At 43.7% G+C, this 144,179-nt stretch overlaps 1 pseudogene; it reads left to right on the forward strand.

The window, feature by feature from the left end:
- The first annotated feature begins 33,022 nt into the window (after nt 1–33,022).
- On the forward strand, nt 33,023–96,894 carry LOC121279417 (annotated as a pseudogene).
- Nucleotides 96,895–144,179: the final 47,285 nt, after the last annotated feature.

Raw genomic sequence — 144,179 nt, forward strand, 5'->3', positions numbered from 1 at the left:
ATTGTTTGCTGAATCCAGATTGGCATTTAACTGGTTAAAGAATAATAAAAGTGTTAATTGCTAAATTGACTGCTGTAGCCACATGTAATATTGAATAATAGCTGAAGATTCAAATACCAAAAACACTCTTTACATTCAGGCGAATCAAAATAAGCCTTCACTTTAAGAAATGTAAGGTTATCTAATCAGTATTAAGTATAATTCAATTTTGGTTTTTACTTACTGTCATCCTCACTTGAAGGCAAATAAATGAACATTTCCGCAGGGATGTCAGCTGCCCTCTAATGCATCACCTAAGTGGCAATTATTTAGCTATGAGCTAACAGTGCTTTCAGCAGAATGTTCAGTCAAGCCTGACCCTGTTTTGCCAGGTATGCAAACTTATTTGCAGTTTCATGCAAGAGTTCACTGATAGCATTCAGAATTTAAAAATTCTCCCCCCTACCTGAATGCTATTGAGGCTTGTCCCATTTTCCCTTGGCTGCACCTGTAACTTGGCCGTAATTAATTTAATATTCCGGCAATAGTACTGAAGACTTATGCTCCAGAACTTGCTGCGCCCCTAGCCAAGCTGTTCCAGTACAACACTGACATCTACCTGGCAATGTGGAAAATTGCCCAGGTATGTCCGTACACCAATCAACCTGGCCAATTACCACCCCATCCCCAGCAGAGGGGGATGGGAACCTATGCAAGGAGTCAGAGGAAGGGGAATCAAAGAAGAACAAAAGACAGAAAGTGGAATAAGAAAAGTGATAGTGAAATCAAGGGCAAGAATCAAACAGGGCCTCGGTGAAAAATAGTGAGGATTGGACAAGTAATGTTAAAAAGACAAGCCTTAAGGCTTTGTGCCTTAACGAGAGGAGCATTCACAATAAAGTGGATGAATTAACCCCGCAAATAGATGTAAACAGGTATGTTATAGTTGGGATTGCAGAGACATGGTTGCAGGGTGACCAGGGATGGGAACTTGAACATCATGGGGTATTCAGTATTTAGGAAGGACAGACAAAAAGGAAAAGGTGATGGAGTTGCATTGCTGGTTAAAGAGGAAGTTAACGCAATTGTGAGGAAAGATATTAGCTCTGATGATGTGGAATCTGTGTAGGTAGAGCTGAGAAATGCTAAGGGGCAAAAAACGTTAGTGGGGGTTGTATATAGACCCCCAAACTGTAGTGGTGATGTTGGGAATGACAAACAGGAATTTAGAGATGCATGTAATAAAGGAACATCTGTAATTATATGTGACTTTAATATGCATATAGATTGGGCAAATCAAATCAGTAACAATACCGTAGAGGAGGAATTCCTGGAGTGTCTACGGGATGTTTTTCTGAACCAACACATTGAGGAACCAATAAGAGAACAGGCCATCCTTGACTGGGTATTGTGAAAGGAATAATTGGCAATCTAGTGTGCGAGGCCCCTTGGGGATGAATGACCATAATATGATAGAATTCTTCATCAGGAAGGAGAGTGACATAGTTGATTCTGAGACTTGGGTCCTGAATCTTAATAAAGGAAACTACGATGGTATCAGGCCTGAGTGGCTATGATGGTTGGGAAACGTTAATTAAAGTGATGACAGTGGATAGGCAATGGCAAACATTCAAACTGTAACAATTGTTTATTCCTGTTTGGCGCAAAAGTAAAACACGAAAGGTGGCCAAACTATGGCTTACAAGGGAAATTAGAGATAGTATTATATGCAAGGAATAGAGACATACAAATTGGCTAGATAAAACAACAAACCTGAGGAATGGGAGCAGATTAGAATTCAGCAAAGGAGGACCAAGGGATTGATTAAGAAGGGGAAAATATAGTACGAGAGTAAGCTTGCAGGGAACATAAAAACTGACTAAAAGTTTCTATAGGTATGTGAAGAGACAAAGATTAGTGAAAACAAATGTAGGTCCCTTACAGCCAGAAACAGGGGAATTTATAATGGAGAACAAAGAAATGGCTGGCCAATTAAATACATACTTTGGTTCTGTCTTCACAAAGGAGGACACTAGTAACATACTAGAAATTTTGAGAACATAGGGTTTAGTGAGAGGGAGGAACTGAAAGAAATCAGTATTAGCATGGTGTTGGGGAAATTGTTGGGATTGAAGGCTGATAAATCCCCGGGGCCTGATAATCCACATCCCAGAGTACTTAAGGAAGTGGCCCTAGAAATAGTGGATGCATTGGTGGTCATCTTCTGAGATTCTATAGACTCTGGAACAGTTCCTACAGATTGGAGGGTAGCTAATGTAAGCCCACTATTTAAAAAGGGAGGCAGAAAGAAAACAGAATTATTGACCTGTCAGCCTGACGTCAGTAATGGGGAAAATTCTAGAGTCCATTATAAAAGATTTAATAGCTGAGCACGTGGAAAACAGTGGCAGAATTGGACAGAGTCAGTATGGATTTATGAAAGGGAAATCATGCTTGACAAATCTACTGGAATTTTTTGAGGATGTAACTAGTAGAGTTGATGAGGGGAAGCCAGTGGATGTGGTTTATTTGAACTTTCAGAAGGCTTTTGACAAGGTCCCACATAAGAGATTGGCGTGTAAAATTAAAGTGCATGGGATTGGGGGTAGTGTATTGACATGGATAGAAAACTGGTTGGCAGACAGGAAACAAAGAGTAGGAATAAACAGGTCTTTTTTGAATGGCAGACAGTGACTAGTGGGGTACTGTGAGGATTGCTGCTGGGACCCCAGTTATTCACAATATATATTAATGACTTAGATGAGGGAATTAAATGTAATATCTCCAAATTTGCAGATGACACAAAGCTGGGTGGGAGGGTGAGCTGTGAGGAGGATGCAGAGATGCTTCAGTGTGATTTGGACAAGCTGAGTGAGTGGGCAAATGCACGGCAGATGCAGTCTAATGTGGATAAATGTGAGGTTATCCATTTTGGTAGCAAATACAGGAAGGCAGATTATTATCTGAATGGCTATAAATTGAGAGAGGGGAATGTGCAACGAGACCTGGGTGTCCTTGTACACCAGTCACTGAAAGTAAGCATGCAGGTGCAGCAGGCAGTAAAAAGGGCAAATGGTATGTTGGCCTTCATAGCCAGAGGATTCGAGTACAGGAACAGGGACGTCTTGCTGCAATTGTGCAGGGCCTTGGTGAAACCACACCTGGAATATTGTGTGCAGTTTTGCTCTCCTTATCTGAGGAAGGATGTACTCGCTATAGAGGGAGTGCAGCGAAGGTTTACCTGCCTGATTCCTGGGATGGCAGGACTGACATATGAGGAGAGATTGAGTCGATTAGGATTATATTCACTGGAGTCACTTTGTAACCCACAGATGGAAAAAAATTGAATTTAAACTTAAAGATATACCTTATTCCTAACACATCCAAATACAAATATAACTAACTTAAACTATCTCTATTTCCTATCAACGTAGCATTCATAACAAAGTAAACAAATTGATATCACGCATTGAAATAGATAAATATAATCTGATGGCCATTACGGAGACATGGCTACAGGATGACAAGGATTAGGTCCTGAAAATTGAGGGGTATATGATATTCATGAAGAATATGCAACTAGGTAAAGGATGGTATTGCAGATCAGGATGTAGAATCGGTTTATAGATTGGAAATAGTAGGGGAAAGAAGTCACTAGTGGGAGTGGTCTACAGGCCCCCTAACAGTAACCACAATGTAGGACAAAGTTTACTAGAAGAAATTCTATAGTTAGGAGAATAGATCAATGTTTCTGCAGCCAGCCTCCAGGGGAGCGACCTGTGGGAGGAGTGGTGCAGGCACAAGGGGCAGGGCCAGTAGGTAGTCCAAGGCAGAAGGGGCCACAGAAGACGCCAGTATCCTGCTGCCAGGGTTTACATGTGGCGTTGCAGCGACCTCAATATGTCTGCGGTGTAATGCCGAAGGAGGCTCCGCCTCTCAAGGGAGACCATGAACTCCATTTGTCAGATGATTGGGCCTGAGATGATCTCCAACTGATCTCAGGCCCAATCAGCTGACAGCCAGGTGTTGAGGCTCTTCAGTGCTCCAACTCAGCCAGGTTGAGTGAGCCAGAGGCTTTGAGGCAATTGCTGGGTTCCCCCGCTTCTAGGGTATCATCGACTGCACACATGTGGCCATCTTGGTGCTAGCGGGTCAGCAGGGTGCCTTTGTCAACACGAAGGGCTTCCACTCCATGAACACGCACCTAGTGCATGAACACAGAATGCAGATTCTGTAACTCTGTGCAAGGTACCCAGGCAGCTCCCATGACATATACATCCTGAGACACTGCCAGGTTTTGAGGCTCTTCAGTGCTCCAGCCCAATTGGACGGATGGATGCTGGGTGACAAGGGCAATCCAGTTGAAGAGGTACCTCATGATGCCTCTCCGCCACCAAAGAACAGAGGCAGAGAAGCATTACAATACGAGTCATGCCTCCACAAAGGCGGTGGTAGCGAGGTCTTCTCAAGATGCACTTCCGATGCCAGGACCATTTAGGGGATGTGCTACAATACCCCCCAGAGTGGGTGTCACTGATCGTCATTGCATTCTGCACTCTCCATAATCTGGCACTCGGCAAGGGGGGACCCACTGGAGGAAGAGGATTGTGACGCAGCTGCACAGGCCACAGATGATGAGTCCAGTAGTGAGTCAGAAGAGGAGCACGGTGAGGAGAATGCTGGGGGAGTGGAGGCAGACCTCGCTAATCTCCAGAGAGGGAGGGGCACCAGGCACGCCTTGATCCAGCGCTTCTTCAGCTAGGCCACCAAAGATCAGCTTCAACCACATGTCAGGACTGCTGGGGTGTCTGAAATGCCGCTTTCATTTGAACACAGAGAACATTCAGTCCCTGTTCAATAAAGTTCAGAGCCACTTACATACAGCATTACATACCAGCATACTCTGCACCAATAAAATAAAAAGCTGAAGCATACACAGGCCATGATGACAAAAACAAAACTTATCTCATTTTGACAATTCCAAACTATTAACATAAACTTCTCTGGTCTTCATTCCCAGAACAGTATAGATAACATAAACATAAATTAACATAAAATCACCCGTTACTGTCCCTCTTGTGGTCCCTCATGTCCCTCCATGTGGCTTTAAATTACATTTGTGAATGCTACATCTTGGTGCCCCACTCCTTGCTGACAGTGGCATTGAAGACCGCCTGCTGACTGCGCTGTCTTGTTGGCCTTGATGGCCTTGGTGGTCATCCTCTGGCCAGTGGAGCCTGTGCTGGCCCCAGCTGGGAGGGAGCAGCCATCGCAGCCTCATCAGATGCGATGGTCACTAGCAGAGGGGTGGAGGAGTTGCTGCCGTCATTCAGAGTGGCCTGAGAGGAACGCTCAGAGACAACAAGCAGCTTGTGCGCCAACATGAAATCACTCTGGACCTCACTGCTCGCCATTGATGGGCGGGTACCTAGCTGGGATACCTGGTGCCTCATCCATCTCCCACACTGGCACTGAATACCTGAGGCCATTGCCCGTGCGAGGGCTTGCAGGTCCGAACGCAAACCCAAGAACCCCTCATTTTGGCCCTGGAGCTGCCTCTACATGAGAGTCACCACTCTCTCAATGGTGGAGGCAGTGCACTCAGCCATGAGGTCAACGCAGTGCTCATGCTCCGCATGGACTCCTCCACGATGGAGACCATGGAATGCATAGTCTCATGGATCGCCGCCAGATTCACCTGCACATCTCGTTGGACATCCAGCATCTGCCACCTAATGGACGACTCCAAAGGCTCATCAGCAGCCTTCAACTGAACATCGCCCTGGTCCCCAGCAGTCCTCTGACCTCAGGTGCCCTGGGCACTATCTGCCTCCGCCTGCACTTAAAGTGAGTGTGAAGTGCCCTCACCAACATGCACTAAGATACTAGCCACCGAACTAATGCCCACCAACATGCTGGTGCCTGATTCAGAGAGCGGGTGTAATGCAGAAGCAACAGATGCTCAGTGGTCCTCTGGCATCAGGGGTGGCCCCTCAGGGTCCACAAAGTGAACCCCTGCTGGTGAACCTAAAAGGGAGAAGAAGGACATGTCATTAGTTAAAGTCATCACACTGTCACTGTGCATGCCAGGCACCCTGGTGAGACAATGGAGATCTACATCATGGTGCCATCATCTTTCAATGATCAATGGGGAATCCAGGTTCAAGGTTCACATCAATGAAGGGACTACACTCGACAGGTTGCACAATCCGAAACTCTCACCTCTGTGCGCTGCACTCTTACCTTCATCTGGCATGCCCGCCTCTCCACACCAGGTTGCACGGGGAGTGTGTCTGCTCTCGAACTCCAGGTTTCTTGCTCAAACCTGCTGAGCAGCCCAAGTTTGGGCTGCCCTCAGCCCCTATGTGCCTTCTATGCCTGATTATGGTTTGTCTTCTTCTGAAAGAACAGAGGAGCATTGATTAGTCCACTCTCTACCTGCAGCACCATTGCAGACTGGCCAACCCCAGCTGAGGAACAAATCACAAGGCACATCCGAGTCGTGGCCCTCAAGCCTCAAGGTACTCAGTCCAAGCAGCCAGGGCACACCCCCTTGGCCAGCTACAGCGTCATTGACATTTGGCACTCAGACTCTAGCACCGCTGAGGTCCACCATGGAACAGCCACACCTTAACAAATCTGCACACTGACCCATGCCAACATGGAACTCCTGAGCACAGCAGAACATTGAAGTGCTTCTGGAACTGCACCAACATGAGCCACACCATGTCACAGCTGCTCACCATTGCTGCCACCTCCTCCCATGCCCCCTTGGTGAGCTGCGGTGGTCTGCTCCTCCCATCCCTGGGGACAATGGTGCCCCCCCTGGCAGCCACCTCCACCAGGAGGATGGCAAGGCACTCATCAGAAAAGCAAGGGGCTGTTTGCCCACCCGACCTGCGCTACCACCTGTCCAGTCCAGCTGCACTCGACTCCATTGGGAACGTGTTCTGTGACACCCTGGTCCACTCCTCCATCACCCCCTGCTCCTCAACCCCCACCGATGGCACCACCCCATACCCACGCAAAAGATGCAACACCTGCCACTTCATTTCCTCTCTCCTCACCGTCCAAGGGCCCAAACACTCCTTTCAAGTGAAGCAGCATTTCACTTGCATTTCCCCTAACTTAGTCTACTGCATTCGTTGCTCCCAATGCAGTCTCCTCTACATTGGAGAGACCAAACGCAGACTGGGCGACTGCTTTGCAGAAAACCTTCATTCTGTCCGCAAGAATGACCCAAACTTCCCTGTCGCTTGCCATTTTAACACTCCACCCTGCTCTCTTTTGTGTCCTTGGCTTGCTGCATTGTTCCAGTGAAGCTCAACGCAAACTGAAGGAACAGCACCTCATCTTCCGACTAGGCACTTTACAGCCTTCCAGATTGAATATTAAGTTCAACAACTTTAGATCTTGAACTCCCTCCTCCATCCCCACCCCCTTTCCGTTTCTTCCCCCTCCCTTTTGTTTTTTCCAATAGTTTATTCTTTTCCCACCTATTTCCATTATTTTTAAATCTATACCTTTTATGCCCTTTTAGTCTTATTTCACCCCACCCCCACTAGAGCGATCTGTACCTTGCATGTCCTGCTATCCATTCTTAATTAGCACATTCTTTTAGATAATATCACAACCTTCAACACCTCTTTGTTCTTCTGTCTGTGACATCTTTTGTTTATCTGCTCCTATCACTGCTTGCTTGTCCCTATAACCACCACCCCCCCACTTCTGTCCCTCACCACCCCCCACCACCACCTTAAACCAGATTATATTTCACCCCTCTCCTATTGTTACTTAGTTCTGTTGAAGGGTCATGAGGACTCAAAACGTCAACTTTGTTCTTCTCCGCCGATGCTGCCAGACCTCCAGGTGTTTGTGTTTTTGTTGAATGTTGAACACTTGTCCTTTGTGGTAGCCTTCCAGGGGCTGCCAGGGCCACTTTTAAACCAGGTGCCGTGTCCAATTGTGACGCGGAGGCTGACAGGCCCCCAGCCCTGTCTGCCCCTTCCCGGCCAGCGCAAAGCTGCGTTTCATGCTGGGCGGGCCTTAATTGGCCGCTTTGCAGCCACTCCTGGGCCCACCTGGCGCGCCCGCCCAAGGACCTCATAATCCTGTCCCATGGGTTGGTCAGTAATAATGATGATGTTTACTAAAAAGGAAACTGCCAAATGATGATGAATTGGACAACCTGCCTCTTCAAAAGAGAAGTGGTATCCAAAGTCCAACAACACTGTGGATTTGAGTTTCAGTGAACAACTAGTGTGGAATTGTTTGATTGTCATTTGATACTATGTGTTTACAATTATAAAATTTAAATAAATATTTTGTAGTAACATTTAATTGAAATAGAAACACAAATTGATAAAAGCCTGATATAAGTTGCAACAATTATGTATTGCTGTAGGAATTGCTCCCAATTTCAATGTAAGAACATAAGAAAGTATAAAATGAGAAAATGCCATTCAGCTGATAAAGCTTCTCCTGTCCACAGATTGTTCAATTTCCTTTATTGGGAGCTCTACTCAATCCGATTAACCTCCCAAGGAAAGAATCCTGAAGTTTCTCCCTACACCACTATTATCACTACCCAAAGATAAACCTTTCCAGCGTTCCCCAAACATTGTGAATACTTTTCCATCAAAGCCAGAGTTAAATCAGCAGGAAATAATGTAAGATACGGCATTCTCCTAATAATTAAGCACTCTAGATTTGGTGTTTTATTTCAGGTTCTAGTATTGCAATGTCAAAATGTTGTTTGGTTTAAACAAAAAAATCTTCTCAACTGATCAGCAGCGATCTCAGATATCAGACATTCCTCAGAATACGGCAGCTAAAATGATCCGACAGCTTGAAAATTCACTTGCAATTACAGTGCGATCAGTCAAAGTTTATGATCGCACCAACAAACAGAGAGACAGTATTGTCTAAATCAGAAACAAAAACAGAATTACCTGGAAAAACTCAGCAGGTCTGGCAGCATCAGCGGAGAAGAAAAGAGTTGACATTTCGAGTCCTCATGACCTTCAACAGAACTGAGTGAATATTAGGAGAGGGGTGAAATATAAGCTGGTTTAAGGTTGGAGGGGGGGTTGTGGAGGTGGGGGGCGCGAAGTGGGGGGAGGGGAGTGTGGTTGTAGGGACAAGCAAGCAGTGATAGGAGCAGGTAATCAAAAGATGTCACAGACAGAAGAACAAAGAGGTGTTGAAGGTGGTGATATTATCTAAACGAATGTGCTAATTAAGAATGGATAGCAGGACACTCAAGGTACAGCTCTAGTGAAGGTGGGGTGGAAAGGCTAACAGGGCATAAAAGATATAGATTTAAAAATAATGGAAATAGGTGGGAAAAGAAAAATCTATATAAATTATTGGAAAAAACAAAAGGGAGGGGGAAGAAATGGAAAGGGGGTGGGGATGGAGGAGGGAGTTCAAGATCTAAAGTTGTTGAATTCAATATTCAGTCCGGAAGGCTGTAAAGTACCTAGTCAGAAGACGAGGTGCTGTTCCTCCAGTTTGCATTGGGCTTCATTGCAACAATGCAGCAAGCCAAGGACACACATGTGGGCAAGAGAACAGGGTGGAGTGTTAAAATGGCAAGCAACAGGGATGTTTGGGTCTTTCTTGCAGACAGACTGCAGGTGTTCTGCAAAGCGGTCGCCCAGTTTACATTTGGTCTCTCCAACGTAGAGGAAACCGCATTGGGAGTAACGAATGCAGTAGACTAAGTTGGGGGAAATGCAAGTAAAATGCTGCTTCACTTGAAAGGAGTGTTTGGGCCCTTGGACGGTGAGGAGAGAGGAAGTGAAGGGGTAGGTGTTGCATCTTTTGCGTGGGCATGGGGAGGTGCCATAGGTGGGGGTTGAGGAGTAGGGGGTGATGGAGGAGTGGACCAGGGTGTCCCAGAGGGAACAATCCCTACGGAATGCTGCCTGGGGGGTGAAGGGAAGATGTGTTTGGTGGTCGGATCATGCTGGAGTTGGCGGAAATGGCGGAGGATGATCCTTTGAATGCGGATGTTGGTGGGGTGATGAGAGAGAGAAGGGTGAGTGTGAGAGAGAGAGAGTTGTGTGTGTGAGAGAGAGAGGGGTGTATGTGTATGTGTGAGAGAGGGGTGTATATATGTGTGAGAGAGGTGTGTATGTGTGTGTGTGAGAGAGGGGTGTGTGTGTGTGAGAGAGAGGGGTGTGTGTGTGTGAGAGAGAGGGGTGTGTGTGTGTGTATGTGTGAGAGGGGTGTGTGTGTGTGTGAGAGAGGGGTTTGTGTGTGTGTGAGAGAGAGAGGTGTGTGTGTTTGTGTGAGAGAGAGGGGTGTGTGTGTGTGTGTGTGAGAGAGGGGTGTGTGTGTGTGTATGTGTGAGGGGTTTGTGTGTGTGTGTGTGTGAGAGAGAGAGGGGTGTGTGTGTGAGAGAGAGGGGTGTGTGTGAGAGAGAGAAGGGTGAATGTGTGTGTGAGAGAGGGATGAGTGTGTGTGAGAGTTGGAGGTGTGTGTGTGTGTGTGAGTGACAGAGTGGTGAGTGGGAGGGGAGAGTGTGTGTCTGGCCCACTCCCAGTCTCAGGATTCTCATTCACCCTCACCCCTACACACCAACACATACTCGCACCCACTCTCACAGTGGATGAGAATGAGTGAGTGAGTACCCTGAGACTGGGAGTGAGCCAGACACACACTCTCACCCTTTCACGCGCTAATAGTTATTTTTATTTATTACTCATTTTTTAAAATTATCAGTTTATTGTTTTGACATTTCTTTTGCTCAGCAAGTTGTTTATTTTCATACGTCAGCATTTTAAAAAAAAATCATGTTTAACGTTGTGTCAAAATTTATCTTTCCTACACTTGCTCATAGGCCCTTTGAGTGAGAAAAAAAATGAAATGTGCCCCTTGACCCCTCACCCCCCACATGAAAAGGTCAGGCAAGCCTAGTCTAAATGGTATTCTTTTGAGGGAATACAAGAATAAAGGAACCTCGGGATGTATATTCACAAATCCTTGAATGTGACAGGTAAATTGATAAGGCAGCTAAGAAAGTGTAGAGGCTTCATGTAAATAGGGGCATTGATTACAAAAATAAGGATGCCATGCTAAAACTTTACAAATCACTGAATAGGCCTCAACAGGTGTAACATATACAATTCCGAGCACCAAGCTTTAGGAAGGGTATCAAGATCTTGGAGTGCAGACAGGGGAAGTTTACGAGAATTGCACCAGAAATTGGAAAAGATGGGATTCTTCTCCTTAGAGCAGAGAATTTTGTCAGGGCGATGGAGGCCCCAATGGTGGGCCAGAAAGTTAAAGGTAACCCTGCCCGCCCACAAGGAAAAAAACAGTAAAAACTGGGAAATGAGAATACTGGTCTGAACTGGTCTTGCATACCTAAAAATGGAACACCAGTAACATTGGGAAATAAGAGTACTGGTCCGAACTGTTTTTTTCCTGCTGGCAGATCAGTGGTTTCCAGAAGCCCCGACCCAAGTATTTGACAATCAGGCAATTAACTGCCTGACAACAGGGTTTCTTTCCCCTTCAGAGATGATATCCTGACTCCAAGAGCTGCCGGCCAATCAGAAGGCCGGCAGCCCTTAGGTGTCAGCAGCTCTAATGGAAACAGTGGCCACTGCTGGAACTGCACCTGGCCCAGGCCAGAATCATGGGTTCCACCCTGGGACCAAGGAGTTGGGATTGGTGTCACTGGGGCCAGTCAGGCAGGTCCCAGTGATGGGATAATGGGTGTTGTTAATGAGGACAGGGGTTGTTTCCATAGGCGTTGTCTATGCTGCCAGGATGCCCTCCATAGGCCACAGGGTCCCTATCAGGAAGGTCAACCCCTGAGCCACCAGGGAGGCCACCAAACTTTGTTTGGTGACCTCCCTAGGCTGCGGAGGATCCCTCCACCTTATCCCCCCACCCCAGTTAATTAAATGCCAACGGCTTGAGGAAGAAGCCCTTAAATGGTCCTTAATTGGGTACTCAAGGACCTCAATTGGCCTCTGGGCAGGAAAACCATCCTTGACCTACCCCGCCGCTGAGAGAATTACACAGCATCAGGAAGGTGACAGGCATTGCACCCTTCCACCTTGCCTCCTGATTTTCCATCTCCCCCAAACACCTCCCAACCCCTTTAAAATGTTTACCTGTGTTATGCAGGAAACTTTTCTCCAAAGTTTTCAATGTGATTTTTCATTTCAACCTTGAATGGGCCCGAACCAGAATAGACAGATCTCATAAATTTTAATTAAAAATGACCAGCTTACAAGAATCTTCACTGTTTTTTGTGCCTATAATTGCACATGTTTGAAACAACAGCAGAAAAACAATATATTGTCCCTTCAGTGGCATTGTTTTGCATGAAAACAACTATTGGATTCAGCTGCTTTTTCACTGCATAACTCATTAGGGCTGGTTGCATCAAACTACTGGCTATATAAAACTGTTAAAGACATAGCTTCCATGTATTAATCACAGATTGCTTCTTCATAACATTGTGGCAATACCACAATTATTAAACTGCAGGGTGAATGTCATTATTATATTAATAATACACACTTGATTGATACTGAATAAAACCTCAACATAAAATAAAATGTCCCCTGAAATAACATGGGATATAAGGAATACATTCTTAACACATCCACCTGAAATTCCTCTCCATATTCACTGTTATTAGGGAAATTAATCTTTTTAATATTAAAGGCTTCACAGCTATGCTAAAATATTGGAAAAGTGAACTTCGAATGAATCTGTTAAGTGTTTATACATTAGTTATTGCATTAAGTATTTCAAGGCAAGCAGGCAGGGAGGGAGGTAGGTAAGTAGGTAGGTAGGTAGAAAGAAATTTAATTGACTTCAAGTAAGTATTTTTCTCCTGGGATTCCAAAAATGGTTATAATCAGCTAAGCATTGCATTCCTGGTTCTTGATTCCATACGAACCCTCCATTAGAAAACTATCATCTTCAAGGACACATTGAGCTGAATTGGCTATGATTGCCTGGCAACTGTGATGACACTGTATTGAGTATCATTTACAAGTTTTCAGAAGTTATCGCGATTGTGAGGGGCCCTCACTGTCTCCCACCTACAGCAGCAGCATCCATCTCTCCCAGTGGCACTGCTGACTGCCCAGGACCTTGGGCACTCCCATTGGCCCCCCATAGCTGTAGAGTCTGCCTGACATCCTTAGTTGACCTGAAGGCGGTCGCTTAATTGGCTACTTTCTCCAAATCCAGAATTCAATCTGGCATTGGGATCAGGTTCCTGGAATGAAGGTTCTAAAATAAGACACAGCGGTCAGTGCACTTGATTTTCATTTATCTTCCTGCCACAATTTATTGGTCATTCGGAAAATTAAGGGGCCACAAACCAGCCATTGGCCCTTGAAGTTTAATGGTATTACCATCACTAAATCGCCCACTATCAACATTATGGGAGTTACCAATGACCAGAAACCAGAAACCAGGAACTGGACTAGCCATATTAATACTGTGGCTATAAGAGCAGGTCAAAGGCTAGGAACCCTTCAGTGAGTAACTCACCTGCCGACTCCACATGGACTGCAGCAGTTCAAGAAAGCTCACCACCACCTTCTCAAGGACAATTAGGTATGGGCAATAAATGCTGGCTTAGCCAGTGATGCCCATATCCCATGAATGAATTTTTAAAAATCAAACTAATCATCCTGGTTTCAGTGCCTGATTGTCCAATCTGCCCTTAATCGACTAGGTTATGCATCAGGAGTGCTAACTTGCCAGATTTATCCAACATCACCATAAAAAATGATCTATGGTTTTCATGCCCTTCTCTTTCTCCAAACAAAAAATATTTGGCAAACGTTTTTATATGAAGATAGTGTCCTGGTAAATATTTGCTGCAAAGTTTTCTTTCAAAGTAATTTCCAGCTCTTAAGGCTTTGTGCTTATAACTATGCATAAAAGAGTTTGAGCGAATGATAGGGGAATAGAACAAAGTAGATTGCTTTTCCAGAGTAGATGATATGTGTACAATAGGCAAATGGTCACCTTCCATGCTGCAAAATTCTATGGTTCAAAATAGTGTTCTTGTAAAATTTTGAAGTTATCTAGCAACTTGTGATTCTCAGTGTCATTTCCATTCCCTTCTCATGTCCTAGAGGACATTTTTGAGAAAGCAGCCAATTAAGCGACCACCTTCAGGAGCCTGGTCAACACAGGATGTCAGGCAGACTCCACAACCATGGGGGGCCAATGGGAGTGCCCAAGGCCCTGGGCAGTCAGCAGTGCCACTGGGAAAGATGGATGCTGCTGCTGTAGGTGGGAGACTGTGAGGGCCCCTCACGTTCGTGATACCTTCTGAAAACTTGTAAATGACACACAAAACAGTGTCATCACAGCTGCCAGACTAACTACTGGACACAGGCTTCAATAAAACAACTGCTATAAAGCCTTTGAAGAGGAGTTGTCTGTGGTATATACATCATAATTTATTTATGCTGTTGTTGCTTTGTTAAATAATCACCTAAAGTTCAAATAAACACTATAATTTTGTACCCAAATTAATAAATACTCAGTTTTTGAGAACAATAAGCTGATAATTACATTCATTAGTTACTGTTCTAGTCAAGACAGACAAAAGTGATGGAAGGAATTGGAAAATACTGAATGAATTTTTAAAAATAATTCATGTTTCTTATTGAAGCCCTGGTTAAAGTTCATCAGATATGCTGTGATGCTGAAAATTGTTTCTATGAAAATTTACAATAATTTAATATTCTCAGACGGTATAAAGAATTCTCTTAACAATTGCCATGATCAGTGGTAGCATTGTGCCTCTGACTCAGAAGGTTATAGGTTCAATTCTCACTTCAGAAATTTGAACAGATAAGCCAGGCTGTCATTTCAATGCAGTGCCCAGAGAGTGCTGCACAGTTAAAGGTGGCATCGTTAGGGTGAAATGTTAAATTGAGACCCCATTTGGCCTCTTAGATGGACGCAAAGACCCCAAGGTACTATTGTCACAACTCACTGGGGATAGTACGCTGTAATATCAAGCCCCACTGCTCCCCAAGCTGCAACAAATGTGAAAAGTTTGATCAAACCACCAGATTGCCCCAATTCTACCTAACTGTTTAATTTAGGTTAACAGAATAAGAGCACCAGGTTTATAAATTTAATAAGTAAATAATGCTTATTGAACAAATTGTCTTTACTTAATGGCAAAAGAAAGAAATATGAAATGCTAATTTCTCACAGTATAACTTAAACTCTACCCCCTTCTTAAATCCCTATACATACACAAAAACATGGATTTTGAGAGTGGGATAAAACAGTTCAACAGCACCAATCCCAGAGTACAGGATTTGATGGGTTGATTTTGATTGATGTCTTCCAAATTGCTTTCAGTTCATGTTGATGACACAAGGTGGTCTTCCAGCACTTCCAGTATTTAGCTTACTGGTTGAGAACTTGCTTTTCAAAGTCTCTGACAGTGGTTTTCCCCTTTTCCTTTTTATACGGGTTTCCTCAGAGAGAAAGCAGATTATAAAGATATAAGAAGAGAGATTTTAGACGTTTTCTCTTTGCAGGCCAGGAGCTTCCTGCCACTGTGGAATTACTGGAATCTTCCGCACTGAGGAGAAAGAAGTTTTAGGTCATTTTCCTTTTAGGCTAGGAGCTATTCTGCTCACTGCTCTCACACAAAATCTTGGTCAACTGGTCAGGAGCCAATTAAAATGCTGTTGTCAGGCAGCACCTTTGGTCCAGCAACCCTTTCTGGCACCATCCTGTATTTCATGGCACATCCTGTTCCAGGACTGCAACATTGTATATATCTCTCATACTGTTCCAGTGGACATGTCTTTCAACTGTAGCCATTCTAATTTTACCACAGTCCAACAGAAAATAAAATGATATGTTCTTTACAACAGTTCAACAGAAATAAAAAAGATATGTTCCTTATACTATTCAAAGAGCAGGGGAATTCTCCTGATATAATGGACAATACTAACCTTCAACAGACAATACTAAATAGTCTGATCTTATCTGGTTGTTATCAAATTGATTACTTTGTTGTATGTGGAAATTGACTGCCACGTTTCTTACATTGCAACACTGATGACACTTCAACAGTACTTCATTGGCTATAAAGTACTTTGGTACATCCTGAGGTTATGAAAGATGTATAAATGCAAGTCTTTCAATCTTGCTCTATACCATCATGCAAAGCTAACAAAAGGGAATCTTGCAATTACATTTTCAAGGGTTCTTTCACTCAATAATTAAAATATTTTTAGAAAAAATATGATATATATTAATTAATTTTATGTTATGACTTACGTGCAACTTTTAACACCTTCCAATTCATTTTATGTAAAATTAGGGTTATTATTTTATCTAGCTCCAGTTCAAATTCTGTCAGCATTCTGGTGTGAATAACATTTAGATCTGGTGACTTTCTCTCTATTAACCTTTCCTTTTTATTCAATATTAATATAAGTTTTCTTTAGATTATTTATCTCCAGGCAATGTCATAGGATATTGTCACTAGATAGGAATCCAGAGACCCAGGGTAATGCTCTGGGGACCCGGGTTCAAATCCCATGAATCAATTGACATAAAAATTCATCTGGTTCACTGATGCCCTTTAGGGAAAGAAATCTGTTGTCCTCACCTGGTCTGGCCTACATGTGACTCCAGGCCCACAGTAATTCTTAAACTTTCAAACACCCTCTTAAAAGGCCATGCAGTTGTATCAAACCATTAAAAAGCCTCAAAGGAATGGAACCGGGCATAACATCAAGCATCGACCTTGGCACTGGAAATAACAACGGCAAACTCAGCCCTGTCAACCTTGCGATGTCTTCCTTAATAAAATCTGGGGATAGTGCTAAAATTGAGAGAGCTGGCACAGCTTAGTCAAGCAACAGCCTAACATGGTCATACTAACAGAATCATACCTTACAGATCATATCCCAGACAACACCATCACCATCCCTGTGTACAAAATGTTCCACCGGCAGGACAGATCCAGCAGAGTTGGCGGCACAGTGGTATGCAGTCGAGAGGGAGTTGTCCGGGGAGTCCTCAACATCAACTCCAGACCCCATGAAGTTTCATGGCATCAGATCAAACATAGGCACTACTGATGAATCAGTATTCCTCCATGTTGAACACCACTTGGAGGAAGCTCTGAGGGTGGCAAGAGCACAGAATGTACTCTGGGTGGGGGACTTCAATTTCCATCACCAAGAATGGCTCGGTAGCACCACTACTGACTGAACTGGCTGAGTCTTAAGTGACAAAGCTGCTAGACTGGGTCTGCAGCAGGTGGTGAGGGAAAGAACAAGAGCAAAAAACATACTTGACCTCATCCTACTTGTTGCAGATCCATCTGTCCATGACAGTATCAGTAGGAGTGACCACCACACAGTCCTTGTGGAGTCTTCACATTGAGAAAAACTTCCATCGTGCTGTGTGGCACTATCACCGTGCCAAATAGGACAGATTTTGAACAGATTTAGCAACTGAAGACTGGGCAACTATGAGGTGCTGTGGGCTATCAGCAGCAGCAGAGTTGTACTCAACCACAATCTGTAACCTCATGGCCCGGAATCTCCCCCACTCTACCATTATCACCAAGCCAGGGGATCAACCCTGGTTCAATGAAGTATGCAGGAGGGCATGCCAGGAGCAGCACCAGGCATACCTAAAAATGAGGTGTCAACCTGGTGAAGCTACAGCACAGGACTACCTCTGTGCCAAATAGCATAAGCAGCAAGTGATAGACAAGGCAATGCGATTCCAAAACCTACAGATCAGATCTAAGCTCTGCAGTCTTGCCACATCCAACTGTGAATGATGGTGGACAATTAAAAAACTCTCTGGAGGAGAAGGCTCCACAAATAATCCCATCCTCAATGATGGGGGAGCCTAGCATGTCAGTGCAAAAGATAAGGCTGAAGTATTTGCTACAATTTTCAGCCAGAAATGCCGAGTGGATGATTTATCTTGGCTTCCTTCAGAGGTCCCCAGCAACGCAGAAGTTTGTTTTCAGCCAATTCAATTCACTCCGCGTGATATCAAGAAACAACTGAAGGCACTGGATACTCCAAAGGCTATGGGTCCTAATAATATTCCAGCAAGAGTACTGAAGTCTTGTGCTCCAGAACTTGCCGCACCCCTAGCCAAGCTGTTCCAGTACAGCTAAAACACTGGGATCTACTCGGATATGTTGGAAATTGTCCAGGTATGTCCTGTACACAAAAATCCAACTGACCAATTACCACCCCATTAGTCTACTCTCGATCATCAATAAAGTGATGGAAGGGGCCATCAACAGTGCTATCAAACACCACTTGCTTAGCACCAGCTTATTAACGCTCAGTTTGGGTTCTGCCAGGGCCACTCAGCTCCTGACCTCATTACAGCCTTGGTTCACACATAGACAAAGGAGCTGAACTCCAGAGGTTAGGTGAGAGTGACTGTATTTGACATCAAGGCTGCATTTGACCAAGTGTGGCATCAAAGACCCCCAGCAAAATTGGAGTCAATGGGAATCAGGAGAAAAACTTTCCGCTGGTTGGAATCATTCCTAACCCAAAGGAAGATTGTTATAGTTGCTGGAAATCAATCATCTCAGCTCCAGGACATCACTGAATAAGGTCTTCTGGGTTGTGTCCTAGGCCCAACCATCTTCAGCTGCTTCATTAATGACCTTCCTTCCATTATAAGGTCAGAAGTGGGGATGTTCGCTGATGATTGCACAATGTTCAGCACCCTCTGCAACTCCTCAGGTACTGAAGCATTTCATGTCCAAATGCAGCAAGACCTGGACAACGTCCAGACTTGGGCTGACAAGTAGCAAGTAACATTCATGCCACACAAGTTCCAGGCAATGACCATCTCCAACAAGAGATAATTGAACCATCGACCCTTGACGTTAAATGGCATTACCATCACTGAATCCTCCACTATCAACATCCTGGGGGTTACCATTGACCAGAAACTGAACTGGACCAGCCATGTGAATATTGTGGCTACCAAAGCAGGTCAGAGGCTAGAAATCATGCAGTGAGTAACTCACATCCTGACCCCCAAAGCCTGCTCATAATCTATAAGGCACAAGTCAGGAATGTGATGGAATACTCTCCCCTTGCTTGGATGAGTGCAGCTCCAACAACACTCAAGAAGCTTGAGACCATACAAGACAAAGCAGCCCACTTGATTGGCACAAACATTCACTCCCTCCACCACTGACGCACAGTGGCATCAGCGTGTACCATCTACAAGAAATGCTGCAGAAACTCACCAAGACTCCTTAGACAGCACCTTCCAAACCCATGACCACTACCATCTAGAAGGACAAGGGCAGCAGATGCATGGGAACACCACCAACTGAAAGGTCCACTGCAAGCCACAGACTTGGAAATATATTGCCATTGCTTCACTGCCGCTGGGTTAACATTCTGGAACTCCCTCCCTAATAGCACTGCGGGTGTATCTTCACCACATGGACTGCAGCAGTTGAAGAAGGTCGCTCACCACTAACTTCTCAAGGGCATTTAGGAATGGGCAGCAAATGCTGGTCTAGCCAGTGAACCGCACATTCCTTGAATCAATAAAAAAAATCATGGCTCTTCTCCGTCCTCCTCAAGCACTCCTTTCCCACATCTTACACGGTAATGAAAATATTGTACCAACTAATTAATGGAACTTCTTCAGAAGTAAATATAATTTTAACACCATATGAAGGTAGGTTTTAGAAAAATAAGATTAATTTTAGATCTGAGTAGAACCATTCATTGACAAACCTTCTGCCTAACTCTTAATTCAAGCTGAATAATGTTGCCTTTGAAAATTAGATAAACAACTGATTTAAACAGGAACCTGATGCTCAAATATTCAGAGAAGGAATCTTAGTTCAATGCAAAGTAATGGGAAATGATACAAACCTTCAGTTTGTTATGCTCCCAGCTGATGTTACTACTGGACAAGCCTGATCCCAGGGTGGAACCTGGCTTGATAGATCCTAACTTTTCTTTGTTTGTTTAGATACATGGAGAGTAGCAACTGAACAGAATCACAGGAGTCAGCTGGTGAACTTTTAAGAACTTAAAATAATAAAATATTTATTTAACAATAAAAAATGAAGCGAAATTACACTACTCCTTCACCCACAACTATACCTTTACAGATATATACAGATTTGTAAGGATAACAGAAGTTAGAATAGCTATCTTATACTCAAACGTTCACATTAAGTAAATAGTCCATGTAAATCAATAGGTGACCTTTGGTCAGACACACCACACTCTGGAACCAAGTGACAGGTGCCACCCCAGACAGATGCTATGGATTTCTCCTCAACTCCCCCTTTACACTTGTCACACTGTGAGCCAACCAGTCTCACTGTGAGCCAACCAGACTCACTGAACTCAGTCTTCCACACAAGGGTTTCCAATTACCACTCTCCAAGAAGAGATTTGGAATATTCTCCAAAACCAATGCTTTCTCTCAGATATAAAAACAAAAAACTGCGGATGCTGGAAATCCAAAACAAAAACAGAATTACCTGGAAAAACTCAGCAGGTCTGGCAGCATCGGTGGAGATTTCACCCCCCTTCCTGGGACTCACCTAGTTCTGTCGAAGGGTCATGAGGACTCGAAACGTCAACTCTTTTCTTCTCCGCCAATGCTGCCAGACCTGCTGAGTTTTTCCAGGTAATTCTGTTTTTGCTTTCTCTCAGATGCCTTCCGCAAGGTTCCACCTCCAGTGCTTTGAACTCTCCTTGCAATGTTCCTCTCCCCTGGGTCACAACGTGCATTCAAGGTTTCTTCCAAGCACTCTCTCTCTCTCTCTCAATGACTCAGTCATCAACAGTATACCACTGCTTCACATGTCTATAGCAAAAAGTTACAGACCTTCTCTTTGGCCCTACTGACTTCTCGCAAGCCTTTATATCGCTTTAAATCTGCTTCCTGCAGCTTTTCCCCTTTAACTTGAAGCTTGGAGTCTTCCCCTGCTCCTCAATCTTAACTTCATTTAACAGGATCTTTTCCAGGTTCCTGTCCTTCCTTGGACTAGAAGGTCTTCTTGGGACTTTCTCCTGTTCCACTCCCCTGGGATTGGGGATGTTATTCTTTAGTTTCTTTGGGGAAACCTGCTTCTGCTGGCAACTGCTTCCAACTGAACACAAACTGCTTCTTCTGCTCTGTGTGGGTGGGTGTGTCTCCCTCTCTGGACCCTTGTTGCTAGACAACAGCAGTTTTTCTACTCTTGTGTTTGCTTTAACTTCTCTCCAGGAGTCATAAAACTCATTAGAAATGCAGGTATACAAACAGACCTTTAGATCTGCTGTCTCCTTCAAAGATGAAACTGAATCCTAGGTTTCACCTTACAAAGTGAATCAAAAACTCAACTTGACCTTTTCTTAACACACAAATGCAGAAATACAAACCAAACTTAAACATTAAAGCTAAAACTCATTCCTAACACCCACAAATACAAATATAATTTACTTAAACTGTCTCTATTTCTAACAAGTCAAACATGTATTAAGAGCCAGAAATGGACAAAGTTCAAAGTTTTTATTTTACATATATATGTCTCAAAAACAATTCCAACAGTAAATTTATATATTTAAAATATTTACTTTTGAAGCAATTCTGAAAACATAATAAAAACAGTTCAGCATCACACTGTACACAAAAAGTAGTAATACTGCAGTAATAACAAAGTTATTTCTAACATTTCTAACAGCCAAACACTCAAACACATTTAAGCAAGTCAACAACAGTTTAAACTAAGACAAATTATGTTGAGAATATCAAAGACATTATCAGACCTGGAATTGGCAGGCAAGTTAGAATTGCAAATTCATTTATGTTTAACTCCAAATGTTCAGCATGTCTTGGCATATATTATGTAGTATTGTACTTTGAACTTTGGGATTGGCAGATGGATCACAATGACCCTTTCTTATCCTTTGTATCCCTACACCTTGTTTTGTGCCAACTCATTATATATGTGGGCAATGTTGAATAGAGTACATCTATCATTGTCAGTCACCTCAATTCCGTATTTAAAAATGCTTCATTCAACATCAAAAGTAATCACAAGAACACAAAGAGTTGAATATGTTTTTGAAATTGTTATGCTTGTGTACTTAAGAATATTAACGGTGAACTTTATTTAATATTTATTCAGTTTGGCCAGTGTTCTCTTTTGCTTTTACCACAGTGGTATCTTATAGCAGAGAATTGCATCATGGATTTAATTGTGGATAATCTGAAGAATTGTAGTCCGTGCTAGATCAAAGGTGCAATAAAATAATTCAGTGGCTGGCTGATTGATTTCCTTATGTCTGTATCCTTGCATATATGCAACTCAAGTCATTCGAATATTTTTTTTAGTGCCGTGGCTGCTACTTTGGGCCTCTTTTAGCTGCAGTCGTAACTTGATGGCTTAACTCATGAACATAATAGAAAACAGTGCCTTGCAACTTTTCTTTCAATGATGGTTGCATTTTTACTGGGTCATCTGCAAATGGATAATACATAAATTGCAAATACTATAAATGTAAACAAATATTCACCTTTTGAATTTTCATATTTTTTCATTAACCATGTCACCAGATACAGTAGATTTCAACCAAAATTAGCCCATCTATCCAGAAAGACCTTAATTCCACCATTACAGCAACTACTAATGTCTTAAATTATTCCACAGATTTGTCTCTAGCAGTTTACTTGTAAATCCAGACTGTCTGTTGGTTACCTTTTATATGAAAGAGTTTAAAATTAGTTTGAGTCTAAAATCAATAGTTGGACCTTGGTGTTGCCTTGACTCGAAGTTTACGAACACATATTTCCGCAATGACGAAGGCCTGCTTCCATTGGCATAACAACACTGAACTCTGCCCCTGCCTCAGTGCATTTGCTGCTGAAATCTTCATCAATGCCTTTGTTACACCTAGGCCTAACTATTCCAGTGCTCTCTTAATGGGCCTTATATTGTCCACCCTCCATTAATTTGAGCTCATCCAAAACTCAGCTGCTCCTATCATAACTGGCATTGACTCCTATTTACCCATCACTCTGTGCTCGCTGACCTGCATTGACTCCCAGTTCAGCAGTGCTCCAAATTTAAACCTCCTTTACTTGTTTTCAAATCCCTTCAGGGCCTTGTCCCTTCCTAACACTGTAACTAATTCAGCCCTACAATCCTCTCAGATCTCTGTGCTCCTCCATTTTTGATCCCATTTTAATCATGCCACCCTTAGTGGTCCACTTTCCAGCTGCTTTGGCCCTAAATTCTGAAATTAGCTCCCTCTACGTCTCTCTGCTCCTTTAACATGTACCTCTTTTTCCAATACCTCCTTAGGTATTGTTCTTAGGTACCTCCTAGGTGTTATTCCATTTGAGAATGTCCCTTTGAAGTGCCTTTTTGGGACATTTTACTATGCTCAAAGTGCCATATAAACTGTTGTTTCCGCATATCCAAATATGGGCGTAGTGTTATTGATCTATCTTTTCTAATCAATTCACTATTTAACATGCCTCTATAAAATCCCCTCTCAGTTACCTACTTTCAAAGATGAAAAGCCCATTTCCTTGTCTTTGCATAGCTCAGTTGTCTGATGGTAGGAATCAGCATCTTGTCTTTCTCTCAGTGACCACCAGAGGGAGAATTTTTCGCCGTCTGGGGGGTTGGACGGGAGCAGGTACAGGCGGGCGCGTAGCCGATTGCCATCCGTGATCAGCTGTGTGCCGTCATTTTACGTTGGTGGGCCAATTAAGGCCCGCCCAGCATGACACACACCCTGAAGCGCTGTGCACTCTCTGTGCGAGCGGGGGCAGGATAATGAGTCAGGGCCTGTGCTCTTTCACACGCATGTGCCTGAAAGAGTGCAGAAATCTCTCTATCCCCTCATGTGACAGTGTAGATGAGGTTTCATGATAAATGCGAAGGCTGCCTGGGCTCTTCGCCTCCCCGCCAACCTTAAGGTTGGACAGGCAGCTCAATTAATTAGTTTAATTGCTATTTAAATGGCCTCAATAGGCCGTTGACAGTTTGGCGGGCATGCAGCTGACTTCAGTGTGCGCCTGCCGAACTCAAGGTCTGAATGACGCGCGGTGACGTCGGGATGCAAACCCGATGTTATGGTGCGTCATTTTACGCATTGTTGAGCGGGACCCATCATTGACTCAAAGACTCTGGCCCAGGTGTTATGACAACACAATCTGCATTATGTTCTCAAGATGCAGTCTGACCAGAGCATAATATAATTTGAATATGACTTCCTTTGACTTCTATTCTATTGGCCTGGATTTTGAATGATAATAACAGTGAGGCTAACAGTGCTCGCCCTTAATATGGAGTAAGTCAGATAGCAACTTCCACTGTCTGCACATGCACATTTAAATGCGGAAATCCGGATGTTGCATGTTGTAAAATCAAAGTGATTTTAATGGGGTTTTTTTAACTTCCATGTAGATTGAAATACGCACACAAGCTCATGTCAGAAAAATAGAAAATTTCTCGTGTTTTCAGGATAGATTTCTGCGACATTGGATAGAATTTTCCAATGGGTATCAGGACCCCAACATTGAGTCCATACGCAAGTCGCAACCTAAATGTTGTCGAAGTCCCGCCCAAGTGTGCAGTAATGCAGGAGACAGCCTATTAACAGGCTGCCTCATGGAGCCACGTCCAATTACCGACAGAGAGCTGGCGGCAAAGGTACGCGCAGGGACAGCAGCAGAGGCTGTTTGGTGTGGGGGTGGGTGTTGGTGGTGGGGGAGCCAACTGGAGTTCCCGAGGCTGTGGTCAGCTGGAAGTCCCACTGAAAAAGGTCGACACTTCCAATGTGGGTGGGGGATTGCAAAGGTACCTCAAGATAGAGGCGGGCTCCTGAAGACTTCTAAAATTGTGAAAAGTAAGTTGCCAGCTCATCATTGTAGAGGGGACTGGCCTCCACAGAAAGGCCTGTGGTCACAGCCGTAGCCCAATGATCACTGAGGAAGATTTAAAGGAGGAGTTGATGGCTCCCCCAGCTTGTTGTCAAGAAGACACATCCAGAGAGCTGTCGAACTCCGTACACAATGGACAGGGCTGTTAGTTGGGAAGTTTCCATCTCCATCAGAAAATGGCCACTAATTTGGCTCTTAAATGACATATTTGGCTGCCCGCCTCATGAGAATATGTCAGTAAGCAGTCCTGACATGGCTTTCCCCATTTTTCTGGTTCCCTTGCTTCCAGCTGTGTTTCCATGGGGCTGGGAAAGTGCAGCCCATTTATGTCCTAATACCAACATAAGTGCAGGCCCTATTAGATTTAATAATGAGAATTGAGTCATATTGATTTAACAGCCTAAGGTGCATGACCATTTATCGAGTAGCATCCATAATATTATCCAGTTCAATGTTGTCTTCTAACGTGAGAAATACAAAACAACTACCAAGATTCTAGATTTAGATAAGACGGACTGCAAATGGATGTGGCAAAAACTCCCCGCAATAAACTGGACAAATCTGGTTTTGCTTAAGATGACAGAAGATGCTCAGAAAAGAATACACCCTCAGTACTCCACTGAAATATCAGCTTTGGTTTGTGTGCTCAGGTCCTGGAGTGGGACTTGTACCCACAGCCTCTTGTACCCAGAGGCAAGAGTATTTCCAGCTGAGCTATGCTGACATGTACATAATGGCCTGAATTTTCAGCTCGGCGGGCGGGAGCGATCAGCAAGCCCGGCCACGGTCGGCCCCCGACCAATTAATGGCCAGCCAATGTGAAATGTGCACTGAAAAGCTGGGATGGGAACGAGAGATGACACTTCCACAACTGTGGGTGAGCGCTGAGAGAAAGCTCCCAGAAGACAGAAAGCTGCCTCAGGGAGCTGCAGACCCTAATACCATGGAAGTAAAGTTTTGAAAATCAGGAAAAGAAAATGTCCAAGCATTACAATCAGGCACCTGAACATACAGATGATAAAAATGCTGCCCAAAGAATTTTATTTTATAATGGAAATCTCATCCTGTCCTTGGATGAGGTTTCATGAAAAATGCAAAGTCCGCCTGGCCAATTCACTCGTCCACCAAATGTCCAAATGTATTTATGTTTTAGAAGGAGCCAATTTAACCAGGCTTTCTCGAGTCCAAGAATGTGTAAGTTATTAGTTACTAAAAACCCAAGGAAAAGAAATAAAATGGAATACACATTCACACAGATCAGAAATGATAAGTTGAGTCCAAAAACAAAAATTAAAAAAGATATACAAAATCAGTCATTGGCTTGTCTGTGAGGTGTAGATGGTGAAATGTTGTGGCCATTAAGTTGGGCGATTCCAGTACAGCTGACTTTGGCAGTTTAACAATTGGTTTGGAGACACTGGGTTCTGCAGGTTAGCTGAAGAAGCTATCCTATCTATCCTATATAAATATCCTATTTATATTTTTAATTAACCTATTTACTTATCCTATTTAAATATTCCTATTTAATATTTATTTATTTACTTTTATGATTGTGGCTTTGCTGACTTGCCCCCAGCAATAAAGAGGGTGGAGGGAGCCTTAGCCTACAAGCTGCACAGTGGTGCATAGTCGATCTTCTTCTGCTGTGACTTTCATTAGCACACCAGAACGAGAACACAGATCAGGTCTGCAGCTAGCTTTTTAACCCCTTATCTTGCGTATTCCTGGAAGGGAAAAAAATAAACATGTCTTTCACCCACAATCCATTTTCTTGCAACTCAGATCATTTCTACATTCTGAGATATAACTCAACAGGAGATGGTTTTGGATGTTTTGCTGAAATGCAGCAATCAGTCTCCATTGCCTCCGCAACCACATTAGATTAAAGTTCAGTCTTTTCCATTTAATCTCTTCCTTGTCTCTGCTTGAAGTAGGGCTTGGTAGCTTTTTAGGTATGACATTCCATGCTCTCTCTGGATTAGTTGGTCAAGTATAATTGATTTTGGAATTTTCCAGAAAGTGGTTACCTTACATTCTCAGCCATCTTTTGTTCAGTGTCTTGGCTTGTATGTCTTTTTTTTTAAAACACATGGCTTCCTTAAAAATTCAACATGTCCATAAGTAATTTGGGGCTGTAATCCACTGTCATGACAATAAATTAATTCATAGGACAGCAACGGGTCACATAACAGTTAGTAAAAGGTACAGAAAGGAAGTTGTGAAAATAAACTTGAAAGGGAATTTGAAAACAAGACAAATAGAACTTTTACAATTATATTAGGATAAAGCGGGTAGTTAACAGCAATGTTGGCCCCTTAAAAATGGATAATAGTGATATAATTTTGTATTTTTGCATTCATACTTTTGGTTGAATCTTTTGAAGTGGTGACTGAATTAGTGGAATTAAAGGCAAATTATTGACCTGGGCCAGAATTTTGACGTCGGCGTGCAGGGGCGGGCCCAACGCATGCGCGAAAGAGCGCAGGCTCCGACTCTTCCTCTTTCCCCTGCCTGCACAGGTAGAGTGCTATCGGCCATGCGTCATGCTGGGCGGGCCTTAACTGGCAGCGCAGAGCCGATTGTGGGCAGCAACAGCTCTGTGCCCATTCCTGACCGGCTCGCCCAGCATTCAGAAAATTCTCCTCCTGGTTACAAAAATTGGCTGCATGACAGGAGACAGTTGGGATAATGGGCATGAACTCCAATTGACAGAATACACCATAAGTGTTCTACAACAATCTGTGTTGAGGCCTCAACTGTTCACCGTATTTATTAAAAACTTAGGTGGTAGGATAGAGGGCCATGTATTCAAATTTGCTGATGTAGCAAAGATAGGTGGCATTGTAAACAGTGTAGATGGAAAAATAATATTACAAAGAGATCATGGATTCACCTGTCACTTCAACAGATAAGCGTTCAGCAAAAAAAAGAGACTGTTTTACAAACTAGGTTGATAGAACCATAGAAAAGTTGAAAAAGACTGTTCAGCCCATCATGACTACACCCATAAATCCCACTTTCCAGCATGACGGAGAGGCGTCATGAGCCACCTTCTGAGGGGATAGCCGTTGTCTCCCAACAGCCACTCATCCAGCTGGGCTGGAGCACTGAAGAGCCTCGGCACCTGGGAGTGTCTGGGGACGTAGGCATTGTGGGAACTGCCTGGGTACCTTGCACAGACTTGCAGAATCAGCATCCTGTGATCACACACTATGTGCACGTTCTGGAGTGGAAGCCCTTCCTGTTGACGAAGGCACCGGGCTCACCTGCTGGCGCCTTGATGGCCACATGTGTACAGTCTATTGCACCCTGGATGCGGGGGAAGCCAGCAATGGCTGCGAAGCCTCTGGCTCGCTCTGTCTAGCTGGCCTCACACCAGCAGTAGTGGATGAAAGTCAATTCACGCTTGAACAGAGCATCTATCACCTGCTTGACACAAGTGTGGACAGCTGACTATGAGACTCTGCAAAGATCACCCACTGACCCCTGGAAAGAAACAGAGGCATAGAAGTTGAGAGCAGCCGTGAACTTCAACACCAATGGCATCGCGTGCTCACCCGCACAGTTGGTGCAGATCTCAGAGACTATCATCTGACAGGTGGAGGAGACTGTCTCCCTTAAGAGACGGAGCCTCCTTCAGCACTGCACCTCAGACATATTGAGGTAGCAGCTTTGCCTCCTGTACACCCTGGCAGCAGGATAGTGGCATCTTCTGCAGACCCTTCTGCCTTGGAATTCCTGTTGGCCCTGCGCCCCTTGTGCCTGTGCCTCTCCTCCCAAAGGTGGCTCCCCGGAGGCTGAATGTGGATTCCTGGCCTCCTCCCCCTTTTGGCCCTCCCTTCCTCCTCAGGCGAGATGCCTCCAGTGGATAGCATAACTCCAATTCCCAAGCTAAGAGAAAGCTTCCTGAAACCTGCAGGCCCCAAAAATGATATTTACTGTAGAGTCCTGACCTGAAGGCTGTTACTCCTGTCCAAGCAGCCATTATGAGCTTTGACATATTCCTGCTCACACAGGCAAGTAGCAGTAACTTTCACAATTAAATATCTAACAGAAATCACTTGCGACCCCACTCACCCCTCTTCTCCAACCCGTGGATGAGGTTTATACAAATGTCTCCTACCCGCCTGACCATTGCGCCTGTGCAACATCCTGAAGTTCACATGGGCCCTGAAAAATTACAGACTATTGCTGCCTCAGGTCCAAGAACATCATGCAACCATCCACCTAAATATTGCAATGGTGCGCAGTGACGTTGGGATGCTCGCCCGATGTCACCGAGCGTCATTTCATGCATTGACATGCAGGGCCCACCCCCGCACGCCAATGAGAGAATTCTGGCCCTTGAATTCAAAGGATCAGGCAGTCTGGAGGCCTTATAACCCTTCCATATCTCATTCGCACTACTGTCAGAGGAGTGGTAGTCTCTGTCACTGCTGGTTCTTTTTGTAGGTTCAGAGGCTGTTCTGGCATGTGTTTATAATTTCATCCTTTTTCTATGGTTCTTTTATGTTGAACCGCACTTGGTTGATTTGGCTGTTGTGCTGGTTGGTGGTTGCTCCCCTAACTCATTTCTTGCAGGTGGATGAACGTTGTGCTCGTCTCCTTGTCACTTTTTCCGCTTCTTCTGTCATCGTATGGGCCATCACAGCATATGTGGAAATTTACATTTCAAAAATGGAAACCTAGTTTCCACTTGTTTCACAATTTTACCCATGGTTTTGAGTATTTTCTGCTTTTCCAGGCATTCGGCACAATACTTACTGGAGACTTCGGATGCTTGAAGTTCATCAAGTTTTAACTGAAGATCTGTCTTTGTTGAATGTGCTTCTACAAGTTTGTCATTTAAGCATTTCAAGTTATCTTTCCAGTGTTCTATATCCTTTGAGGGACATTCCAGTGTTGTCATCAATTCTCGTTTTTCCATTACAAGCTCTTCTTTCGTATGTGAAAGTTGGTCCTCTATGCTGATCAGTTTTTTTTAAGCACAGCATAATTCCTCTGTGCTACTCCTCAAGTTTATGTTCTGTAATTGCACTTCTGCCAATTGTATCTGAGACTCTTCATGCTCTTTTGTGAGAATTTCTGCTTGCTCTTGCTATTCTAGTTTCTTAATTTTCATCTCTGCATATACATCTTTGGAAACTTTTTCCCAAGTCTTCTCCAAATGTTCAACCATTTTCTTCAGCTCTGTAGTCTCTTTCTTGTACCTCTTCACTTCCTTCTGGAATATAGAACATTTTTTTTATTCATTCACAGGATGTGAGCTTTGCTGGCTGGGCCAGCATTTATTGGCCATCCCTAGTTGCCCTTGATAAGGTGGTGGTGAGCTGCCTTCTTGAACCACTGCAGTCCATGTGGTAAAGGCACATCCACAGTGCTATTAAGAAGGAAGTTCCAGGATTTTGACGCCGTCACAGTGAAGAAATGACGTTATATTTCAAAGTCAGGATGGTGAGTGACTTGGAGGGAAACTTCCAGGTGGTGATGTTCCCATCTATCTGCTGCCCTTGTCCTTCTAGATGGTAGTGGACATGGGTTTGGTAGGTGCTGTCTAAGGAGCCTTGGTGAATTCCTGCAGTGCACCTTGCAAATGGTACACACTGCTGCTACTGTGCATCGGTGTTGGAGGGAGTGACTATTTGTGGGTGTGGTGCCAATCAAGCAGGCTGCTTTGTCCTGGACAGTATCAAGCTTCTTGAGTGTTGTGGGAGCTGCACTCACCAGGTCCCTTGCTTCACTTCATAATTTTCCAGAGGAACAAACTTTGACCTGATGGATCCTTGTAGCATGTGAAGGTCCTTTAGCAGGTTTTCCTTTTCTTTGCAAAGTGCAATTACTTTGTCTTGCATTTTCTTGTAATTTAACAGAGCTCCATCAAGTTTGTTCTACTGGCCCTCCATTCTGCTGTTCAAGGTGGTCTTTATTCCTTCATGCTGCTGAAGTGTTATGTATGGTTTTTGAATCTGAACTTGAAGGAGTGTTAGCTGTTCTTTCAATTGTTTACTTCTCATTCAACCCTTGCCTTCTCACTCCATGATTCAGTGCATTGCTTTGTTACTACTCATGCTTCCAATTAAGCTTTCTCTGAAGTAGTATTCAACATCTTTTTTAACTCCTCGTGTTTTCCCAGGGGCATATATTGATTCCTCAAGGAGTCTTTCAAGGCTACAATTTCTTTGAGTGCAGTTTATGCCTGCTGTTTTACCTGGCTGGACAGCTGGATGAGTTTTCCCAACTCCTGCTTCAACTTGCCAACAATGGAATTCATACTTGATATTTCCTCCTGGTACCTTTGTGACACCTCAGAAACTTGTTTGTTCAAATCTCAAACAGTTTGGTTCATTGAAGACTTCATTTTGTCTTGCATTTTCAAAGCTATATACTCAGCTTAAATTTTGTGGTTTAAATCTTCCACTTCAGATTTGATGCAAACATTTTCCAATGTTATTTCATTTTCTCTTTGCAGTGTTTGTTTATTTTAGACTTAATCAGATAGGAAGGGACTTGGCTATCTTTGTTCATGAGTCACTGAAAGCTAACATGCAGGTGCAGCAAGCAAGTGAGAAGGCAAATGGCATGTTGACCTTTATTACAAGAGGATTTGAGTATAGGAGTAAAGATATCTTACTGCAATTATATAGAGCCTTGGTGAGACCATACCTGTGTGCTGTTTTGGTCTCCTTACTTAAGGAAAGATATACTTGCCATAGAGGGCGTGCAACAAAAGTTCACTAAATTCATTCCTGGGGTGGAGGAATTGTCCTATGAGGAAAGATGAAATAGGCTGGGCCTTTATTCTCTGGAGTTTAGTAGAATGAGAGGTGATGTCATTCAAACATAGAAAGTTTTTATAGGGTTAGACAGGGTAGATACAGGAATGATGTTTCCCTTGGCTAGGGGGTCTAGAACTAGGGATGAAGTCTCAGAATAAGGGACAAACCATTTAGTACTGAGGTGAATGTTAGTATCTGTTGATGGATGTTAAATACCCAGTAGTTTAAGGTAATAAGGGAAACCAGTGTTGGGTATTAGTTAGTTAATTGTACTCAGATGTGTATATAAAGAGTCGGCCAACATTAGGTGAGACTGTTTGAATTGAGAAGTGAGCTTTGTAGAAAGCAGTAAACAGTTTTTACCAAAGCATCCTAGTCTCACTTTCTGTGCAGTTGGGAATCTTCCACAAGTTGTAGGGTGTTGGTTACAGTTCAGTAGGCCTGAAGAAGTCTTCATAGTCATATGTAGGTTAACTATAAATCTTTAACAAAAACAAAAATTGCTGGAAAAACTCAGCAAGTCTGACAGCATCTGTCGAGAGGAAGACAGAGATAACGTTTTTAGTCTGAATGACTCTTCAACAGAACTAAAAATCTTTATTGACTCAGAACAATTTGCAAATATACCGTAAAGGGTATAAACTAGGGGTGTCGCCACAGCTCTGTTCAGCACTAGACCGACTCTGCGCGCAGTTCAAGTGTTCTTTTACATCATTGTGTGAGTGGTACTGTACTCAGCCACGTTAACCCTATCTGTGACAGACTGCTCCATTATAAATATCACCAACCAATGGAGCTGTTAAGCTTTTTACACTTATCACCACAGTAGCACGAAGCAGCCAATGTGTGAGAAAAACAGAAACAGAAATACCTGGAAAAACTCAGCAGGTCTGGCAGCATTGGCAGAGGAGAGCACAGTTGATGTTTCGAGTCCTCATGACCCTTCAACAGAACAGGTCATGAGGACTCAAAACGTCAACTGTGCTCTCCTCCGCCGATGCTGCCAGACCTGCTGAGTTTTTCCAGGTATTTCTGTTTCTGTTTTTGTTTTTGATTTCCAGCATCCGCAGTTTTTGTGTTTTTATCAGCCAATGTGTAATCTCCTAAACCCGTATATGGCAACATTGGGACACTGATAATCAATGAAATTACAAGCAAAACAAGAATGCGAACTTTAGGTTATCCGCCCAAGATCAGAGAATTGCAACACAGGAGAGGCTGGATTGCAAAGTCCACTTTGGACTGGAGCGGTTTGGAGCAAAGATCGTCGGTTCTCTGCTGCGGTTGCACGCAAACGCAACAGGTTGGCAGCAAACAAGGAAGAAGAAATGAATTTCCTTCTGGAGTCGCTTCTCACACTGTTCCTGTCGCTGTATTACATTCTGGAAGCTCTGGTGCTGCTGGTAGTGCCGGTGCGGAGGAAGAATGTGAGCGGGGAGATAATGCTGGTGACCGGGGCTGGCAGCGGCATCGGGCGGCTCGTGGCGCTCGAGTTCGCCCACCGACACGCCACGCTCGTGCTCTGGGACATCAATGAGGAAGGCAACAAGGAGACTGCCCGGCAGGCCCAAGAGAGCGGAGCTTCCCGGGTCTACACCTACACGTGTGATTGCAGCAAGAGGACTTCTGTCTACGAAGTAGCCGACAAGGTAAAGAAAATATATTCTAAAACTGCGAGCGAACACTTGCAGGAGGGGTTAAATACAATACACGCAGAGGCTGTATCATCACTTTCTTTTTGTCAAGTAAATAAATCCCACTAGCACAGGTTTTTCTCTGTCATTCTACAATTTTAGTTTGGAAATCTTCCCACTATCACACCCCTCGCCCCAGGAAAAAAATATGGAAATCTTAAAGGCAATGGTAAATCTGAACCATCCTCACCAATTATTTTGGTCAACGCCCAAATACCTGGTCATGTGAGGCATTGCACTTGAGTGCAAGTGAACTGTTTGGTAAACTGGTGTTTAGAATCCACCAACCCACCCCTGCCCCTGTACACAAACATGGCCTGCTTGACTTATGTGGCAGGAACTCTCGTCAATTTTCCAATCTTTAATCCAGGATAATTTGCAAAACTCCAGGACCTGCAAGAGTTCCTGCCCCAATAGCCAGAGAAAAAGAACGTGTAAATGCTGGCAATGGGCGCATACAAGTGGGATGAGTCCACTAATGCTGTGGAGGATGAAGTCCTAGTATGTATACAAGATTGTTTTCTAGAACAATGTGTTGAGGAATTAACTAGGGAACAGGCTATCTTAGATCTAGGATTGTGCAATGAGAAAGAGTTGATCAATAGCCTTTTTATAAAGGAGCCTTTAGGGAAGATGGACCACAATATGATAGAAATTGGCATTAAGTTTGAAGGAGATGATGTTCAATCTGAAACTGGAATCTTAAATCTAAACAAAGGAAACGATAAAGGTTTGAGTGGCATGTTGGCTGTGCTAGATTGGGAAACCACAATAAAAGGTTTGACGGCAATGGCTAGCATTTAAAGAATTAATACAGGATTTATAACAGATTTACATTTATTTAATAAGGAACAAAAATCCACTGAAAAAATGACGAGGCTAATGAGAAGTTAATGATTGCATCATATCAAAGGTAGAGGCTTATAAAGTTGTCAAAAAATGTAGTAAGCCTGAGAATTAGGAGCTTTTTAAGAATTCAGCAAAGGAGGATCAAGAAACTAATAAAGAAATAGAAAATAGAATGAGAGCAAACTAGTGAGAAACATAAAAAATGACCCCCACGCAAGAGGTTAGTAAGCAAAATTAGACCACATGGGATAGGGGCTAGCATACTAACATGGATTGAGAATTAGCTAACGGACAAAAAACCGGGAGTAGGAATAAACGGGTCCTTCGCAGGTCCGCAGGCTATGACTAGTGGGGCACTGCAAGGAGCAGTACCTGGGCCCGAACTATTCACAACTTATATCAATGATTTGGATATGGGATCAATTGTAGTATTTCCAAGTTTGCTGATGAGACAAAACTAGGTGAGAATCTGAGTTGTGAGGAGGATGCAAAGAGGCTTCAAGGGATTTAAATGGGTTTAGTGAGTGAGCAAGTGCATGACAGTGGATAATATGGAAAAATATGAAGTTATTCACTTAGGTAGGAAAAACAGAAATGCAGAGTATTTCTTAAATGGTAAGAGACATAGCTGTTGTTGTTCATGAGTGACTGAAAGTTAACATGTGGGTGCAGCAAGCAATTAGGAAGGAAAATGGTATGTTGGCCTTTATTACAAGAGGATTTGAGTACAGGAGTAAAGAAGTCTTGCTGAAGTTGTATAGAGCATTGGTGAGACCGCACATGGGAGTATAGTGTATAGTTTTGGCCCCTTTACCTAAGGAGGAATATACTTGCCATGCAGGGAGTGCAGTGAAGTATCACCAGACTGATTCCTGGGATGGTGGGATTATCCTATGAGAAGAGATTGAGGAGATAGGCCTGTATTCTCTAGAGTTTAGAAAAATTCTTACAGGGCTCAACAGGGTAGATACAGGAAGGATGTTTCTCCTGGTTGGGGGGCATCTAGAACAGGGATACAGTCTAAGAATAAAGGAGTAGGCTGTCTAGGACTGAGATGAGGAATTTCTTCACCCAGATGGTGGTAAATCTTTGGACTCTCATTCACTAAGTTCAAGACAGAGATTAGCAGATTTTTAGATATCGAAAGATATCAAGGGATATGAGGTAGTGTAGGGAAATGGCATTGAGGTAGAAAATCAGCCATGATCTACTTGAATGGAGGAGCAGGCTCAAGGGGTTAAATGGCCTGCACCTCCTATTTCCCATGTTCTAAAGAAAAATTGGGCTCAAATACTTAAGGCTTTTAAAGGCCCAGGCCTTGACACTAAGATGGTTTTCAGCCAGCTGGTCACTTGCTCACATTCACTGCTGCCACTGTGCATTAGTGATGGAGGGAATGAATATTTGTGGATGGGATGCCAATCAGTGGGCTGCTTTGTCCTGGGTGGTGTTGAGGTTCCTGTATTGTCAGAGCTGCACTCATCCATGTAAGTGGGGAGTATTCCATCACATTCCTTGTAGGTGGTGGACAGGCTTTGGGGAGTCAGCAGGTGAGTTACTTGCCGCAAAATTCCCAGCCTCTGACCTGCTCTTGTAGCCAAAGCATTTAAATGGCTGGTCCAGTTCAGTTTCTAGTCAATGGTAACCCCCGAAGATGTTGATAATGGGGGATTCAGTGATGGTAATGCTGTAGAATGATTTTCTCTTGTTGGATATAGTCATTGTCCGGCACTTTGGTGGTGTGAATATAACTTGCCACTAATGTCCTTTAAGGAGGGAAGTCTGCTGTCCTTACCTGGTTGGGCCTACATGTGACTCCAGATCCACAGCAATGCGGTTCAATCTTAAATGCCCTCTGAGTGGCTTACTAGGCAATTTCGGTTGTATCAAACCACTATGAACACTGTAAAGAATAAAACCAGACAGACCACTCAGCACCAGAAACAGCTGTCATGACAGCATCAGTAGGAGTGATCACTGCACAGTCTTTGTGGAGATGAAGACCCATCTTCGCATTGAGGATACCCTCCATTGTGCTGTGTGGCACTACCACCATTCTAAGTGGGATAGGTTTCAAACAGATCTAGCAATTGAAGACTGGGCACCCATGAGACACTGTGGGCCATCAGCAGCAGCAGTATTGTACTCGATCACAATCTGTAACCTCATGGCCTGGCATATCTGCTGCTCTACCCTTACCATCCAGCCAGGAGATCAAGCCTGGTTCAATGAAGAGTCCAGGAGAGTGTTCCAGAAGCAGCATACCCCATGAACTAATATTTTTAAAAATCCAAAAATTAGAGCCAGAATTTACAGGAATCCAATTAGGAACCACATACACATGTAGTAATATAACTTCAGAATTCTCTTCCGCAAATGGCAATTGATACTAGGTCAATTGGAAGCTTTAAATCTATGAAAGATATTTATATATTTATTATCCAAAAGTATTAAGGAGTAATATGGAATTAGGTCTCTGATAAGCCATGATTTCATTGAACGGCAGAACAGTCTTGAGTTGAATGGCCTTCTCCTATTCCTACCATTACTTTGTTTCTAAATCATACTTTAGCAACCAAAGGTTTCATTTTGTCTAATTCAAATGCTTAGCTCATTGCTGACTTCTAATGATATGTTCAATACCCTGGATCCAAGATAAGCTGTTGAGAAAGGGGTCTTTGTTTTGATTTTATATGTTATGTTTCTGCTTTCTAGTATATAACATAAAGTAATTAGAAGTATGATTAATACACTTAACACTTCATTAACTAGAGTACAAATGAGTTAAAGAAACGATGGAATAACTCTAGTAAATATAGGAAAATGGACTTAAGGCAAAGAGTTTGGATTATGTGTTGCTACTTAGTGGTGTATGTGTTGCTGTTTATACAAATTTTTTTGACAGGTGAAAAGAGAGGTTGGAGATGTCAGCATTCTGATAAACAACGCAGGTATTGTCACAGGAAAGAACTTCAATGATTCACCAGATACCATGCTGGAGAAAACCATGGAAGTGAACAGTCTTGCACATTTTTGGGTAAGCAATTCAGTACTGTTAGTTAGTTGATGATTTGAATCGGAAGTTGACAATCTTGTATAGCTTGTTATTAATGAGTTTCAATAAAATGTAAGCTACAAAACAAGCATTCTTTGCATTTTATTTTACCTTTGGCCTGATAATAAAGAGTTTTAAAATGTTTTTTAATTTTCCTAACGGGAATTTTAAATTAAATTTTAAAGAGGAAGGATATGACCACCACATGCACATGATTTTCAGTTTATTGATGTTGAATCGGAGGGGACATCATTGAAAGCCCCAAAGAATTCTGAGTTTGCACCAGCCCTTTTCACATCTGACCATGTCAGCTGAGGCTCTGGTTATGTTGCACTTCAAATCTGAGTTACGTTGCTAGTTGTTTATGTACGAAAATCCATGTTTCCACTGCCACCATACTCCCTAAGCACTAAAATCTGACTTGATACCATGTTGGAACAATTGGATCTCTACTTGGATCTAAACCAACTTTAATCTTTCTGAAAACTTCATTCTAACTTCCAGAACTTTCTCTTTACGTTCTTTACATATTCAGCTCTCTAGCCTCCTTTGAAAAGCTTCTGAATTTATGTCACAATCTCTGACATTAAATATCTTGCAATATAAGAAAATCCCATTTCATCAGACCTGACCAGTGATATATTTAGTACCATTGATCAACTTCAAAGATGTCAGTTAAACAAAAATGTCTTAGTAACGATTATTGGCAATTTTATATTTTTCTTACTAAACACTCATTTCCAATTAATTTTATTCTCCTTTTCTACCAGTGTATAAATTTTCAGGAAGAAGTGCAATACTGGTAATATCATCTCTGAACTTCCTATCATTTTGTGAGGCAAAAGGACCATAACACACAGCTTTGCCTTTACCCCTGTTAGTATTAACAAGGCCACCTTGGTACTGTTATAGTAATAGACAGCAGCAGCTGCACCAAAGTACATGCAGGTTTGTTTGAAAGAAAGGTTAATTCTTGTATCTCTTATGTCTCCCTTAAATGGGGCACAGCCAAGACATTACCTTTGTTATAGGAGTTTGAGGACCTGTTATTTCACCTTCCCCCTGCACTCTACTTTCAGATCTGGAACTGCCAAATCCTACAGTAGCCTTCCCTTTCAGTTCCAGCACAGAACCACAGATGACTGAGCTGAAGTCTATCTAAATTCAATTCCTCAAAAAAAATCTACGAACCAAAACAATTTATCTGCTGGAAAATAATTAAACAATACATGTAGCTCTGACTCTCTGTAGATACGGACATTGTGGGCATGTATTTCCCATTTCTGTTATGATCCTGTTAGGGACTGTTAAAGTTTTAAAGAAATCTGAAAGTGCATCAATTAACTGACTGGATTATACCACAAGATTTCATGGTTTTCAACAAAAAAAACATCATTATATATCAAAAACAATTAAACAAAGTAACCACTATTACCTTATACATGGTTGCAAACTAGTGTTATTATGAACTCAGTTTTATTTCTTACTCCCTGCACTCCCCCGCCATCCCTCAAGAATTCCCTTATCTTATGAAACCTTGAAGGTGCATTCACTTTTCCTGGGACCACCAGATCGTATGCCACAGCTTCCAGAATTTACTTTAATTCTCCTTCGTATTCCAGCTACTTCTGGGTTTAAATTTGATGAGAGTCCTTCCCTTAACCTTTTAGCTATCACGACCCTTTACATGATGGATGTCTCAGCTCCTTGTTCTGGTTGCCAGCAGATATCCAGTGCCTTCCCACAGCTTTCCAAGCTAACTCTGCTGGCTGCTTTCTGCCACAAGGCTCTGTGAGGGCCACTATAGATTTCTTCCTCTAGCTTAAAGCTAGTAAATCTTCCAGCAGCTTTACCCTCACAAAATCCAAACTGAGTTAGAGCCCTACCCACCTTCCATGCAGCGAATGATGAAGCTAGTATTTTCTCTGCTTGAATGCAGGCCTAACAGACTATCACATCCTATTGGACTCACCTGATAAGATGCAATCTTCACCAAAACACAGCTGCAACTGCTTCTGTCTGTTCCCAAGCTAAGCTGCCTGCTTCTGTTAGCAAATGCACACAAGCAAAAGTCCTTATAACCATGGCTCCAGAAACCACTATCTGCATGGCAATTTGACCGGCCTGTTCCCCAGGTAGAAATGTAAATTAACTATCTTTAAATCCCAAAGTTTTCCTTGATTCTAGGAAACCATATGCATAGTTTATATCTCTAATAGATTTTTATGACCTCTCCCAAAATTGCCAGCTTTTAGCTTTTTTTTACAGAGATAACAATAGGCAACCTGGCCAAGAGGTCAGGAAATGTATCATTCATTGTTCAAGTATATAGCTCTTCCTCTGACCTTGGAAAATAAACATTGGCAGCTTTTAACTGTAATTAATTCCCAGCTTGTTTGAATTGCATTCACTTCTCAGTCAGGATTTTCCATTTATCTTACGTTTAACACTTTAACCTCCTAAAACTATAAATTATATTTTAAAACTTATGAATTGTGAACTAGATATTAGCAACACGTCCCACAATAGCCTTTTCCCTCAGCAGTGTGCCCATTCTCTAAAGAGTATGTACCTCTGGGCTCCTGCATGCTGCTGATTCTGACCTCATTTCAAACTGCTTTTAAATTCATGTTGGACTGCTGAGCCTGAGTGTCCCAAAGTTGCCTTCAAACCCCATACAAAGATGGAAAGCAACAACGTAAATATTCTTAGCCCACTTCTCAAGATCCCAGTGTAATAGCCACTGCACAACAGAATGCAAACACCCTCTTCAATGTATTAATGTCTGTAGGCTGGAGCTGTTAGTAAATTCCATAGCCTTTTGATTCTACGAAAACAGCCCAATTGTGGGAACCAATATAATCCACAATACAAATGCTTCTTTATATTTGTATAGAAATGTGGCAAAAGGCACTTCAGTTATCATAAAATATGACCCATGGGTGTTCATGGTCCTTACTGTAATTTCTATAATTTTTAACATTTATCATGAGTGGCCTATGATTTCCTTAGAATTTGCCATGACAAAATTGCCACATGCAGGATAATACATCAAAAACATTACTTGAGAAACGTGGATGTTGTAACATATGTAGTCACCTTATTCTCATATTTGGCAGCATCTGTGAGATGGTAACTGTTTCTCTCTTCACTGATGCTTCCAGACCTGTTGAGTATTTCCAGCATTTTCTGTTTTTATCTCCAATTTCCAGCATCCTCAGTATTCTTCTTTCGTATTACTAGCATGTTTTATAGGTTGTGTCCTGGAACCGAATTTAAAAACAACACCGGCGTCTGTTGAACCTTGTTCAATCTTCCACATGGGTTGTGCTGGTTGCTGATTCCACCTTCAACTTGTGAAAGGTATAAAAGTACAGCCTGGGGAGAGACAGCATATTATAAAAAATATATTTAACCTTAGAATGTGATTGATAGTAAGTTTAAAATTCAGAAATGTGATTAACTTGGATCACTTCTTTAATATGAAATAACTTTTAATGATAATGAAATTCTGTGTTTCTGTGTTCCTTTAGTTTAAGTGTATTTTCTTAGAATGTATTATCCTAAAATAACCCCATGGAAAAGCTCTGTTTAGTTTTCTTCCTCCTTCCTCTTTTTATGAGAGGTGTCTGGTTTTCATTCTGTTCTCTTTACACAGAATGGTTGAGTGCAGAAACTCAGCAGAATAAATATGTCCACAAATATATCTAAATCAGTTCCTGTTTGTATTTTTAAATAGCAAATAAAGAATTAGTAATATGTAAGGAAGTGTCATAGCACAATTAGAGCAGCTAATGACTTATTTCCTTGCTACATTTCCAACAATTCCAACTTCTATTTTTTGACAATCCTGTCAAGTGCCGCTTTAAAATCCATTAAGGTTTTTTGTTCCACAACCAGTAATCTGTTCCACATGCTTAAATTCTATACACAGCAGAAAGGCATACATGGTTCCAATTTGTCTAAACTTTTCATAACTTTAATGGCAATGAATTAATCAGAGTTAAATTCTTCAATTAACATGTTAACTTTTTTGGCAATTGTTTTAAATTTTTTTAAATGTGCAGTAATTGTAGAAAGTAACCCACCCCCCTTCCCCACAACACCCTGATGGATTAAATCAAAGTCAATTAAACACAGAGATAAAAACAAAAAACTGTGGATGCTGGAAATCCAAAACAAAAACAGAATTACCTGGAAAAACTCAGCAGTTCTGGCAGCATCGGTGGAGAAGAAAAGAGTTGACATTTCGGGTCCTCATGACTGTTCAACAGAACTGAGTGAATATTAGAAGAAGGGTGAAATATAAGCTGGTTTAAGGTGGGGGTAGGGGGGAGAGAAGTGGGGGGGGGTGTTGGTGGGGTTGTAGGGACAAGCAAGCAGTGATAGGAGCAGATAATCAAAAGATGTCACAGACAAAGGAACAAAGAAGTGTTGAATGTGGTGATATTATCTAAACGAATGTGCTAATTAAGAATGGATGGCAGGATAGACAAGGACTGAATATTGAATTCAACAACTTTAGATCTTGAACTCCCTCCTCCATCCCCACTCCCTTTCTGTTTCTTCCCCCTTCCTTTTGTTTTTTCCAATAATTTATATAGATTTTTCTTTTCCCACCTATTTCCATTATTTTTAAATCTTGTATGCCCTGCTAGTCTTTCCACCCCACCCCCACTAGAGCTGTATCTTGTCTGTCCTGCCATCTATTCTTAATTAGCACATTAGTTTAGATAATATTGCCACATTCAACACTTCTTTGTTCCTTTGTCTGTGACATCTTTTGATTATCTGCTCCTATCACTGCTTGCTTGTCCCTACAACCCCACCAATGGCACCACCCCCCCTCCCACTTCTCTCCCCCCACCACTGCCCCCCCACCCCCTCCACCCCCAACACCACCTTAAACCAGCTTATATTTCACCCCTCTTCTAATATTCACTCAGTTCTGTTGAAGGGTCATGAGGACTCGAAACGTCAACTCTTTTCTTCTTCACCGATGCTGCCAGACCTGCTGAGTTTTTCCAGGTAATTCTGTTTTTGTTTTAAATCAAACTCTGCCATTTACAGCTAAGTGACTTCTGCAGCCTGTGTAAGCCTTTCATGTTTCAAGCCACAGACTGCTGGCTTCTTTGTATTAATTCTTAGAAGCTTCTGAGCATGGAGCATGTATCACCAGGTTACAATTATTTATGTTTATGGTCACCTCAACCTTGCTTATTTCTCCCCCACCGCAGTGATGATGATAAAATGTGCATAAGAATATGGGAAACCAGTGGAGAAAGTACCAGCAATGAGAGGCTTTGGTGGGTGGGAATCTAGGATGGCTTGCTGCCTGCTTGAGGCACAAACTCAGTGGCTCTTTTTTTCAAAGGCTACTTTTTCAAAACCCTTTCAGCTCCTATTTTCTCAATTTCTAATATGCAAAATAAGTTTAGCAATATAGAATTACGTATTTCACAATAAAATAATTGCCTTTAATGTTTTTGTTTGCATCCATGTAACTTCATTAATATTTTTCTTGAAGTTTTCAGCCTCTCCGTAGCCTGGGCTTGAGGTTCATATTTTGGCTCAGAACGATTGCTGATAGCTTTAGATGCAGTCTGAATTTTTGTAGGAGTCCCCATTATGCATTATTAGGTTTCTGTTAATAGAAGTGGCAGACTCAAGCAACAACAATGCTTATATTTTGGCCCCACTCTAGATTATGTGCAGAGGTACTAAAATGGTGCTTAAACCTCTGACCTTCTGACGCACAAATTTCAGCTCTTGGTAGATTTTCTGATTGCACCTCCAGAATATTCCCCAGACACAATAAAGAGGAAAATCCATCCTTGTTTCTGAAGATGGTTCCGTGTAGACCTGAGCAGAAGATGCAATGCTCAAAGCATTGTGGAGGTGGCTTTGCTTTCAGCAAAATAAGAACATAAGTTCTTCCAAGTAAGAACATAAGAAATAGGAGCAAGAGAAGGCAATATGGCCCCTTCAGCCTGCTCTGCCATTCAATAAAATCACAGTTGATCCATTAATTCCACTTTCCCATTTTGTCCTTGATTCAGTTAGTTCCCAAAGATTTATTGATTTTAGCCTTAAATATTATAAACAAAGAACCTGCAGTCTTCTAGGGTAGAGAATTCCAAAGGTTTCCAAACCTCTGAATGAAGAAATTTCTTGTCACCTCAGTCTTAAAAGGCTAATACTTCATGCCGAGATTATGATCCCCAGTTCTAATCACTCCAGCCAGGGGAAACAGTCTCTCAACATCTGTTCTGTCAATCTTTCTAAGAATTTTACATGTTGCAATGAGATCACCTCTCATTCTTCTGAACTCCAGATAATATAGGCCCATTCTATTCAATATATCCTCATAAGACAGCCTTTTCTTCCCAAGAAGCAGCCTAGCGAACCATTGTTGCACTCACTGCAAAGCAAGTATTTCCGTCCCTAGGAAAGGAAACCAAAACCATACACAGTACTCCAAATGTGGTTTCTCCAAAGCCCTATATAATTGTTGGGACTTCATTGCTCCTACATTCTAAACCCCTTACAATGAAAGCCAATGAGCCATTTGCCTGCCTAATTACTTGCTATATCTGTACGATAACTTTCTGTGATACGTGTACAAGAACACCCAATTCCCTCTGAATACCAACAAACTTTTGAGTCTCGCCTTTTTAAAGATATTCTGCTTTTCTGTTCTTACCAAAGTGGATAATTTTACATTTCTCAATATTATACTCCATCTGCTACCATCTTCCCAATCACTTAACCTGTCTCTATTCCTTTGCAGCCTCTTAGCGTCTAACTCACAGTTTATATCCAAGTTTAGAGAAAACTAGATTGGAAATAATTACCCAATCCCCGTATCTAGGTCATAGGTTTAAACAGCTGAGCCCCAAGCACTTGTCCTTGCAACACCCCATTAGGTTACAACGTGCAACCCGAAAATGATGCATTTATTCCTATTCTCCGTTTTCTGTTTGTTAACCAATCCTCAATCCATGCTAATATATTACCTGCAATCCTGTTAGCCCTAACCATGTTCAACAACATCTTTTGTACCACCTTATCGAATGCCTTCTGAACATTCAGATTATTGACTGAATTCTGAGTAATGCTATTACTTCTACAATATTATGCATCTTTAATTGCTTTGCGACAGTGCAAAAATGGCAATAAAACTAGCACATGAATAATTTTATATTAAATTGTTTTGCCCGCAGTGCATTAAAGGATAAAAGCATGTACATTTTGGATACTTGTTTTGTTCGATTAAAAACTCAGACAACATATCCTTGTGTTATAATTGCTGATTTTCAGTTTTGTTCATTTTTTTAGTGGCTTTCTGTAATATACTGATCTCCTTTCTACTTCTCACTGTTTTTTCTCCTGTCTCATTTACTGATTTTGGTATATTTCATTTAACGGTGATTAATGTAAATAATCTGGCTAAGTTTGCTATACTAGGGGAAAAATGAATTGTCAATGCAGTTTTCAAATATGTCTTTATGTTCTTTTCCTCATTTAGTAAACCTTATAGTTTTAAGTAAAAACAATAAGCTATCGGTTACAATCCACTTAGTAATTCCGACAGTTAACTGTTTTTAGACCTATAAAGCCTTCCTGCCTGCAATGATTGCCAGCAACCATGGCCATCTGGTTAGTATTGCCAGTTCAGCAGGACTGTTTCCACTCAATGGATTGGCAGGTAAGAATAGGTTCTGTGGCTTCTGGAGATTTTATGGTCATAATATTTAGACTGAGAATGTTGTACAAGACGGCAGAATATATGCAGCTTTAAATTGCTGTTGTTTTCTACATTTCAGTTTGTGCATATATTTCAAGTGTTTAATATCAAAGAGTTAAACTATTACTTTTCTTAAAAGATGTATGGGTATTACACTTTTATCAGTATACCATATAATTTACAAGTCACAGATTTTGCTCTCAACAGGGAAAGATCGACATTCAGTATTCATCAAATTGGTGGAAGGGGTCATCAACAGCACTTGCTTAGCAATAACCTGCGCACTGACATTCAGTTTGGGTTCTGCCAGGGCCACTTAGCTCCTGATCTTATTACAACCTTGGTTCAAACATGGACAAAAGAGCTGAACTCCAGAGGTGAGGTGAATATGACCGACCTTGACATCAAGGCAGCATTTGACCAAGTGTAGCGTCAAGCATCCATAGCAAAACTGGAGTCAATGGGAATCAGGAAAAACTCCCCACTGGTTAGCGTAATACCTAGCATAAAGGACAATGGTCGTGGTTGTTGGAGGTCAATCATCTCAGTTCCAAGACATCACTGCAGGAGATCCTCAGGGCAGTGTCTTAGGTGTGACCATCTCCAGCTGCTTCATTGATGACCTTCCTTTCATCGTAATGTCAGAAGTGGGGATGTTCGCTGATGATTGCACAATGTACAGCACCATTCATGACGACTCGGATACTGTAGGAGTCCACGTCCAAATGCAGCAGGACCTGTACAATATCCAGGCTTGGGCTGACAAGTGGGAAGTAGCATTCGCGCCAGACAAGTGTCAAGCAATGACCATCTCCGACAAGAGGGAATCTAACCATCACCCCTTGACATTCAATGGCATCACCATCGCTGAATCCCCCACTATCAACATTCTGGAGATTACCATTGTACAGAAACTGAACTGGACTAGCCATATAAGTATCATGGCTACAAGAACAGATCAGAGGCTAGGAATCCTGCAGCGAGTAACTCACCTCCTGACTCCCCAAAACCTGTCCACCATCTACAAGGCTCAAGTTGGGAGTGTGATGGAATACCATCCACTTACCTGGTTGAATACAGCTCCAACAACATTCAAGAAGCTTCAGACCATCCAGGACAAAGCAGCCTGCTTGACTAGCACCCCTTCCACAAACATTCACTTCCTCCACCACCAATGAACAGAGGCAGTAGTGTGTGCCATCTACAAGATGCACTGCAGAAACTCACCAAGGCTCCTTAGGCAGCACCTTCCAAACCCACTGCCACTACCATCTGGAAGAACAACGGCAGGGGAAACATGGGAACACCTGGAAGTTCCCCTCCAAGTCACTTGCCATCATGACTTGGAAATATATCGCAGTTCCTTCACTGTCACTGTGTCAAAATCCTGAAATTCCCTTCCTAAGAGTATTGTGGGTATATTACACCACAGTGACTGCAGCAGTTTAAGAAGGCAGCTCATCACCAACTTCTCGAGGGCAATTGGAGATGGGCAACAAATGCTGGCCCAGCCAGTGACACCCACAGCCCCTAAATGAATTAAAAAAAACCTCATTGATAGCTGCCCATTGATCTTTAGGCTTGGCAGTGGAGATTTCCTATAATCTGGCATCTAATAGTTTTAATATTGAATATCACCGCTATATGTGTTATCCATAATTAGAACCATGATAATTTTTTTAAACTGTCTTTTTATTCTCATACAACTGACTTCTGTCCTAGTGGATCTGATTCCTACATGTTTTTGGTGAGCAACGGGTGTCTTTCATCTTTTACAGATTATTGTTCAAGCAAGTTTGCAGCAGTTGGCTTTGCTGAGTCTGTTGCACTAGAATTGCTGGTTGCAGGGAAAAATGGTGTCAAGACTACCATCGTTTGCCCATTCTTTGTACGCACCGGCATGTTTGATGGCTGTAAAACCAAGTAGGTAGACATGTTGATTCATTAAGTTTGTCATCTTTACTTTCAACTTTATTGACTCAAGCTTAAAATGTATTGCTAGAATGTGTTACTTAAAACTTACAATCTTGAAGTGGTAGTATTGTGGCATTCTGATTAATTTCTAGCAATTTTGGAATGAATTACAAAATTAGGGGGAGGCGGTGGCTTAGTGGTGTTGTCACTGGACTAGTATTCCAGAGACCCAGGGTAATGCTCTGAGGACACAAGTTCAAATGCCAACATGCAGAGGCTGAAAATTGAATTCAATAAAAATCTGGAATTAAAAGCCTGATGACCATGAAACCATTGTCGATTGTCGTAAAAACCCATCTGGTTCACTAATATTCTTTAGGGAAGGAAATCTGCCATCCTTACCTCGTCTAGCCTGCATGTGACTCCAGACCCACAGCAATGTGGTTGATTCTTAAATGCCCTCTGAACAAGAGCAGTTAGGGATGGGCAATAAATGCTGGCCTAGCCAGCGATGCCCACCTTTTATGAACAAATAAATAAAAAAGAATATTTATGAGTCCAACTAATGAATCTGAATTGTGTTAAGTGAAATTATACTGGCAGGCAATGTATGGGGTAATTCTAAATGCTCAAGGCAACAGGCATAACCAGAGGTTGGCATAATAACAACATTCCAAGTGTGGCAGAGGTAGGAAAACCAATGCCAGCAATAAAAGGAGTAAACAGGTGATAAGGGATGATAAAAGAGGTTGCATTGTTTAAATTTACACATATGATTAAAACACTGAAATGAGTACAGCAAAAAATGAAGAAAATAAATAGATTATGAGGGAGAAGATCATGAGATAAGGATGGCAGTAATTGTTTTTTTTTAAATGAGAGTTCTACAAATATACCCATGAATAAAGGGCTATACTGGTAGCTGTTAGACTTATGATGGATCTTCTTTTCAGGTGAACATAAGAAATAGGAGCAGGAGTAGACCACACAGCCCATTGAGCCTGTTCCACCATTCAATATGACCATAGCTGATCTTGGGCTTCAACTCCATTTTCCCACCCGCTCCCCATATCTCTTAATTCCTTGAGAGGCAAAAAATATGCCTACCCAGCCTTAAATGTATTCAACAATAGAGTATCCACAAACGTCTGCGGTGAAAAATTCCAAAAATTCACAACCCTTTGAGTGAAGCGATGTCTCCTCATCTCAGATCCTTATCCTGAGACTGTGCCCTTGTGATTTAGATTCCCTGACCACTGGAAACAATCTCTCAGAATCTACTCCATCGAGCCCATTCAGAATTTTTTCAATGAGCTCGCCTCTGATTCTTCTAAACTCAGAGAATACAAGCTCAATTTACTCACCCTCTCATCTCAGGACAACTCCCTCATCCCAGGGACCAATTTAGTGAACCTTCGCTGTACTGTTTCCAATGTAAGTGTATTCTTTCTTAAATGTGCAGGTCAATTGTATTGGATTGCAGTGAAATTTCTTTATACTTGTACTCTAATCCCCTTGCAATAAAGGCCAACATGCTATTTGCCTTCCTAGTTGCTTGCTGCACCTGCATGTTAACTTTGTTCCTTGTATGAGCACAAGCCAGTCTCTTTTGAACATCAATACTTAGTCTTGTTAAAATTCTGTTTTTCAATTCTTACGACCAAAGTGAATAACTTCACATTTCACTACATTAAACTCCATGTGCCATCTTGTTGCCCATTCACTTAACCTGTCTCTATTTCTTTGTAGCTTCTCTGTATCCTCCCCACAGCTTACTTTACCACCTAGCTTGGTATCATCAGCAAACTTAGATACATTATTCCCTGCCTCTTCATCTAAGTCATTAATATAGATTGTAAATAGCTAAACTGCAGCACTGATCCATGCAGCACTCCACTGTTCACTGCCTACCAACTTGAAAAAGCACTAATTATACCCATTCTCTGCTTTTTATCTGTTAATCTTTACACTAACCAATCCTCCATCCATGCCAATATATCACAACCAACTCCATGAGCCTTTATCTTGCCTATCAGGTTTGTATGTGGCACCTTATTGAATGCCTTTTGGAAATCCAGATATACTACATCCACTGGTTTCTCCCACTAGTTACATCCTCAAAACACTCAAATAAATTTGTCAAACAGGATTTTCCTTAAGACTTCCTTAATAGATTCCAGTATTTTCCCAATAACTACATTAGGCTAGCTGGCCTGTGATTCACAGATTGCTCTCTCCCTCCTTTTTTAAAAGGCAGTGTAACATTTGCCAACTTCCAATCTAATGGGACCATTCCCAAATCTAAGGCATTTTGGAAAATCATAGCTACCATGTCCACTATCTCTGCAGCTATCTCTTTTAGAACCCTGGGGTGTCGGACATTAGGGCCCCTGAAGGGGAGTTGAGAATGGGCAATAAATGCCTCCCTAGCCAGCAATGCCCACACCCTGTGAAAGATTTTTTTTAAATCCCCTGGATCCTTTCAGCCAAAAAGTGGAAGATATCTTTTCATGTACAAAAATAAAAAATCATGAGGCTGGGGAATAAAAAGAAACAGTGGGAATACAGGAAAAGATATGGAAGTTTTTTTTGGTAAGCACACCTAACCCACCATTGCAAAGTGGCCCCATGTTTTGTGGTGAAAGTAGCATCTTCAAATGTCTAGCTTGAGAAATATAGTACACAGTGATGGTCTGTACAAAGTATTGACCCTCTGCCAGCATGAGTGTACAGTTCTGCATACTGTGTCACAAAAGGACATTTTGGCCTTTTGAGGGAACACAGAGAAAATCAGCTGTGTTGGTGAATGGGCTTCAGGTCAGTAGGATGCTTGGTTAAGTTGGGGCGGGTGGTGGTAGGCGAGGTGTGGCATTGAGGTGAGCTTAAGTTATTTAAGACTCTAAAGGCAGTAGACAAAGTATATTCTAAAAATTTTCAGCATTAAATGCATTCACAACTTTAAAATATGAATGCATGGTTAACAGATGGAAATTACAGACAGGAAAAGATCAGCTGATCCATCAAGACTGTTTCTCACTCATAATGCCTGAGGCAGCATGACTAGATCCCACTTAACCCCTGAAGAGGCAAAAAAGGCAGAAAAACTCAGGAGCGATAAGGGAAAGAAAATCTGTAAAATTCCCCCTCTACTCCCTCAAGTGATCAAGGTGGTCCAGGAGATCTCAATAACAATGTATTTGTTTATAGTAAATCCACTTACCTTTATCGTGTTTCAATCTATGCATCAGTCAAGAACCAGTCCAGCTTCCCCTTGAAGACTTGCAGAAAGAGCCTTCCTTTCCTCTGCTGGTGACATGCTAGTTTTGCCAAATTTCTCACTTCTGTTTAGAAGTCCATGTTGTAATTTAGGAAACGTGGCAACTAATCTCCTCTGAGCAACCTCCCACAACATGATAATAACCAGATAATTTTTTTTCCATAAATATGTTGATCGAGGGATGGCCAGAACACTGGGGATAACTCCCCTCTCCTTCTTAAAAATAGTAACATCACCCAAGCAGGCAGATAGGGCCTTGGTTTAAAGTACTCATCAAAAGTTGGCACCTTCCACGAGAGTGCAGTGCTGCAGTGGAATGTCAGCCTTGTTTTTTTTTTTGGTGCTCAAGTCCTGGAAAGTGACATGAAGCCAAACCTTGTGATTCAGAGGTGTGTGCTACCAACTGAGCCATGTCCAGCACCGAGACCCATCAAATACTCAGATGCCTTTATTACATTGAATAAGACTCTTCGATCAGCAAGTGTCACAGATTTATTGCTATTCTTTAGCTTAGCTGATGGCAAAAAAAATCTTCTAACTGCAGGGAGATCCTAATGAAAAATATCTGTTTTTTTAAGCAGGATTTCGCAAATATATTTTTTGGATAGTTAACCACCTTTATTTTACTCACGAAAACCTGCATAATTTTTTGTTGACAAATTGTGAACTATCAAACTGAGGCTTTTACCCTATAATTTATACTCAATTTCTACACAGGTGGCCACATCTTCTTCCCATTTTAGATCCAAATTATGTTGCCAAAAAGATTATGGATGCCATTTTACGGGAACAAATTCTTCTTATAATGCCACGAAGCCTGAATTTTCTGTTTGCTCTGAAAAAGTGAGTACAATTTATCTCGGTCTACGATGTTCTACAATTCATTTTATATCGTCTTTTAAGCAGTCTTGCTTTTTCAATATGAGAAATGTCTCTTACAACAGCTTTCTTTTATGACATTATTTTTCTCCATGAAAATTCCTGTATGGTAAAGAACTAATGATTGAATATTGTCTTTGTGCACTACTGAATACAATCAAAACATGACCGATTATATGATACAGCTCCATGTTGTAGTTGCTAACACGAAGATGGAATGAAGTGGAATGGATGTTGATGGAGGGGGAAATTCAGTGATGTTAATGCTATCGAGAGGAGGTGGTTACACTCTTGTTGTAGAAAGACGCTGTCTGGTATTTCTGTGGCATGACGCATGTTACTTGTCATTTGTCAGCCCAAGCCTCAACGTTGCCCAGATCCTGCTGTATGCGGGCATGGACGGCTTCATTATCTGAGAAGTTGTGAATGGAACAGAACACTGTCCAACTCTACACAAGCCTCCCCCCTTCTGACCTGTCACCACCTCTACTTCTGTCCACCCCTTCCCCTTCCTCCCAGACCATGATAGCATCCCCCTTGTCCTTGCCTTTCACCCCACCAGCCTCTGCATTCAAAGGATCACCCTCCACCATTTCCACCAACTCCAGCATGATGCCATCACCAACCACATCTTCCCTCGCACACACACCCCCCCTCCCCCCCCCAACTGTCAGCGTTCCACAGGGGCTGTTCCCTCCAGGACACCCACTCCTCCATCACCCCCAACAACTCATCTCCTTCCCACAGCACCTTCCCATGTAATCACAGAAGATGCAACACCTGCTATCCTCACCATCCAAGGGCCCAAACACTCCTTTCAGATGAAGCAGCACTTCACTTGCACCTCCTTCAATTTAGCCTACTGCATCCGCTGCTATCAATGTGGTCCCCTCTACACCAGGGGGACTGAATGCAGACTGGGTGACCGCTTTGCTGAACACCTCCGGTCTATCTGCAAGCATGACCCAGACCTTCCTGTCACTTGCCATTTCAACACCCCACCCTGCTCTCATGCCCACATGTCCGTCCTTGGCCTGCTGCATTGTTCCAGTGAAGCTCAACGCAAGCTGGAGGAACAGCACCTCATCTTCCATTTAGGCACTTTACAGCCTTCTGGACTTAACATTGAATTCAACAACTTCAGACGATGAATACTCTCCTCCATCCTCACCCCCTTTGTTTAATCTCCTTTTATCTACATTCATTTTATTTTTTATCCACTTATTTTTATCTTTATTCATTTGGCCAGTGGTTTCATCTCTTTTTTATCCCCACTTCTATCCCATTTTCTATCCTTTTTCTCCCCCCACCACCACCCCCTCCCTTCACCCCATCCCCTACAGGGCCATCTGTTACTTGTTCCATGTTGTTCTCTCACACAATGCTACTCTTGTTCTGCTATTATCACAAACTGCTTTCTTACCTATATGCTGCTATCAGCATCCTTTTTAGCACTAACTACTACCATTAACACTCCCTTTGTCCTTTGCTTCATGGTATCTTCATCAATCCCTCATTTATCCCCACCTATTGCTGGCCTTCTATCCAGCTCCACCTACCCCACCCCCCTTATACAGCATAAATTTCATCACATTTCCACTTCTCTTCAGTTCTGAAGAAAGGTTGCACGGACTGGAAATGTTAACAATATTTGTTTTGTATTGCTTGCACTAATTATGTGCTCTCAGCTCTACACCAGTGTTTCCTCTGGTGAAGAATGCTTGTTTTACTCTGTAATCTAACGCTGTGTCAAAGTGCCCTTGAGTGGGAGGAACAACTGTGATGGGGGGCAAGTTGTGCTGGGTGGTGTGATGCTGTTGGGATAATGGTCGCCTTGGACTTCTGGCTGGAAGGCATATGAGATGTTTCTGCAGCAGCTGGAGCCATCTCCAGCAACTCCTTTGAGACGCCTGCTGGCACTACTCACCCCAGCTGGCTGACTAATGATCTGTAAAGGAGCTGTCAGTATAGCTTTTCTCATTAACGCACTTTCCAACTGATATCCAGCCTGTCAAATACTCCAGTGACGTTTATGTAAGTGAGAACCCATAGTCTCAGTGAACTGAAAATCAGTTCTGTTGAAGGGTCATGAGTACTCGAAACGTCAACTCTTTTCTACTCCGCCGATGCTGCCAGACCTGCTGAGTTTTTCCAAGTAATTCTGTTTTTGTTTTTACTTCTTGAGCAAGTTGTTCAACACCTATTTCATTTTGTTGCACTCTTCAGTTGACTGATGTTTGCGTTCACTCTGCTTCTTTGAATTCCCATGAATTGCGCAGGTAGGAGGTGCATCATTGTGCATTCTCTGCCAGCTGCTGCAGGTTGTTTGCAGTAGATTTTAAAAATGTGAAAAGTATATTTTGCTTTCACATTAATTCCTGTCTGAAGCCAGTTTAGTAGGACATCAGTGTTTTGTATAAAGGCTAGACATACCTTGTTGCTCCCAGCCTTCCACCCTCTTTATTCAGCCCCTGCTACAACTTCTAGTTGTGTACTTCTCTTAAACTGTCATTATATGTTCTAATGTGCTAGTATCTATGCCAGGAGCAGAAGAATCACTGTGGAGCTTGGCTCGACACAGTCAGAAATGGTTTCTAATGTTCAACAATGCCTCAGGGCGATGCCTTGGCCAACTGGGGTTAAGCTACCTGGTTTAAATTTCAAACAATGTTTGGCAGTTAACTGTCTGTCACCATCAGTGGTGCATTCTCCATCACAACAACATTTGCCAGCCAATCCAGCATTCTCCTCACATACAGTATAAATTGTTGTCTTCCCCTTATATTGGTATTCTTACAAGTGCCCTGATGAGTGCAAGATGAAAAGCTTAGACATGTCTCTCTTTTCAGCAATACTTAAGTTTTGTACTACCAAACAACTGATTTTAATGTTATTATGTATTTATGTTATTATAATTTTGTGAAGCTTACCCATTATCAATATTAGGCTGAATGATCAGAAGTTAACTGATTTATTCTTTTTGACCTAACTCGCATCAAAACTGTTCACCTATCAATCCTATGTTTGCTAACCTACATCCTGGTCCGACTGCGATATTTAAAATTCGTATCCTTATTTTCAAGTCCCTATGTGGCCTTACCCCTCCCTATTTCTGTAACTTCTAGCTCTACCGTCCTAGCCTCCGAGATATCAGTGCTCATCCACTTCTGGCCACTTGTACACCATCCATTGCTGATGACTATACCATCAGCTGCTTAGTCCTAAACTCCGGAGGCTTTTGCCAGACAACAGTGAAGGGCCTCTAAGAGTGCCATTACCAATGGATCAGGGTCATGCCAGCAGGACCAGGTGGGTGTTGTTCTACAATGGGCACAAAGGGTCGGTGACACTTATTCCCAAAGGAGTAGCAAGGGGAAGGTTCTGGGTGGAGATGGGCTGCAAAGATAGTTTAAGGGAAGGAAGAGACCACCTGACATGGAACCGATCCACTCAGTCTTCGAGACCACCTTGTAAGAAGAAGGAGCAGTGAAGACGGAGAGAGGGCCAGGCACTGGTGGCTCCACAGCAGCAACTGAAGGTCAGCCTCTGGTTGCGCATGGCAGGGGAGTGACAGCAGCTGGCCAGGTACAAAAGGGCCTGGCAGCAGGAGAGATTCTATTCTTCACTGCTCAGCTAACTGCAAATGTCAGAGCTGCAGTGTCAGTGCAGACTGAGGCTCTACAGGGAGGCAGTCATTGATCTATGCACCATGCTTCAGGACAAATTGAGACCCATGGTGTTCGGGGGACCCCCAGTGCCGGTGGCCCTGAAAATCACCATGGCTCTCAAATTCTACCCATCCAAATTTTTTCAGAGATCCACTGGCAATGTATGTGACACCTCCAAGGCTGTGGCCCATCAAGGAGGTGACCAATGCCGTGTTAAAGACGGCTGGAGACTATGGGTAGAATTTTGCCCTTGGCTTGCGGGCTCGTCAGTGCTGTGCTGGGGGCAGTTGGGAAGCTAGAAAGCAGTTTCTCTCTGGCAAGCCAATTAAGCCCCCCCCCCCCCCAGCATGAAACACAAGCGGCAGCACTCAGTGCAGCCTGTGTTGGCGGGGGGGGGGGAGGCGGGCGAGCTGGGCGAGCACAAGTTACGTAATCACTCTGAGGCAGTTTTCTGCCTCAGGGACATGAAGATATATGAAAAAATAGTAATGAAACATGTCCCCTCATGTGACTCTGTCACATGAACAGGGGCATGTTATTAATAAAAAATTAAAGTTTTTATTTAATTTTTATTTGCTTTTTGAAACCTCATCTCGCCCATAGGTGAGGTTTCCAAAAAAGTGTAAAGGCTACTTGGCATTTTCGCCTGCCTGCCAACTGTAAGGTTGGACGGGCAGTAGAAATTTTGTTTTAATTAACTTTGTAATGGCCTTAATAGGCCTTTTAATTGTCGGCGGGCTCACCACCGACTGAAATATTGTGCGAGTACGCCATAATGTCAAGACGATTGTCTGACGTCATCGCGCGTCATTTAACGTTTGGTCGGGTCGGGCATGCACCCGCCCTCCAAGCGAAAAATTTGACCCTATGTTTGCTATAGCACCGATTCAGGTAGCCAGTTGGAACGGTCCATTGGCTTCAGGGCCATCACTGGATTCCCTCAGGTGCAGGGTGTCATCAACTGCTCCTGTGGCCATCAAAACTTCCATGGACCAGCCAGTAGCCTTCAGCAGGAAGGGCTGCCTCTCCATCGATGTCAAACTGATCCGCAACCACTGAAAGTAGATGCTTCAGGGGTGTGCTGTATTCGCAGGAAGCAGCTACAAAGCCTACATAGTAAGGCAGTCCCAGGTGCAACAGCTTTCCTGCTCCTCCCCCAACATGTTTTCACAGAGAGATCCTCTGGGACTAGGTCTATCTATTGAAGACATGGTTACTCAGGCCTGTGAAGAACACTCGCACGGAAGAGGTACAATACCTGCCAGGGGAATGATCACCGAGCAGGCCATTAGGATGCTAAAGTTGCGAATCAAATGCTTCAACTGACCTGCTGGAGCCCTTCACTATGCCCTAGAGAGAGGGTCTCAGCTTTGTGGAGTGGACCACCACAAATGGGGAGGCCTTGAATAATTAGGACATCATCGATTGCCTCTTCTCATCCATGAGGAGAAGGCTGCTGAACATGCAGTAAAGGATGAGGAGGAAGCCCTTGCATCAGAGGGGAAGGGAATTGAGAGATGCGCATGGGAGGCTCGGACAATCTCATCTACCCAATTTCTTGCGAGCCTTTCAACCTTTTACTATCAGTGCAATATAGCCCTACTTTAATGCTGTCACCTCATTCATCCTGCACCCCGTTGCCCAGTGCTCGGGCTCACAGCGCGCTAATAAAGCTGAGGAGCTGGCCCAAAACGACCTACCTTAATACAAGCAGCCTACTGAGGGTGAAAGGTTGTTTTAACATCTAACAAGGCAACAAGAAATACATGAATAGCTAACTATAGTAAGTGTGACATTTATTGAGTGGCACTAGTGTAAGAAGGCTTAACATATGCAAAATTTAAACACCTCTGAGCCCCATGTGTGTCTAAGTACTTACATGTGCTTCTACAAGGTACAACCCCTGAACTTACAGCTGAGGTGGAGGCAGGAGGATCCTGTTGCCCATGTCCTGGGATGACTTTAGCCATCTTCTGGCTGCTTGATGCCTGGAGTGCTTTAGCATGCTGAGAGTCTCCTGTGCAGGTGCAGGACCCTCCTCTGTTGTCATGGCTACTGGAGCTGGGGTCACTGACTGAAGTGGCTGAGAAACTGCTGCACATATTTGTAGTGCCCTGAGAGGGAGCAGCTGCTCCTCCACCCTTGAAAGACCTCTTTGTACCTCCTTGCTGACTTGAGAAAGACGAAAGTTTGGTGTAAACTCCAGGTGGATCATCCACCTCTCACCATGCCATGGCTGCAGAGAACTCATGGACGAGACAATAGCTTGCAGTTTTGTACACATTTCCAGCATCCACTGACTGGTCTGTTGGATCGGGTTCTCGTAAAGGTTGCCAACCCCACAATGGAGGAAGCCATGCACTCTCACACCTGAGACATGGCCATACACATGGCCTGGATGGACGACTTTGTTAGTGCATTGGTGTGAGTAGCCTCTGGAAGCTTGCCAGGTATTCCCTCACCTCACTTCATGTCCAGCAAGTGCTGTGTTCCTGAGTACAGAGGCAGTTCATCATCCTGAGGCTCAGTTTAGGCCTGACCTCTTATAGTTCTCCAACTGTCTGTGACCTTGACTGTCACACTGTTCATCAGCTGCTCGGGCGTGTCTACTGTGCTCACCAGGTCGTGACCCTGAATCTAATCACAAGCAATACCCATTGATGCAAGACACTGAGAGGGTATGGGGCAATGACACTGCACTCTCTGAGGATCCCTCCTCCACCTCAGAGGTGGACTGCAGGCCCTTGCTCTCTGCAGCTGAGTGTCCTTCGGGAATACTAAGACCATGAGAGAATACAAACATTTAGGAGTTAAGGGCTTCACATCTCCTCATCCCAACCACGCTTGATTTAGAACTCCATGTGTCCAATAATATAGATGCAGTGTTCATGTGTCATAAGAACATAAGAAATAGGAACAGGAGTAGGCCATTCGGCCCCTGAAACCTGCCCTGCCATTCCATAAGTTCATGGCTGATCTGCCCCAGGCCACAACTCCTGTTTCGCGCCAGCTCCTTATAACCCTCAACTCCCTGATATTTCAAAAATCTATCTACCTCCTCTTTAAATACTTGTAGTGATCTAGCCTCCACAACTCTCTCTGGAGTAGAGAATTTCAGACAATCTGAGAAGAAATACCTTCGCATCTCAGTTTTAAATGAGTGTCCCCTTATTCTGTAACAATGTCCCCTAGTTCAAGAATCCCCCACTAGTGGAAACATCTTCTCAGTGTCTACCCTGTCAAGCCCCCTCAGAATCTTGTATGTTTCGATAAGATCACCCTCATTCTTCTAAACTTTAATGAGTAAAGGCCTAACCCGTTTAGCTGTTCTTGATAAGTCAACCCCTTCATCCCAGCAATCACCCTAGTGAATCTCTTTTGAACTGCCTCCAATGCCAGTATATCATTTCTTAAATACGGGGACTAAAACTGTACGCAGTACTCCAGGTACAGCCTCACCAACACCCTGTACAGTTGTAACAAGACTTCCCTATTTTTAAACTCCCAACCCCCTGGCAACATGGGCCAAAATTCCATTTGCTTTCTTAATTACTTGCTGCACTTTTTTGGAGCCTCTGTCCATGTAAATAATAGTGTACCTTTTGATTTTTCCTACTAAAGTGCATGACCTTTCCTACATTAAACTCCATCTGTCAAGTTTTTGCCCACTCACTCAACCTATCTATATCCCCTTGCAGATTCCTTAGGTTCTCATCGCAACATGCCCTCCCACCTATTTTAGTATCCATCACATGTTGTCCAGTTTCACTCTTTTGTCTTGCTCTCAAGCAAATCATTTTTCTGTGATGACACTCCTGTTTTGCTATTGGCAATTGCGCTGCCACGCCCCTGACTGTGAGCCAGCTCCAGGGTTAACACCTCTGTTGGGGTCAAAGCACAAATGTCTGGCTGCCTCCACCCTCACCTACTATTTTTTTTTTATTGTGGGACTATTTCTCTTGCAAGCCAAAGGAGGAACATTGTTAGTTTTCCCATGAAAATTAGCAGAGATAGTTTATGCCTGTTTGTGACACTGCACCCAATTTCAGGGAGTGACCCCACAGCTGCTGACCTCCTCTACAATCCCCATCCAGGGTTGCTTGTTCAGGTGGGAGGTTCTCTTCTAGCTATCTCTTGGTAAGAGGGCCTCCTGCCTTGCCATTGCAGCCTGGTGGAGAACCTGCAGGGAGACATCGCTAAAGCTTGGGGTCACTTCCCTCTGCCTTGGTGGCAGCAGTCTCCTAGTCTGCTTTGTGGGTCTTCATTTGAGCAATAGGAGTGGAAGATTCCACAGTTGTGCTACAGGGGCCTTTAGCACTGCTGAGTTAATTCTTGGCAACAAGGCAGCAATGTACACAGGGTTGGCAGCCCTTTAAAAATGCCACCAGCACCTGCCTTTTAGTCAGGTGATGCTGCCATTGGTGCCTTGTTGCCCACCCCCACTCAACAAGTGGAAAGGCCCTGTTTCTCCAGGCTGCTAATTGGCCAGCCCATCACACGTCACTTATGTGGAAGTGCCACCTGCTTCCAGTGCTCAACCACAACCTGCACCATTCAAATAAAATTCATCCCTTGGTATGGGGAAGATACGGGTAGTAGAAGTTTGGATCAGCTAAAGTCTACAGAGGCTGGAGGGCAGGAGGTCATGATGGACAGTGTTCACAAAGTTGAATCTAGAGATGAATAAGGCATGAATGAGGTTTCACAAACCGTTAAGTGGAAATTGGAGCAGAGACTGGTTATCTTATTATGGTGGAAGCAAAAAATCCTTGTGATGGAGAGGGTGTGGAGTCAGAAGTTCAGCTCTGGTTTGAATCCAACGTCACAGTTGTGAATGGTCTGTTTCACTAGGGAGGGCAATAAAATTGTTAGCAAGTGTATGGAGTTTGCAGCAAGGTCTAAAGATGATGGCATGGATCTTCCAACTAGAGGAAATTACAGCTCATTAAGGAATGGATATGAAGCAAGCAATGTGATAACAGAGGCAATGGAAGTATTCAGAATGGTGGTGGAGAGGTCACCGAGCTAGAGGAGGAGGGGCTGAAATATAGATATTCATGATGCTCCGGAATGAATAGGTAAGAGTGGAACCAACCAAGCTATACAAGGAAGGAGAGGTGTTGAAGTATAATAATGTGGTTGTCCATATCAAAGGCTACAAAGCGGACAGGGAACAATAATGTACTGTGGTCACAGAAGATGCCATTTGTGACCTTGATTAGTGTCTTTCCAGCACTGTGACAGGGTCAGAAATCTGGAGAGATTCAAAATTGGGTTGCAACCTTTTGATTGTAAAGAGTGCCACATACTAACGAAACTAACATTGATATTTCGCCAAAACCATTAAAAAAGTGTCTCTCTAGCCAGAGCTAGTAGAATCCAATATCGTTAGGCCCCAACTCCAAAATAGTTAGTAATCAAAGTCGAGATTAAATTAAAGACTGACTGCTATTAAAATATGTGGATTCTGGAACAGTCCCGGTAGATTGGAGGGTATCAAATATAACCCTACTATTTATAAAAGGAGGGAGGGAGAAAACAAAGAATTTCAGACCAGTTAGCCAAACATCAGTAATAGGGAAAATGCTCAAATCTATTATAAAGGATGTGATAACAGGAAATTTAGAAAACATCAACGGGATAAGACAAAGTCAGCAGGGATTTATGAAAGGAAAATCATGTTTCACAAACCTACTGGAGTTTTGTGAGGATGTTACTAGCAGAATAGGTAAGGGGGAACCGGTGAATGTGGTGTATTTGGATTCTCAGAAAACTTCTGATAAAGTTCCATGTAAGAGTTTAGTGTGTAAAATTAAAGCACATGGGATTGGGGGTAATGTATTGGCATGGTTTGAGAATTGGTTAACAGATAGGAAACAGAGTAAGAATAAACGGATATTTTTCAGAGTGATAGGTGGTGACTAGTGGGGTACTGCAGGGACCAGTGCTTGAGCCCCAGCTATTCACAACATATATCAATGATTTGGATGAGGGAACCAAACGTAATATTCCCAAGTTTGCTGACAACATGAAACTTGGTGGGAATGTGAGGAGTGTAAGAGGCTTCAAGGTGATTTAGACAGGTTGAGTGAGTCAGCAAATACATGGCAGATACAGTAAAACATTGGAAAGTGTGAAGTTATCCACTGGTAGGAAAAACAGAATGGCAGAGTAGTATTTAAATAGTGATAGATTGGGAAATGTTGATGTACAGAGGGACCTGGGTGCCCTTGTACACTAATCACTGAAAGCAAGCATGGCAGGTGCAGCAAGCAGTTAAGAAGGCAAACGGTGTGTTGGCCTTCATTGCGAGAGGGCTTGAGTACAGGAGCAAGGATGCTCCTGCAGCTACGGATACTTCAGCTGTACAGGGCCTTGTTGAGACTACAGCTGGAGTATTGTGTGCAATTTTGGCCTCCTTACCTAAGAAAAGATATATTTGCCACAGAGAGAGTGCAGCAAAGGTTCACCAGACTGATACCTGGGATGGCAGGATGGTCATATGAGGAGAGATTGGGCCGACTAGGCCTTTATTCACTGGAGTTTGGATGAGTGAGAGGGGATCTCATTGAAACATATAAAATTCTGACAAGGATGGACAGACTAGATGCAGGAATGATGTTTCCTTTGGCTGGGTGGTCTAGAACAAGGGGTCTCAGGATAAGGGATAGACCATTTAGGACTGAGATGAGGAGAAGCTTTTTCACTAAGAGGGTGGTGAACCTGTGGAATTCTCTACCACAGAAGCTGTGGAAGCCAAGTCACTGAATATATTTAAGAAGGAAATAGATTTCTGGACTCTACAGGCATCAAGGGGTATGAGGAGAGAGTGGGAGTATGGCGTTGAAAAGGGAGGATCAGCCATGGCCATATTAAATAGTGGAGCAAGCTCGAAGGGCCAAATGATCTACTCCTCCTATTTTCTATGTTTTCATGACCGCTGTTGCTAAATTAATCTATCCAATCATTTATGTAATGCTTTAATTACAGTTTTGGTAAATATATATAGCAAGCTAGTCATGAACCTTTTTACTTTTTCTTTGTTAGTTGTTGCTCTAACAAAATCTGATTATAGTCACCAGTCTTCTTTTTCTCTTAATAGTTTGCTTCCTACGAAACTTGGAATTCTTCTTGGACACTATTTCGGTCTTTTCGATACCATGGAAAACTTCAGGGGCCGAGTTAAAAAGGATTAAAATGATTTACAGCGTTAATAAAAACTGTTTTAAATGTACTTTATTACAAAAATAACATGCAATGTAATACATTATGCAGTGCCACTTTATCTTGCTATGATCAAGACATCAGTATCAGGTTGCAATATTATTTACATGCTGAAGTTACTTTCTATTGATAATTTCAAGCTTGCAAAAAATGTAATGCTTCTATTCCAGGCAATAAAAGGTGTGACAATGCCAGAGATGCATGTTAAATTCAGCAGCAAACGCGTGATACGCTCATTTTAATTATCTTGGAAACTGATGAAATAAAAATGTGAGGAATTTTGAATAAGTGACATGTTTTGAAAACCATTTCTAAAATTCACAATTTGACTATAAACTGTTGAGTAGCTGTAACTGTAACTCATTGGCTAGTCGGCCAAATAGTAGACCGTTAGAGAGAGGGTTTCCATTGTTCAATGATGATGATGGCAGAGACGCATGTTAAAATTTAGCAGAAAAGTGAGAGATAAGCTGAAACAGCGAGCAGCTTTCCTGCGTTGCTTTGTTTTCCGTGTCCATCCCAACAAAGGGTGTGCAGGTGGTGAGAATTGTTTTTTTAAAATCAGCTGTTGATCTTAATGAGTTTTCAGAGGAAAAAGATACAACAGTTTACCACAGGAGAGGATTAAAATGACTGGCAAAGTTAGTAAATGTAGTGTATTACATTTGACCCAGGATAAGATACTGACCACATATTTGTACCATCACAAAGGCCGCCTATGTCCATCTCCTTAACATCACCTGAACTGTCCCTGCCTCAGCTCATCTGCTGTAAAAACTGTTATCCATCTCTGTAACCTCTGAACTTGACTATTTCAGCACATTCTTCACTGGCCTCCCACATTCTACCTTCAGTAAACCTGAGATCATTTAAAACTCTGCTATCCATGTCCTTACTCTCACCAAGTCCTGTTCACCTATCATCCCTCTTCTTGCAGATCTAGATGGCTCCCAGTTAAGCAATACCTCAATTTGAAAATTTTCATCCTTGTTTTCAAATCTCTTCATGGCCTTGATCCCCCCCCCCCCTATCTCTGTCATTTCTTCTAGCTCCACAACCCTCTGAGATATCTGCGCTAATCTAATTCTGGCCTTTTCAGCCATTGGTGGCTGTGCCCTAGGCTCAGCAATTCCTCCCTAAAACATCACCACCTCTCTGCCTTTCTCTTCCCATTTTAACATGCTCTCTTTGGCAAAGCTTTTGATCATACGTCTTAATATTGCCTTATTTGGCTTGGTGTCAAATGTTACTTTATATAACCTTTCTGTGAAGTGCCTTGGGGATGTTTTGTTACATTAAAAGTGCTATATAAGAACAGCTTGTTGAAAGATAAAAGCAGAATGCAGCCTCCCAAGACTCCATTCTATGTTTACCTATTGCATTCAAAAAATGATTTCAGATGTTTCAACACAATAGACTCTAAATTAATGCCAGTATCAGTTTTTTTCGTATGACCATATACAATTTAATCCTTGCTCTAAAGCAATCAAAAACTCCACCTCAAAGGCAAAGTACTGTGGACAGTGGAAATCTGAAATATAAACAAATTGCTGGAAATACTCAGCAAGTCATGAAGCATGTATGGAGAAAGAAACAGTTAACGTTTCAGAACTGATGAAAGGTCATCACCCTGAAATGTTAACTCTTTCTCTCTGTGCACAGATGTTGCCTGACCTGCTAAGTATATCCAACATTTATTTTCACTTCTGAAGCTCCACATTGTTTGCTGAATCCAGATTGGCATTTAACTGGTTAAAGAATAATAAAAATGTTAATTGCTAAATTGACTGCTGTAGCCACATGTAGTATTGAATAATAGCTGAAGATTCAAATACCAAAAAGACTCTTTACATTCAGGCGAATCAAAATAAGCCTTCACTTTAAGAAATGTAAGGTTATCTAATCAGTATTAAGTATAATTCAATTTTGGTTTTTACTTACTGTCATCCTCACTTGAAAGCAAATAAATGAACATTTAGGCAGGGATGTCAGCTCCCCTCTAATGCATCACCTAAGTGGCAATTATTTAGCTATGAGCTTGCACAGTGCTTTCAGCAGAATGTTCAGTCAAGCCTGACCCTATTTTGCCAGGTATGCAAACTTATTTGCAGTTTCATGCAAGAGTTCACTGATAGCATTCAGAATTTAAAAAATTCTCCCCCCTACCTGAATGTTATTGAGGCTTGTCCCATTTTCCCTTGGCTGCAACTGTAACTTGGCCGTAATTAATTTAATATTCCGGCAATAGTACTGAAGACTTATGCTCCAGAACTTGCTGCGCCCCTAGCCAAGCTGTTCCAGTACAGCTACAACACTGACAACTACCTGGCAATGTGGAAAATTGCCCAGGTATGTCCGTACACCAATCAACCTGGCCAATTACCACCCCATCCCCAGCAGAGGGGGATGGGAACCTATGCAAGGAGTCAGAGGAAGGGGAATCAAAGAAGAACAAAAGACAGAAGGTGGAATAAGAAAAGTGATAGAGAAATCAAGGGCAAGAATCAAACAGGGCCTCGGTGAAAAATAGTGAGGATTGGACAAGTAATGTTAAAAAGACAAGCCTTAAGGCTTTGTGCCTTAATGAGAGGAGCATTCACAATAAAGTGGATGAATTAACCCCGCAAATAGATGTAAACAGGTATGTTATAGTTGGGATTGCAGAGACATGGTTGCAGGGTGACCAGGGATGGGAACTTGAACATCATGGGGTATTCAGTATTTAGGAAGGACAGACAAAAAGGAAAAGGTGATGGAGTTGCATTGCTGGTTAAAGAGGAAGTTAACGCAATTGTGAGGAAAGATATTAGCTCTGATGATGTGGAATCTGTGTAGGTAGAGCTGAGAAATGCTAAAGGGGCAAAAAACGTTAGTGGGGGTTGTATATAGACCCCCAAACTGTAGTGGTGATGTTGGGAATGACAAACAGGAATTTAGAGATGCATGTAATAAAGGAACATCTGTAATTATAGGTGACTTTAATATGCATATAGATTGGGCAAATCAAATCAGTAACAATACCGTAGAGGAGGAATTCCTGGAGTGTCTACGGGATGTTTTTCTGAACCAACACATTGAGGAACCAATAAGAGAACAGGCCATCCTTGACTGGGTATTGTGAAAGGAATAATTGGCAATCTAGTGTGCGAGGCCCCTTGGGGATGAATGACCATAATATGATAGAATTCTTCATCAGGAAGGAGAGTGACATAGTTGATTCTGAGACTTGGGTCCTGAATCTTAATAAAGGAAACTACGATGGTATCAGGCCTGAGTGGCTATGATGGTTGGGAAACGTTAATTAAAGTGATGACAGTGGATAGGCAATGGCAAACATTCAAACTGTAACAATTGTTTATTCTTGTTTGGCGCAAAAGTAAAACACGAAAGGTGGCCAAACTATGGCTTACAAGGGAAATTAGAGATAGTATTATATGCAAGGAATAGAGACATACAAATTGGCTAGATAAAACAACAAACCTGAGGAATGGGAGCAGATTAGAATTCAGCAAAGGAGGACCAAGGGATTGATTAAGAAGGGGAAAATATAGTTCGAGAGTAAGCTTGCAGGGAACATAAAAACTGACTAAAAGCTTCTATAGGTATGTGAAGAGACAAAGATTAGTGAAAACAAATGTAGGTCCCTTACAGCCAGAAACAGGGGAATTTATAATGGAGAACAAAGAAATGGCTGGTCAATTAAATACATACTTTGGTTCTGTCTTCACAAAGGAGGACACTAGTAACATACTAGAAATTTTGAGAACATAGGGTTTAGTGAGAGGGAGGAACTGAAAGAAATCAGTATTAGCATGGTGTTGGGGAAATTGTTGGGATTGAAGGCTGATAAATCCCTGGGGCATGATAATCCACATCCCAGAGTACTTAAGGAAGTGGCCCTAGAAATAGTGGATGCATTGGTGGTCATCTTCTGAGATTCTATAGACTCTGGAACAGTTCCTACAGATTGGAGGGTAGCTAATGTAAGCCCACTATTTAAAAAGGGAGGCAGAAAGAAAACAGAATTATTGACCTGTCAGCCTGACGTCAGTAATGGGGAAAATTCTAGAGTCCATTATAAAAGATTTAATAGCTGAGCACGTGGAAAACAGTGGCAGAATTGGACGGAGTCAGTATGGATTTATGAAAGGGAAATCATGCTTGACAAATCTACTGGAGTTTTTTGAGGATGTAACTAGTAGAGTTGATGAGGGGAAGCCAGTGGATGTGGTTTATTTGAACTTTCAGAAGGCTTTTGACAAGGTCCCACATAAGAGATTGGCGTGTAAAATTAAAGTGCATGGGATTGGGGGTAGTGTATTGACATGGATAGAAAACTGGTTGGCAGACAGGAAACAAAGAGTAGGAATAAACAGGTCTTTTTTGAATGGCAGACAGTGACTAGTGGGGTACTGTGAGGATTGCTGCTGGGACCCCAGTTATTCACAATATATATTAATGACTTAGATGAGGGAATTAAATGTAATATCTCCAAATTTGCAGATGACACAAAGCTGGGTGGGAGGGTGAGCTATGAGGAGGATGCACAGATGCTTCAGTGTGATTTGGACAAGCTGAGTGAATGGGCAAATGCACGGCAGATGCAGTCTAATGTGGATAAATGTGAGGTTATCCATTTTGGTAGCAAATACAGGAAGGCAGATTATTATCTGAATGGCTATAAATTGAGAGAGGGGAATGTGCAACGAGACCTGGGTGTCCTTGTACACCAGTCACTGAAAGTAAGCATGCAGGTGCAGCAGGCGGTAAAAAGGACAAATGGTATGTTGGCCTTCATAGCCAGAGGATTTGAGTACAGGAACAGGGACGTCTTGCTGCAATTGTGCAGGGCCTTGGTGAAACCACACCTGGAATATTGTGTGCAGTTTTGCTCTCCTTATCTGAGGAAGGATGTACTCGCTATAGAGGGTTTACCTGCCTGATTCCTGGAATGGAAGGACTGACATATGAGGAGAGATTGAGTCGATTAGGATTATATTCACTGGAGTCACTTTGTAACCCACAGATGGAAAAAAATTGAATTTAAACTTAAAGATATACCTTATTCCTAACACATCCAAATACAAATATAACTAACTTAAACTATCTCTATTTCCTATCAACGTAGCATTCATAACAAAGTAAACAAATTGATATCACGTATTGAAATAGATAAATATAATCTGATGGCCATTACGGAGACATGGCTACAGGATGACAAGGATTAGGTCCTGAAAATTGAGGGGTATATGATATTCATGAAGAATATGCAACTAGGTAAAGGATGGTATTGCAGATCAGGATGTAGAATTGGTTTATAGATTGGAAATAGTAGGGGAAAGAAGTCACTAGTGGGAGTGGACTACAGGCCCCCTAACAGTAACCACAATGTAGGACAAAGTTTACTAGAAGAAATTCTATAGTTAGGAGAATAGATCGATGTTTCTGCAGCCACAGACATGAATCCAGGATGGTATGTAGCCTCCCTTGTGCCAAGGCCAAGGATGTCTCTGTGCGGCTGCAAAGCAAAATGTTTGTGGGAAGTAAGCAGCCATGGGTAAAAATGACAAAAATGGAGAGAGTGATATGGTCCTGCAGTCAGAATTTAGGAAGCAGCTGGGAAATTAGCAAGCAGGACTTCAAATATATTAATCTCCAGACTACTCCCAGTACCACACAGAGAGTAGATAAAGCAGAGAATGCTTGGCTGAAGAGATGGTGCAGGAGGGAGGGCTTTAGATTCCTGGGACGTTGGGACTGTCTCTGGGGAGATGGGACCTGTACAGGTCAGACAGGTTGCACCTAAATGGAGCCAGGACTGTGTTCATTGCAGTGTTTTTTGCTGCTGCTGTTGAAGGGTTTAAAGTAAATTGGCGGGGGTGTGGGAACCTAGCAATAATTTCAGAGAATACCATGGTGCACAGACCAGAGTAAACAGCAATAAATTGTATTCATGGGATGTGAGGGTCACCAGCAAGGCCAGCATTTATTACCCCTGGACTGAGTGGCTTGCTAAGCCATTTCAGATAGTAATTAAGCTGTTGGTCTGGAGTCATATGTAGACCAGTCCAGGTAAGGACAACAGATTTCTTACCCTAAAGGGACATTAGTGAACCAGATAGGTTTTTATGACAATCAACAGTAGCTTCATGGTCACCAGCGCTAAGACTAGATTTCAATTCCAGATTTTTGAATGTGGTGGGATTTGAACCTATATCACCAGGGCATTAGCCTGGATATCTGGATTACTAGTCCACTACTACCACTATGCCACCATCTCCGCTAGCAGAGAATAGGGGAGAGTAAGTTAATAGGTGGGGTCAGAGTTATAGAAAGGGGTGGCTGTATAGATTGAGGAGTGAATTGCAGAGCCGGAGAAAGAAGATGTCCAGAGGGATTAAGGACAGGATCAATTTGACTAGAACTAAGGAACAAAAAAGATGCAGTTACATTGCTTGGTGTAGTCTATAGGCCATCAACTAGTGGGAAGGATGTAGAGGAACAAATTTTCAAGGAAATTACAGAGGGGTGCAAAAATTATAAAGTAGTTATAATGGGGGACTCTAATTATCTAAATATAAACTAGGATAGTAGTAGTGTAAAATGCAGTGAGGGACAAGAGTTTCTAGACGTTTTTTAAGCAGAATGCTTCCAGCCCAATAAGGAAGGAAGCACTGCTACATCTCGTTCTTAGAAATAAGGTGGGCCAAACAGATCAAATGTCATTAGGAGAACATCTAGGAGACACTGATCATTGTATCACAGGGTTTAGGCTGACCATGAAAAAAGACAAAGAACAGTGCAGAGTAAGAATAATTAACTTGAGGAAAGCCAACTTCAACGGGTAAAGAATGGATCTGGGTCGAATTAACTGGAGTCAAATGCTGACAGGAAAAATGGTAACTGAACAATGGGCTACCTTCAAAGAAGAGATAGTTCGGGCCCAGTTCAAGAGGTCGGGTGGGGGGGGTGGGGGTGAAAAAATAAATAAGAGAAGCAAAGAGGAAATGTGAAAAGAGACTATTAGCCAACATAAAAGGGGTCCCAAAGTCTTCCATAGGCATATAAATAGTAAAAAGGTGGTAAAGGGGGGAGTAGGCCCGATAAGGGACCAAAAAGAGGATTTACACATGGAAGCAGAGAGCATAGCTGAAGTATTAAATGGATATTGTGCATTTGTCTTTAGCAAGGAAGAAGATGGTACCCAGGAAATGATGAAAGAGGAGGTAATTCAGACACTAGAAGGGTTTAAAATTGATAAGGAGGTATTGGATAGGCTGTTTTTACTTAAAGTTAAGGCACTAGGACCTGACTAGATGCATCCAATTGATATGAAGGGGAGTGAGAGGGGTAATTGCAGAGGTACTGACAATTTTTCAGTCTTCCTTAGACTCAGGGGTGGAGGACTGGAGATTTGCAAATGTTAAAACCCCTTTTCAAAAAAGGGTGTAAAAATAAGCCCAGCAACTACAGGCCAGTTTAACTTCACTGATGGGAGAATTCTGGAAACAATAATTTGGGACAAAATTAATAGTCACACGGACAAACGCGGGTTAATTAAGGAAAGACAGCATAGATTTCTTAAGGGAAAATCTTGTTTAACTGCTGGAGATTTTTGATGAGGTAACAGAGAAGGTTGATGAGGGTAATGCTGTTGATGTGTGCACATGGACTTCCAAAAGGCATTTGATACAGTGCTGCACAACAGACTTGTGAACAAAATCATAGCCTGTGGAATAAAAGGGATAGTGGCAACATGGAAACAAAATTGTTTGAGTGACAGGAAACAGAGAGTAATGGTTAATGGAAGTTTTTCGACTGGAGGAAGATTTTTAGTGGAGTTCCCCAGGGGTGGGACCCTTGTTTTTCCTGATATATATTAATGACCTAGACCTTGGTGTACAGGGAACAATTTCAAAATCTGCAAATGGTACAAAACTTGAAAGCATTATAATCTGTGAGGAGGATCACGTAGAACTACAAAAGGATATAGACACATTGGCGGAATGGGCAGACAGCTGGCAGATGAAGTTCAATATTGAGAAATGTGCAGCGATTCATTTTAGTAAGAAGAATATGGAGGGACAATGTGAAATAAAGACCATTCTAAACGGGGTGCAGGAACTGAGGGACCTGGGTATATATGAGCATAATTCATTGAAGGTGGCAGGACAGCTTGAGAGAGAGGTTATTAAAGCATACAGTATCCTGGGTTTTATTAAAAGAAGCACAGAGTGTAAGAGCAAAGAGGTTATGATGAACTTGTAAGAGACACTAGTTTGGCCTCAGCTGGAGTATTGTATCCAGTTCTGGGTGCTGCACTTTAGGAAAGATGTGAAGGCATTGGAGAGAGTGCAGAAAAGATTCATGAGGTTAGCTCCAGGAAGAAGAAACTTCCATTATGAAGATAGATTTGAGAAGTTAGGACTGTTTTCCTTGGAGAAAAAAAGGCTGAGAACAGATTTGATAGAGGTATTCAAAATCATGAGGGGTCTGAAAAGAGTACATAGGGGAAAACTATTCTATCTCACAAAAGGTTTGAGAATAACAGCGCACAGATTTAAAGTAATTGGCAAAAGAAGCAAAGGTGATATGACACAGCGGGTGGTTAAGGTTTGGAATGCACAGCCTGAGAGTGTGGTGGGAGCAGATTCAATCAAAGCATTCAAAAAGGAATTAGATTGTTAGTTAAAGAGTAAGAATGTGCAAGGTTGCAGGGAGAAGGCAGGAGAATGGCACTAAGGGATTTGATCATTCAGAGAGTTGGTGCAGGCAAAATGGGCCATATGGTCTCCTTCTGCACTGTAATAATTCTGTGATTCTGTGATGTGAGAAACATTAGTTAATAATCGATGCAAAAGGCAACCCCAGCTGTGGGCAGGAATTCCCCATCACCATAACAAGTGGTTTCAGAAGCTCCAAAGCAGACACCAGCTCTGCAAACAAGGTGGCTGCAGAAATCAACCCGTGCCACTGGCAAGGGACAACTTCATGCAAGGCATTTGTGGCAGATTTTGCCTTTCCAAAATTGGCTTGTTCAGCCACCAAAAGAAGTGGAGTAGATGATCTCATCTGACTTCACCAAAGTTCTGAGACTGCATTCCCATCGTTCCTCATAAATGGAAGGATGCCAACCAAGTTGCTTCTGAGAGTAATGGCTTGTTTTTTATCCACTTCCACAACCCACTGGTTGTTCCCTTCAATAGTAATTATGTGAATTACGTGCAACAAGAACAGGGTATCCAATGCTCAGAACAGACATTAAATTATTAGGACTTATAGCAGAATTCAAGCAACATACCCATAAAAACACTGGAGCAAAATTGCATAGATTCTCTATATTAATTTACATTCAGCATTAAATTTGCTTTCAGCTTTTTAATAATTCTTTGCTCAAGTGCAAGACTGTCAGAAATGATAAAGAATAAATTGGGTTTTATATGTGGTAGTGCTTCTGTTAGATACTGCAGAGAAATAAAGTGCTGCTTGAAATTTTATTTAATATGTATTTATTTTAGTAAGATAATGCCACTATCAGGAATCTGTCCATATGCATGAATTAGAGAGAAGGTATTAAATGCAGGCCGTCAAATACATTGTTCATGGTTTCCTTTCAAAGAGCTTTTTTTTAAATTGGGTATACATTAGTCTTGAAAAAGACAAAGGCATGATAAAGACAAAAAACTGCGTATGCTGGAAATCGGAAACTAAAACAAAAAATGCTGGAAAAACTCAGCAGGTCTGACAGCATCTGTGGAGAGAAAGACAGAGTTAATGTTTTGAGTCAATATGACTCTTTTTCAGAACTAAAGGGAAGTAGAATTGTAGTGAAATATATACTTTTTAAGGGGTGGAACAGGTGAAGCTGGATAGTAGGCCAGTGATAGATGGAGGCAAAGGAGAGATTGCGAAAGATGTCATAAACAAAAGGTCAAAGCGTTGTTAATAGTGGTGATGCTGGCTAAAGGAGGTGCTAATGGTGATATTAAGAGTGGAAAGCAGAATGTGATAATGGCAGAACCAGGGTAAGCACTCTGGAAAGTGACAGTTGGCCCTAGTGGGGGTGGGGTGGGGGTAGGGGACGGGGGTGGGAAAAAAGATCAAAAGGGCTAAAAGCTGGAGATAGAAAAATGAATAAAATGGAAACAAATAATAATAATGAAAACAAGTGGGGGAAAATAAATAAATAAAAAATAAAAATGAATAAGAAAAAAGGGGGGGAATCAGAAAGGGGTGGGAATGGAGGAGAGAGTTCATTGTCTGAAGTTGTTGAAAATACAGGTTAATGAATTGATTAATTGCCTTATTAGGCCTCTTAATTCTCGGCAGGTGCGCTGCCAACTCTCACATGCACTGCCAAACGAAATATCACAGGAGTGCGCAATGACCTTGGGACGCTCGTCTGACATCATCGTGCGCTATTTCATGCTCGGGTGCGTTGGGTGTGCCCGCACGCTGAGCTGAAAATCCTAGCCCATATTTTTTCTTGTTGCATTTGAAATATGCATTACAGTAGCATTACACAAACTGTACGCTTGGTAAATATGTGGCTGGGTGCTGCTCCCCTTCCTCTGTGAATTGAACACTAAAATGATGCCTGATCCATATTGTAGCCAGTGACCATTTTATTTAACTGAACTAAAATGGATTTTATCAAGAATGGTGGAAATGTATTTTGTTTGAAAAAGTATTCAGCGTGTATTTTGATTATTGAAAAGAAATTCAAAATTTAGCACAATGCTACTTTTCCAAAAAACATGAATTTTACTATACATTTCCTTTTTTGAAGGTTTTTGCTGTGCTTAGTCATAGTAGAAAGAATTGTTCTGATTGCAACGTGCAGCAATATTATAAGTGCATCTATGAGGATTTAGTCTGGACAGTATTTTTACAGAAATCATAAATATGTTCAATTTCTCTAAAAACAGCGACCAGAGGAAATGTCACCTTTATGTCTACAATGTCATAGATGTAACAACCAGAAGAATTTATTCTTTTTCCTATGTTAAATCCATCTTCCCCCATCAAATGAACACTTGCAGCTGATCCTGCTCTCACAAATCATTCTCACTTTCTGACATAAATCACAAGTTAATGAGCAGCAACAAATCCGAGAATGTTGGCTATTTTTTCCTTTTCCCAGTCTAGGAAAACTGAAGATAATTGTATTTTCCAGCAAAATGCATGGAGCATTGAGGACAAAAAAACGTAATTCTGTGAACAAGCAGCTCTAGTTCACCAGCAGCACATCTGCACACTAAAAGCAGTGGATTAAAATGTTCTGCAGTCAGAATCACTGAAATTAGTCAAAGCTGAACATTTGAAGTAAACTGCATGTATAAGCAGGAAGCCACTAGCAAAACCTGGCATAACTGGAGCCCGATCTGCACACTTAAAGAAGGAATTTGCTGCCTTCCGGTGGGTATTGCTCTCATTTGCAACCCACCAGATAGCAGTAGGATTGGTGCAGGCAAATTGCTTTAACCAAATAAGCTGCTTGCCTCTCCATTTGGCAGGATAATTGGCACTATGACTTGTTGGCCACCAGCCTGTTTGTTCAGGTTTGCAATATGTTAACTAATAGGTTCAAATTTCCTAAGTTCCATGCTGTTGCACAGACTGATAAGGCAATTTGCCAGAGTACAGCAAATTTGAATCCAGTAAGCGCATTTGATGGAGGCAGGTTCAGCTGAAGCATTCAAAAGGGATTTAGACTGTTATCTGAAAAGGAAGACTGTGCAGAGTTGCAGGGATAAGTCGAGAGAATGACTTATTCAGAAAGCCAGTGCAGACCCAATGGGCCAAATGGCCTCCTTCTGCTCTATCACAATTCTGTGTTTCTGTGAATTTAACTACAACCAAACATAGGCAACTTGACTGCTGTCTAGGAAGTTCCAAATCCGGCAGCAAAACCCCCTTGAGTAAAACAATTCAACACATGCACTTCTGAGACCTACTATTTCAGCACAGATCACGATTTGAACCTGTGCCTTAATTACCCAGTACCATAACATGTGGTACTTCTATCTATTGTGCTGTTAGTTCCTCTGACACAATTTTATCTGTTTCTTTCCTTTTCTGACTTTATAACTAAAACAACATCTTTCAATGTTTTCAATATTGCCTAGGAAATGTCAAAATATATAAGATTCCTCTGTGCCAATTCTGGCATGCACTGGGAGTGTAAGTTACAAATTGCATCCTCCCAGCCCAGGTCACTCACACTCAAAGTGAAGAAATTGCCTTCAATCTGAAGCCTTGCCCTCATTTCCATCGAGCCAGCCAGTTCCAGAGCATCAAATGGTTATCAAGATGCAGCTCACCAGCATGAAGCCTACCAATATTAAGTCACCAGTAAGTTTAAGATGAGTTGCGACCAGTGATGGCTGCCGAAACCCATAATATTTTGCAGGGCACACAGATTTAAGGTTTTGGAATGGGGAATGTGAGGAAGAACTTTTTTACATAGCGAGTGGTAATGACTTGGAACTTGCTGTCCACAAGATTGGCAGAAGCAGAGACAATCAATGATTTCAAAAAGAAGTTGGGTGGGCACTCGAAGGAAACAAACTTGTAGGCATGCAGAGATAGAACAAAAGGAGACTGACTGGATTACTCCATGGAGAGCTAGTATCGACTCAATGGGCTGAATGACCTCCTTCTGTACCATAAATGACTCAATGACTCTATGATTCAGTGGAAATTCTTGATCCTTCAGGCCTCATAAAATCATGTCTGTTAAGCTTTTCCACCTTGCTTGGCCATGGAACTGATCAAAACATGCAATAAGCACATCCTGAACATTTCCAACTTAACTGGCACTGGTGTCCTATTTATATCATAGGATGTCGATTTACGTATTAAATGAGGTTTACCACCTAAAACTAGCAATTGACTTGGGTACCTGGTGGTAAACCTCTTTCAAAATGTAACTTGTCCTCTCATCATGGTTAAAGGAGGTGGAGACTGTTACCACCCTATTAACGCCAAGAGAAGCAAGTGAAAATTCATCACAAAGAAAAACATGCACTGGGAGTACTTTTGTTATTCATCAACAGGGTGTATGCCAGAAATGACACAGTAAAATATTTATCTATTACTATTCTACTTTGACCTGATCCAGTCTTTCTTTGTTATTCAATAAAATCCAAATATAATATGGCTTAGCTTTAATAATGCTGACATATATGACCAAGAACATTTTTAAGACCAAATCTGATTGCACCAATTACCTGTATTAAAATTGCAGAAAATGTATTATGAGATGATGCCGATTGATAACAAAGTTATCATGTCCTTTCTGGTAAAGAAATGGGCATTGTGAATGAAATCATTAGTAGGTGATAAGCAGATGTTCCTCATGTTTCTACCATAGGGTCTCAATAGGATTCTCCCATGTCCATGTCCATGAAGAGCAGTTAAGGCCTAGTTAAATTTGCATTGAATCAGGCTTACAAAAGAAGGTTAGCTAAATATTCAGGCCCATGATTTAGTAATCAGAACGATGACCAATTATTGGAATTTGAACAAAGTACTAGCAGAAAACAATGGTGAATTTAAAGAGATGTTAGTTTACATCTCACTCAATAACCCAATCCCTACTGCTGGCCCAACCTAACCTTGTTCTCACTGGCAAATCACACACTCAAATGAATAGAAATTGACTCATGTGTTATTTAAATATGGAGGGGGCTGCAAGAATTATAAACTGAAATTGATAACATTGCATTGGTATGAATGAAAATTAAAAAGAAATTATGTCCTTTGGCACAGTAATTTGTCTGATCCGGAATATTCAATAGGTCAATTTTTGTCTGATTACACTCTGTGGTATTATGTTAAAACATGTCATATAAATGCAAGTCCTTGTTGTAGTTGAGAGGTATTCTGATTGAAGCCATTGTTTTTGGTCCCTACTCCAAACTCCATTTCCATTTCCTACCTATTGACTTGATCTTTACATCTCATGAATTTTATCATGAGATTAAGCTGGTTAGTTCACAACCTTGGTGCCACTTTTTATCCTGACATGAGCTTCCAGCTTTATATTCGTGCAATCACTTATGCATATATTTCCAACTCTGTAGCATTTTGCAACTTCACCCCTGCTCCAGTGGATATGCTGCTGAAACCCTCATTCATGCATTCATTAGGTCTAGATTCAACTATTCCAATGCACACCTGGCGGGTCTCCCACCTTCTACCCTCTGTAAACTTAAGGTCATCCAAAGCTCTATTAACCGTGTCCTAAATCACAACAGGTCCTGTTCCTCTATCATCCCTCGCTGACCTACATTAGCCCCTGGTCTTGACTTCAGAAATCTCATCCTTGTTTTCAAGTTTCTTCTTGGCTTTGCCCCTCTCTATCTTTCAATATCTTCCAGGCCCACAACCCTGTGCAATATCTGCATTCCTCCAATTCTAGTCTCTTGTGCATTCCCAATTATAATTGCTCCACCATTTGTGACCATGCCTTCTATTGCCTAGGCCCCAAGCTCTGTAATTCCCTCTCTACATCTCTCCACGTCATTTTGCTCCTTTAAAGTACTTCTTAAAAACTACCTCTTTGACCAAGCTTTCGGTCATTTGACCGAATATCTCCCTTATGTTGCTCACTGCCATATTTTTGCTTTATAATGCTCCAGTGAAGTGTCTTGGTATGTTTTGTTACATTAAAAGTACTATATAATCAGGAGTTTTTGTTGTTGCTTGTGCATTTTTCTTCTTCTTCTTCAGTTCTCTGCCCAAAGGCAGATCCAACACACAGCACCACAATCTCCATCACAGATAGGGCAAGGAGGCAGGTCCCAAATCCACCCCAGCCAGAACAAGTAGCAAACCCCATGCTGTTGGCACCATTTGAATCCACACCAGCCATCCAGCTAACTGAGCCACCCACCCCGGCCCCCCACCCCCCTCCCCCACCAAGGAGTCCAAGTTGCTATGGCAACCTACACTTTTACCTGCATGTTGTAGCTCAGAGCTATGGATAGTGATGGTTGAGGCTCCAATTTCTTTCCATCATATGGCTGACAAGGAATCTTTTCTGCACTTACTGCCTGTCAATGGAAAGCAGGAGGATTGCAGATATTGCAGAGGGTTGTGCACCTGGAAGAGATTAAAAGATAATTGGAAGGATTTACAAATTGAAACTCAACTTGTTTGGCTGTGTTATGAATGTACTTTCTCCGGCCACCAAGACCTGGAGTGGGACTTGAACCCTGAGCTTCTGGCTCAGAGGTGGGGAGGCTACCCACTGCATCACAAGACTTTCACCTATACGTTCTAAGGATCCAGAAATAGGATCTTCCAAATCCAAACTTGAAGGGGTGAAATGAAACTTACCAGCTTCCAAATTGGGCTAAGTTTTCTCTAAAGTGAAGTATACAAACCAATAGATTGCCATGACGGGCATATCCCATCATTCATTGGCATGTGCCAACTATTAGGTTGCCCTCTTCCAATTTTATGAAATGCTGATGCATTCCTTTTCCCCATCAGACTGACCGGGACTGAGGCACACACCACTACGAATTTGACTTTCCCTCTTCCCATTCACCTCCACTACATCAGCTAGACTTCAAATGCACATCTATCTAAAGATTACAAAGGAGTTCTTCCCCCATCAACACTATCAACTGTCTATCTACTGATAGATTGTCACTTATCAAAACCATTCCTTCCTCTCTATCATTGTTGACTGGCCATAAAAGATCAAAATAAAGTCATAAATATAATATAATACTCCATTGACAGCAAAGGACTTGTTCAGTAATGACAAAAATTACAACCCCCCCCCAAAAATAAAATTCGTATTATGCTTAAGAATGGAAAATGAAAGAATTAAAAGTAGCATTAATCTCAAGTTTAGGTTGCCATTTATCAACTGCGCACATTTTGTTTTTACAGCTTATGATATAATTTTAGCGTTTTGATTGTGGCGCCAATCTTCTACTGTTCCTCTGCCCATTCTTCTGTGTTTAAAATAAATGGGATAAGGGGGCTGGCTAAACGCCAGGCTGTCCTCTCAGGAGTGATAGGTTAAGCTACGGGTATTAATGGGTATCAGTGTGGGTTGCAGAACTGCATAAATTTGAAGAACTGTACAGTGCATCTTCTTACACGGGCGAGAATGGAATTGTTCCTACAGCATTTCAGGCGTTTGTTTTCATTCATCTAATAAAATTATAAAACCAACACTACTGTCCTCAGTCCACATAGAGCCACCTTGTCAGTGTTCACACCCGCTATGTCACAAGTTAACTGTAATTTCTTTAATTTGCGAGTGAAAATAAAGCGGCTTTGAGCCAGGCTAACAACAGGGATTGGCACGGGTCCACATTTAGAGGAGTTGAAGGGAACAAGGCTATTAATCCTTTAGATTGGATATTTCATTAAACTCTCCAGGACTTTGACGCCTCCTTTCTCCTCAATAGACCAACTGTACGAGAGCTTTGCAAAGTATTTCTCCGTATACCTTTCGAATAGAGAAACATTTGCCAGTTTTTTTTCTGGTTAACATGAAATTGCTTGAGAAATTGGGAAACAGCGGTGTAAATTCTCCGACCTGTGTGCGCCACCCCCAATGTGCTTACTGCTTCCGCAAAGAGGGATTTCAGGGAGCGCATTGTGGCGGGGTGGGTCTCCCCGGGAAACGCCTGGGGAAGTACTTGATTGGTCCGTACACTTTCACTGACAGGTTCTGTTATGAAGGCGATGAAACTTGCGCGGTAAAATATCATTCATTGCTACAAAGTGAGGGCTATTAACTCTTCATTGTAAAAAGTCCAAAAAGTAGACCCCTCGTGTCCCCAATCTCAAAGCAGTAGCTTTGACCCCCATCCTCAAAACACCGATGGAACCAGCGTCCGTTTTGTCAAGGATATGTAGGTGTGTGTGTGTTTACTTTACACTTCATTAATAAACTGAAGTCTGGCAATATTCGCAGTTCTAGCGCCTGGCTGGCCCGATGGCAAAGTGACACGCTTCCCTTTGGATTTTAACCACAAAAACGCGGAATAAAATCCTGCTGGACTGGGAACTCTTGAACACTTGAGCTTGAGCTGGAGAAGGTGGCGTTATCAGTGAGAGTCTCCCAACCAATGCTTAGTTCCTACAGGTTAGTTGGTATCAGAAAACGTACTTCTGTAAGTAACTTAAGCTTTTCGTCAGGACTGATTTTTGACGATTACTCCACGATTACTATTGTCGCTGGTTAGCAGGTAGATTCAGTCAAAATACGACTAAGACCAATTTGGTTTGGCGCTTTAGAATGGAGCCCAGCTCCAAAGAACTCCTAATTGGTAAAAATACATATTTCTAAATGAATAAAATGAAATCAGCTTAATCCAACATGTGTCAATTTGCCACTGTTCTACAGATCATCACGCTAAATGTGTGATATATCGGACGTAGCCTATTACCTACCCAGCTAGGTGCAATCTAGGTTTGTGATATTACCAAATATTACCAGATCACTCAGTAACAAAGTGACTAATCGGATTTCACATATATTTCTAACTTTATAACTTGTCCTTTGCGATTTGCTAAATGCAGCTCAGGAACCCAAGATCCCATTCAGTCGCACCTAGTTCTGACATGTATCACCAGTGAAAGCTAAACCTCAGAAAACACTTCACAAGAGAAACGTCTCACTTGTTGCTTTGCTGTAATTGTCTAAATTGGTCTTGGGGTAGCGGCTGTGGGAGTTTGGCATTGGAATGTGAATGCTCCCTGCAGCCTCATCTTACCCAGCTTGTTTAAAAAAATACTGGGGGCAATCGATCATCCCTCATTTACAAATCCACACTTCTCTTTTTCTTCAGCTGCACCCTGAAGCGTGTTGTCCCGTAGGCGGCAATGTGTCATGCGCCGTGAAAGATAAAAGTCCGGACGTTCTGCGTCATGGGACTTCCAGGCAGCTGCTTTGCTTCTTGAGATCTTTACATCGTGTTGCTTCCATCTCAAGCGCTGTAAATGTTAACAATCTGACAGCTTGGATAAGGATTGACAGTTACCCACAGTGACGCCCTTAATTAAAAGCGTGCGGCGAGACAGTTAGGTATCAGTAGACTGGCAAACTGCTTGCTGTAACTGTGGGGCATTTGTCTATTTCCCACGTCATCTCCAGAGATCGGCGCATTCCTCTATAAATACCAGCCGAAGTCTGCAAGAGGCAGAAAAGGGCTTCAGATGAGTTTCACTTTCAGAAAGGCTGCTCCTAAGGTAAAGCAAGACTTTTTGAGTCTTTTGAGACGCAGTCAGAATCTGGTATTGCTGCTACCTTGTGAGCAGGAACATTAGGTAGAACTTCCAAAATTCACTGAAACTGTAATACTCTGTAACTGTATCGAGCGGGGCTTATCTTAAACTAAAATAACTTTACGCAAGCTTTGATCCTTTTGTAGTGGTCAATGTACTACGTTTGGAATGAAAAGCAAGTCATATATAAATCCTTCTGCCGGAGAGAGATGGTTTTGATAAACAATGAAATGACAACATCCATTTTCATCCTTGACTAATCTCTTGTCTTGCACAGTAGTTTACATTTGACAGATTCGGTCACTGCTGAATGGCCGTCTAGGTCTCTTGTTCCATGAAAGCCACACATAATTGGCTGACCCCAATTGAATTTTGTACTGTTACTTGCTGGTTTAGCCGATGAACTGGTCCTTTCCCGATATAGATCTTCCTTCAATAAAATGCTTATTTATCTCTTAGCTTCTATTAAAGAGCTGGAATATTTATTCAAGCTATAGATAAGCAATGAGTATCCCAAACTGGATAAAAACAAAAAACGAAAAACTGCGGATGCTGGAAATACAAAACAAAAACAGAATTACGTGGAAAAACTCAGCAGGTCTGGCAGCATCGGCGGAGAAGAAAAGAGTTGACGTTTCGAGTCCTCATGACGCTTCGACAGAACTAGGCGAATCCCAGGAAGGGGTGAAATATAAGCTGGTTTAAGGTGGTGGGGGGGGGGGGGATGTTGGTTGGGTGGGGGGAGAGAAGTGGAGGGGGCTGGTGTGGTTGTAGGCAAAAGCAGTGATAGAAGCAGATCATCAAAAGATGTTACAGACAGCAATACAAAAGAACACATAGATGTTAAAGTTGGTGATATTATCTAAACGAATGTGCTAATTAAGAATGGATGGTAGGGCACTCAAGGTATAGCTCTAGTGGGGGTGGGGGGAGCATAAAAGATTTAAAAAATTTTAAAATAATGGAAATAGGTGGGAAAAAGGAAAATCTATATAATTTATTGGAAAAAAACAAAAGGAAGGGGGAAGAAACAGAAAGGGGGTGGGGATGGAGGGAGGAGGTCAAGACCTAAAGTTGTTGAATTCAATATTCAGTCCGGAAGGCTGTAAAGTGCCTAGTCGGAAGATGAGGTGTTGTTCCTCCAGTTTGCGTTGGGCTTCACTGGAACAATGCAGCAAGCCAAGGATAGACATGTGGGCAAGAGAGCAGGGTGGAGTGTTGAAATGGCAAGCGACAGGGAGGTTTGGGTCATTCTTGCGGACAGACCGCAGGTGTTCTGTAAAGCGGACGCCCAGTTTACGTTTGGTCTCTCCAATGTAGAGGAGACAGCATTGGGAGCAATGAATGCAGTAGACTAAGTTGGGGGAAATGCAAGTGAAATGTTGCTTCACTTGAAAGGAGTGTTTGGGCCCTTGGACGGTGAGGAGAGTGGAAGTGAAGGGGCAGGTGTTACATCTTTTGCGTGGGCATGGGGTGGTGCCATAGGTGGGGGTTGGGGAGTAGGGGGTGATGGAGAAGTGGACCTGGGTGTCCCGGAGGGAACGATCCCTACGAAATGCCGACAGTGGGGGTGAAGGGAAGATGTGTTTGGTAGTGGCATCATGCTGGAGTTGGCGGAAATGGCGGGGGTTGATCCTTTGATTGCGGAGGCTGGTGGGGTGATAAGTGAGGACAAGGGGGACTCTATCATGTTTCTGGGAGGGAGGAGAAGGCATGAGGGTGGATGCGCAGGAAATGGGCCGGACATGGTTGAGGGCCTTGTCAACGACCGTGGGTGGAAAACCTCGGTTAAGGAAGAAGGAGGACATGTCAGAGGAACTGTTTTTGAAGGTAGCATCATCGGAACAGATGCGACGGAGGCGAAGGAACTGAGAGGATGTGATGGAGTCCTTACAGGAAGCGGGGTGTGAGGAGCTGTAGTCAAGGTAGCTGTGGGAGTCGGTAGGCTTGTAATGGATATTGGTGGACAGTCTATCACCAGAGATTGAGACAGCGAGGTCAAGGAAGGGAAGGGAAGTGTCAGAGATGGACCATGTGAAAATGATGGAGGGGTGGAGATTGGAAGCAAAATTTAAAAATTTTTCCAAGTCCTGACGAGAGCACGAAGCAGCACCGAAGTAATCATCGATGTACCGGAGAAAGAGTTGTGGAAGGGGGCCGGAGTAGGACTGGAACAAGGAATGTTCCACATACCCCATAAAGAGACAGGCATAGCTGTGGCCCATGCGGGTACCCATAGCCACACCTTTTATTTGGAGGAAGTGAGAGGAGTTGAAGGCGAAACTGTTCAGTGTGAGAACAAGTTCAGCCAGATGGAGGAGAGTAGTGGTGGATGGGGATTGTTCGGGCCTCTGTTCAAGGAAGAAGCTGAGGGCCCTCAGACCATCCTGGTGGGGGATGGAGGTGTAGAGGGATTGGACGTCCATGGTGAAGAGGAAGCGGTTGGGGCCAGGGAACTGGAAATTGTTGATGTGACGTAAAGTGTCAGAGGAATCACGGATGTAGGTGGGGAGGGACTGGACAAGGGGAGACAGAAGGGAGTCAAGATGACGAGAAATGAGTTCTGTGGGGCAGGAGCAAGCTGACATGATCGGTCTACCGGGACAGTGCTGTTTGTGGATTTTGGGTAGGAGGTAGAAGCGGGCCGTCCGAGGTTGGGTGACTATCAGGTTGGAAGCTGTGAGAGGAAGATCCCCAGAGGAGATGAGGTCAGTGACAGTCCTGGAAACAATGGCTTGATGTTCAGTGGTGGGGTCATGGTCCAGGGAGAGGTAGGAGGAAGTGTCTGTGAGTTGACGCTCAGCCTCCGCGAGGTAGAGATCAGTGCGCCAGACAACAACAGCACCACCCTTATCAGCGGGTTTGATGACAATGTCAGGGTTGGACCTGAGAGAATGGAGTGCAGTAAGTTCAGCGAGAGAGAGATTAGAATGTGTGAGAGGAGCAGAGAAATTGAGACGACTAATGTTGCGCCGACAGTTCTCAATGAAAAGATCAAGAGAAGGTAAGAATCCAGAGGGAGGGGTCCAGGTGGAGGGAGAATATTGGAGGTGGGTGAAAGGATCCATTGAACGGGGAGAGGACTCCTGCCCAAAGAAGTGAGCCCGGAGCCGAAGAAGGCGGAAGAAGAGTTCAGCATTGTGCCGAGCCCGAAATTCATTAAGGTGAGGGCGTAGGGGTATGAAACTAAGTCCTTTGCTGAGCACTGAACGTTCAGCATCGGAGAGGGGAAGGTCAGGGGGTATAGTGAATACACGGCTGGGGCTGGGATTGGAAGATGGGGTGGGGACAGAGGGACAGGCAGGGGTGGAGGGTCCTAGATGGGTGTTGGTGTCGATGAGTTGTTGGAGCTTGCATTCCTTAGCACTTGAGAGAAAGAGAAAAACTTTCCTGTTGAGGCGTCGGATGAGACGAAGAATAAAATGAAACTGGGGGCACGCGCAGCTTTGAAAAATGGTAAGGAGGTGCTGCTGGAGGGAGAGGTCGAGTGTGTTCATATGGCAGCGCATGGCACTGAGTGTGGATCTCAGGATGCGACGGGAACAGCAGTCTGAGAAACGTTTTATGTCCCAGAAATACCTGTAATCCTGGATGGGATCGAAACATGAGGGATGGAATTTCAGTTGAAATCCACGTGGTGCTTGACAAGGTGTTTACTAAAACCCGCTTTCACAGCCGTATCTCCTTTCTCAGTGACTGTCTCTGTCTCCGAATTACCCCACGTGTATTTCAACTGAAATTCCACCCCTCATGTTTAAAACCCACCCAGGATTACAGGTATTTCCGGGACATAAAATGTTTCTCAGACTGCTGTTCCCTTCGCATCCTGAGATCCACACTCAGTGCCATGCGCTGCCATATGAACACACTTGACCTCTCCCTCCAGCAGCACCGCCGTACCCTTTTTCAAAGCAGCGCGTGCCCCCAGTTTCATTTTATTCTTCGTCTCATCCGACGCCTCAACAAGAAACTTTTTCTCTTTCTCTCAAGTGCTAAGGAACACAAGCTCCAACAACTCATCGACACCAACACCCATCTAGGACCCTCCACCCCTGCCTGTCCCTCCGTCCCCACCCCATCTTCCAATCCCAGCCCCAGCCATGTATTCACTATAACTCCTGACCTTCCCCTCTCCGATGCTGAACGTTCAGTGCTCAGCAAAGGACTTAGTTTCATACCCCTACGCCCTCACCTTAATGAATTTCGGGCTCAGCACAATGCTGAACTCTTCTTCCACCATCTTCGTCTCCGGGCTCACTTCTTTGGGCAGGAGTCCTCTCCCCGTTCAACGGATCCTTTCACCCACCTCCAATATTCTCCCTCCACCTGGACCCCTCCCTCTGGATTCTTACCTTCTCTTGATCTTTTCATTGAGAACTGTCGGCGCGACATTAGTCGTCTCAATTTCTCTGCTCCTCTCACACATTCTAATCTCTCTCTCGCTGAACTTACTGCACTCCATTCTCTCAGGTCCAACCCTGACATCGTCATCAAACCCGCTGACAAGGGTGGTGCTGTTGTTGTCTGGCGCACTGATCTCTACCTTGCGGAGGCTGAGTGTCAACTCACAGACACTTCCTCCTACCTCTCCCTGGACCATGAACCCACCACTAAACATCAAGCCATTGTTTCCAGGACTGTCACTGACCTCATCTCCTCTGGGGATCTTCCTCTCACAGCTTCCAACCTGATAGTCACCCAACCTCGGACGGCCCGCTTCTACCTCCTACCCAAAATCCACAAACAGCACTGTCCTGGTAGACTGATCGTGTCAGCTTGCTCCTGCCTCACGGAACTCATTTCTCGTCATCTTGATTCCCTTCTCTCTCCCCTTGTCCAGTCCCTCCCCACCTACATCCGTGATTCCTCTGACACTTTACGTTACATCAACAATTTCCAGTTCCCTGGCACAACCCCTTCCTCTTCACCATGGACGTCCAATCCCTCTACACCCCCATCCGCCACCAGGATGGTCTGAGGGCCCTCAGCTTCTTCCTTGAACAGAGGCCCGAACAATCCCCATCCACCACTACTCTCCTCCGTCTGGCTGAACTTGGTTCTCACACTGAACAGTTTCTCCTTCAACTCCTCTCACTTCTTCCAAATAAAAGGTGTGGCTATGGGTCCCCACATGGGCCACAGCTATGCCTGTCTCTTTATGGGGTATGTGGAACATTCCTTGTTCCAGTCCTACTCCGGCCCCCTTCCACAACTCTTTCTCCGGTACATCGATGATTACTTCGGTGCTGCTTCGTGCTCTCGTCAGGACTTGGAAAAATTTATTAATTTTGCTTCCAATCTCCACTCCTCCATCATTTTTACGTGTTCTATCTCTGACACTTCCCTTCCCTTCCTTGTCCTAGCTGTCGCAATCTCTGGTGATAGACTGTCCACCAATATCCATTATAAGCCTACCGACTCCCACCTTGACTACAGCTCCTCACACTCTGCTTCCTGTAAGGACTCCATCACATTTTCTCAGTTCCTTCGCTTCTGTCGCATCTGTTCCGATGATGCTACCTTCAAAAACAGTTCCTCCGAAATGTCCTCCTTCTTCGTTAACCGCGGTTTTCCACCCACGGTCGTTGACAGGGCCCTCAACTGTGTCCGGCCCATTTCCCGCGCATCCGCCCTCATACCTTCTCCTCCCTCCCAGAAACATGATAGAGTCCCCCTTGTCCTCACTTATCACCCCACCAGCCTTCGCATTCAAAGGATCAACCTCCGCCATTTCCGCCAACTCTAGCATGATGCCACTACAAAACACATCTTCCCTTCACCCCCACTGTCGGCATTTCGTAGGGATCGTTCCCTCCGTGACACCCAGGTCCACTTCTCCATCACCTCCTACTCCCCAACCCCCACCTATGGCACCACCCCATGCCCACGCAAAAGATGTAACACCTGCCCCTTCACTTCCACTCTCCTCACCGTCCAAGGGCCCAAACACTCCTTTCAAGTGAAGCAACATTTCACTTGCGTTTCCCCCAACTTAGTCTACTGCATTCATTGCTCCCAATGCTGTCTCCTCTACATTGCAGAGACCAAACGTAAACTGGGCGACCACTTTGCAGAACACCTGCGGTCTGTCCGCAAGAATGACCCAAACCTCCCTGTCGCTTGCCATTTCAACACTCCACCCTGCTCTCTTGCCCACATGTCTGTCCGTGGCTTGCTGCATTGTTCCAGTGAAGCCCAACGCAAACTGGAGGAACAACACCTCACCTTCCGACTAGGCACTTTACAGCCTTCCGGACTGAATATTGAATTCAACAACTTTAGGTCTTGACCTCCTCCCTCCATCCCCACCCCCTTTCTGTTTCTTCCCCCTTCCTTTTGTTTTTTTCCAATAAATTATATAGATTTTCCTTTTTCCCACCTATTTCCATTATTTTAAAATATTTTTAAATCTTTTATGCTCCCCCCACCCCCACTAGCGTGCCCTACCATCCATTCTTAATTAGCACATTCATTTAGATAATATCAACAACTTTCACACCAATGTGTTCTTTTGTTATGCTGTCTGTGACATCTTTTGATGATCTGCTTCTATCACTGCTTTTGCCTACAACCACACCACCCCCCTCCACTTCTCTCCCCTCACCCAACCCCACCCCCCCCCCCCCACCACCTTAAACCAGTTTATATTTCACCCCTTCCTGGGATTCGCCTAGTTCTGTCGAAGGGTCTTGAGGACTCGAAACGTCAACTCTTTTCTTCTCCGCCGATGCTGCCAGACCTGCTGAGTTTTTCCAGTTAATTCTGTTTTTATCCCAAACTGGATGTCTTGTGTGATCACATTTACTAATTGAGATTATATAGAATGATATGAAGGTTTTAGGCATGTTTGAATGAAGACATGCATTTTCCTTCGAGTATCTGGGCTGAGTATATGTTGTATTCTCCCTTATATTTGCAGCTCATGGCGTTACTGTGGAGGTGTCACTGCCTGGTGGCGGTCTTGTGTGCCACCTTCATGGGGGTCGGGGCGGACTGTGACCAGGACTGCGCTTACTGTGCCTACCATCTGGCTGGTCATCTGACAAGAGTTTAACCCGCTGGTGAGTTTAAACACCCCCAAAAATCAGACGAAACATCTACCGTTACACACATACATCTCCACCATTAGGAATCCCAAGTTGTGACACCCAAAGGCCAATGTGAAGTTTATGTTTTCGACCAAAAACCGGCTGTGTGAAGTCCCTTGTATCCTTATATAAAAACAAAAAACTGCAGATGCTGGAAATCCAAAACAAAAACAGAATTACCTGGAAAAACTCAGCAGGTCTGGCAGCATCGGCGGAGAAGAAGAGTTCTGTGGAAGGGTCATGAGGACTCGAAACGTCAACTCTTTTCTTCTCCGCCGATGCTGCCAGACCTGCTGGGTTTTTCCAGGTAATTCTGTTTTTGTTTCACTTGTATCCTTGATCCAGTCTCTGACCAGGCTTCCGCAATCCAAGCTTTAGCTTAATACAACATTATGGAAAAGCCGGCGTCTAAAGTAGTTGGGAGTTCTTAGGAAGTCAAGCATTTAAAGACTGACTTTCATATTAACTTGTTTTAAGTGTAATTTGTTTTAAGCAAAGCCGTGTGGTCAATCTGAACACTGCAGGCGTTTGTATAGCAGCTATGTTCATGGGTTAGGGGTGAGGGGGCATCGATGGGGAGAATGAACGGCACTCGGGTAAAGTGAGCGCGGGGTCCAGAAAACTTGGGACGGGGAGTGAGAAAGAGTCGGGAAAGAAACAGAGAGGACACGACTGAAAGATAAGACTGAGGCGGACAGACAGCATCGCGCAGTTCTACAATCAGCGTAGCGATTACTGGTCAAAGCTTTTCCTCCGTTCTTGCAACGCCACGGTTATCTGTTAAACGCTATCCCGCCGGTTCCTTGATGTTCCTAAAGCCAGACACAAAAGAAAGAAAAGCCTCCAGTAACACTTGAGGCAAAACTGGATCCTTCCGAAAATGCCACCAGCGCCAGCTACCGCGGGCTGGGACTAACTGCACTAAATGCTCCGGTAAATGCCGCGCAGTTCAACAATCCGCGCAGGCACCCCGGACAAGTGTAGCAGTTCGGCTTTCTCATTCTAATTATCATTAGTCTTGTCTCGCAAGAATTTTTTAAGAACTCACTTAAACGTTAGAAGTGAATAAAGATGGACAGTGGACCTGGCAATTAGCCCATGAGAATCGATTTAGGTAGATTCCCCGGACATGTACATAGAAACTAGGGAGTGAATATTACTCTTGGATAAATCGCTTCTCCTACTCCAGTCTCCCAGTAATTCCAGATTCAGGTTGTTGTATCGAAGAGTGGGAGGAATTTTATTGTATTCCTCGCCACAAACTCTCGACTAGCTTCAGGCTCAGTTTTGAGAAAAGCAGTATTCAGTCTGGAATACAATGGGCATTTTTAAATAAGACAGTCATAGGGGTCTAAATTCAATACTGTCATCGTGGAAAAAGCGTTGATGATACCTTCGGCCGTTTGGTTCCCTTGTGTTTCGAGTGCTGAGCCGCAATGCATGAGCCACAGTTTGCTCCAAAGGCTCGATGCTTGGCCGAGTGTTCATCCGCAGACTGCCCCTAAGATAGTTTCAGAATGATTTTGCTAGGCTATCCTACCAGGGGTGCCCAGCAAAGACCAGGCAGCAGAACCAACCATTGGTCTCACAGTGCTGCAAGGTTGCCCTCAACGAATGGTTGACGCGTGGCACCTAAAGATGAGGTGGAACAGCAAATCAATTAATTCAAGAGTATATCTTTCTCTCCACAAATGCATAAAATTATATATTGTGCACAGAATTTATTAACATAAAGATGAGAATATTTGTACATGTCGCCTGGAGAACAGGAAGCCCCGGAAACACGCAGCAGATCAGTCAGCGGCTTTGGAGAAAAGAGATGCTTCAATATTTCCTGAAGCAGTTCGTGAAAACCTTTCAGCAAAACGTTGAATTGCCTTCTCTCCACAGGTGCTGACTGACCAAGTGAGTTTCCAGAATTTTTTCTTTCTTTCAGATTTCCAGCATTTGTAGAGTTTTTGTGCCAGCTTATGAAGCTTCCCTAATCCTTTTACAGCACAGAAATGCTACTGAAATTCAAAGTTCGAGCTATCGTTGTCAATAGGTTTCAATTACCGACAAACTTGTTTGTCATCAGTTTGTCGATTCAGTTTTGTCATCATCATGTCTGCAGCAAAAACAAGACGGATATGAAACCTAGATGTTTCTAATAAATAGCAATTAATAGACATAAAGGGGCACACTGGTCCTAGAGACCGTGAAAGGGCCTGAGTTATGTTTCACGAGCATGGACTTTGCCAGCTTCGGCCTTGAAGAGGAATTCCAATAATCAGCATCTATTAGTGATACACACCATATTCACTTCCGCACAGCAGCAGACGCGGAACACCCGAATATACAGATTGTACTTGTATTTGTCTGTGGAGGGCACACACAAACAAGAGATCTTGATATTTTGTCAATTTAGTTTTTTTTAAATTAAAAGAAATGCATTATTTGTTAGGAACGTTTGTTCGAGTAAATATGGTGCCAGATGCGAAATTGTTCCACCACATTCCAGTCTGTCTGGAGTAATCCTCTAGCAGGGCGCAAACAATATGAGTAGGTGGTAAAGTATAGGAATTGTGGCAATATTCCGCTGGCCATGTGTACTTGAAAGATAATATTGTTCAAGAAGTGATGTTGGAAGGCAATCTGGCTGCAGTTATCAAAGTGGAAATCATCATTTTCTGGGGTATTGACACAAACAACAAGCAAGGAGATGATTGCAGTACTGATATGTTGTCCACTGACTTTGCGACACGTTTCTTAGTTATGGAAATGTAGCAGAAACCGGTGGAGTGGTCGACGCACATATACAACAATTGTATAGAAACAAAAAACTGCGGATGCTGGAAATCCAAAACAAAAACAGAATTACCTGGAAAAACTCAGCAGGTCTGGCAGCATCGGCGGAGAAGAAAAGAGTTGACGTTTCGTGTCCTCATGACCCTTCAACAGAACTAGGTGAATCCAAGGAGAGGGGTGAAATATAAGCTGGTTTCAGTTGGGGTGGGGGGGGGGGTGGTTGGGTGCGGGGAGAGAAGTGGTGGTGGGGGTGGTGGTGTGGTTGTAGGGACAAGCAAGCAGTGATAGGAGCAGATAATCAAAAGATGTCACAGACAAAAGAACAAAAGAACACAGAGGTGTTGAAGTTGGTGATATTATCTAAACGAATGTGCTAATTAAGAATGGATGGTAGGGCACTCAAGGTATAGCTCTAGTGGGGGTGGGGGGGCATAAAAGATTTAAAAATAATGGAAATAGGTGGGAAAAGAAAATCTATATAAATTATTGGAAAAAAAACAAAAGGAAGGGGGAAGAAAGAGAAAGGAGGTGGGGATGGAGGAGGGAGCTTAAGACCTAAAGTTGTTGAATTCAATATTCAGTCCGGAAGGCTGTAAAGTGCCTAATCAGAAGATAAGGTGCTGTTCCTCCAGTTTGCGCTGGTCTTCACTGGAACAATGCAGCAAGCCAAGGACAGACATGTGGGCAAGAGAGCAGGGTGGAGTTTTAAAATGGCAAGCGACAGGGACGTTTGGGTCATTCTTGCGGACAGACTGCAGGTGTTCTGCAAAGCGGTTGCCCAGTTTACATTTGGTCTCTCCAATGTAGAGGAAACCGCATTGGGAGCAACGAATGCAGTAAACTAATTTGGGGGAAATGCAAGTGAAATGCTGCTTCACTTGAAAGGAATGTTTGGGCCCTTGAACGGTGAGGAAAGAGGAAGTGAAGGGGCAGGGGACATCTTTTGTCTGGGCATGGGGTGGTGCCATAGGTGGGGGTTGGGGAGTAGGGGGTGATGGAGGAGTAGACCCTAACATGAAAACATCAAAGAAACATGATAGCGTCCCCCTTGTCCTCACTTATCACCCCACCAGCCTCCGCATTCAAAGGATCATCCTCCGCCATTTCCGCCAACTCCAGCATGATGCCACCACCAAATACATCTTCCCTTCACCCCCGCTGGAGGCCTTCCATAGGGATTGTTCCCTCTGGGACACCCTGGTCCACTCCTCCATCAACCCATACTCCTCAACCCCCTCCTATGGCACTTCCCCATGCCCACACAAAAGATGTAACACCTGCCCCTTCACTTCCACTCTCCTTACCGTCCAAGGGCCCAAACACTCCTTTCAAGTGAAGCAGCATTTCACTTGCATTTCCCCCAAATTAGTCTACTGCATTTGTTGCTCCCAATGCAGTCCGCTCTACATTGGAAAGACCAAATGTAAACTGGGCGACCGCTTTGCAGAACACTTGTGGTCAGTCCACAAGAATGACCCAAACCTCCCTGTCGCTTGCCATTTTAACACTCCACCCTGCTCTCTTGCCCACATGTCTGTCCTTGGCTTGCTGCATTGTTCCAAACTGGAGGAACAGCACCTCATCTTCTGACTAGGCACTTTACAGCCTTCCGGACTGAATATTGAATTCAACAACTTTAGGTCTTGAGCTCCCTCCTCCATCCCCACCCCTTTTCTCTTTCTTCCCCCTTCCTTTTGTTTTTTTCCAATAATTTTTATAGATTTTTCTTTTCCCACCTATTTCCATTATTTTTAAATCTTTTATGCCCCCCCCCCACCCCACTAGAGCTATACCTTGAGTGCCCTACCATCCATTCTTAATTAGCACATTCGTTTAGATAATATCACCAACTTCAACACCTCTGTGCTCTTTTGTTCTTTTGTCTGTGACATCTTTTGATTATCTGCACCTATCAGTGCTTGCTTGTCCCTACAACCACACCACCCCCCTCCACTTTTCTCCCCCCACCAACCCCCCACCTTAAACCAGCTTATATTTCACCCCTCTCCTTGGATTCACCTAGTTCTGTTGAAGGGTCATGAGGACTCGAAACGTCAACTCTTTTCTTCTCCGCCGATGATGCCAGACCTGCTGAGTTTTTCCATATACAATTGTATCAGTGTCACAACATTGAAATAGCAGGAAGAATGGTGTCTGGAAATCGTATTTTTCTACATCTGACTTGTACCTTTTCAATTGAAAACTGTTATTTTAAGTTCTAAATTCCCTGCATATAAATTATCGTGATGAGAATTAAAAGGCCCGCTACGACTTTCAAGGGATGGGCAATAAATGCCAGCAATGCCGTTGGGGCGGGGGCGTCCCCCACCCCCCAAGAACGACAGCGATGTTCATTGGCATTGTACTCGACATTCAGACTCAGAAATGTGGGGTAATTTCTGGAATAGGAGTAAAGCGGGATGCTAAAAAGTGTATAATGTGGACTTAGCGCGGACAGTGTCTGGGATTGTTTCGTATTTATTGCACGGAAACATTACTCACCAGATGAAGGGGTTGTTTATGTCCATACATTAATGTGCCTGAAACGGACGAAGTCATTAGCAGTTTTCCAAAAGTCGTTTCTGTTTAATAAGGTGAAAAAAATAAAGGGGAAATTACAATTAATCAAGGGTTGAAGCAACCATCTTAGTCTTTACTGGTAAACCAACCTGTTGGATGTTTGCATTTACGCAACTTCAGTGACAAGCGAGCTTTTCGTGTAAAGGATTCGACTGCGCCGCTGTATGGATAAAAGACAGAATTGAAGAGCCAGGATTTATGCTGAGCATTGAAGAAAAGCCTTGTTCGTCCTAATGGTGTACGAGCAGCGTCGGCTGATTGTGCATAACTATTTTACAATTTCAGTTTTCTAAATAAACATTAGCCCGCAGTTCTATACTGGGCCTTAATACCTTTCCTTAGTGGTCAACTTGTTGGGGGGACAAACCGGCAGAAATCGTGTCGAGAAATTCTGTCCAATTTTCAGGACATACAATTGTTTTAACTAAAGGGCAATTGTTTACTTACTTAAGACAAATAACAATATTTAATGCAGGACTCAAAGCAGTTTTCCAAAATATAATGAAGTTAAATATGCCACGCCACGATTGTGTGATGCCTATACTTGAAACTGGGTTGTATCCGCAACTCTAGAGAACTAGATTCCAGAACTGTATATTCACTATCTTTCTCGCTGTTCTAAACATAGATTTTGTGAATTTCTGGGCGAAGGGATTTAGTATTAGGAAATTAAACACTTTGCAGTACTTATGGTAATACGGGTTAGATAATACCCCAGCATGTCTTAACCCCCAACCACAGAAAAATATCCCTGCTGAACCAGTGCAATACTTCATTCCCATCCTTATCAGAGTCCTGAGTCAGATTGTCATTTAGAGTCAATGTGTGTCATTTTCTTAGGAACCAGATTTAAATGATCAAATCTCATTTTACATAAAACTTTTACAGTCAGCAAACTTTCATCTCATTAGTGTAGGCTGGATTCCAATCCAGGACATTTAGCCAACTGCATGGCCAGTTAAAAGAAAATCAAAAAATGTGGTGCATGTAAAAATTATTTGAAAATAAAAGATATTTAATGGAATCTAGGACAACAGTTATTTGGAAAGTTTCAGATAGCATCAGATGAGAGCAGTCATCCGAATCCCAGGGCAACAGAGTGTGAAATTACCCATAGGTATTCATTTTCTCTTATCACATTTCCTGTAGTTAATACGAGTTTTTTTATTCAGTTCAATGTATATACCTGTTTTTTATTAAACACCCTGTACCAAATTGGACATTGATAGGATACAGTTAAACAATGGTGAAGTTGTTACTAAGGAATTTATAGCCATCAGCCAACCAATGGGATTTTATGTAGCCATAATCTGCAGTTAGATACCTAGAAAAGAAAGTTAATGTGGTCTTAGAAGGAAATAGGTCTAGTTGGATTAGCTAAACAAAATCACTGGATGGTGGCACCTATGCCCTGCTTTTACAGGATCAGCTTATAATTTTGTTTTGTTGCATAACTTTATCCAGAAGAAAAAAAAAATTCAATTAGCCCTGAATATAAAAGAGAAATGATCAGAGTTACAACTACTTTTACAGGTTATGCATGATCCTAAAATGTCCAAGCAAAACTCTGATGGCAATTTCTTTTGTTCCCAGGTGACACTGGCAAGATTGCATTTATTACCCATCCCTAGCCACCCTGAAAAGCTGGTTGTGGGTCAGCTCTTTGTGGTGACTGTGTTCCCAAGGCATTGCTGCTCTCGGAGCTTGTGAAATTTCAGAGAATGTTTTATGGAGTTGGCTGTCTGCTGAATTTGGATGAAGTAGTTAAATTATATCACAAAACAATGTAATAAAATTGCTATAGTATGTATTATATAGAACTAAATTCCATTACTCCTCACACCATCACATATGGCAAGGGAGTTGTAATGGATTTTACAGCACTAAAATATAGGATAAAAGCAAAATACTGGATGCTGGAAACTTGGAAATAAAAACAAAAAGTGCTGGAAATGCTCAGCAGATCTGGTACCATCTGTGGAGCGGGAAATAGAACTAACATTTCAAGTCATGAATGACTCAATTCTACAGAACTGAAGGAAGGTATGCTATTGAAAGAGGGAGGGGAGAGATTAAATATTTTCTTTATTCTTTCATGGGATTTGAGTGTCACTGGTCAGCTTTTGTTGCCCATCCCTAATTGTCCTTTCAGAGCACAGTTAAGAGTCAAACTGCATTGCTGCTGGTCTGGGGTCGTATGTAGGTCAGGCTAGGTAAGGACAGCAGATTTCCTTCCCTAAAGGACATTAGTGAACCATACCACAATCAATGATTGTTTCATGATCACTATCACTGAGACTAGATTTATATTCTTGATCTATTAACTGAATTTAAATTCCACCACCTGCTGTGGTGGAATTTGAGCCTATATTTGGAGAGCATTAGGCTGGATCGCTGGGTTAGTACTCCAGTGACATTAACACTATGCCACGATCTTCCCATCAATGACAAAAATGACATGGAACAAAAGGCAAAGGGAGTGGTAATGGGTGTAGTAAGGAAACAAAACATTTGTTGAGAGTGATGTGAATGGCAGAATAATGAACAGCTCCATCCAAAAGCAAAAACATGAGAAACAAGATTCAGACAGGCACATGGCAAAAAAAAACAATCAAAAGAGGGAACAGATTTCATGGTGCGAAAATGTTGAACTCAGTTTTGAGCCTAGAAGGCTGTAAAGTGCCTAATCGGAAGATGAGGTGCTGTTCCTCGAATTCCTCTTCCAATTAGGCACTTTACATCTTTCTCAACTCAACATTGAGTTTAATCATTTCAGACATGAACTCTGTCCTCAAATTTGATCGGTTTTTTGCCATGTGCCGGTCTGAAAATTGTTTTTCATGTTTTTGCTTTTGGGTGGAGCAGTTCAATATTCTGCCATTCACAATCATCCTGGATAAATGCTTTGCCATTTGATCCCTCCTGCCCTCTGCCCTCTCCCAGACCTTCACTTTTGTTCCCCATCCCACTCCCCCATTTTCAATGGCATAACACCCATCACATTTCAATCCTCCTTCAGTTCTGAAAAGTCATAATTGACTCAAAACATAGGGCGGAATTTTACGGCCCCTCCTGCCAGTGGTACTTTCCAGTTCCGCCAAAATCAAAGGACTTTTTAACGGCTCGCTGCATTTTCTGGCCATGCCCCTGCCACGACGGGCCATAAAATTCTGCCCATTTATCTGTTTCTCTCTCCTCAGATGCTGTCAGGCCAGCTGTTCTGTTATAACTAAAATATAGGAACCTGTTGGACCATTGATGTCTCCTTCACCTGTTTGACTGTGATGTTGCTTCTCAGTATAAACTGCCCATCCTTTGATCTATAAATGTTATTTTCTTTCAGAGTTGCACATTAGAGTGTGAAGGTAAGCTGCCACCAGGAAAGACATGGGGAATGTGTAAGGAGCTGGAGGAAGTCAACAAACACCATGATGACAGTAAAAGTTCTCCTGAGAGTGACAGGGAAAAGGAAGAGCAACACTTGCTTTTGAGCAAAAAGTATGGTGGCTTCATGAAGCGTTATGGAGGCTTCATGAAAAAAGCAAACAGTAGTGATACATATATTTCCGAAGCTGACGATGAAAATAAAGGAAGAGAGATACTAAATAAAAGATATGGAGGGTTTATGAAGAAGGACATTGAAAGCCCTTCTACAGTAGATTCTGCTGACATTCTGAGAGAGCTGCTAAACTTAAATGATCTCAATGAACGGAAGCATAACTTGGACTAGAGCGATTCTGAAAACCGTAGTGAGGTCATGAAGCGCTATGGAGGATTCATGAACGGATTCAAGAGAAGCCCTGAATTAGAAGATTTGACAGAATTGCATAAAAGATATGAGGGCTTCATGAGAAGATTTGGTAAACCAGATTACCAGAAAAGATATGGTGGATTTATGAAACGTTGGAATGACGCTCTCGTTCCTTCTGATGAAGATGGTGAAATTTATTCCAAAGAAGTCCCTGAACTTGAAAAGAGATATGGTGGCTTTATGAGAATTTAGACATACAATCAGAAAGACTGTCCCTGTTCTCGTATTTAAGCGTACTGTGTTGCTTCGAACGTACAGGTGGTTTTTACTGTTTAGTCCAACAAGAATAGGCGACCTGCAACCTACATCTTACATGCAGATCTATGTCGCCTTTAGTCAAGATGAGATTGTCAAAATTAATTGTATGCCTTCTTTGTGCATTCTCGAACTGTTAACTGTTGTCTAATTAACTGTAAAACGAAGAATGATCTCAACTGCCTAGTTGTACATATTCAAATAAATATAACCGCAAAATGATATTTAAACTCTTGTGTTTTTATTTATATTTGCTCTTTTATTCAAGTTACCAAGTGTGGGCTGGATTTTACAGCACCCTGCCATGCGTTTTTTGGCGAGGGAGGCACATAAAATAACAACGGTACCCAACCCACTATCTTCCCCCACTCCCAACCTGTCCCCCATATTGTGTTAGGTGGACAGGTGCTGAATTCGGCAAGCTGCCCACCATATTTAAAAAATAAATAAAGGTCAATCGAGCTTGTTAAAAGGTCAATTGACCAAGATATTACGCTGCCTATGCCGTAATACGGTTGACGTGAGCAGGTGGGCAAGAGCAGGCAGTGCATCATTTGAGGCCAGGTTGAACAACAGTGGGATGTAAGGGGGTTCATCATTCAGGGGGTGCCCCGTATGCATCTGGGCAAGACCCCTAAGATGTCACATCCCACCACCCTTCATTCCTCACCACCTGCCCTCCAAAACCTGGCTTCCCAAACATCTCTCCACAGGCTTTCAGATCCCTCTCCGCTCTAAAGGTCCAGGACTTGTCTGTCTCCAGCAGGCAATGCTCTTGTTCCTCCTTGCAGTCCTGGCAGTGCCCACTATTGATCTCTGGCACTGTCAGATTGGCCAGCAGCTCTCAAAGGTGGGATTTCTTCCCACTAAGGGGCAGAAGTCTCACTCTCACTTACTTGAGCCCACCAGCAGCAAGTTATGGCTCCAGGGCAGGCTTCTTTCTGGCGCATCAGCTACCAATCAACTTTCCTTCCTGCCTTGTAAAGTCCAGCCCTATATTTTAACAATGAAACCTCATAATTAGTTCCACATTTCAATTTTTTTTCCCACAATTGGGCATCACTCATATAAATTTTTTGTTGCTCAATAAAAAACTGCCAATTGATGAATGGCTGCCAATATAATCCACAATTAGTATACAGTTCCTTAAACTTACCATCTTAATGTAAGAAACCATATATTCTCACGACTCACTGGGGATAGTGTGCTGTAATATCAAGCCCCACTGTTCACCGAGACATGACAAATGTGGAAAATTTGATCAAACCACCAGATTGCCCCAATTCTACCCAACTGTTTAATTTAGGTTAACAGAATACAGGCACCAGGTTTGTAAACTTAATAAGTAAATAACTGTTTATTGAACAAATTGTCATTAACTCGTGGCAAAAGAAAGAAATATGAACTGCTAACTTCTAACACTGTAACTTAAGCTCTAGCCTCTTCTTATATCCCTATGTATGCACACACACACACAAACACACACAAGATACATAAGACACACAAAACATGAATTTTGAGGGCGGGATAAAATAGTTCAAAGCACCAATCCGGAGTATAGGATTCGATGGGTTGATTTTGATCGATGACTTCCAAATTCCCTTCAGCTCTTGTTGATGACACAAGGTGGTCTTCCAGCACTTTCAGTATTTAGTTCACTGGTTGACAACTTGCTTTTCAATGTCTCTAACAGTGGTTTACCCCTTTTCCTTTTTACAGGGGTTTCCTCATAGAGGGAGAGCAGGCTATAGAGATATAAGGAAAAGAGATTTTAAATGTTTTCTCTTTGCAGGCCAGCAGCTTTCTGCTGCATTGCTACCACACAAAACCCTGGTCAGGAGCCAATTAAAATACTGTTATCAAGCATCACCCTTGGTCCATGACTCCTTTCCAGCACCATCCTGTCTTTCATGGCATTCTCTGTTCTAGGACTGCAACATTGTGTATATCTCTCATCCTGTTCCAGTGGACATGTCATTTAAACTGCAGCCATTGTACTTCTAATCCACAGTCTAGCAGAAAATAAAAATATATGTTCTTTAATATATGTTCTTTAGAACAGTCCAACAGACATAAAAAGATATGTCCCTTACCTGCCTCCACCCTTAAAAGAGATGAAACACCATTTCAAAAATGCATTTCATCACAAGGTATGTGACACATGGACAACAAAACATGAGATTTACTTTCATTCATCCTTCCTCCCCCTTATACAATCTTCAGCATTTCTTACCCCTTTAACTTATTTTAATATTTTACACCCGGGACAATGCATCCTCAATCACATTAGCTTTACTGACAATGTGAACAATCTTTACATTGAATGGTTGAAACAATAGACTCCCACTAAACAGTCTCGCATTTCGAGTTTTAAACTTTTCAATGAATGCCAGCGGATTATGGTCAGTGGAGATTAATGTTTCTTTGTTATCGTGTTGGACATATGATTAAAAGTGTTAAAGAGACAACAACAATGCTAGAGTTTCTTTTTCTACTGTAGAATACTTGCTCTGATATGAGAACACAGTAGTTTCGTATTGGCTAATCATAAGACCATAAGACCATAAGACATACGAGCAGAAATTAGGCCATTCGGCCAATCGAGTCTGCTCCGCCATTCAATCATGGCTGATACGTTTCTCAACCCCATTCTCCCGCCTTCTCCCCGCAACCTTTAACCCCTTTTCCAACCAAGAACCTATCTATCTCAGTCTTAAATACACTCAATGACCTGGCCTCCACAGCCTTCTGTGGCAATGAATTCCATAGATTCACCATTCTCTGGCTAAAGAAGTTTCTCCTCATCTCTGTTCTAAAAGGTCTTCCCTTTACTCTGAGGCTGTGCCCTTGGGTCCTAGTCTCTCCTACTAATGGAAACATCTTCCCCACATCCACTCTATCCAGGCCGTTCAGTATTCTGTAAGTTTCAATCAGATCCCCCCTTATCATTCTAAACTCCATCGAGTATAGACCCAGAGTCCTCAAACGTTCCTCATATGTTAGGCCTTTCATTCCTGGGATCATTCTCGTGAACCTCCTCTGGATGCTCTCAAGGGCCAGCACACCCTTCCTGAGATATGGGGCCCAAAATCGCTCACAATTTTCTAAATGTGGTCTGACCAGAGCCTTATAAAGCCTCAGCAGCACATCCCTGCTTTTATATTCTAGTCCTCTCAAAATAAATGCCAACATTTCATTTGCCTTCCTAACTAACGACTCAACCTGCAAGTTAACCTTAAGAGAATCCTGGACTAGGACTCCCAAGTCCCTTTGCACTCCAGATTTCTGAATTCTCTCCCCATTTAGAAAATAGTCTATGCCTCTATTCTTCCTGCCAAAGTGCATGACCTCACACTTGCCCACGTTGTATTCCATCTGCCACTTCTTTGCCCATTCTCCTAACCTGTCCAAATCCTTCTGCAGCTTCCCCGCCTCCTCAATACTACCTGTCCTTCCACATATCTTTGTATCATCTGCAAATTTAGCCAGGATGCCCTCAGTTCCTTCATCTAGATCATTAATGTATAAAGTGAAAAGTTGTGATCCCAACAATGACCCCTACGGAACTCCACTAATCACTGGCCGCCATGCTGAGAAGGATCCCCTTATCCCCACTCTCTGCTTCCTGCCAGTCAGTCAACCTTCTATCCATGCTAGTACCTTGCCTCTAATACCATGGGATCTTATCTTACTGAGCAGCCTCCTGTGTGGCACCTTGTCAAAGGCCTTCTGGAAGTCCAAGTAGATAACATCCATTGGCTCTCCTTTGTCTAATCTACTCGTTACCTCCTCAAAGAATTCTAACAGGTATGACCTCCCCTTGATGAAACCATGCTGACTTTGCCCAATTTTACAATGCACTTACAAGTATTCTGAAATCTCATCCTTAGTAATGGACTCTAAAATCTTACCAACAACCAAGGTCAGGCTTATCGACCTGTAATTTCCCATCTTTTGCCTCACTCCCTTGTTAAACAGGGGGTTACATTAGCAATTTTCCAGTCCTCTGGGACCCTCCCTGACTCCAGTGATTACTGAAAGATCGCCACTAACACATCCACTATCTCTTCAGCTATCTCCTTCAGAATTCTGGGGTGTAATCCATCTGGTCCAGGTGATTTATCCACCTTCAGACCTTTCAGTTTTCCTAGCACCTTCTCCTTGGTAATGGCCACCATACTCAGCTCTGCCTCCCGACTCTCTTGAACTATGGGGATGTCACTTGTCTCTTCCACCGTGAAGACTGATGCAAAGTACCTATTCAGTTCCTCTGCCATTTCTTTGTTCCCCACTACTACTTCTCCAGCGTCATTTTCCAATGGCCCAATGTCCACTTTTGCCTCTCTCTTACCCTTTATATATCTAAAAAAGCTCTTGCAATCTTCTTTTATATTACTGGTTACTTTACCCTCATATTTAATCTTCTCCCTCCTTATTTCTTTCTTGGTTGTCCTCTGTTGGTCTTTGTAGGCTTCCCAATCCCCTGGTTTCCCACTGCTCTTCGCCACATTGTATGCTTTCTCTTTAGCTTTTATGCTGTCCCTGACTTCCCTTGTCAGCCATGGTTGCCTTGTCCTCCCTTTAGTATGCTTCTTCTTCCTAGGGATGAATTTTTGCTGTGTCTCCTAAATTACACTTGCTGCAGATGTGGTCACTGCGGCTCGCAATGGGATCTGCCAGCTCCCACATCATACAGTTACAGCACATCACCTGCCCAGCCATCTCTACTTAGATAATTAGTGTTTTTTGTTTTTTTTTTCAAATTTGGTGCCGATTTCCTACCAACCAATCAGGTCACAGCTTTCATGTGATGTCACATTTTCAGTTTTGTCTTCAGTTAATCTGTGCCCCGAGGTTACCGCTCTGATGCTCATCCCTCCGAGTTTGCTCCCTAGAGACAAGGCAACAAATCCCTGATGTAAGCTAGATTTATACTCACCACTCCGGTTCTCCTCCCTCCGAGTCTGCTCCCTGGAGACAAGGCCGTGAATCCCTGAGGTAAGCTAGATTTATACTCACCACTCCGGTGCTCCTCCCTCCATGTCTGCTCCCTGGAGACAAGGCCGCAAATCCCTGAGGTAAGCTAGATTTATACTCACCGCTCCGGTGCTGCTCCCTCCGAATCTGCTCCCAGGATTTACTCAGCAATCAGCTGCTTTTTCTTTAAAATCCACTTTCAGAAGAGTGTCCCATGCAGGTGTGGTGCACTCCTGAAGGCACTGCCTCTTCCTCGCTCTCTTTTTTTTTAGGTTTGAGGAGGAGGGAGGGATGGAACCACTACAGCAAAGTAATGTTTGGGGCTATTCCGTTCTTTGACAGTGGGTCCTCCTCAATTCCCTATTGAGTCGTGGTGGATGCGATGACTTCTCCCAGAATGCTTCAGCACTTCTCACCAGCACCCTCTGTTGGATAAAATTGTAGGAGGTTCATTTTGTGCACTGTCAACTTCTCCTTCTACCTTGCCCTTACTGTCTCTGTCATCCTCCACTACTACTACCACCTGGCATGCTTGCTCTGTCTTGTCATCTTCTCCGTGATGATATTGCTTCACCATGTCTAAGTGACATGAACGTTTCTACTTCCTATGCTCAGGCGTAACTATCAGATAAGTCAATTCACTAACTCTCTTAACTATCTTGCAGGGGCCACTGGATTTTGCTTCCAGAGGTTCACCCTGCAAAGGTAATAATTCCAATATTTCATCTCCTGCTTGGAACGTTCTAATTGTAGCATGTTTGTCTGCCCATTCTTTCATTTTGGCTTGGGAAATTTTTAAATGCTCTTGTGCTACTTCACATGTTCCTGTGAGTCTTTCTAGAAATGTGGACACATTATCCAACTTGGAGGATTCATCTTTCTGCTTTAGGAACTTTTATTTAATCACTTTTAATGGACCTCTTATTTCATGACCATAGATCAATTCAAATGGACTAAACCCAATAGATTCATTCGGAGAATCTCTGGCAGCAAATAGTAAGAAATCTAATCCTTTGGATATTCATGGCAATAGGTCTTAATCGTGCTTTGGGAGTCTGATGGTATCTCTCTGAAGCTCCTTGTGTCTGTAGGTGATAAGCGGTAGACTTTAGTTGTTTTATACCCAAATTGCTGATTATGACCTGGGAAATTTTAGACATGAAATTATAACCTTGGTCAGATTGTATTTCAACTGATAGGCCATAACAAGTGAAAAACTGAGTTAACTTTTCCACTACCACCTTAGCTGTAATTGTCCTTAAAGGAATAGCTTCTGGAAATTGGGTTGTCATATCATGATATGCTAATGGCCTGCTTTCGTTTTGGGTAATGTTCCTACACAATCTACTAATACCTGACTGATTGGTTCTTTAAAGCTGGTATGGGTATTAAAGGCACTGGTTTGATTACACATTGAGGTTTACCCACTACCTGACATGTATGGCACATTTTTAAAAATTGCACTACAATCTTATGAAGTCTTGGTGAGGTTAAATGTCTGTTTATCGATGCTTGGGTTTTCCTACATGTCCTGCCACAGGGATTTCTTGCACTACTTGCAATATCTCCTTACGATATTTGGGTGGTACCACTATCCGATGAACAACCATCCATTCCTCATCTGCAGGTCTGTGAGGGCATCTCCACTTTCTCATCAGTACTCCATTTTTAATGTAATAGCACTCCAGAACTCCTTCCACCTTAGCTTCAGTGTGAGCTGACTGTGCTAACCTGTTTAACTCTGGATCTGCTTTCAGAGCCTCATTTAATGAAGACTTTCCAAACACTTCCTTTGAATTGTCCTCATCCTTAAAAAAAGTTTTGGCTACTCTAACATTTGCTCATGGTATTACTTTGACCTCTGGTGATGAACTTTATTTAGCCATTGCTCTGGTGTCCACACACAATGGAAAAATACCAGCAACTTGTTCTTGTAACTGCTCTGTCTCTTTAGCCTCTCTCAGACTTTCCATAATTATGGGTGAAGCTATAACCTTCACTCCTCCCAAATCATTCCCCAGGAGTAAATCAACTCCATCTGTGGGTAATTTCTTAACCAGTCCTATAACCCCCAGTCCAGACAACAAATCACACTCCATTTGCACTTTGTGCAATGGAACCGGGATTTACTCTCCACTTATGCTGTTTACCAATACTTTAGTTTTCATTGAATTCTCTGGAAGGTAAAACAGGTACGTCTCCAGCCAAAGAGTTTGAGCAGCTCCTGTGTCCCTTAAAAACAAAAAACTGCGGATGCTGGAAATCCAAAACAAAACTGGAAAAACTCAGCAGGTCTGGCAGCATCGGCGGAGAAGAAAAGAGTTGACATTTCAAGTCCTCATGACTCTTCAACAGAACTGAGTGAATATTAGGAGAGGGGTGAAATATAAGCTGGTTTAAGGTGGTGGGGGGGGGTGGGTTATGGGGGGGGAGAGAAGTGGGGGGTGTGTGGTTATAGGGACAAGCAAGCAGTGATAGGAGAAGATAATCTAAAGATGTCTCAGACAGAAGAACAAAGAGGTGTTGAAGGTGGTGATAGTATCTAAATGAATGTGCTAATTAAGAATGGATGGCAGGACACTCAAGGTACAGCTCTAGTGGGGGTGAGGTGGAAAGGCCAACAGGGCATAAAAGATATAGATTTAAAAATAATGGAAATAGGTGGGAAAAGAAAAATCTACATAAATTATTGGAAAAAAACAAAAGGAAGGGGAAAGAAATGGAAAGGGGGTGGGGATGGAGGAGGGAGTTCAAGATCTAAAGTTGTTGAATTCAATATTCAGCCCAGAAGGCTGTAAAGTGCCTAGTCAGAAGATGAGGTGCTGTTCCTCCAGTTTGCGTTGGGCTTCACTGGAACAATGCAGCAAGCCAAGGACAGACATGTGGGCAAGAGAACAGGGTGGAGTGTTAAAATGGCAAGCGACAGGGAGGTTTGGGTCTTTCTTGCAGACATGGCATTTTCTTTTTGAGTTCCCTTTTTGGATTCACTCTTACGAACTCCAATATGTCCTATGGGCTTCCCTCGCAACTTCCAGCATTCTGAACGAATGTGTCCTACTTTATTACAATGGAAACACTTCAAGTTTCACCTCCACCCTCAGTACCTTCCTTCCTGATCTGGGGAGGGTATCTCAAGCTATTCCCAGCTATCCATTCTTTATCCTGGCTACTTGCCTTCCTTTCACTCTCCCACTTTCCATCCTTGTCAAATTTATGGAGGTGATGGAAGAAAGGTTTAGTTTTATGGATCAGCTCATAATCGGCAGCCATTACTGCTTCCTGTATAGCAGTTGCAATCCTTTGGCCTTCAACATGGGTTCTTATTACAGAAGGTAGGGAGTTTTTTAAAATCTTTCAAGAGAATGGTCTCTCTGAGAACTTCATAGATAGTTCAACTCCTAATGTTCATATCCACCTGTCAAAACTACATTGCTTAATCCTTTCAAGTTCAATGTAAGTTTGCTCAGGCTGTTTCCTTAAATTTTGAAACTTTTGTCTGTATGCTTCAGGAACCAACTCATATGCACTCAAAATGGCCTTTTTCACCACATCAGAATCTCCAGAAACCTCCTCTGACAGTGAAGCATACATTTCCTCTGCTCTACCTGTCAATTCCTCTGCATGGGCAATGTCCAGTTTTCCTTTGGCCAGTTTATCTGTTTAGCCATTTACTTAAATGAAATAAAGAATATTTCAACATCCTTTCAAATTTTGGAAGAGCTTGCACAAATTTAAACATCTCCCCACTGGGATCTGATCTGGAAATAGGTCCTGTCTCACCCACTGGTATCTTTTTATTAACTGCCAGCATTCTAAGCTGAAATTCTCTTCTTTTTCTCATCCCTTCTTTTCTAATTCCCTTTCTTGTTTTCTTTCTTTCTCTTGCCTTTCTGCCTGTGCCCTTTGAAATGCCTTCCCTCTTTTTACTGCCTCTAGTTCCAATTTTTTTATTTGCAAATGAATTTGAGCCCATTCCAATGAACCACCCCTTGGAGAACTTGGTCTCTCAGGTATTCCTTCCCGTTTTAAATACTGTGCCATCTCTTCGATTACCTCTGCCTTCCTAGCTTTGGAAGGAAATCCTGCTCTTATGGCTTAAACTGGCTTTTGGGATCCAATGTAAAATTGTCAGGAGCATCTCTTGCACTTGCAGGGAAGCTTTAGTAGTTTCAGTGCCATCTTATTCTTGACAGTACAAACCTGGTGTTTCCTTTTAGCTTTTATTACTTACTAAATCTAGGCCCAAATCGCCATTGTCTTTTGTTCCAAAATATCTCGGACAAGACCCCAAACTTTGTCACAACTCACTGGGGATAGAGCACTGTAATATCAAGCCCCACTGTTTCCTGAGTCATGACAAATGTGAAAGGTTTGATCAAACCACCAGATTGCCCCAATTCTACCTAACTGTTTAATTTAGGTTAACAGAGTACGAGCACTAGGTTTGTAAATATAATAAGTAAATAACTGTTTAATGAACAAACTATTGTTAAGCAGTGGCAAAAGAAAGAAATGTGAACTGCTAACTTCTAACACTATAATTTAAACTCTACTTTTTTCTTAAATTCCTAAACACACACACACACACACACACACACGCGACACATAAGGCACACAAAACATGGTTTTTAAGGGTGGGATAAAACAGTTCAATAGCACCAATGCAGAATAAAGGATTTGATGGGTTGATTTTGACTGATGTCTTCCAAATTCCTTTCACTTCTTGTTGATGGCAAGAGGTGGTCTTCCAGCACTTTCAATATTTAGTTCACTGGCTGAGAACTTGCTTTTCAATGTCTCTAACAGTGGTTTTCCCCTTTTACTTTTTACAGGGGTTTCCTCAGAGAGAGAGAGAGCAGGTTATAGAGTTATGAGGAAAAGAGATTTTAGATGTTTCCTCTTTGCAGGCCAGGAGCTTTCTGCTGCATTGCTACCACTCAAAACCCTGGTCACCTGGTCAAGAGCCAGTTAAAATGCTGTTGTCAGACAGCTCCCTTGGGCCAGGACTCCTGTCCGGCACCATCCTGTCTTTCATGGCACACTCTGTTCCAGGACTGTAACATTGTGTATATCTCTCATCCTGTTCCAGTGGACATGCCCTTTAAACTGCAGCCATTGTAATTCTAATTCACAGTCCAACAGAAAATAAAAATATATGTTCTTTAGAACAGTCCAACAGAAATAAAAAGATATATTCCTTACAATATATGTGTGTTGAGTTTTCTGGTGATGTGAGATTGTTCCATTTCAGTGCAAATTATCTGCTGCTTCTTGCCAACCTATAAATCTGAATCAAGGATCCAAATTATTTTTGGAGTTGAATGAAGTGATATTTCCTGTGGAGAGTACACTCAAATCATTTGGGTTTGACAATAGGTGGAGTGTAAATCTAAATGCAGGATTAAACCCCAAGACATTGCAAACCCACCCAATATTAATTTAAATGCATAGACAAAAGGAATTCTCCTCTCCCAGCTCTCTAAACAATGAAATGTCCAACCTTATGATAGAGCATGCATGTGCTCAGAGCTTTCTGCTAAACAGAACACTTGAAGTTCCTGCCAAGAAGAATGCATGCAATTTAAATAAACTTCTTTCTGGCTGTAAAACAGCGACAAACAAAATCCGATTAGTCTCAGCATGCAAATGCTCCCTAAAACAGCCCAGTAAAATAATAATAAGAACAGAAAATGCTGGAAATACTCAGCAGGTCTGACAGTATCTGTGGAGAGAGAAACAGAGTTAACATTTCGAGTCCGTATGACCCTTCTTCAGAGCTAAAGAGAAGTAGAAATGTGATGAAATTTATACTGCTTGTGGGGGCGGGTAGAGCAGGTGAAGCTGGATAGAAGGCCACATTTCTATCTCTCATGCAGACTCGAAACTTAACTCTGTTTCTCCACAGATGCTGTCCACAGATGCTGTCAGACCTGTTGAGTTTTTATTACAGATTTCCAGCATACTCTGTATTTTGCTTTCATCCCAATAAAATTAATAATGTGAGAAGTTGCAATGTTTCACAGATATTACAACAGGAGTTGTAGTGATTCAAGACACATCCATAAGACAATGGAGAATAAAAATAGGGTCTTTAATAGATTGGCATTATTTTGCTTATTGTTACTATTTTTCTTTGGCAAATAAAATTAACTTTTGTAACCATGTGATTCAACATCAAATATTATATGTTAATCCTCACATATACAGGAAAGATTTTCAACACATGATATGGTAATTTATCTCATTGCTGTTCATAGGACTTTGAGCAACAATTGGCTGCTGCATTTATATATTCCATATTTCCTTTATTCTACTTTGCAAAGGTATTTCATTGGCTGCAAATTGGAACACCCTAAGGTTGTGTAAGGTGCTATATAAGTGCAAGTTATTTCTTCTTTCTTTAACTGACTTGCACCCGTTTGTTGCCCAAGAAAGAGGCAACCAGCAGAGTATATCTGGTGAGGATGTAGTACAACCATTTGTCCATTTGAATCAATTTTCAGACTGGCCTCCAAATGGGTGCCAACACTCACATTTAAAACAGGTGCAAGGCTGTTTAACTGACTAAATGTAGGACTCAATTGTAATCACCATGGAGAAATGGGGGAGTTTTGGAAGTGCATATAAGTCCCATTATTTACGAGTGACTAGAGACAACTGAATAGTAAAGGCACAGGTTGGACGGGTCTGTGTGGGATTACGCCCTGCACTGATTCATTTTGAGGCCAAAGGCTGGAAATTAGTATTAATGATATTAGCAGTCTTGTCTAACAAAGGATTTTAAATAGTGGTTCAGAAAAATATTATGGAAATAACAGCAACAGTCTTTCAATTAATGGTGATATCAGTGAGCTAATGATTAACTGAAATGTTTAAGCAGCAGTTTGTGGTAAAGTGGAGTACCATTTAACTTCAAGGAAATGCAAGTGGACTAACCATGTGACAGTACTGACCGTTGACTTTAAAGAACGGGCTATTGGTTAACTGTAAGTCTAGAGCTGGAGGTGGTTGTGGGAGCACGCAACGATTTGTGCTCTGTTACAATAAACAATCACAGTTTGTTCTTATGTTAGTCTCTCTCCTTTATTGATAGTAAGCATCAACTAACAACTGTACATGAAGGCGTGCAATTTGAGTTTACTGGACTAGTGAACGCATAGACTCAAGACATGAAACAGTTCATAAAAATATCATACAAATAACAACAATGTCTTTTATAGACTCAAAAAGGTATATTGGATTTGCAAGAAGCAAAAGACAAGGAATAACTATGCTGGCCAGAATTTCTATTTGAATGCCTTGGTAGGAATAGAAGTGGGCAGTTACTTAAACCTGGTTCAGTTTGTTGCCTTCCTGACATGAAGCCAAAATGCTGAAAGTTTTAAAGGCTCCAAGGAGAAATGAAAGAGACAGCCCAGCTGAAATGTATAAATGGCTAGTTAAGGCTCTTAACAAGCAGGTTAAGTGCCAGTTTTGAATTTTCTTATTAAGGCATGGGATCTATGGAAGGTGTCAACCATGACAAGGAGGAGGAGGCAGTAACACAGCAGTGGGTGAGTCAGGATGGTAGCTCAGGATCAAAAGACACCATTAAAGAGGGAGGCTCAGGGAAGGCCTTCATTCACAGGCAATTGGTGGTACAGCACCAGGAGAATTTTCTATAAAATCTCTTCAGTCTGGACAAGGGCATTTTATGGGTGGGGATGTGGTCTCTGGGTGGTGGACAACTCCTTCGACATACCTGTTTCATGAAAGGTGGGAGGGTGTTAGGTTTAGAAAGATTCTACATTCCAATTGAAAGGAAGGAAGGAAATAACAGGAAATGAGATTAAGCTACTTCTATATTAGATTGACTAGCAATGAGGGGCAGCATTTTCAAGAGCAGAGGCAAACCCCTGGACATCAGAGGCACAGGGATGAGGAATGAGGGGCAGAGAGGTAAGGAAAGTGATACCCTCAGCAGAGGATCTCCTGCCAATGGACAAGCTACCTGGACATGTCAGAATGTCAATGCTGCAGAAGACTGCACCAGTCCAGCCATATGGTTGCTAACTTGGTGCCTTTGTTGATAGTTGTCCAAGAGTTTGCAGGAACATTCACCATGGTCACCAATGTCTGTAAATGGCATACTGGCCTTGCACTTTTGCAATGTTCTTTGCAAGCAGTTGCAGCAGACATCGGTGTCTCACAGGCAGCAGCACATCATTGCATCATGGAGGGAATGGATGTTCTGTTCAGTACAGCAGGGGGTCACACTGAATTCAAGGTGTATCGTGGCACTTAAGCACAAGGGGCAATGTGATTTCCTTCCTTCACTGGATTCCCTCAGAAAGGAAGACCTACATTTATGTAATACTTTTCACAAACACCATATGTGTCAATGTGTTTTATGTACAATTAAGTACTTTTTGGACTGTAGTTACTGTTGTAATGGAGGAAACAGGCAGCCAACATACACAGAGCAAACCCCTACAAACAGTAATGTGATAATGACCAGATAATGATGATTGAGGGATAAATATTGGCCAGGACACCAAGGATAACTCCCCTGTGCTCTTCTTCAAAATAGTGCCATGGGATCTTTTACACCCATCAAGCAGGCGGATAGGGCCTTGGCTTAACATTTCATCTGAAAGACTGCACCTTCAACAGTGCAGCACTCCTGCATTATTTCACTGGAGTGTCAGCCTTGAAAATTGTATTCAAGTCTTGGAGTGGGACTTGAACCCAAAACCTTGCAATTGGGAGCTGAAAGTCAGGGGATCATTGAATGTACCTATGTGACCATCAAGGCACCAATTAAGTAGCCAAGGAGATTCCTGAACATGAAGGGAGACCACTGCCTAAATGTTCAACTGATATGTGACCACAACAAGTGCTTTATGTAAGTATATGCATCTTATCCTGGAATCTGCCATGATGCCTTCATCCTCTGGCAATTGCAGGTGCTGCAGCTCTTCATGAGGCCATCAGAAATCCATGGATAGCTGTTAGTGGATAATGCTTATCTCGTGAAAAGTTGGCTGATGCCACAGTGCGTAACCTTGCCACTGAGGCTACCACCGATGCCACCAGAGCACAACGGTCATTATTAAACTGGCCATCAGTCTCCTGAAGAAGAGGTTCAAGTGCCTTGACTGATCAGCTTGTGTCCTCTAGTACACTCCCTGAGGGTCTCGTAGAATGAGGTGATCTCTCTGGATTTCATAAAAAGGTTGTTGAAAAAAGTTGTAAAGATCTGTCCTGCAATTGCACACCAGTCAGTTTAACTTCAGTGGTGGGGAAACTTCTAGAAACAATTATTTGGAATAGAATTAATAGACACATGGAAAAATTTGGATTGATTCGGAAGAGTCAGCATCGATTTGTTAAAGGAAAACTGTGTCTAATTGACTTGCTGGAGTTTTTTGAATAAGTAACAGAGATGAGGGTTGATGAGGGCAAGACCATTGATGTGGTGTATATAGACTTCCAAAAGGCGTTCGGTACAGTGCCACACAACAGACTTGTGAGGAAAGTTATAGGTCATGGAATAAAAGGGGCAGTAGCAACATGGATACAAAACTAGCTGAGGGATAGGAAACAGAAAGTAATGGTAATTTTTGGGCTGGAAAAATGTTTGTAGTGGAGTTCCCCAGGGGCCGGTATAGAGACCCATGTTCTTCCTGATATATATAAATGATCTAGATCTTGGTGTGAAGGGGACAATTTCAAGGTTTGCAGATGACTCAAAACTTGGGAGAATTGTAAACTGTAAGGAGGACAGTGTAAAACTTCAAAAGGACATTGACACATTGGTGGAGTGAGCAGATAAGTGGCAGGTGAAGTTCAAAGCAGAGAAGTGTGAAGTGATACACGTTGGTACAAAGAACATGGAGAGACAGTACAAAATAACGGATACTTTTCTAAAGGATATGCAGGAGCAGAGAGACATGGGTGTATATATACATAAGTCATTAAAGGTGACAGAACAGATAGAGAGAACTGCTTCTAAAGCATACAGTATTCTAGGCTTCAATAATAGTGGCATAAAGCACAAGAGCAGGGAGGTTAGGATGAACTTATATAAGACACTGGTTAGACCTCAGCTGGAGTATTGTGTGCAATTCTAGTGCCACACTATAGTAAGGAATTGTGAGCACAGAAGAGGTTTACGAGAATGGTTCCAGGGATGAGACACTTCAGTTATGAGGAAAGATTGCAGAAGTTGAGACTATATTCCTTAGAGAGGAGAAGGCTGAGAGGAGACTTGATAGAAGTTTTCAAAATAATGAGGGGTCTGGGCAGAGTAGATAGGGAGAAACTGTTCCTGCTCATAAACGGATCGAGAACCAGAGGGCCCAGTCTTAAAGTGTTTTGTGAAAGAAGCAAAAGTGAGGTGAGAAAAAACTTTTTCACACTGCGAGTCGTTAGGTTTTGAAATGCACTGCCTGGAAATGTAGTGAAGGCAGGTTCAATCAAGGCATTCAAGAGGGCATTGGATGATTATCTATATGGAAACAATGTGCAGAGTTACAGGGAAAGGGCAGGAGATTGGCACTAAGTTTAAAAAGCTCAGAAAGTCGGTGCTGACACGATGGGCCGAACGGCCTCCTTCTACACTGTAATAATTCTGTGATTCTGTCTGTGATAACACAGCCCTCCAGAGAAGTGTGGATGAAAGAGACGGAAACACTGGAACAGTACAACTCTTCTGAGGAAGAAGAAGAGGAGGAAAACAAGGAGAAGGAGGCTAAAGGAAAACTTGAGAATGATCCCCATGCTTTGTAGGTGTGTCACTGTGGTGAGCTCAAGAGGCAGAGTGCTTATTGGGATGGCAGGAATGCCAAGGCCACTGATCCAGACATGTTTCACCTGAGTTAGACTCAGTCTGAAGATATTTGAAGTGGAGATTCTTCATCTGAGTGAGAGCAGGCATCTGTTAAGAACAAAAGTCTGCAACCTTCCAACAGTACAAACATTGCATGGCTCGAGAGTCTCCACCTGAGACAGTCTTCCCCAACACACTCTTTTGTTTTACTCACTCTTATTTTCCATCCTCCTGCCGTTCGCTATGATGAAATGGGAAAACAAAATCAGCGCAACAACATGCCCAATCATTTATTGCATAACAGTTTGACATCACTTACAATAGAAATACCCAAGCGAACCACAAAGTAGCATCATCGACATGATAGCCTCCGCTCACAGCCACCCCCACAAGTTGCTCCTACAGCGGCTGTGGATGAAGTGAAGGCAAACTGCTCATCAGTGCTTCTCTGGGGCTGAGATGTTGTGGCCATCTAATTCATCATGGAGATGCTGAGGGGAAACCTCCAAAGGCTGCTGCATCAGCACCAATGCAGAAGCAGCCTCTGTCTCAGGGCATAACTCTACAGATGCTTCATCCATCAGGCAGCCCTTGGAGGTGGATGAGAATGATAGAGTCCCTTGAGTGCTAGCCCCCTCATCACTATTGTTGCCACCTTAGCCCTTTCATGGTGTCCTTAATCGTGAGAGGGAACCACCAGCTGAGGCACAGCTGGCACCCACTCCATGCTTCATTCTGCCATTTGTGCCACTGACCAGTCAATGTTACAGACTGTGGCCTGCATTCTATACAGGTCAGTGTGCTGTTCCTGAGTGATGCTGCATATGGCTCTCCATGATGTTGGCCACTCTCTCAATGGAGGAGATCATGCGCTGAAAGTACTGAGAGCATGAACATTAAACACATGAGATGACTGGACTCCTCCATTCTGATCCCATGACTCTGTAATGCACCAGATAACTCCGACATCTCATGCTGATTTTCTACACAGAGCTGCCAGGGTAGTGTTGGAAATGGGGACATAGAATTGATGTTCTGTATAGCCACTTCTAAAATTGCCACTATACCCTTGATTAATAACCAATCACAGACTAACTTCAGCTGCTTGGGAAAGGTTCTGTAAGTTTTCACCTACAGTCACCAACCCAAAAAGCAAATTGAGTAAATTGCCAAAACATCTGTATTTTTGATTCTTAACCACCTTCCCTGCTATTACACTTCCATAACTGCAACAACTCAGGAAGCATAATATTCCACATAATATTCAATGATCTGTCTCTGCTCTTGTCCTTATGTCCAACTCATAACTTGATGTAAATAGTCATTGATTCTGATTTTAAAGGTGTTAACCAGCACAGGATTAATTGCTTTGGCTGAGATTTTGCTCCATATATCTGCTACTCTCTGGGAAAGAAAATTCATTTTAATCTCAAGTCTTATTTGAAGCGTATTAATCTTGTATTTGTGTCTATCAGTTTTATCCTTCCAGCTGAAGTTAAATGATTTACTGTACCAAGCAATCCATTCCCCTGCAATTTAAAAACTTTGGGAGGAATGTTCCGTTCTGAAGACTAAGTGCAGTGTTGGGCGGGTTTCGTAGCACATTACCCACTGGGCGGCAGGACAGGAAATCGAACCTGATTTCATGATCAAAAGCTCATGGATCAGCAAGCAGCTCTCTGAATCACATGGTAGGGTGGGCACTGGTTCGTCTGCCCCACCATTACCTAATGAGGTTGAAAGTCCAGGCACCATATTTAAACGACACCCGAAAACACATATTACTCTCAGAGCGCCAGCTGTGTGCAGGAAACCTCTTGATATAGCTCCACCGAATGAAAAAGCTGCACCCTGGTTCAGCAATGACTCCCTTGAGGCTTTCATCCATGGAGTCTGCCAGCACCGGAGTGTCCTTTACCCAAGGGATGGCTCCAGGAGGCCCACCAGCCTCACTTGTCGGCCTGGGGGGCTGTTGTAAGGGAGGTTAGTTCGTCAGGCATCCACACGAGAAATGCCATCCAGCGCTGGATGGGAATGAATGATCTCATCCGCTTCACCAGGGTAAGTCAACCTTCAGCTCACTCCAATCTCACACTCTCATAATGGCATCATGCACTCAAAGGGTTACACTGCTCAGGGATCTCACACATTAGTGGGGGAGACATCAGCACTGATTGTCACCAGCATCTCATCTATCATTCTGCACAAACTCCATCCTCAGCCCTTACTGGGGGAGGGTTCAGCACACACAGAGCAGGCTGAAAGCTTCCCAACCTCTCCTCCATCTCTTCTCATCAGGTTCCATTCCATTTATATTTAAGCAGCCAGTCTCGCCCGCAACTGGAGACTGATGTCCCAGACGGGAGGAGGGTCAGCAGACGTCCAGGAGCTGTCCCAGTTTGAGGAGGATGCGCCCAGCTGGCAGGCAAAGACAATGATCGCTCCTGTGAGGAAGGCGAGATCGGCCTCTTCCAGCAAGTCTGTATGGATGAGCCCTCCATGAGTTGATCACATCCTGATAATCACAGTGAGTGACATACAATGTTGCATTCTGCATGTTTATGAACAAGATCTATCTTCTCTCTTTTGCAGGTATGAGCAGGCCCAGACAGATCTCCAGACCAACCATAAGCTCCAGTCTCCAGGCCACCTCGGATGAGGAAGCTGAGAATGCATCAGATGAAGACCTGTGAATGCGTTCATCTGCACCCTCCATCGGTGCAGAGACACACACACCGGTGGGTCATTGATCTAGATTAGGCTCGGTCTTTTTTTGGGAAACACCTCACTGACACATCTCCAGAGCAGTCAGAGGCAGTGACAGCCCAGGTTTCTGTCACTCAAAGGACGGCTGGAGAGCAGACACCCACTGATTCTGTGTCAGATGAAACAGCCGCCACAAACATGCTGGAGATGCCATGACAGGTGATGGAAAATCAGGTGGAGTTGCGACAGGCAGTCAACAGAAACTCTTTCCAGAGTGCTTACCCATGTCCTGCTATTACCACATTCTGCTTTCTGACCTTAATGCCACCATCAGCACCTCCTTTAGCCTGTACCACTACCATTAACATCCCTTTGTCCTCTGGTTCATGGCATCTTTGTCAATCTCTCCTTTACCTCCACCTGTTTTTGGTCTTCTATCCAGCTTCACAGCTTCACCAGTTCCACACACCACCCCCGCCCCCCACTTAAACTGTATAAATTTATTCACATTTTTACTTCTCTTTAGCGCTGAAGAAGTCACATGGACTCAAAACATTAACTCTCTCTTTCTCTCCACATGCTGATAGATCTGCTGAGTTTTTCCAGCATTTTCTGTTTTTGTGTCAGAGAGAAAGTTCTGTCTGATATCGTGGCTCCAACATGCAAGCAACTCGAGGTCGACGTGAGAGGGGTGGTGGCTGTCTTGGAGATCTTGGTCCAGCATAACATGCCTGATTTGCGCTTGGACCTATACTCCATCGCTATAGGCATTATTGGGATCCATCAGTGGCTAGGCAAGATGAAGGCAGGGCACCTTGACCTCCCTCCAGGAGCCCCTTCTCCTCAGGATGTCAGGCGGGGGCCCTCGGACACTCATAGGGAGGAGGACCAGCAGTTGGAGACCCCAGGGCCATCCACCCAAGTGACTTCATCCATCCAATCCCAAACCCCTCTGTCTGTGACCCCATCACCTCTAGCTGTACAGGCAGAGGAGGGTGCACCCACCGCACAGCAAGAGACACAAAGTAGGCCAGGACCCTCAATGCCTTGGCCCTTTAGATGACACCCGCCAAAGTCATCAAAGAAAACAGAGTGTAGCAGTTCAGCAGGCTCCCTCCACCTCTGTTGCAGATGTTGGGGATGCACCAAGAGATAGGATAGGGTTAGAAAAACTAGGAAATTTTGACATCACTTCTGGGTCACGGGTGTTCAAACACTGTATATATCATGCACCTTCGTAAATACATTTGCTGTTCATGAGCATGGTCTCATCATGTGAAAGCGCCGTACAAGAGCGCATCAAAGTGCCCTCTTGTTGCAAGGGTAAGCCATACTCCCACTCAGTGATCACCTCCTTTTGTGAGCCTTACATTCATGCAGTGTCTAGCTGACTCATGATAGCCACTCTATCCTTGTGTTATGTCATGGAGATGTGTCAAACTCTTTACTGGAAGTGTTTGCAAAATGCGTTAGTAACCTCTATTCCTTACAAACCAACATGGAGTTAGGCATGCTTACCAGCCTTGGAGCATTAGCTGTAATTGTTTCTCAAAAGGAGAAAGCTGTCTTCATTGGTAGTGCCAAAGCACAATCTGTTCTCTCCAACCATAGGCACATCTCAGTATCCGCTAAAGTTTCTCATTAAGGCAGCGACGACTGCGCCAAGTCCTTTGACGCAGCATTTGCGCTGTTGTGCCGACTTTCACTTCCCGGAGCATATGAATAGAAAGGTTCACCACTGACCTTTCCAAAGATTAGGGCCTGGTGAATCAGGAGGGTTGAAGGTGCAAATCCAAATGCTGAACTTGCCCTCAATGTTTCTGGTTGTAAAGGCCTTTCAGTGCATTGACATGGGGACAGAAGGAATGTGGCTGTTTTCTGTTGCCTGCATCTTACTCGGCTTGACACCTTGTGGCTATCAGTGTGGCACGGGCACATCTTACACATCGTGCTTCTTTGATTCCATCCTCATTTAGAAGCTGACCCTCATTTCTCTCTTCAGGTTCCTGCCCTTCCTGCTGTTTATTATCTGAGGAGCTCTCTGCCTCCTTCATGTCTCCCTCTGGCAAGGGATCCTCCCTTTGAAGTGCAACAGACCACAATTACACGGGACACACTCTGTGTAGAGTGCTACAGGGCCCCAACTGAGCGGTCTAAACATCTGAAGTGCATCTTCAGAATGCAATGGTCTGCTCAATGATGGATCATGTCGAGCTATGCACCACATTGGATCTCTCTTCCAAGGCACTCTGAGGACAACGCACGGGTGTCATGAGCCATTGTTTGAAAGGATACCCCCTATCCCCAAGCAGCCAGTCCTGTAATCGTTGGGGCCCTTCGAATATGTGAGGCAACTGGGAGTGAGTCAGGATGTATGAGTCATGGGAACTCCCAGGGTACCTGGCACAAACATGTATGATGTGCTTCTGATGATTACACACCCATTGAACATTCAGGGAGTGGAACCCTTTCCTGTTAATGAAAACCAGGGGCTGTTGCCATGGAGCTCTCAAAGTCATGTGTGCACTCGATTGTACTCTGTGTTGTAGGGAAGCCTGAGATAGCTGCAAACCCCAGAAATCTAGCAGCCTGGCTGGTTTCATTGACTGTGCACTTCACATAATGATGAGTCTTACTGTAGAGGGCATCTGTTGCCTCCTTGATACATTTATGTGCTGAGGACTGTGGATCCCTGTAATGATCTGCAGGCAAAAAATTGAGTATGGCAGTGACCTTCAGGGGGCACTGGCAAAGGGGATGTCCTCCCAGTCCATGGGGCATTAAATCCTCCCGCAGGATGTGGCACATATGATCCACCACATCTCTTGGCAAGCGCAGACATGTGCAACATTGTCACTCATCTCCAGATAGGAAAGTCTTCTTTGGTAGACCCTTGGTCATGAGAGTTGCCTCCATGGGATGGGTCTGATTGCCTCATCCTCTGGATGTTGCTGGGGCTCCGCTGAACCATAGGCCTGAGGCCAGGCCTCCTCTCAAAGTTGTGCGAGGCAGTGCCGGGCCATTCTTCTCTTCCTCAATCGATCTCTGCCATCGAGAATGCAGTATTGAATGCCGGCTCCATTATTCAATCCTCCTTCTCCTTCTGGACTGGTAGATGCAACATATTAATGAATACTGGGAAAATATAGTAGACCTCCCTCTCGCAAACAGAAAGCCACTATCATGCCCTAGAGCTGCATCTGTGTTACTAGCTGTTCGCTGATACAGCCTTGTAACTGAGGTGAAAACTCACAGGTCTAGGACACCAAGATGCCAACCCTGATACTTGACATCTCAATCCCACAGAGATTGGAAGAGGTTTGGACACATTCATGAAATGTGCCACCTTACCAAAGGCACTCCTACAATCTCTGATCTGGTTTACTGATCAAGCTCAACCTACACTTCAGCAATGACTGGATGCCCTTTGGCCCGTTATCCATGCCAGTTGGAGAGAGCACGTTAGAGGCTTTCATTGATGATCTAGCAAATATGCAGCAGCTGTACTTACATAACAGTTGCCTGCATTTTCCATTCTCACATTCCTCTCTGTTAAAGCTCAAACGGAGCTATTGTGAAGCCAATGGATCCTGAAGTTTCTTGTTAAAGTGCGCCAAAAGACAGTGACTCCAATTGTACCTTCACAAGAGAGTCTTCCTCTTTTCTCTCAGCTCTGACCCTATTTCAATGTTGTGACTCTAAGCAGTTTGAGGGTCCCCCCTGAAAGGGCTCCTTAGTCCAGCCGTGGACTCCTCTCACACTATCTCAGACCACTCCCGTGCAGATTCTTTTCCAGTTTTGAGTTGAAACTGGGCAATAACTTTGGGGTTTCAAGATGATGGTGCCGTATTTCTACATCTAGACCAGCTTCAACTATCCTCCTATCAGTTCTTGGGTCCCTCCAATTTTCCTGGAACCTCACGATGTGCAGGTAGACCACCCTCTGGTTATTCTCCAGCCTCCTCCCGTAATCATGGATCCCTTTGTCATTGTGGTGAACATTCCAGTCCTCCCCCTGAATCCATCATCGTTGAGGTCCTTATGCCCCATGTGGACCTCACCCTCCCCTTGAGGCTGTGCGCATGATGACATACAGAGGATAACCCCCCAGGAGAGGTTCAAGCCCCCCCATTTTATTACTTTTTCCCCATTTACAGGCTGTAGATGCCTCCCCTAATCACGACCATCCCATCTGCATCCCATCCAAATACCAAGCCAGAGAACCTCATTGCCACCGACTACAAGACAATGAACCCGCCCTGCACAACAATCTGTTGCCTTTCCCCAATTGAGCAAACAGGCCCTCGCCCCTCCCTGGAGTGGGATTATGCTGTGTGTGCCATGCATAGCCCTGTAGCAAGGCCTGCAAAGCCCCATGACTGCCTTTAATCTCTCACCCTGACTATGAGGAGCACAGCCCCAGAACTGCCTTTAATGTCTCGCTCCAGCCTCTTGGCCTCAGACCAGGATCTATGACTGTCTTTCAGTGAGCTCTCTCATTCCTTCATGACTGATCACAACACAGTCTCCCTTGCACAACACCCTCCCGCCACCCACTCCCTGAATCTCTGTGCAACCCATCCCTCTTTTGCCACATTAACACAAACCTTCCACCCTCCCATTCTGCGTGCATCCCTTCCCATTTACACAGTTCAATTCCCATCCACCCCGTTCTGTGTCTGCCTTCTAGTCTTCCATGTTGGGCTCCAGATTCCCCGCCCTCGATCTCTCCTCTGCCTGCCTTGAACCTCCCCCTCCACCCTCTCCAACCCCACCATTCCTCATTGTCCCCTATGGCTTTGTCATTCTTCCCTCAGTCCTCTCCAACCCCACCATACCTCATTGTCCCCTATGGCTTTGTCATTCTTCCCTCACTCCTCTCCAACCCCACCATACCCCATTGTCCCCTATGTCTCTGTCATTCTTCTCTCGGTCCTCTCCTACCCCACCATATCCCATTGTCCCCTATGTCTCTGTCAATCTTTTCTCACTCCTCTCCAACCCCACCATACCCATTGACATCCATGTCTCTGCCAGCCTTTCTCCCCACTTTCCCCCACACTACACCCCGGTCACAATGCTGGTCTCTGTTTCAGAGTGCAGCCCTGTCTGAGACCCACAGCACACACTGGATGCTATCCTCCCAGTGTACAGAGGCACCCAAAATGAGCAGAGCAACCCTACAATTACTCCAGTCTGGCATAACACTGGCATTGCTGAGAATCTGGAGCAGTGCTGTTGCAGGTAGGCTTTGAATGTTGTCCGTACCTCATGGACACGAGCAAAGTGAGGGTGGACAGCTGCACGCCATTTATAACCGGTCATGATTTAGACCAGTCTAATTCCCCAGTGGTACAGCACGTAATTGGGAGGGAGAGCGTGATTCCAGTGAGCAGTGTTTTTAATGAGCAATGCATCCAGATGGTGTTCCCAACATGGATCAGCAAGAAACCTGACCCGCCATCAGCCCACCAGAATACCCTCCATTGTGTTGTGTGACATTACCACCGTGCTAAATGGGATAGATTTCGAACAGATCTAGTAACTTGAGACTGGGCAACCATGAGGCACCATGGGCCATCAGCAGCTGCAGAATTGTACTGAACCACAATCTGTAACCTCATGGCCTGAATATTACCCACACTAGCATTAGCACCAAGCCAGGGCGTCATCCCTGGTTCAATGAAGTGTGCAGGAGGGTATGCCAGGAACAGCACCAGGCATACCTAAAAATGAGGTGTCAACATAGTGAAGCTATCACTCAGGACTACTTGCATGCTAAAGACAGAGCTAAGCAATTCCACAACCAACAGACCAGATCTAAGCTCTGGAGTCCTGACACATCCAGTTGTGAATGTTAGTGGACAATTAAACAACTCACTGGAGGAGGAAGCTTCACAAATATCCCCATCCTCAATGATGGAGGAGCCCAGCACAGCAGTGCAAAGGACAAGGCTGAAGTATTTGCAACGAATTTCAGCCAGAAGTGCTGAGTGAATGATCCATCTCAGCCTTCTCTGGAGGTCCCCAGCATCACAGATGCCAGTCTTCAGTCAATTCAATTCACTCCACATGATATCGTGAAATGGCTGAAGGCACTGGATACTGCAAAGGATAAGGGCCCTGATAATATTCCAGCAATAGCACTGAAGACTTGGGATCCACAGCTTGCTGCCCCCCCAAGACAAGCTGTTTCAGTACAGCTACAACACTGACATCTACCCGGCTATGTGGAAAATTGCCCAGGTAGGTCCTGTACACAAAAAGCAGGACAAATCCAACTCAGCCAATTACCGCCCCATCAGTCTACTCTCCATCATCAGTAAAGTGATGGAAGGGGTCATCAACAGTGCTATCAAGCAGTACTTGCTTAGCAATAACCTGCTCACTGATGCTCAGTTTGGGTTCTGCCAGGGTCACTCAGCTCCTGACCTCATCACAACCTTGGTTCAAACATGGACAAAAGAGCTGAACTCCCGAGGTGAGGTGAGGGTAACTGGCCTTTGACATCAAGGCAGAATTTGACCGAGTGTGGCATCAAGCATCCCTAGCCAAACTGGAGTCAATGGGAATCAGGGAGAAAACTCTCTGCTGGTTGTAGTCATACTTAGCGCAAAAGAAGATAGTAGTTGTTGGAGGTCAGTCATCTCAGCTCCAGGACATTACTGCGGGAGTTCCTCAGGGTAGTGTCCGAGGTCCAACCATCTTCAGTTGCTTCATCAATGACCTTCCTTCCATCATAAGGTCAGAAGTAGGGATGTTCACTGATAATTGCACAATGTTCGGCACCATTAGCGACTCCTCAGATACTGAAGCAGTCCATGTCCAAATGCAGCAAGAGCTGAACAATATCCAGGCTTGGGCTGACAAGTGGCAAGTATCATTCACGTTACACAGGTGTCAGGCAATGACCGTCCCCAACAAGAGAGAACCTAACCATCACTCCTTGACATTCAATGGCATTACCATCACTGAATCCCCCACTCTCAACATCCTGAGGGTTACCTTTGACCAGAAACTGAACTGGATTAGCCATATAAATACTGTGGCTACAAGAGCAGCTCAGAGGCTGGGAATTTTGTGGCGAGTAACTCACCTCCCAACTCGCCTGTCCACCATCTACAAGGCACAAGTCAGGAGTATGATGGAATATTCCCCACTTGCCTGGATGAGAGCAGCTCCAACAATACTCAAGAAGGTTGACACCATCCAAGTTACCTCCAGGGAGGTGACACTCCCTCCAATACCAATGCACAGTGGCAGCAGTGTGTACCATCTACAAAATGCACTGCAGGAACTCACCAAGGCTCCTCAGACAGTACCTTCCAAACTCACCACTACTACTATCTAGAAGAACAAGGGCAGCAGACACATGGGAACACCACCACCTGGAAATTCCCCTCCAAGCCACTCACCAACATGATTTGGAAGTATATCACCGTTCCTTCAATGTCGCTGAGTCAAAATCCTGGAACTCCCTCCCTAACAGCACTGTGGGTGTAACACCACATGGACTGCAGCGGTTCAAGAAGCAAGCTCACCATGACCTTCTCAAGGGCAATTAGGGATGGGCAATAAATGCTAGCCCAGCCAGTGACGGCTAGACCACATCCCACGAAAGAATAAAAAAAACTTTACCTTGGCATCAAGGGATACAGTGAAAAGGTTTTATTCTCCTCTTTCATAAGAATTTAGTGGTCTCATTCTCAGTCATTTTTGCCACTCTGCCAAACCTTTTCCTTGTCATATTACATATATCATAAAACTGCCACAATATTTTTTATGTGGCCTGAAGTAATAAATTCATTTCCCATTAATAACCCATCCTCATTAGTGCTACGTTGATCCCTCCTTAGTTATCTCTTCCTCATCCTATCTACAGCAAAACAAATGCATTAAATGTCCATTAAAGAACAGTTGAGTTACAGCACCGAAGTATCCATCTTTGAAAACCATTCTAAATCTGTAAAACAAATACTTATATAAACCCCAAAAGTCTGTGTCTAATATGGAGTCTGCTGGGGTTGCCAAATGGACAATTTGGCACAAAGGTCAGCAAGGCCATTGTTTGCTGTGCCTAACATTTGCTGTGCCTAATAATTAATATCAAGAGCTGTACAATTGGGAGCGCTGTGTATTGGGTGTACTACCCTCTGCACTGGATTCTCTGATCACTGCTTGCATCAGGATCTGAGCATAGTCTCAGAATTTCAACACAAAAATGAATAACTATATTACAAATACGTTATGTTTTTGAGAAAATAAAAACGGTTACATCAAAGTATCTGCTTATAACACATATCTGTTGGTGAGCAATAACTGGATGTGTATTTTTGGATACTTTAAACCAACCTATCGGAAACAACAGCAGAGCAGTGTTCATGTTTTTTATTCCGTTTTTTATTTTTCTGGACTAACTTCAGAAGTGCATGTCAGTTTCTTTAGACTGGAGACTTTGAATGCAACCCTAATTCCCATTGTTGAGTTCTGCTAATTCAGCTCAGGCAAGGCATTGAACCTGAATCTGTCTGGCCTCTAAGGCTCAATACTCCAACCAGCAGTACTGAGCCACACAAGTCAATTGGCAGTACACTTAGGGCAGAATTTTTCTGTTGGCGTGTGGGTCCCACGTAACGACATCACCGCGTGCCATCGCAATATTTCCATGGGCGGGCGCGTGACGATGTCCATTGTGCGACCGCCATTAATTAATGGGCCACTTAAGGCCCTTGAGGCTCCAAAATGACCTGGATTTTAAGGCACCCGTGCGATCTTCAGCTCGTCGCACAGGCGCAACGGGCAGGCAGGTATCAGAAATTTGCATGGGCAGGAGAAGAGGGCTTAGTGGGTTAACAAATCCAAACATTTAAAAGTTAGTGCTCAGAAGTTAGTGAAACTTGCCTGTGTGAGGTGGAAAAGTTGCAAATGCATAGCAGCTGCTTGGACTGGACTCATAACCGTCAGGTCAGCACTTTTCAGTGAGCAGTTGTTTTGGGGCCTGTAAGTTTCAGGGAGCTTCCCTGAACCTGGGAATGGGAGGTGATCTCTCCATTGGAGGCACCTCATCTGAGGAAGAAGGGAGGGCTAGAAGGGGGAAGAGGCCAGAAGTGCACATTCAGCCTTCAGGGGAGCCACCTTTGGGAAGACAGGTGCAGACACAAGGGGTGCAAGGCCAAGAGGTAGTCCAAGGCACAAGGGGCCACAGAAAATGCTACTATCCTGCAGCCAGGGTATACAGAAGGTGAAGCACCTACCTCAATATGCCTGAGGTGCAGTGCCAAAGGAGACTCCATCTCTCAAGGGAGACAGTCAACTATATCTGTCAGATGATTGTTCCAGAGATCTCAGCTAACTGTGTGGGTGGACACCCAATGCCCATGGCTCTAAAGGTCACAACTGCCCACAACTTCTATGCCTCTGGCTCTTTCCAGGGGTCGGTGGATGATCTTGGTGGTGTCTCCCAATCAGCTGTCCACACTTGTGTCAAGCAGGTCACAAACACTCTGTTCAGGCATGCATTGACCTTCATCCACTATCGCTGGGACGAGGCCAGACAGAGCGAGACAGGGGGTTTGCGGCCTTCTCCTGTGTCCAGGGTGCAACACATGTGGTCAGCAAGGCGCCAGCAGGTGAGCCTAGTGCCTTTGTCAACAGGAAGGGCTTCCACTCCATGAACGTGCAGATAGTGTGTGATCACAGGATGCTGATGCTGCAAGTTTATGCAAGATACCCTGGCAGCTCCCACAATGCCTACATCCTCAGACACTCGCAGGTGCCGGGGTCCTTCAGTGCTCCAGCCCAGTTGGATGGATGGCTGCTGGATGACAAGGGCTATCCCCTTAGAACGTGGTTCATGACACCTCTCCGCCATCCAAGAACAGAAGCTGAGCAGCGGTATAATCGGAGCCACGCCCCCACAAGGGCTGTGGGGGACAGAGTCATCGGTCTTCCCAAAATGCGTTTCAGATGCCTGGGCCATTCCAGGGGCACATCCAGTGCCCCACAGATCGAGTGTCCCTGATAGTGGTTGCATGCTGCACTCTCCACAATCTTGCACTGCAAAGGGGGGACACAGTGGACAAAGAAGATGTAGACGGAGTGGCTGCGGCTGAACACGATGAGTCCAGCAGTGAGTCTGAGGATGAGCACACACAGGGAAATGATGAGGGGGCACAAGCTGACCCGAGCATACTCCAGGGAGGCAGGGACACCCAGGATGCACTAATCCAAGGAACCTTTACCTAGCACAGCACATATAGATCTCCAATACAAGCCTGGCCTATAGCCTCCATCCTGGATTCCTTAGTGCAAAATCCGTCTGGATAGAAACATTGACGATGGGCCCAGTCAATAAATGTAAATGACACACAAATCACTCATTAAATCTCAGGAACACATGCACCTGCCCAAGAAAAGAGGCACCCCCAGCCATTTTTGACGACATAAATTTAATATTGTAACAAAATTCTCTTGACATAATGGAAATAAAATGGTGTTGCACTTCACACACCATCAGAAGGAGCTCATAGGGGGTCCAACAAAAAAACACCAGTGATGAACCTGGGGTGTGCGTAAGGTGCCTTCATTTTACGTTTGTGAGTGCTACGTCTTTGTGGTGCCCCCTCTCTGGCACTGGCATCTGAGACAGCCTGCTCTCTCTGCCATCCTATTGGCCTTGATGACCTTGGCAGACATCCTCTGGCCCGTCAAGCCTGTGATGGACCCACCTGGGAGGGAGCTGCCAGATGTGCAGCTGGCATTTCCCCAGTCGTCACAGCCTCATTGTGTGCCACTGTCATTGGCAGAGGGGCGGAGGAGCTCTGCTCTCATCCGGAGCACCCTGAGAGGCGCCAGCAGAGATGACAGGCAGCTGCTCTGCCGACATGAGGTCTGTTCGGCCCTCCCTACACACCGTAGATGGATGGGCACCGAGGTGAGATACCTGGTGCCTAAACCACCACCCACACGGGCGAGATGTGGTCAATGCCCCTGTGAGGGATTGCAGGTCCAAGTGCAAACCCAGGAACCCCTAATCCTATCCCTGGAGCTGCCTCTCACGAAAGTTCTTAATACGCCCAAGCTAACCCACGTATCTCTCTTTCATCCTGCAGGAGTACAACTTCAGGAGCATGGAGCCTAGTGAACTGGCTGTGTGCCGTGTGGCATACAGAGAGTGGAGACAAAGGAGAAAAGGATGATGGAGGCACCTGGCTGCGCAAAGGGATGAGCAGCACCCTCAGGAAGAAGGGGCAGCTGGGGCTCCCATTGAAAAGCCACAGAGAGCTGTCACTGGTCAGCGCCTAGCTAGACCCAGGGTCTATAGATTTTGACTTTCATTCCTGCAGATGACCGAGAACCAGTTTTGCCGAAGACTGTGTATGTCTAGGGAACAGGTCTGCCAGTTACTGCAGGATTTGGTGCCACGGGGACATGGAGGGCATCCACTGCCAGTGGCCATGAAAGTAACCACAGTCCTCAATTTTTACTCCAGCAGCTCCTTTTAGGACTTTATAGGTGACTTGTGGGATATCGCAAGCCTAGGCCCACAAATACATCCATGAGGTCAAGGGTACCACCTTCGAGAGGGCACACAATTTTGTGCATTTTGCCTGGGACCAGGATGCAAGGGCAATTGGATTTGCCAAATTTCAGGGTGCCATCAACAGCACTCACGTGGCACTCGGATCTTCATCGCAACAAGCGGTCAACTATGTCAACCGTAAGGGCTTCCATTTGCTGAATGTGCAGCTGGTGTGCGACCACCACAAACACATCCTGCAGGTCTGTGCACAGTTTCCAGGGAGCATCCACGACTCCTACATTCTCAGTCGGTCACAGGTCCCTGATGTCTTCCAGGGTCCACAGAGGCTGCAGGGATGGCTACTTGGGGACAAGGGTTACCCGCACAGGCAGTGGCTGATGACACCCGTGTGGCGGCCTCAGACTGCAGCAGAGCGAAGGTATAACCAGGCTCATGCTGCAACTCACAACTTGGTGGAGCAAGTCATTGGGATGCTGGGCTGGCCTGGTGGAGACCTGCATTACAGTCCATAGAGGGTGTCACACATCTTGGTCACCTGAAGTGCCCTTTACAACCTGGTGTTGCAACAGTGAGAGCAGCTGGCTCAGGAGGAGATGGAGGAGCAGGACCTCTCCTCCGATGAGGAGGACGTCAACAGGGATGAGGCTGAGGAGGTCCTCGAAGATGAGGATACTGGCGATGAGGCCATTGCACTGGCCAGATGAGGTAAGCATGCTCAGGAGGTCTTCATAGCTGCTAGGTTCATGGAGGATGATGACAACATGCAGTGAGGAGACACCATAGATCCTCACTTTGCAACTATGAACGTTTGACTCCAGTCAGGCTGACAGCAGTGCACATACCCTCTGTGATAAGGCTCTTATGTGGAGACGCAGCAGAGGCCCTAATAGTCACTAGATTCCAGGAGGATGATGATGACATGCAATGAGGACACTCCACAGATCTTCACATAGGCTCTGTGAGTGTCTGACTCCTGTTTGGCTGAGGGCAGCTTGCACTCTGTGATCAGGGTCAAATCATGGAGATGCAGCCAAGAAACTTTAAAAGCACATGATCCTTTGTCAGCCTTCAGCACTTGACGCCTTCAGGAGCACAGACTCACTGGTCACAGATGCTGAAGAGATGGGGGCCAGTCCCACATTAAAGATACTGAGAGCAACAGAGGGAATGTGTGCTGCCTGTAATGCCTGCCCACGACATTCTGGCAGAAATGACAAGCACCATCGAGGTGCAGGCATCAGTAATGTGTCCAGTGAGTGTGAGGCCGGACCATCACTTTGGTCTGAAGGCTGCACAAAGCACAGGGAAGAGGCCCTGAACTGAAACACCTGCCTTTATCTTGTGCAGGAACCAGGGTTTCACATCTGAATGATACAAACACTGCTCATCAGAGGAAGGAGCCATAGGCAGGAAGACATTCTTGGGAGTTTATTTATAATAGTGAACATTATGTATGTGATTAACACCTGTGCCCAGGCTGTGGAACTACATCTTCTTAACCTTCCTTATTCTGCCACTACGTCTTGGTGCTCCTCAGACATCCAGAGCAGAGGTGGAGCCAGCCTGCTGACTGCTACTCTCTGTCTGTGATGACCTTAGCAGGTGCCTCCGGAGGGCCAAGACCTGGAGGGCCCCTGCCTGCTTTTGAGGTCCTGCTGTGTGGCAGTGACACCTCCTCGGCCTGTGGAGCTGGAGCTGCTGGGGTCACAGGAAGAGGAGATTTGAATGGATCGGATACTTCTGCAGTCACCTGGGTGGATGGTCCAGGGGTGTACATCTGCTGGTCCTCCTCCCTATGGGTGCCCAAAGGCCACTGGCTGACTCATTGAGGAGAAGAGGCAGCTGGAATGGGATTGAGCTGCCCAGCACCCCTCTCATGTACACACAATTGGAAGCCATTTATGGCATCAGCGATGGAGTTGAGCCCATGCAGCAGTGCAGCAGCAATTTCCTGGACTAAGGTCTGCACAGTGGCCACCATCCTACCAGTGTTGACCTCGGTGCGTTGGCATGCCGGCGCTATCACCTCAGCCTGAAGGCGGGTGGAATTCTCCATTGTACCTTGCAATCTGAGGAGTGCAGCGGACATCCCTTCCTGATGTTCCCGATATTGTTTTTGCAGCTCCAGCAACTGAGGTATCACCGAGTCCAGAGGCTGGTCATCTGATTCGGACTCAGCAAATTTCTGGCCTCCTGCAGTCCTCCAAGTGCCAGACACCTGGGAAGTCCCTGAATCCGCCTGCTGAAGATCAGAAAGTGCGATGTGCTCACCAGATTATGACCCCGAGGCTACTCTAAAGCTAGGTCCCACCGAGGTATGTATCTCTGTGCTGGTGGAGGGTGTGGGTGAACGCTGTGACAGGACTTCAAAGAAGGTGTCTTCAGATTCCTTTTCAGAGGATTCTTCAGAGCTTGATTGAGGCCCTGGGTTGTCGACCCCTTCAGCTATCCTTTTCCCTTCCACTACCACACTTAGTGCAAATCTAGGATGATTCCTAGTCTTGTTTTATCAACAGTACTGTGATACTAGGTCAAAAAGTTCTATGTAATAGTAAAATATGGAATACAATGAGAACACCCTTCCTTTTGTACAATGGCTTTTACAGGATTTTAACATTTTTTATGCAACATTTCCTAGTAACTTAATACCTTCTAATATAGGAGCAAATATTATTAAGAAAATGAAATGTTTGAAAAATTTATCCACCTGTTTATAATAGATTTTGTGAATTTAAACATCAAAATCTTCAAATTATTTGAGAGTTTTTTTTGTAAACTGCCAGTTTAACTGAACTGATATCAAAAGCTTTTCTTATATATATTTGGCACCCAGGGCTTATTGGATACTAGCATTAAAGTGCTCTGTAGTTCAGTTAATTAGCATGAAATTGATTTTAGCTGCTTTACAATACATTTTGTTACATCATTTCTCTTACATGGAATACACCTGAATTGACCCACCAACTTACGCTCAGTTTGCAATAACAAAACTGCGCAATACTTAATTGGATACAGATTTTATCGTCCACAGACTGCTCATGTTGTCTTCCAGTTGTGCCAGCAATTTTAGCTATTTGATACTGAGTGCAACTCAGATCCCCACAAATAATAGGCATTCAAACTTTTTGTAGAAGGTCAATTCTTGATGACAATGGTACTGGGAAAAAACACCATGGTGATAGATAAAGATTCAAGACCACCATCCATTAATATGGATGATATTTTGATCTTGGTGGGTGCAGCCACCTCATTTCAATAACACAATGCTGTCATTTCTGTATTTCAATATCAGCTGCCTTGAATTTTTGTCTTAATAACCTTGAATCAACAATTTGCCTTTTTGTAATAAAATACTCTGTCTCGGCTAAATGAATGACCCCTTTGTCCCTTGACTGAGGCTTTGCAAAGGAAATGCAGAATCTTAATGTAGTTTTTTTTAATTAAGCAAGAAATAGGAAATGAAATCAAAAATTTGACAAAAGACAAGAACATTCTTTGCAAGTGTGTCAGGTATTAGCCTTCTGTGATCCCATGGGTGGCGCTGTGATACAGCATATTGAAGCTCTATCACTGTGCCACAGACTGATACGAGTTTAGACCCCTGATTTGCCATACAGTGAACTTTAACTCTCAGCTATGTGAACATTGGACAATCATTTTGATTAGAAAGGTTGGGAAATTAGAAAGGAAATAAAGTAAGGCAATAGTAGCTTCACTCCCAGTGGCCAGTTATAGATTGACTAGGCTGGAAACCATGTACAGCTTGTGGAGACCAACCAAAGAAAAACTATTTTGAACACTTCTTACAAATGTCATTAATTTTTCCCATCTTTGCTTTTTCGTAGACTGTACAGTGCTTCTATTTATTGAAGCCTGTATTAGTTTCAGAGGTACAACTCTAACAGAATGCTGAAAAGATATGCGGAAATTACAAGGTAGCGATTTTCCTGGTTGTTTTTAAATTGCGTGAAATGTTATTAGCCTTATGTATTTGATGGAAATTTATTCTTGACTTTACTTGCAACAGAAAGTTTTCACTATTGAGAACATTAAGCGTGCTATTCAAAAACAGACGAATAATATAGCTTTGAATAGCAAGAGGAAATCTGTGTGTATAAGCTTATGGTTGTCATTAAAGCTGTGGCTTAAGGTCGACAAATGTGCTGCCTTGATTAGCAAAATTGGTTACATCTAAAGAATGTTTATTGAATTATGTTTTTCTCGGACATTATAAAGATTACTCTTGCCAGCAGAACTATTACAATATTACAATTAGTATGCAAAACTACAATTACTAAATAAGTGTAGTGTGATATATTGGACCATTTGTATAAAATTTATAATAATTTATCAGATCTTTGAAAATGTATTTAACAGACCAATTTTTAGCAAGAGCATACAAAATAATTTTTTAAAAAAGGTCAAACTAAATGAAAATGTTTACTAATTTATTATATGCATAATTGTTAAAGGTGTGTGTTGATAAAAAGGTTAATTACATGGGCAGAATTTTACATCCCGTGGGCGGTCGCGTGCCTGAGCCGATCGGGCGTAAAATAGCGCACGATGATGTCAGGCGAGCGTCCCAATGCTATCGGGCACTCACGCAATATTTCGCTGGGCAGGCATAAGCAGGTGCTAGAGCCGCGCCGGCCATTAACTAATAGGCTGCTTAAGGCCATTAACAGTCCAATTGACGGTGATTTTTCATTGCTCGTGCGATTTTGGGCTCGTCACATGGGTAAAGCGGGCAGGCAGCCAGCCGACATTTTCAAAAAACCTCATCCAAGTGTGGGATAAGAAGGGTCAGCAGCATTACCAGTGTGAGTAGTGAGGAATTTGGTAGGTAGTTTACTGCTGGTAACTTACTGGTGCTTGGCAGGTTCATCTCAGTTCAGGGCTTCATTCTTAGCATTTCCAGGCTTCATTTCAGGATTCATTGGTGTCTGCAAGGCCACCGCAGGACTTTGTGAACTCTTCCAGGTATTAGACAGCCTTCCCTTACATAGAAACATAGAAAATAGGAGCAGGATAATCCACATTGCCCTGGTAATGTGGATTATGCTCTCTGCTGGTGGCACATCCTCTGAGGAGGAAGAGAGAGGGAGAAGGGAGAGGAGGTCAGGTGTCCAAATGCAGCCTCCAGGGGAACGACCTGTGGGAGGAGTGGTGCAGGCACAAGGGGGCAGGGACAGTAGGTAGTCCAATCAGAAGAGGCCACAGAAGATGCCAGTATCCTGATGCCAGGGTTTACATGTGGCGTTGCAGCGACCTCAATATGTCTGCGGTGTAATGCCGAAGGAGGCTCCGCCTCTCAAGGGAGACCATGAACTCCATTTGTCAGATGATTGGGCCTGAGATGATCTCCAACTGATCTCAGGCCCAATCAGCTGACAGCCAGGTGTTGAGGCTCTTCAGTGCTCCAACTCAGCCAGGTTGAGTGAGCCATGGGCTTTGCGGCAATTGCTGGGTTCCCCTGCTTCTAGGGTACCATCGACTGCACACGTGTGGCCATCATGGTGCTAGCGGGTCAGCAGGGTGCCTTTGTCAACACGAAGGGCTTCCACTCCATGAATATGCACCTAGTGCATGAACACAGAATGCAGATTCTGTAAGTCTGTGCAAGGTACCCAGGCAGCTCCCATGACATATACATCCTGAGGCACTGCCAGGTTTTGAGGCTCTTCAGTGCTCCAGCCCAACTGGACGGATGGCTGCTGGGGGACAAGGGCTATCCAGTTGAAGAGGTACCTCATGATGCCTCTCCGCCACCGAAGAACAGAGGCAGAGAAGCATTACAATACGAGTCATGTCTCCACAAAGGCAGTGGTAGAGAGGTCTTCTCAAGAAGCACTTCCGATGCCGGGACCATTTAGGGGATCTGCTACAATACCCCCCAGAGTGGGTGTCACTGATCGTCATTGCATTCTGCACTCTCCATAATCTGGCACTCGGCAAGGGGAGACCCACTGGAGGAAGAGGATTGTGACGCAGCTGCACAGGCCACAGATGATGAGTCCAGTAGTGAGTCAGGAGAGGAGCACTGTGAGGAGAATGCTGGGGGTGTGGAGGCAGACCTCTCCAGAGAGGGAGGGGCACTAGGGACGCCTTGATCCAGCGCTTCTTCCACCAAAGATCAGCTTCAACCACATGCCAGGACTGCTGGGGTGTCTGAAATGCCCCTTTCATTTGAACACAGAGAACACTCAGTCCCTGTCAATAAAGTTCAGAGCCACTTACATCCAGCATTACATACCAGCATACTCTGCACCAATAAAATAAAAAGCTGAAGCATACACAGGCCATGATGACAAAAACAAAACTTACCTCATTTTGACAATTCCAAACTTTTTACATAAACTTCTCTGGTCTTCATTCCCAGAACAGTATAGATAACATAAACATAAACTGACATAAAATCACCCATGACTGTCCCTCTTGTGGTCCCTCATGTCCCTCCATGTGGCTTTAAATTACATTTGTGAATGCTACATCTTGGTGCCCCACTCCTTGCTGACAGTGGCATTGAAGACCGCCTGCTGACTGCGCTGTCTTGTTGGCCTTGATGGCCTTGGTGGTCATCCTCTGGCCAGTGGAGCCTGTGCTGGCCCCGGCTGGGAGGGAGCAGCCATCGCCGCCTCATCAGATGCGATGGTCACTAGCAGAGGGGTGGAGGAGTTGCTGCCGTCATTCAGAGTGGCCTGAGAGGAACGCGCAGAGACAACAAACAGCTTGTGCACCAACATGAGATCACTCTGGACCTCCCTGCTTGCCATTGATGGGCGGATACCTAGCTGGGATATCTGGTGCCTCATCCATCTCCCACACTGGCACTGAATACCTGAGGCCATTGCCCGTGCGAGGGCTTGCAGGTCCAAACGCAAAGCCAAGAACCCCTCATTTTGTCCCTGGAGCTGCCTCTACATGAGAGCCACCACTCTCTCAATGGAGGAGGCAGTGCACTCAGCCATGAGGTCAACACAGTGCTCATGCTCCGCATGGACTCCTCCACGATGGAGACCATGGAATGCATACCCTCATGGATCGCCACCAGATTCACCTGCACATCTCGTTGGACATCCAGCATCTGACACCTAATCGACGACTCCAAAGGCTCATCATCAGCCTTCAACTGAACATCGCCCTGCTCCCCAGCAGTCCTCTGACCTCCGGTGCCCTGGGCACTATCTGCCTCCACCTGCACCTCAAGTGAGTGTGAAGTGCCCTCACCAACATGCACTAAGATACTAGCCACCGAACTAATGCCTACCAACTTGCTGGTGCCTGCTTCAGAGAGCAGGTGTGACACAGGAGCAACAGAAACTCAGTGGTCCTCTGGCATCAGGGGTGGCCCCTCAGGGTCCACAAAGTGAACCCCTGCTGGTGAACCTAAAAGGGAGAAGAAGGACATGTCATTAGTTAAAGTCATCACACTGTCACTGTGCATGCCAGGCACCCTGGTGAGACAGTGGAGATCTGCATCATGGTGCCATCATCTTTCAATGATCAATGGAGAATCCAGGTTCAAGGTTCACATCAATGAAGGGACTACACTCGACAGGTTGCACAATCCGAAACTCTCACCTCTGTGCGCTGCACTCTTACCTTCGTCTGGCACGCCCGCCTCTCCACGCCAGGTTGCACGGGGAGTGTGTCGGCTCTCGAACTCCAGGGTTTCTTGCTCAAACCTGCTGAGCAGCCCACGTTTGGGCTGCCCTCAGCCCCTACGTGCCTTCTATGCCTGATTATGGTTTGTCTTCTTCGGAAAGGACAGTGGAGCATTGATTAGTCCACTCTCTACCTGCAGCACCATTGCAGCCTGGCCAACCCCAGCTGAGGAACACATCACAGGGCACATCCGAGTCGTGGCCCTCAAGCCTCAAGGTACTCAGTCCAAGCAGCCAGGGCTCACACCTTTGGCCAGCTACAGCGTCATTGACATTTGGCACTCAGACTCTAGCACTGATGAGGTCCACCATGGGACAGCCACACCTTAACACTTCTGCACACTGACCCATGCCAACATGGAACTCCTGAGTGCAGCAGAACACTGAAGTGCTTCTGGCACTGCACCAACATGAGCTGCACCATGTCACAGCTGCTCACCATTGCTGCCACCTCCTCCCATGCCCCCTTGGTGAGCTGCGGTGGTCTGCTCCTCCCATCCCTGGGGACAATGGTACCCCTCCTGGCAGCCACCTCCACCAGGAGGATGGCAAGGCACTCATCAGAAAAGCAAGGGGCTGAGTGCCCACCCGACCTGCGCTCCAACCTGTCCAGTCCAGCTGCACTCGACTCCATTGGGAACGTGTTCTGTGACACCCTGGTCCACTCCTCCATCACCCCCTACTCCTCAACCTCCACCTATGGCACCTCCTCATACCCACGCAAAAGATGCAACACCTGCCACTTCACTTCCTCTCTCCTCACCGTCCAAGGGCCCAAACACTCCTTTCAAGTGAAGCAGCATTTCACTTGCATTTCCCCTAACTTAGTTTACTGCATTCGTTGCTCCCAATGCAGTCTCCTCTACACTGGAGAGACCAAACGCAGACTGGGCGACCACTTTGCAGAACACCTGCGGTCTGTCCGCAAGAATGACCCAAACTTCCCAGTCACTTGCCATTTTAACACTCCACCCTGCTCTCTTGTGTGTCCTTGGCTTGCTGCATTGTTCCAGTGAAGCTCAAAGCAAACTGAAGGAACAGCACCTCATCTTCCGACTAGGCACTTTACAGCCTTCCGGATTGAATATTAAGTTCAACAACTTTAGATCTTGAACTCCCTCCTCCATCCCCACCCCCTTTCCGTTTCTTCCCCCTCCCTTTTGTTTTTTCCCAATAGTTTATATAGATTTTTCTTATCCCACCTATTTCCATTATTTTTAAATCTATACCTTTTATGCCCTTTTAGTCTTATTTCACCCCACCCCCACTAGAGCGATCTGTACCTTGCCTGTCCTGCCATCCATTCTTAATTAGCACATTCTTTTAGATAAGATCACAACCCTCAACGCCTCTTTGTTCTTCTGTCTGTGACATCGTTTGATTATCTGCTCCTATCACTGCTTGCATGTCCCTATAACCACCAACCCCCCACTTCTCTCCCTCACCACCCCCCACCACCACCTTAAACCAGATTATATTTCACCCCTCTCCTATTTTTACTTAGTTCTGTTGAAGGGTCATGAGGACTCGAAACGTCAACTTTGTTCTTCTCCGCCGATGCTGCCAGACCTCCAGGTATTTGTGTTTTTGTTTAATATTGAACACTTGTCCTTTGTGGTAGCCTTCCAGGGGCTGCCTGGGTCACTTTTAAACCAGGTGCCGTGTCCAATTGTGATGCGGAGGCTGACAGGCCCCCAGCCCTGTCTGCCCCTTCCCGGCCAGCGCAAAGCTGCGTTTCATGCTGGGCGGGCCTTAATTGGCCGCTTTGCAGCCACTCCTGGGCCCACCTCGCGCCCGCCCAAGGACCTCATAATCCTGTCCCATGGGTTGGTCAGTAATAATGATGATGTTTACTAAAAAGGAAACTGCCAAATGATGATGAATTGGACAACCTGCCTCTTCAAAAGAGAAGTGGTATCCAAAGTCCAACAACACTGTGGATTTGAGTTTCAGTGAACAACTAGTGTGGAATTGTTTGATTGTCATTTGATATTATGTGTTTACAATTATAAAATTTAAATAAATATTTTGTAGTAACATTTAATTGAAATAGAAACACAAATTGATAAAAGCCTGATATAAGTTGCAACAATTATGCATTGTTGTAGGAATTGCTCCCAATTTCAATGTAAGAACATAAGAAAGTATAAAATGAGAAAATGCCATTCAGCTGATAAAGCTTCTCCTGTCCACAGATTGTTCAATTTCCTTTATTGGGAGCTCTACTCAATCCGATTAATCTCCCAAGGAAAGAATCCTGAAGTTTCTCCTTACACCACTATTATCACTACTGTGTGTGTGTGAGAGAGAGAAGGGTGAGTGTGAGAGGGAGAGTTGTGTGTGTGAGAGAGAGAGGGGTGTATGTGTGTGTTTGAGAGAGTGGTGTATGTGTGTGTGTGAGAGAGCGGTGTATATATGTGTGAGAGAGGTGTGTATGTGTGTGTGTGAGAGAGGGGTTTGTGTGTGTGTGTGAGAGAGAGAGTTGTGTGTGTGTGTGTGTGTGTGAGAGAGAGAGAGAAGGGTGAGTGTGAGAGAGAGAGAGTTGTGTGTGTGAGAGAGAGAGGGGTGTATGTGTGTGTGTGAGAGAGGGGTGTATATATGTATGAGAGAGGTGTGTATGTGTGTGTGTGAGAGAGGGGTGTGTGTGTGTGAGAGAGGGGTGTGTGTGTGTGAGAGAGAGAGGTGTGTGTGTGTGTATGTGTGAGAGGGGTGTGTGTGTGTGTGTGTGTGTGTGAGAGAGGGGTTTGTGTGTGTGTGTGAGAGAGGGGTGTATGTGTGTGTGTGAGAGAGGGGTGTATATATGTGTGAGAGAGCGTGTATATGTGTGTGTGTGAGAGAGGGGTGTGTGTGTGTGAGAGAGGGGTGTGTGTGTGTGAGAGAGGGGTGTGTGTGTATGTGTGAGAGGGGTATGTGTGTGTGTGTGAGAGAGGGGTTTGCGTGTGTGTGTGCGAGAGAGGTGTGTGTGTGTGTGTGTGTGTGTGTGAGAGAGAGAGGGGTGTGTGTGAGAGAGAGAGGGGTGAGTGTGTGTGAGAGTTGGAGGTGTGTGTGTGTGTGTGAGTGACAGAGTGGTGAGTGGGAGGGGAGAGTGTGTGTCTTTGGCCCACTCCCAGTCTCAGGATTCTCATTCACCCTCACCCCTACACACCAACACATACTCGCACCCACTCTCACAGTGGATGTGAATGAGTGAGTGAGTACCCTGAGACTGGGAGGGAGCCAGACACACACTCTCACCCTTTCACGCGCTAATAGTCATTTTTATTTATTACTCATTTTTTTTAAATTATCAGTTTATTGTTTTGACATTTCTTTTGCTCAGCAAGTTGTTTATTTTCATACGTCAGCATTTTTAAAAAAAACTTGTTTAATGTTCTGTCAAAACCTATCTTTCTTACACTTGCTCATAGGCCCTTTGAGTGAGAAAAAAATTGAAATGTGCCCCTTGACCCCTCACACCCCACATGAAAAGGTCAGGCAAGCCTAGTCTAAATGGTATTCTTTTGAGGGAATACAAGAATAAAGGGACCTGGGGATGTATATTCACAAATCCTCGAAGGTGACAGGTAAATTGATAAGGCAGCTAAGAAAGTGTAGAGGCTTCATGTAAATAGGGGCATTGATTACAAAAATAAGGATGCCATGCTAAAACTTTACAAATCACTGAATAGGCCTCAACAGGTGTAACATATACAATTCCGGGCACCAAGCTTTAGGAAGGGTATCAAGGTCTTGGAGTGCAGACAGGGGAGGTTTACGAGAATTGCACCAGAAATTGGAAAAGATGGGATTCTTCTCCTTAGAGCAGAGAATTTTGTCGAGGCAATGGAGGCAGCAACCCTTTCTGGCACCATCCTGCATTTCATGGCACATCCTGTTCCAGGACTGCAACATTGTATATATCTCACACACTGTTCCAGTGGACATGTCTTTCAACTGTAGCCATTCTAATTTTACCACAGTCCAACAGAAAATAAAATGATATGTTCTTTACAACAGTTCAACAGAAATAAAAAGATATGTTCCTTATACTATTCCAAGAGCAGGGGAATTCTCCTGATATAATGGACAATACTAACCTCCAACAGACAATACTAAATAGTCTGATCTTATCTGGTTGTTATCAAATTGATTACTTTGTTGTATGTGGAAATTGACTGCCACGTTTCTTACATTGCAACACTGATGACGCATCAACAGTACTTCATTGGCTATAAAGTACTTTGGTACATCCTGAGGTTATGAAAGATGTATAAATGCAAGTCTTTCAATCTTGCTCCATACCATCATGCAAAGCTAACAAAAGGGAATCTTGCAATTACATTTTCAAGGGTCCTTTCACTCAATAATTAAAATATTTTTAGAAAAAATATGATATATATTAATTAATTTTATGTTATGACTTACGTGCAACTTTTAACACCTTCCAATTCATTTTATGTAAAATTAGGGTTATTATTTTATCTAGCTCCAGTTCAAATTCTGTCAGCATTCTGGTGTGAATAACATTTAGATCTGGTGACTTTCTCTCTATTAACCTTTTCTTTTTATTCAATATTAATATAAGTTTTCTTTAGATTATTTATCTCCAGGCAATGTCATAGGATATTGTCACTAGATAGGAATCCAGAGACCCAGGGTAATGCTCTGGGGACCCGGGTTCAAAGCCCATGAATCAATTGTCATAAAAATTCATCTGGTTCACTGATGCCCTTTAGGGAAAGAAATCTGTTGTCCTCACCTGGTCTGGCCTACATGTGACTCCAGGCCCACAGCAATTCTTAAACTTTCAAACACCCTCAGAAATGGCCATGCAGTTGTATCAAACCATTAAAAAGCCTCAAAGGAATGGAACCGGGCAGAACATCCAGCATCGACCTAGGCACTGGAAATAACAACGGCAAACTCAGCCCTGTCAACCTTGCGATGTCTTCCTTAATAAAATCTGGGGATAGTGCTAAAATTGAGAGAGCTGGCACAGCTTAGTCAAGCAACAGCCTAACATGGTCATACTAACAGAATCATACCTTACAGATCATATCCCAGACACCACCATCACAATCCCTGTGTATAAAGTGTTCTACCGGCAGGACAGATCCAGCAGAGTTGGCGGCACAATGGTATGCAGTCGAGAGGGAGTTGTCCGGGGAGTCCTCAACATCAACTCCAGACCCCATGAAGTTTCATGGCATCAGATCAAACATAGGCACTACTGATGAATCAGTATTCCTCCATGTTGAACACCACTTGGAGGAAGCACTGAGGGTGGCAAGAGCACAGAATGTACTCTGGGTGGGGGACTTCAATTTCCATCACCAAGAATGGCTCGATAACACCACCACTGACTGAGCTGGCTGAGTCTTAAGTGACAATGCTGCTAGACTAGGTCTGCAGCAGGTGGTGAGGGAAACAATAAGAGCAAAAAACATACTTGACCTCATCCTACTTGTTGCAGATCCATCTGTCCATGACAGTAACAGTAGGAGTGATCACCGCACAGTCCTTGTGGAGTCTTCACATTGAGAAAAACTTCCATCGTGCTGTGTGGCACTATCACCGTGCCAAATAGGACAGATTTTGAACAGATTGAGCAACTGAAGGCTGGGCAACTATGAGGTGCTGTGGGATATCAGCAGCAGCAGAGTTGTACTCAACCACAATCTGTAACCTCATGGCCCGGAATCTCCCCCACTCTACCATTATCACCAAGCCAGGGGATCAACCCTGGTTCAATGAAGCATGCAGGAGCGCATGCCAGGAGCAGCACCAGGCATACCTAAAAATGAGGTGTCAACCTGGTGAAGCTACAGCACAGGACTACTTCTGTGCCAAATAGCATAAGCAGCAAGTGATAGACAGGGCAATGCGATTCCAAAACCTACAGACCAGATCTAAGCTCTGCAGTCTTGCCACATCCAACTGTGAATGATGGTGGACAATTAAACAACTCACTGGAGGAGAAGGCTCCACAAATAACCCCATCCTCAATGATGGAGGAGCCTAGCACGTCAGTGCAAAAGATAAGGCTGAAGAATTTGCTACAATTTTCAGCCAGAAATGCCGAGTGGATGATTTATCTTGGCCTCCTTCAGAGGTCCCCAGCAACACAGATGCTTGTTTTCAGCCAATTCGATTCACTCCGCGTGATATCAAGAAACAACTGAAGGCACTGGATACTGCAAAGGCTATGGGTCCTAATAATATTCCAGCAAGAGTACTGAAGTCTTGTGCTCCAGAACTTGCCGCACCCCTAGCCAAGCTGTTCCAGTACAGCTAAAACACTGGGATCTACTCAGATATGTTGGAAATTGTCCAGGTATGTCCTGTACACAAAGATCCAACTGATCAATTACCACCCCATTAGTCTACTCTCGATCATCAATAAAGTGATGGAAGGGTCCATCAACAGTGCTATCAAACACCACTTGCTTAGCACCAGCTTATTAAAGCTCAGTTTGGGTTCTGCCAGGGCCACTCAGCTCCTGACCTCATTACAGCCTTGGTTCAAACATGGACAAAGGAGCTGAACTCCAGAGGTTAGGTGAGAGTGACTGTATTTGACATCAAGGCTGCATTTGACCAAGTGTGGCATCAAAGAGCCCCAGCAAAATTGGAGTCAATGGGAATCAGGAGAAAAACTTTCCGCTGGTTGGAATCATTCCTAACCCAAAGGAAGGTTGTTATAGTTGTTGGAAATCAATCTTCTCAGCTCCAGGACATCACTGAATAAGGTCTTCTGGGTTGTGTCCTAGGCCCAACCATCTTCAGCTGCTTCATTAATGACCTTCCTTCCATTATAAGGTCAGAAGTGGGGATGTTCACTGATGATTGCACAATGTTCAGCACCCTCTGCAATTCCTCAGGTACTGAAGCATTCCATGTCCAAATGCAGCAAGACCTGGACAACATCCAGACTTGGGCTGACAAGTAGCAAGTAACATTCATGCCACACAAGTTCCAGGCAATGACCATCTCCAACAAGAGATAATTGAACCATCGACCCTTGACGTTAAATGGCATTACCATCACCGAATCCTCCACTATCAACAACCTGGGGGTTACCATTGACCAGAACCTGAACTGGACCAGCCATGTGAATATTGTGGCTACCAAAGCAGGTCAGAGGCTAGAAATCATGCAGTGAGTAACTCACATCCTGACCCCCAAAGCCTGCTCATAATCTATAAGGCACAAGTCAGGAATGTGATGGAATACTCTCCCCTTGCTTGGATGAGTGCAGCTCCAACAACACTCAAGAAGCTTGAGACCATACAAGACAAAGCAGCCCACTTGATTGGCACAAACATTCACTCCCTCCACCACTGACGCACAGTGGCACCAGTGTGTACCACCTACAAGAAGTGCTGCAGAAACTCACCAAGACTCCTTAGACAGCACCTTCCAAACCCATGACCACTACCATCTAGAAGGACAAGGGCAGCAGATGCATGGGAACACCACCAACTGAAAGGTCCACTGCAAGCCACAGACTTGGAAATATATTGCCATTGCTTCACTGCCGCTGGGTTAACATTCTGGAACTCCCTCCCTAATAGCACTGTGGGTGTACCTTCTCCACATGGACTGCAGCAGTTCAAGAAGGTCGCTCACCACTAACTTCTCAAGGGCATTTAGGAATGGGCAGTAAATGCTGGCCTAGCCAGTCTGGGTGGCCTAGCACATTCCTTGAATCAATAAAAAAAATCATGGCTCTTCTCCGTCTTCCTCAAGCACTCCTTTCCCACATCTTACACGGTAATGAAAATATTGTACCAACTAATTAATGGAGGTTCTTCAGAAGTAAATATAATTTTAACACCATATGAAGGTAGGTTTTAGAAAAATAAGATTAATTTTAGGTCTGAGTAGAACCATTCATTGACAAACCTTCTGCCTAATTCTTAATTCAAGCTGAATAATGTTGCCTTTGAAAATTAGATAAACAACTGATTTAAACAGGAACCTGATGCTCAAATATTCAGAGAAGGAATCTTAGTTCAATGCAAAGTAATGGGAAATGATACAAACCTTCAGTTTGTTACGCTCCCAGCTGATGTTACTACTGGACAAGCCTGATCCCAGGGTGGAACCTGGCTTGATAGATCCTAACTTTTCTATGTTTGTTTAGATACATGGAGAGTAGCAACTGCACAGAATCACAGGAGTCAGCTGGTGAACTTTTAAGAACTTAAAATAATAAAATATTTACTTAACAATAAAAAATGAAGCTATATTACACTACTCCTTCACCCACAACTATACCTTTACAGATATATACAGATTTGTAAGGATAACAGAAGTTAGAATAGCTATCTTATACTCTAATGTTCACATTAAGTAAATAGTCCATGTAAATCAATAGGTGACCTTTGGTCAGACACACCACACTCTGGAACCAAGTGACAGGTGCCACCCCAGACAGATGCTATGGATTTCTCCTCAACTCCCCCCTTACACTTGTCACACTGTGAGCCAACCAGTCTCACTGTGAGCCAACCAGACTCACTGAACTCAGTCTTCCACACAAGGGTTTCCAATTTCCACTCTCCAAGAAGAGGTTTGGAATATTCTCCAAAACCAATGCTTTCTCTCAGATATAAAAACAAAAAACTGTGGATGCTGGAAATCCAAAACAAAAACAGAATTACCTCGAAAAACTCAGCAGGTCTGGCAGCATCGGTGGAGATTTCACCCCCCTTCCTGGGACTCACCTAGTTCTGTCGAAGGGTCATGAGGACTCGAAACGTCAACTCTTTTCTTCTCCGCCAATGCTGCCAGACCTGCTGAGTTTTTCCAGGTAATTCTGTTTTTTTCTTTCTCTCAGATGCCTTCCGCAAGGTTCCACCTCCAGTGCTTTGAACTCTCCTTGCAACGTTCCTCTCCCCTGGGTCACAACGTGCATTCAAGGTTTCTTCCAAGCACTCTCTCTCTCTCTCAATGACTCAGTCATCAACAGTATACCACTGCTTCACATGTCCATAGCAAAAAGTTACAGACCTTCTCTTTGGCCCTACTGACTTCTCGCAAGCCTTTATATCGCTTTAAATCTGCTTCCTGCAGCTTTTACCCTTTAACTTGAAGCTTGGAGTCTTCCCCTGCTCCTCAATCTTAACTTCATTTAATAGGATCTTTTCCAGGTTCATGTCCTTCCTTGGACTAGAAGGTCTTCTTGGGACTTTCTCCTGTTCCACTCCCCTGGGATTGGGGATGTTATTCTTTAGTTTCTTTGGGGAAACCTGCTTCTGCTGGCAACTGCTTCCAACTGAACACAAACTGCTTCTTCTGCTCTGCATGGGTGGGTGGGTCTCCCTCTCTGGACCCTTGTTGCTAGACAACAGCAGTTTTTCTACTCTTGTGTTTGCTTTAACTTCTCTCCAGGAGTCATAAACCTCATTAGAAATGCAGGTATACAAACCGACCTTTAGATCTGCTGTCTCCCTCAAAGATGAAACTGAATCCTAGGTTTCACCTTACAAAGTGAATCAAAAACTCAACTTGACCTTTTCTTAACACACAAATGCAGAAATACAAACCAAACTTAAACATTAAAGCTAAAACTCATTCCTAACACCCACAAATACAAATATAATTTACTTAAACTGTCTCTATTTCTAACAAGTCAAACATGTATTAAGAGACAGAAATGGACAAAGTTCAAAGTTTTTATTTTACATATATATGTCTCAAAAACAATTCC

Source organism: Carcharodon carcharias, chromosome 6 (genome assembly GCF_017639515.1).
Source record: "Carcharodon carcharias isolate sCarCar2 chromosome 6, sCarCar2.pri, whole genome shotgun sequence".
Classification (NCBI taxonomy): domain Eukaryota; kingdom Metazoa; phylum Chordata; class Chondrichthyes; order Lamniformes; family Lamnidae; genus Carcharodon; species Carcharodon carcharias.